The 127,929-nt window shown below is 42.4% G+C and overlaps 1 protein-coding gene and 1 non-coding gene across 4 annotated transcripts; both read left to right on the forward strand.

Annotated features, from left to right (window-relative positions):
* The first annotated feature begins 17,287 nt into the window (after positions 1-17,287).
* EIF2B3 (eukaryotic translation initiation factor 2B subunit gamma) lies at positions 17,288-98,130 on the forward strand. 3 transcript variants are annotated; one of them, XM_035121471.3, is made up of 12 exons: positions 17,288-18,170; positions 18,602-18,758; positions 19,888-20,027; positions 34,478-34,637; positions 35,933-36,044; positions 54,419-54,508; positions 69,460-69,590; positions 69,929-70,119; positions 73,893-73,970; positions 75,493-75,641; positions 91,406-91,509; positions 97,914-98,130. In XM_035121471.3, the coding sequence occupies exons 2-12, from the start codon at positions 18,611-18,613 to the stop codon at positions 97,964-97,966; spliced, it is 1,356 nt and encodes a 451-aa protein (XP_034977362.1). In that variant the 5' UTR covers positions 17,288-18,170; positions 18,602-18,610; the 3' UTR covers positions 97,967-98,130. The 3 variants fall into 3 exon arrangements, with proteins under 3 accessions (XP_034977362.1, XP_034977361.1, XP_088529375.1); XM_035121470.3 differs by having other exon boundaries at positions 17,288-17,895; XM_088673249.1 differs by having other exon boundaries at positions 17,716-18,378.
* LOC118089585 (U6 spliceosomal RNA) lies at positions 76,409-76,515 on the forward strand. The gene has a single exon (XR_004693143.1). It is a non-coding gene; the product is annotated as a U6 spliceosomal RNA (small nuclear RNA).
* Positions 98,131-127,929: the final 29,799 nt, after the last annotated feature.

A 127,929-nucleotide genomic window follows, 5' to 3' on the forward strand; every position in this document is an offset into this window, starting at 1 on the left:
TCTGCTCCAGCAAAATATTCTCTATCTTTAACTGTCTAATAGGTTAATTCCTTCCAGTAGCACCTTAGAGACCAACTAAATTCGTCATTGGCATGAGCTTTCGTGTGCATGCACACTTCTTCAGATACACTGAAACAGAAGTCACCAGATCCCCACATATAGTGAGAGGGTGGGGAGGGGCACCACTCAAAAGGGTGGTGGGAAACCGGACTGTTTATGACTGCATTTGGTCTTACAGGTCTAATAGGTGTTGTGCAGCCTGAACCTATGAATGTAAATGTCATTGAATTCATTAGAACTTACCCCAGAGCCTTGGTGCGAAACTACGCAAGACACGAGGTTTGTGTTTGGTTTTCCTGATGTTTCGGTTTCTTGTGAAAAGCACCTTTGGAGCCCCAAATTAGATTGAGGGGGGGGCTTTTTACACCATTTCCCTCTTTTATCGCTTTCCTTGAGCTAAACTGATCATCCCCTCCTGATGCTATTTGCCCTGCTGAGAAAAACCGACCCCAATCTCCTCCATCTCATGTAGTTCAGTCCAAAGGCAGCAGACTTGTGCAAACTGTTTTGCATACATGCCTACAAATCTGTTATTTAATCTGCTCTTTTTAGTATACAATAAATGTTTTATTTTTATTTATTTTTAAAAGAAGAATATGCCTATTAAAAATAAGAACTGTCAAATCATTTAAAATATGGGTGCACAGTCCTTGAAATGGTCTCCACCCTCTTCATATTGGGCAACATCAAAACTGGCCACGCCTTGACTCACAGCTATTGCCTGTCAGGTAGATTTTCTCCATAAGGCCTATGGAGACTTGACAGAAATTTGTTCCAGTTGCTGCACCTTTATCTTAAGGCCCAGGGCTGGGTGGGTTGGCCCTGCTGTTGTTTGGGCCTCATAGAAACCGGGAGGTGCCAGAAACTGGATGAGGAGAATGTGTCTCGTATAAATGTTATTGTCTTTATCTGGAGAATAAGGTCATTGTGCTCACAAAGCTATTCTTTTAATAGTATTGACTGTTGTAGTATTAGACCACTCACTCATGTGGTCTAAATAACAAAAATGTGTAGCAGGGTTTTGCCTATGCCAGCTGTTTGTGTGTGTACATGGCTGGGGGAGACTGAGGGAACAGTGGAACCAGCCCACTGTATGTATGCAAAAACTGTCATCGTCTCAGCATTTTTGGGATGGTAGTGCCTGTCCTTTCCAGGGCGATTTCCTGCACTACCAGTCATATGCCTGACTGTAGAGGCTGCTGTGCAGACATACCCACAATACAAAGCCGCTACAGTGATATCTTTGACTAGATCGTCTTCCATTGGAGTATGTAATCCTCTTTCTCACACATAACTCTTAGTCAGGCAGACAGGAATGCAATTCTTTCTGGGAATGCTTTGTCTAGTGAAGCTATTTCAGTAACTTCAGTTAGTAAAGATTAGGTGCAGAGAATCACTTTTTTTACTTCTGTACTGCCCTCTGGTGGGAAAAACAGATCTCTGGCACGCGTGATGTTGTTGTTGTCCAGGCCTGTTTGAATCCAGTTTCTTTGTTCTTGTTGTGACATGGGGCACATAACAGTTCTTTTTCAGTTTATTTGTTGATGAGAAAAAGCTGAAGGAACTGAATATGCATGAGAAAGAATTAGGTGCAGAGAGGAGTGATTAATAGAATTTCTAATATTCAAAAGGTTACAATCTGGGATGTAAGAGGGTATTGATTTATGGTCCGCCACATATCAAGGGGTAGTCAACCTTTTTGGACAAGTAGGCACATTGGAATTCTAAAAAAGTGCTGTCTTTCGAAAAGGCACCAATCAGGAATGGTACCAGTCAGAAAACGCTGCCACAGACAACAGCTTAACACAAAATGACTGCCTAGAGGGGCATGGCATAATACAAAAAGGTTGCCATGGCACGCACGCACGCATACGCGCACACACACATATATCAGAAAAAGAGACAACCATAAAATGGTGCTGGGGTACATACAGTCCCATCAACAGAGAAATGAAGAAAGATCCTACATCAGCCACTACCCCATTCACCTAAAGCTCTTTCCACCTCTCCTCTGTTCGGAATGGAAAGGAATGTGGATGTCCAGTTCTGGCATCCAAAGAAAGGTGGGTATGTTTAAGGAATTTCAGGAGAGAATGAACTGTGCAAACAGGAACTGAGCAGGAAGAGCAATAGACTTTTTTTGGGGGGAGCATATTTTTACTGTGACAATTTGCAGGTGTCATAGGAGGTACTGGTGAGCACAATGGTCACACTGGTGCCCCCTGATCTAAGCAAATGGTCTTGCTACAGGTTTGACATGGAACATATTTTGGACCTGCAATGAGGTGGGTATGGATTTAATCTTACTTTTCAGGGGAACGCATATGGGGAATTCCCATATTCAGCACCGGGGACGACAGAGAACAAAAATTAAGGCATTTTATCAAAAGAAAATAATACAGGTTTAAACCAATATTTTTATTTTTATAAAATGCAACAAAAAAACTAACCAAAAGGGAACTTACATGAGGTTACTTTCATTTATAAAATAAGAGATGTTACAATTAAGTAAACAACAAGAAAGATATAATATTTGGCATATTCCTGACACTGACACATGCCTTCATGAATTTTAGTTCTAGTCCAACGTAACCCCAAATACTTCCATTGGATCATGTGTGGAGTGTCAGTTCTCCCACAGCTTCTGGAAGTGAATCATTTTTATCATTATCAAAGTTTCCCAAGCATGTTGAAGTCATTCATTTTTTGTTGGTAAATTTAGTTTCTCCCAGGCTCAGGCCAATGTTGAAGCTCTGCCAGAATCAAAATGCACATCTTGCTGTTGGGTTAGCTCACCCACCTGCCATTCAGTTTGTTTGTAATTTTGTTTTTAAATCTGCTTGTTTCTTTGTAATGTGATAACTGAGTTGATTGCTGAAATATTGTATTAAATATCAGTTATATAGTGGGAGGGGGGGGGGAGTTGAATGTTGGAACAGATTGTTGAAGGTATGGTGGCAGAAGGATTCCAGGCTACTAACTTGGTTGGCATCCGTCTATCTCGAGAGACAATAGAAGAGCGGACTATGTAGATGGGCCACTGGCCAGCAGGTCTCTCCTTACATTTTTAGGACATTGGCATCACTTGCTGAATGTTGATGCGAGGCCTTCCCAGCCCTATAGGAAGCCTGTGGGGGCATCCTAGTGTTCATCCATATAGTATGTAGTCATGGAAATGGTTCTATATTAAAAGCTTCATTATTTTTTAAATCACGAGCATGCTGTTTCTTAGGGAAACATATGATTCATCCTGTTGCTATTTTAAAAAAAGTCAGAATGGAAGATTTAGGATGCAAGCTGTCAAAATTTCAGAGAGATCAGTTGAAAAAGGGCTTGGCTTGTGGCAGTTTAAAAATGGGGAAGCAGGTGGTACTTATATACCCTGCACACATAGTGGCATCTGCCACTGAAGAGCAACCATAGTGAATGCTATCTAGCTACTCCTCACTCTCCTAAAGTCTTGCAGCCTTTGTCCAGTCCTCTTGTTCTTCACTATTTAATGTTAATTGATAAATGCACCCACAAGCCACCTGCTTCCATCAAGCTGCCTACTGCCAGAACTTCCAGGTTATGCAGGCTGGCTTCCCATACATGTTATCCTGTGCAAAATAGACAGCACTCAGGGATGGCTGTCCTGTCAAAGGAGCAGTGATGCAACCAATTGAGATGCAGAGTGCTGACAATTGCTTCTGGCACCTTAGACGCTTCCCGAAGTTTCATCTCCTTTCTCTAGCTGCCTGGTTGGCTAATGCAGGGATACCAGGATTGGCTAGTGGAGCGGGGAACATACAAAAGAGGGTTTGGGGCAAGGCAAGCTTTTTCTCCATGATGAATTCCCCTTTTCCATTGGGTGTTTATAGTGGCAACAAGAGTTTTGAAATGTTGTAATGCCAGGGAACCTATTAAAATATTTTCCCCTTGGAGGCTTTTGGACCCAATGGGATCCAAATTCCAGCTGATTTGGCCTGGTTGATTTCTGGAATCGACTTAGGACGGCTGACACAATTTTTCCTAGGTGTCCTGTCCCACTGAATAGGTAGCCAATTTTAGTGGGAATTGTTGCATATGAAGGGTCTGGGACAATGGTTAGAGAGCAGAAGCCAGACATCTCAGGATGAGGATGACAAACCTTCTTTTAGATTGCCAGTTTGGATCAAGGACATTTCAACTTCTTCTTGGAAAGCAGATTCTAGAAGGTGCTAGGAGGCTACTGTTCATTCCTATGAGAGGTGTTCTGTGGGGTTCAGTTTTGTCCCCCATGCTTTTTATTGTCTAGAATGAAATGGTTAGTGGAGGTCATCCACATGCAAGTATGTTATTTTCTCATTTTCATCAGATCCAAGTAGGGTGGTAGATCTCTCAAAGTGTGCAGTGCCTTAAGTGATTAAAACTGACCAGTGGTTTCTCTGATAAAGAAAATCCTGGTGGGGATTACTCACAGCAGTACACATGTAGTAGTTGCTATTTATTGTATAAAGCAAGTAGTAGCTGCTGTGAAAAGGGATTGATTGTTAAACCACTCTAGGAATTGTTGCTCTGAGGGGGAAATAGGGGCCTCTAACAACTCACAGCACCCTTAATGAACTATATCTCCCAGAATTCTCTGGAAGAAACCATGGCTGTTAAAGTGGTATAATAGTGCTTTAAATGTGCAGATGTGTCCCTGGCCTCAGTGTTGCAGATCCACTACGGACCGTAAAGGTAAAGGGACCCCTGACCATTAGGTCCAGTCGTGACCAACTCTGGGGTTGCGCGCTCATCTCGCATTATTGGCCGAGGGAGACGGCGTATAGCTTCCAGGTCATGTGGCCAGCATGACAAAGCCGCTTCTGGCAAACCAGTGCAGCACATGGAAACGCCGTTTACCTTCCCGCTGTAGTGGTTCCTATTTATCTACTTGCATTTTGACATGCTTTCGAACTGCTAGGTTGGCAGGAGCTGGGACCAAGCAACGGGAGCTCACCCCGTCACAGGGATTCGAAGCGCCGACCTTCTGATCAGCAAGCCCTAGGCTCAGTGGTTTAACCACAGCGCCACCTGGGTCCCTACTATGGACCATAGTAAACTTTTATTGCTTGGGACGTCAACTGTACTGCAGATTTACCTGCAGGTGGTGCTGCTTGGCCACATTTTAAATGTTCAGAATAGTTGACCAGCTCTGAAAAGAGTGACACAGAAGATCTAATCCCTCTGGTGTATATTGTGATCCTTGAAATTGATCCTGCATGTAACTCTTTTAGCCTTATTCTATGCATAACATTGTAAATTGGGCTAAGTGACCGTGGCTGGGTTTTTGCATGGCCATGCTGTTTATTCACTAGAGTTTTATCCTGCTCTGAGTTCTCCAAGGAACTCAGGCTAGTTCCCCCACCCTCCACTGCCTCTGTCACAACAATGCTCTTTTAATCTATGATGCAAAGTAAGAATCATAAGTATTCTTATGGGTAGACAGCAAATGCCACTGAATGCATTGGGACTTCCTTCTGAGTGAGCATGTTCAAGTGTTGTCCTGACAATTTCCTGTCATGAGTCCATGGCAGGTATGTACATGTGGTAGTTCACTAACATTGCAAGAACCATCTGTTTATTACTGTTCTCAGTTTCTTATTCTTTTTTGACCAGTTATCACTCCATAAGAAAGTCCAGCTTCTTACCACTTGTCCAGAGCAGAAAGCTATTCTGCCATTTGAGTGAACATAATTAGCCCGAGATGTGTGAGTGCGTGCCTGTGAAGAGGCAAGACACAGATCAGGAAAAAGGCTGGGGTAATGCCAAGGGAATTGAAAGCAACCACCACCAAAGAGTTCAAAGCCTCCTCAGGAATTGTGCTCAAAATTAGATTTATGGGTAATGTAGTGTACCCAACACATTCTTCCTTTTTCAGGGGCAAAAGGATTTTGTTCCATTCATTGCAGTAGCTTATTGTGAATTACCACAATAAGTGGAACAAAATATTTTTTTCTCTGAAAAAGGCAAGGCTCCAAAATGTGTTGGGCACACTCTATTTGCCACAAACCCTTTCAATGTTTTCTTCTGCGTTTTTTGGAGACAGAACCAATACAGCCGTCATATTTTTGTCTTCGGGCATCTGTGCTTTGTGACTTACTGCAACCTCCCCAAACACATAAGCACACACTGATCCTTTATTTTATTTTCAAAATTTCTATGCCACCTTTCAATATAAATATTCACAGAGCAGCTTATGCAATAAAGTTTAGTCAGCCTGCTCATATTTTATATGATAGAATTTTGTTTTTACTCTGTTATTCTTCACAATAGATTTTTAAATGCTCACCATCTGTAAAATATCTACCCAGTTGCCAAAATGTTATCAAACATCTCCTGAATTACAGCCCTATTTAAAGTGCTGGCAATTGCACAATTACAACCTTGTTTTGCCGTTTTGATCACTGCCCTTCCTGTTGCTCTGTAATCATAGTTAGGTAAAAAGCTTTGGTCAGTGACCAACCCTCGTATGGCCTCACTCAGTGCAGCCTCCCAGGTTGGCAGGGAGCAACTAAGTACTATTTCCAAACAAATTGTCAATTGATTTTTCACCCACCTTAAAGTAATTTGGCCCAGTGCGAGGGCCACACATGGAGGCAGAGCAGCCCTTCCTTGCTCCCCCATAGAGATCAAACAGCTGGCTTAGCCAATGGACTGCCTGGAAAGATCAGGCGTGGGGTGTGGTGGGTGAGGGGAATGCCCACCCCCAGTGAACAGGGAGACACAGCCTTGTGGAAGTCTTCCCTCAGGGCCTGCCCAGAGCAGTTTCCTGTGCTCCTGGTTCCACCACAACATGCAAATGCAGGAAGTGTCCTTCCTATTAGCCCACTACTGAAAGCTGGCTGCGCAATCCATCCACATGGGCTGGTGGAGGGAGCAGCAACACAGCCGGAAGCTCTTTTTTCAAGGGGCTGAAAGTTAGAAGCCCTGCTGAACCCACTAACCTGATCTTCAAAATCAGGGTATTTTTGCACATGTTCACATTTATCCCTTTCATCCCCTTCCTCTGTTATCCAGCCCTACTTGCCCCACCTGCCCCACCTGCCCCACACTCCATGCTGCTTCAGTGTAAGGTCATTGCAGCAGGCATCTGTGCTCCTCTTCCTCCTCCTTCCTGTCTTAGATTTAACATTCATTTTGGATTCCCTTGACACAGAATCCATGCTCCAGAGTTCATGCTCCTTGATGCCACGGGGACACCGCAGGAACCGTCAAGCAGGGTGGAGAAACTCCATGTTTCATACAACCAGGCCTTTGGTCTCTGACAAGGGCAGCCCCACCATGCTTAGGGGACTGGCGCAGCATCCGATAGTGTGCAATGATGTCTGTCATTCACCTCAAATCCTCACAGCTCAGGCATGCTCCCAAGTAAGAGTTTATTGAGGAAACAGTGCTGCTCATGCATGCATGCTTTTCACAGCTGCCACTGATGCTCTCAGCATCAAAATGCCAGGTCATACTTTTAACATGGAAAAACCACTGTTGTACATCCAAAGTCACCACTGTTGTGGATGCTTGTTAGTGCATTTATTTTGATAGGTGGCCCTTAATCACTGTACTATTTCCGTTTGCTCCTCATTTGTTTCAGGTGGCCCAAATGATACAAGCATGTCTATTCCCACTGATTGATGCATACTGAAAGCAAATCCCAAACTGAAACAATCCAATTTGGAGGAACTGTCTCCACACTGCTCATGTGTGAGGGGTTATTCTAGAGACTGTATGCAGCATTTACATTAATTGAATACATTTTTAAAAAATGAATAGGGAGGTCTTATGCAAGACCTCTTCATCACTCTTATGCAAGCCTTATGCAAGTCAGGTAAATATCCTTATGCAAGATCTCAGTATTGGAAAAGGAAGGGGGAAATGAAAATGGATATCACCCCCAAACAATCACCACCACAACAACAAAGCCTCAATTTTGCACATTATGAAACATAGTAATTAAGGCTGGTGATGTTTGTTCTTGTATACTTCCTGGGATTTATTCTTTTTAAAGGTGTGTGTGCACAGGTACATAAATACCTGTGCACATGCCCAGAGCATGAAAATAAAGTGGAGGGCTGAGAATTGTGAGGAGGGGCAGAAAAGCTCCACCCACTGGTGTGGGTGGCATGCAAGAGAATAGCAATGGGTATCCATGACTTTAAAAAGAGGAATGTGAGGAAGTTAATGTGCCGAACTTGCACATATTACAGTCAGATCTTTACAACCATTTGCAATGTAAACCATTTGCAATATAAGGCCATTGTCTGCCAAATGAGGAGAGCCCCCCCTCCCCCATACACACTTTCCTAGTTTGGTTGTGTGAATCATCTATCTGCTAGATTCAAGTCCAATGTGTCAGATGAAAACATGTTAGCAACATGGATAGGGGCCCTCCCCTAACAGAGGCTTAATTCAAAATTTCCTTGGAGTACTTTGTCATACATTATGGCAGGTGGAAAGAAAATAATGGTCCACTAAACTTCTTTGGATGGCTAATAACTTACTCATATTTTGTGCGAGGTACCATAGCTTTGTGGCATGTATACAGCTCCAACATAGTTAACATTAAAATACTTAGGCAAGTTACAGTATATTTATATGTACATGGAAAAGGCCATCTAGTGTTCTTTGGACTGCAAGCATTTTTGTCTCCGCCTGCTGCCACCATCCAGTTACTCTTCACCTCATTTGTTTTTAAACAATTGCTCATCTGGGGCAGTGAGTTCCAAAAGCCCATTAGTCTTAGCACGAAGCCATCTTTTATTGAATTCATTTGGAATTTAACATCTACCTTGAATTTTAATTTTTGTACAAAATGTTATTTTATATTATAAATCTCCATATACCAAAATTGAGTTTGGGGAGTTACTTTATTTTCTCCAGCCGCTTCTGATGTGTGTGCGTGTGTTTGTGTGTGTTTCAGTCCTTCTCCCCCTCCTAAGTCCTCAGCGTAAGGAGCACATCCCATTCAACTCAATAGAATTTATTTCCAAATAAGTGTACTTACAACCGCTGCATGCTTTTCTCTCTCTTTCTCCCCAAGCCATTTTTGGTGTTAATTATGTTTTTCATGTGAATCCAATAATCTTCTTGGCAAGTAGCAAGGTGGGGGGTGGGGTCTACACATTAAAGGATCCACAAATCTTGCCAAGACTGGCAAGATTTATTGAAAGCAGGATTCTGATTCCTGCATGTTGGGACAGCACTCTATTTTGGGTCTGGCTGGGAAATGAGACACAGTGGGCACATCTTTTCTTTCTCCCTCTCCTTTTTCTTCAACCCCCTCCCTCCCAGGATGGAATCTCACCCAGTAATGGGGGGAGAGAGAAAGCGATTGTTCCTGTAGTCCCAGACAAGCTCACATGAGAAATCCAGTCCCTCACTGGGTTCCTTGGCACAGGCAGGCATCTCAGCTGCTGATCAGTGATTGATTGATGGCCCCTTAGCAATAATTGGGCCTACGGGAGCAGAGCCGGGTACCAACCAGCTGGATGAATCACCCTGATCAGGATGCGTTCCCCACTCCCCTTGGCTCGTGCAGTCATGCTGAAGCTGCTTTAAGAAAAGGTAATGATTATTATGAATCTTTGGAATGGATTCCTGCTCCAAGTCCCCCTTCACACACCCTGCTGTCTGCAGCGTGAGGCATTCCCATGATAACCATCTGGCAGACTGAAGCGCTGCTGAGGAAGTCAGCTGGTTTGTGGGTGAGGCACCCCAGTGAGTCTGGCTTAGGTAACACTTCCAATTCCTCTGTACAGACAGGGAGTGGTGAGTAAGCAACTGTGGAGTTGCAATTTTGGGGGCAAGGGGTGTGTGTGTGCTTGTGCGTGCGCTCTCCTCTCCCAGGCCAAAACCACCCACTGTGTGGCCCCAGGGACGTGTCTGTGTGTGTGCAACTGCATGCCTGCACGTCTGTGCATGTGTTCAGAGGCACACACTGCTTTGTCCTCTAGGAGGCAGACACACAGAGATAGGATATTTATAACGCTACTATGATGTGCTGGGAACTAGCGAGACTTTCCACGGAGATGTTTCCTTGTGGAAGTAGCTCTGAAGTAGCCATAACGTCCACATAGTTTTGGGTATGGTCTGAAGTCACATCAGGGTACCACCCTGCTAAGGCTAAGTAGGCCTGACTGCTGAGGCCAGATGAGTGACCTTCTCGGATCCACAAGTGACACAGCCTTGACTTCCATGATGGAAGAAAGGTGGGGTATGAACACAAGAAAATACAAGAGTAAAAAGTAATATAGATTATAAAAAGGATAACTTTTTGCATTGGTCTCCTTGCTGATTACAGTGCCCTAGCTTTTATCCTTTAAAAGATTAAAGGATTTTCCTGTTAATTTTACTATCAGTATTAAGAAGAGGATAGGATACCTAAAGTAACATGATTATACCAAAGTGCTTGTCAGAAGTTATCAAAATGATGTTGTGTGACACTCCAGTTTACTCCTTGGGTGCCAGCAGGCTGCATGAAGCTGCAGGAGAAGTGATATTTGCATCAACCTTTTGTAATATTATGTTCAGGTTTTTTTAATGCACTTTCTCTGCCATTGCCTAGCATTCTTTTTGGCCAGATGCCTGCTAAGCTTATTCCTCACAAGCAGGTGAGTAAAGGGCGGGTGGGGAGGTTGAAGCTATTCATGCCACTAATTAGCAGCCATTTTTCTTTAGACTATGGGAAATAGGAATGTTTCCCCCCAGCCAACCGGGCCCCAGGAATGAATTGGAGGCAAACAAGCCAGGGGATAAAGGGGTAGGCGGGTGTTTTCCTGCCTCAGTTGGCAACTGTTTCCCTAATAAAAAGAGAAACATACTTGAGGAGGGGGCTGCAGGCCCTAATTAGAAGGAAGGGGATTAGAGCAGTGAAAAGGGGGCTTCTCTCTCTCTCCTGTATACAGGATCCCTGAGTTGATAGGAAGAAAGGGCTTTTGGGGGTGGATGGAGTCAGCATGCGGGGGTGCAGGTCCCCCCCCCTCACTGATACAGCTCAACTGCCACTCCTGCCACCACCCCATGGGAGAGAGAGAGGATGGCCTGATTTAGGAATGGGGAGGATTGTCTGAGTGGGCTGCACCCGTTTTGATCTGGCAAAGCAGGAACCAAATATCAATAACCATGTGCCTTGGGAAGGGGAGGGGCCCAATCTCTGGTGCCCTCACTTGGGAGTTGGTTTGATAGCTTTTTGCCCTTCAGAACAAAAACGTATGAAATGGAGATCTTGGCAAATGTTTCAATCCTAGAAAGTTTTCTGGCTGAGGGAGTGAGTAGCTGGGAGTTAGTCTGCTTCCACAACAGGTGTTTAGTGTGGAATCGCCCTGCCTTAGGTGCTTATATTTCACAGTGGGGGTCACACAACAACAACATTGCCCAATATTGTAACCCCCCTGTGTTTTCTCTGTGCTGCTTCTGTCTTTCTTCTTATCACATAAAGTCCGACTTTTCTTAAGGTACATTTGTAGCTGCCTTGGGCGCTACCCTAACTTCTTATTAAAGATGGGTATTTTTACTTTATTTATTTATTTATTGAAATACTTTGTATAGTGCAGTTTCATTTTAAAAATAGTTAGAACAAGTCCAGTTGAGGCATTCAGTGAACTGTCTGTTTGATCTGTACTGGATCAGTTGTGATGTGAGGATGTAGAAAAACTGCTTGAAAAAGTGTGACTGACAAACTGTCACCCTTTGCCCATCTCGGCTTCTTAAAGCTAGTCAGGAGGGTTGACTGGGTGGGTTCAGGGAGTGATCAGTGCTTCATTGGAGGTGGGGGAAGTACCATTCTCCTTGAAGGAGGTGGTGGTCATCCCCTTCTTAAGAGGTCCCCCTGGACTTTAAAGTGCTAAGCAGCTATCACTCAGTGGTGAATGTCCCCTTTGGGGGCAAGATGCTCAAGAGGGTGACATGGTGCTTGGTGCAGTCTCACTTGATGCACATTGCTTCATATCTGGAACTTATTATTCTACTTGTTTTCCATTCTAGCTATCCTGGATGTAACTCTTTCAATTGCTCTTTAACTTTGGCAAAAGGCAAATTTTACTGCATGCACCTAGCACAGCCTTCTCTAGCCTGGTGTCCTCCAGGTATTTTGAACTGCAACTCCCATCAGCCTAAACCAGCACTGCAACAACATCTGGAGGGCAGCAAGTTGGGGAAGGCTGGCCTAGTATAAGACCCAAGAGTAAGAAAATTAGGGGTTTCTTTCCCTTGTAGACTCCCCATATAGTCACTTCTGCACCCAGCAATAAATGCTTCTGGTTTTCAACATTATGCTCACAGCAGATTCCAAAGATGATTGATTACAGCGTACTATACCCCTGCCACTTTGGATAAGTCTCTGGAGTTTGAAAATAATCAAGTAGGAGTAGGGACAATGGTTTAGGGAAGGAGCCCAGGGATAATATTAGTATAGGGCAGAGTGCCTCAAATTCACATCATCCCCAGAATTACTTCTGGTTGATAGTTACCAGTCATTTTCATCCACCCAGAAAGTTTAGAAGAGATTCCATGGAGTGGTTGCTGCTGGTGGTGTCTCAGGCTATTTTCTCTACCACCCACATTACTTTTGTTTTAATTCTACCCTTAGGGTCCCATATAGAGTTCTCCCCACTCATCCAATTTTAACCTCACAATGCCATCATAAGGTAGCTTTGTTTCCCACTAAGCTTCATGGCTGATGGGGATCCCTGGTCCTAATGCGGTAGGGGCTGCCTCATGCATCCTGGCAGCAACTCCTGTCTCACCTGGGCACTCTTAGGGCCCTGCAGTCGAAAGAACCTGAGAGTGGGTGAAAGAAGAGAGACCACTGCCCCTGAGCCCATCAAGCTCCTTGTCCTCCTATCAAAAGTCATATCATAAAAGCTGGATGAAGCCAGATCACACTATTTACCACTTCCTAGGAAACACACAGATCCTTGAAAATGAAAGGCCCATATGTGCAAGTGACAGTCAGTCAGGACTGCAGGACTCCTGTGCCTTGGACAGTGGCTTGGCTGGCAGGAGGATGGTGCAGTATTCCTTACAGCACCACATGCATGCTAAGGATACCTTTGTCTGTGGCATAACTGTCACGGAGCTTGCAGAGGTATAGGAACCTGCTTTGAGCAGATAGTTTAACAATTCCAAACAGGAACAGCTGGGAGCATCCTGGGCATTGCTGCGGGTCAAGAGGTGGGCCTACCTCCTCACCTGCACAGAAGAGTCAGAGGGTGGATTCTGTACCTGTGAGAAAAGTAACCTATCGAGAAAGTAATGGGAGACAGGAAGCAGCTGGAGCACATAGCCCTTGAATTTGCATGCAGTAGGTGTGAGGAAGTAAGCAGGAGTCTGCAGGGACTTTGAGTCCACTTATGCCCTCTCCCTTGGTGATTGTAGTGAAACACTGTGTCCAGCCATCACTTGTTCTGTTCCATATGATCCTGCAAGGCAAAAGTATTCATGACTGGTCAGTAAGCTTGCCACATTTCAAAAAGTAAAACTAGGACACCCCGAAAGTTGCTTTTTAAAGGAAGACTCCCCAACTCGAAAGTTGTACTGGTCAACAATGCCATTGGCTGGAATGGAGTGCCTCATATTTGGGGGAGGCAGCACTCCCTGCTGTTGGGGGGAGGGGAAAGTGTTGGAGCAATACAGTTCAGAAAAGACACAGTGTGTGTGTAGGATCATGTAGTCAATCAGTGCAGTTATGCATTAGAGCAAGTGTTTTACCACCCACCTGTCAAAAGGTGGCCTAGAGGGTCAGTCAGATCTGGACCTGACCCACTGGACATGCCCATTTCCTTACCTCTGCTATAGTGTAGGATTGTACTGTACCCTATGATTCTGAATTTCCAAATGTGTGTTATGTTATGTACTGAGCCCAAACGTTTTTGAATTAAAGAAAGTTTATTATTTCAAATTTTCCACCATTCCATATGGAGATGAAAATGAATTTTGAAACATCAGACTCTTGTGTGGGATGGGGATTCCATTTTTGGCTGTACTCTAGCACAGACATGCTCAGGAGACTTACATTGTTCAGAGAGCTTCCAGATGTGGGGAACCTTGAAGAAATGAAGTATTAAACAAAAACAGTGAGAGCTCGCTCAGGAGAAATACTGGAGATGGACTGCCTTGCCTAACTGCCATTAATTCATCACGTTTGCACAAGCCCTGCCTAAATGTTCTTTAGTCCTGATTTTGGCCCAGATAAACAAGGTGATTTTTTTAAAAAAGTTGTCAGTTCTGTCGTTAATGTACATCTAACAATATGGAAAAAAATGTTTGCATATGTTTTAATTTCTTCGTTTAAACATTCAGTTCTATAGGAACAGCAGAAGCAGAACATTTTTGATTGGTTCATACATTATAGCTTGACTCTTCTTTTATGTTATGACTTTTGGAAACATTAAGTGATTATTGCAGAGCATATATAAGAGATGTGTTCAAGAAAACTGGAGATATGAAAGGAACATTTCGTACAAATATTACCATAATAAAGGACAAAAGTGGTAAGGACCTAACAGAAGCAGAAGACCTTAAGAAGAGGTGGCAAGAATACACAGAGGAATTATACCAGAAAGATATGGAGGTCTCGTACACCCCAGGTAGTGTGGTTGCTGACCTTGAGCCAGACATCTTGGAGAGTGAAGTCAAATGGGCCTTAGAAAGCACTGCTAATAACAAGGCCAGTGGAAGTGATGATATTCCAGCTGAACTATTAAAAATTTTTAAAGATACTGCTGTTAAGGTGCTACACCCAATATGCCAGCAAGTTTGGAAAACTCAGCAATGGCCAGAGGATTGGAAAAGATCAGTCTACATCCCAATTCCAAAGAAGGGCAGTGCCAAAGAATGCTCCAACTACTGCACAATTGCGCTCATTTCACACGCTAGCAAGGTTATGCTTAAAATTCTACAAGGCAGGCTTAGGCAGTATGTGGACCGAGAACTCCCAGAAGTGCAAGCTGGATTTCGAAGGGGCAGAGGAACCAGAGACCAAATAGCAAACATGCGCTGGATTATGGAGAAAGCTAGAGAGTTCCAGAAAAACGTCTACTTCTGCTTCATTGACTATGCAAAATCCTTTAACTGTGTCGACCACAGCAAACTATGGCAAGTTCTTAAAGAAATGGGAGTGCCTGATCACCTCATCTGTCTCCTGAGAAATCTCTATGTGGGACAAGAAGCTACAGTTAGAACTGGATATGGAAAATCTGATTGGTTCAAAATTGGGAAAGGAGTATGACAAGGTTGTATATTGTCTCCCTGCTTATTTAACTTATATGCAGAATTCATCATGCGAAAGGCTGGACTAGATGAATCCCAAGCCGAAATTAAGATTGCTGGAAGAAATATCAACAACCTCAGATATGCAGATGACACAACCTTGATGGCAGAAAGTGAGGAGGAATTAAAGAACCTTTTAATGAGGGTGAAAGAGGAGAGCACAAAATATGGTCTGAAGCTCAACATCAAAAAAACTAAGATCATGGTCACTGGTCCCATCACCTCCTGGCAAATAGAAGGGGAAGAAATGGAGGCAGTGAGAGATTTTACTTTATTGGGCTATTTGATCACTGCAGATGGTGACAGCAGTCACGAAATTAAAAGACGCCTGCTTCTTGTCTGGGAGAAAAGCAATGACACACCTAGACAGCATCTTAAAAAGCAGAGACATCACCTTGCCTACAAAGGTCCATATAGTTAAAGCTATGGTTTTCCCAGTAGTGATGTATGGAAGTGAGAGCTGGACCGTAAAGAAGGCTGATTGCCGAAGAATTGATGCTTTTGAATTATGGTGCTGGAGGAGACTCTTGAGAGTCCCATGGACTGCAAGAAGATCAAACCTATCCATTCTGAAGGAAATCAGCCCTGAGTGCTCACTGGAAGGACAGATCGTGAAGCTGAGGCTCCAATACTTTGGCCACCTCATGAGAAGAGAAGACTCCTTAGAAAAGACCCTGATGTTGGGAAGGATGGAGGGCACAAGGAGAAGGGGACGACAGAGGACGAGATGGTTGGACAGTGTTCTTGAAGCTACAAACATGAGTTTGACCAAACTGCGGGAGGCAGTGGAAGACAGGAGTGCCTGGCGTGCTCTGGTCCATGGGGTCATGAAGAGTCGGACACGACTAAACAACATATAAGCCTTCTGCATTCCCATATAGAAGGCACTCAGGGACCACAGCTTGAAACCATTCAGCAATGAGGCCCAAACTGCTGTTACAAATACAAAATAACCCCATTTACAGTAATTCCATTGGCTATATTAAAATTTACATGGAAATAAACTACAGAATGTGAGGCTATCCCTCAAAATTACCTCTGTTGCCTAATTTTAGCCTTTAAACAATCCATCTATAGTCTCTCCAGGTAAGAACACAAAAGTATGGGCATGATTCAGCGACTGAAGAAACTCAGAACTATCCATGTTAGGCTGTACAAGTAAAAAAAACCAACCAACTGTTGAGGGCAGCACCAAGATACGGTAGTAACTGGTTCTGAACTTTCATAGGCTAGGTTTCATGAGCCCCTGAAGGAAATGAGGCAAACTCCTTATCCTTTGGGAGCCAATGCATGTACCCTATAATGCCTAGCCACCAGATTTTTGGGGTGTGGGTGTGTGGTTTTTGTTCCTCATTAAAATAACTCCTTTCCATTTTACTCGTATCCAACCTACACATACCTAAGAGACATATTGCATGCTACCTACACAGTTTCCTGTATCAGTTTTTAAAATAGTTTTTACATTGTGCTGTTACTCTTTGTTTTAGAGTCAATGTGTATATGCTTCCTTTTTTCTAATTTTGCTATCTTCTCCAGCATCTTGAAGCCTTCTGTACATGGACTGATGCAAAAAACAAAACAACAAAACAAAACAATGAAACGGTAGCTGAAGATGAATCTTATTTTTCACCTCAATTTCTGGAGATGGTAATAGTGAGCAGCCAACAGATTGGTTTTTAAACCTTCTCTGATATTTCAGTGTTTCTCTGCAGAAAGGCTGGAAACTTTCCACAACCCTGGATTTGCATCTGTCACTAAACCCGTGGCAGCTGTGTTTATATTGAACCTCGGTTACCACTAGCCGGAATAAAGCTCAAATTTCAGAAACATGCATGTCTTCCAGAGCCAATTTAGACAAAACCCAGTAGTATCTGTATTGGCAGATATTCTAAGCTGAAACAACGTGAGATTTCAAGTTTCACTGCTTCCCATCAGGCAGAAGTAGTCAACGGCAAGCAACACATACAGAGAGAGATAAATCCGCGCCAGGTTGTGCGGATTGACTTGTCCCATTCGAATCCGCCTTTACTCAGCCCAGATGTTCCTGGACTACAACTCCCATTATCCCTGACCATCGCAGGCTATGTTGCTCTGCGGCTGTGGGGGGGGGGGCTGCAGTTTGGCAGGGGGGCAGGTTCCCCAACGAGAAACGGTCGATATTTTATTCTTCGGGAGTTATACTTCGGCAGCAAGAGGCAGCAAGCCACCCCACCCGCCTCCCCCTCCCTCGAGCAGCTGGGAATGGGCTCCTATCCGAATGAGCTTCAGAAAGGCGCTCCTAGGAAATCGGCAGATCGACGTTGCTGCCCCTGCGGGAATCGATAGCTCGGTGCTCTTCGCGCCCGGCTTATTTTCCCCGCCCTCAAGGAGGAAGATTGGTTGTTCGGCGCTCTTCCTCGGGGTTGTTCATCGATTCGCTCCGCGAGTAAACACGCTGGCGCGAGCCTTATGCACGTTGTGGCGGCGCAGGCGCGGAAGCAACCCTGAAGGAAGGGGAAGTCACTGCGATTGGTTCCTTGTCACTCTGACAGGGGACTAACCGGCAGCCTTTGGTTTCCAGGTGACAAGGTGAGGGGTGTGCTGAGCTGCGAAGCCCCGGCGAGTCCACCGGGGGTTTCTTCGCTGTGACTGGGCAAGGGGGACCTCGGCCATCTTCAAGCTACCCAGCATAATAAAAAAGGCCGAAGTTGCCAGGGGACATCAAATCCCGCCTCGTTTGCTTTTGAGGCCGGGGGCTGAAGTCCGTGGGCGCAGCAAACAGGCTTTAATACCAGAGCTCAGTTGTGGGACGCTTTTGGCTTGTTTTCCTGAATTTCTAGCCCTCGCCAGGCCAACCGAGTAAGGCAAGTACTGTACTGTAAACACAAAGTAAAAGTAAAATTCAGCATGAAGCAATAAAGGGAAAGCCTCTGGGCATATGAAGAGTGTGTTTCCCTCGAGTTTCCCCTGAGTTACCTACCACAGCCTGCCCAGTCCCAGAAGATTCAACTCTGGCGCCTCTGATTTTATAAACTGGATCATTGTGTTGCAAATTTTGAGTTCAGCTCTGAGGTAGGCATCCTTTGGAAGCAACGTAGCCTGGTTGGGAGTGTGTTAATTGTCTCGCGCTCCGTAAATAAGAGATTGGGGTGATGGTTGTGCTCCAAGGCAATGCAGAAGCCTGTAGATAAGTTCAGGGACAGTTACCTCAGGGTGACACTAGCTCTGCCTTTTCTTCCCTAGGAGATTGCCTATTTGCTGATTCTGTTTCTAGATCTGTAATTTGTCTTTCCAGATCTTTGCCATGGAGTTTCAAGCAGTAGTGATGGCGGTTGGGGGTGGATCCCGCATGATGGATCTGACCTCAAGCATCCCTAAAGCACTCTTACCTATTGGCAATAAACCCTTAATATGGTATCCGCTCAATCTGCTGGAACAAGTTGGTTTTGAAGGTCAGCAACAAACATTGCAGAATGCCTATAATAAGATGGCTTGTAGTGTGAACAAATTACACATAATGTCAGAAAGAAAAGAGAGATGGCATTGTGTCTCTCAAGAGGCTATTTAATATGGGGCAGCTATGCGGAGTCTGGATTTCTCTAGAATAGTTTGGTTCATTTTAATATGATTCACCAGATTGTGGCTTGCAGTTAGTTTAAAGTACAGTACCTTTCTTCCAAGTACATAGGTAACATTTTCCAGGTATAGCTTTCAAGTAGTAAATTGTTTGTATACTGCTTTTCTGCCCTAATAGTTCTCAGGGCAATTCACAGTAGTAAAATTGGATTTATAGGTAGATTACTGATTCTGCAATAGTAAATCTGGAATACCAGGTACTACTTATGGTATTAAACAGTGATGATGTGATCTGGCTCCTGGCCCTGCTCTCCTGAAATGTGATAGCTGCAAAGTGGGGTACTGGGAAACAGATGTTCTTCAATTGCTCCTCTCATACAGGTACTCTTGCCAGAGATCTGACATTGGCCAAACTTACCCAATATGTTTTGCCACCCCTAACAAGTGGCCCTGAGAGTTGATGGTTTACCCAGGGTATGCGATTAATAGCCTAATGGAATAGTTGGATGTATTTCCCACATCCAAACTAAGCATTCTAGATACTCTTCATAGTGAAGTGTTCTTACGTACCTATAAAGTCACATGTTTCAAACATGATCTATTCATGTAAATATTGAGCTGCCCATTTGAGTCCATGGAATGCCACACTGAGCAGAGGTGCTACTATTTCTTCATGTTCTCCTTATATTTTCGTTAACTTTCTTATACTTTGTGAGCTCCTTTAGGTGAGACTATTGTCTGCAAGGCTCCTGTGTCACAAATATAAAAGTAGTGTCATAAAATACTTAACTCCAGAAAATTTTAATTATTTACATATTCTACTGCAGATCATTTTTAGTCAGTAAAAAGCAGGTTTTCTAGATTTCCCACAATAGCAGCTGGTCTGTCATTTCTTGGGGGGGGGGGACTAGCTTTGATTGATTCATATTCAGTTCAGTAGATGAGCATAATAATAATATAACTTTTCATAGTTGTACTCATATGACATTTTCTTCTGCACTTTAGAAGTCATTGTGGTTACAACAAAAGAAGTACAGAAAGTGCTAAACTTGGAGACGAAGCTGAAGCTTGATATTGTATGTATTACTGATGATGCCGATATGGGGACTGCAGACTCACTGCGGCATATTCATGAGAAAATAAAGGTATTACTGTAGTTTTAAATTTTGCTTTAAATTATTCATTTAACAGATAGATAAATCTGTTTTAGTAGATAAGGATCTACTAAACCTTTTTAGTAGACCTTTTTAGTAGATAAGGATCATGCAATTATGTATAAGGAAAAGCTATTAACACAATTAGTACAAATAAGTGTTCTATAATGAAGAAATGAAATAAACTTTAAAATAAATAAATATAAGAACTTAAAATGAAATATAAGAAAGTATCATAGTACTGAAAATAGAATTAGATTTCCTGTATCCAGGAAATCACAATTTAGTATGATAATCACAATTTAGTATGATAAAATGAGCTGCAGTGAACCTTTGCCTTATTTGCTCTACAATGCAACTGTGAGAATGAGTTTGGGAGCATTTGCTTCTATTGTGGTTGTTGTATTATCAAAATCTGACAAAATGTGGCTAACTATGGTTTGAAACAAGTCAACTTTGTGCCATGAGTTATGAAACTAGCTTATTTAAAGGAACCATAGTTAACATTATTCCAAACTGTAAACTGTGGTTGAACTGTTGCTGTGGAACTAAAAGCATCCAATCTCCACTCCATAGCAGAGCGGGGAAGCAGGGGGAGAACATGGTATCCAGAGGTTTTCTGCAGCTTGTTCTTGTCTCACTGAACTATAGTGTAATGTCTATATGCAGCCAATAATTTTATAATTTTAGCAATCTGCCAGACCTTGTAAAGTCATGGATATGTTCTTGAACTTACTATTTCTCCATTATATTGTACTTGAGTGAATTTCAGTGTTTCAGTGAATAGATTTGATGTTCGTTTCAGTCAATCTCTGGGCACAGCATCTTTAAGACAATTCAACATTTGAATAAGTAGGTCATGTACACCATCCTAAGCTCCTTGGAGGAAGGGTGGGATATAAAAGCAATACATAAATAAATGTGAAATATTAATTCCATTATTTGTTTTGTTTAATACCCTTATTCCCAAATCGAGTAATATAAATACTGTACGTTCACTCCAGATGCCTAATAATTCTTCTAAGAGACTTAATCCTTTTGAAACACAGTAACAAAAAGGATGGATTCTTGACCATTTTTGTGCATTTCTCATGGTGTAAGGTATCAGTAAAACAGCTTTGTAAAAAACGTTTTAGATTTATGGGGGGAAGAAAAACCCACCCAAACCAGAGCCTATGTAAACCAAACTTTTTCACACTGTTTCATGCCTTTAGTACTTCCCTCTTGTAAGATATTTTGTTACAATTATGTAATCTCCATTGCATAAACACCATTACTAGCTAATATCCAAGTATTTTCTCAGATATTTATGCATAATCTTAAACTTCTTATTTAAGTGGTTGCCTTGCCCATTATTGTGCTACTTCCTCATGTGAAAGATTGTGGTGTCTTATTATAGCCTTTAGCAAAGCTGGCCAAAGGCAAATAGTGCCTTTCCTAGTAATTAAAATGGGACACGATCTGCTGAAATATCTTTCTATACAAGCTGCCTTTGAAATGAAATAGTTTACTTGCTCTTTCCCACGCAGCTGATGCAAATGCCTCCTCAAATCTAGAATCTCAGGTGGCTACCTCATGGCAGTTGTCTTCTCTCTCTCCTTTAGCCATACATTAGACCTTCCCAGTTTGACTGGTTAAAATCTTTTTCAAACAGGCATGCAGACAAGGGAGGGTTTCAAATAGGCAAGCAGACAATGGGGACTCAATATATTCTGGAATTCATCCCAGGTGCTGAGTAACAAAGTGGAGAAAAGTCTTGTAAAACAGTTTGGTTTGTTGGATTTGTATCCCACCAACTGACTGTAAAACACAGTTTCAAAATATTCCAATTAAAATAAAAGCGATGTTTTTCAAACAAAATCAAAAATCAAAAATGTTTTAAAACAGCAAATAAAATACCCTCCCCCATGTCAGTTTAAACACAAATGTGAATTGGCTGTCTTACTGAATCAGAACAAACAATCCAGATGCATTTTGAGTTGCTCTTGTTCCAGAGCTGCCCAAGAAATGTTGTCTTTTCTAAACATTAATCCCTTCTTTAATTTTTTTAATTTCATGTGCACTCAGCTGTCTTGCTTAAAAATACATTAAAGGTACATACATTTGGAGACATGGTGCATTGTTTGTTACCCAGCTCAAGTGGTTTCCTCACCTTTATCTATTCTTCCCTTTAATTCGAGTTTGCGGGATTTTCTGCTTGATTGCAGATTTGTTGTGTGTTTAGATAGGATATTGTGCACAGCCATTCTTATCCTATTTCCCAAGTCATGCTACCTAGCAGAATAAGCCATGATGTCACAGGTGTGGGCTGGAGTATAGCAAATGTGCATTATGTACCAGTGTTGTATGTAACAAATTCTGGTAGACCCTCAGCAAGCTGATGCCAAACAAAAGACAACCATGTTCTAACACAGCAATTTTCCAAGGGTCTCAGTGATGTTGCAATACACATCCCTGTGGTGCTTTACCAGACACTTTGTTTAGGAATTATTCTCACATGACTCTGCCCATGTTAGACTCCATTGGATAGCAGCTGCAATGATTCTTTGGGAGCTGCCTGAATTGATTTCTAAAGGTTCCTCTGTGTCTCTTGGTCCTCTCTACAACTCTTCTTCAGAGGCTTAGGAGAGGAGGCAAGATTAAAGGGAAGGAATATAAAAAGATAGTCGAATGCTCGGAAGTGCAGTGGAGCTTTTCACTAATAAGATCCTTCTAGTAACCTTCAGATATCCTCTTAGCCTTTGTAAAAAGGGTAAACTTTAGAGAGACACCTGAGCAAATTGCCTAGTAAGGCTTTTGAAGGCATTATCTGTGGTTCTTAAAGATACCTACAATGTTGCATACATGCAATTAATGCCAAGATCTGTAAAGGGAAAGCCCAACTCTTGGGACTGAAACAGTTCTATGAACATACTACAGTATACTACTTGAATGGGTACATTGTTCTGTTTGTATTTATGAAAATAATTATAATTTTTCCAATTAGTTTTACTCTGGTAATGATACAGGAAAAGGAAGATACAAATATCTCTGGGAACTATGAAGAGCAGGGGTCTCCAAACTACGGCCCCCGGGCCAGATGCGGCCCAATCGGCCTTCCAATCCGGCCCGCGACGACCCCCGCTGCCGCCGCCCGCTCTCACGGCGCGCGGCGCAGCGACGATCTAAAAAAATCGGCAAAAAATCGCCGAAAATCCTTTGTGCGCATGCGTATGGGCCTCTCCCGACCCGGAAGAGGTCATTTCTGGTGCACTTCCGGGTCGGGGGAGGCCCATACGCATGCGCACAAGCGTTTTTTGGCGATTTTTTCCCCGCCCGTGTGCGTGTGCGCATGCGCACGGACGCGCACTCCCCTGCCCTCCGGCCCGCTGCGCGCGCACTCCCCTGCCCTCCGGCCCACCGCACGGTAAGTCTGGGGACCCCTGATGAAGAGGGTCTGGAAGCTATACTGAATTCTGTTCATTGGCTGCCCAGTGCTGTCTATCTTTGGTTTAAGTCTTCTGTAGAAATAGCTTTCATTTGCAGACATGTTAGCACTCTCTATTGCTGTCTTGCTCTCTGTGTGCCTTTGTAACATTGAGTGCTTCCATTTTATTTTATTTTATTATTAAAGTGGTTCATAAACCTGTTGAAGTCATCATAATATACAATGCAGGCCATCTTCCCAAGGAGATTCCTGGAAGTCCTGGCCATTTCAGTAATTCCATAGCAAGTCATTTGGTGTAACATCTGTAATGCAAGTGGAAAACATAGGAAAATGCATAACTGACAACTAGTTGAGAGGGTGGAAAGAGTTAGTGTGAAGAAGCTAAAGAAGCAGTTTGTGATTGTTAGCATATTGGCATTCTGATCCCAAACTTTGCCAAGACGTATCTATTGTATGTTGAAACTTATTTTCATTACAAATGAAGTACTCTGGGACAAACAATCTTTTTCATAATGGAAAATGAGGCTAACTCTTTACTTTTTAAAACAGTTGAATTTCTTACAATGGTGAGTGAACGATAGTGACACCTGTACCGGTAGTATAAAATGTCCTGGTTTTTTTATATATATTGTAAATCAATGGAGCTTATACTGTTGGATCCTCAGTAAATTTGAGAAAATTCCAGGTCACCTTATGCCAGCAGTAGGAAACCTGTAGCCCTCTAGCTGTTGCTGAACTCCTTCTCTTATCATATCTTATCAATGGCCATGATGGCTGGGAATGATGGGAACTGAAGTCCTACAACATTTGCAGGGTCATAGGTTTCTCATTGCTGCCTTAGGCCATGAAATGATCCACATGTTCCACCTGGTACTCTGGTTATAATGTTTTAATGTGACTTGTATATCTGTTTACCATGTGATGAAGCGAAAATTTTTATTACCACAGCTGTTGTGAACAGAATTTGTTTTCAACTTGAAGGGCTAAGATTTGACTTCTCAGTACAAGTAATTTTTTTGAGCTGGGGTGGGGGAATATCCCATTCCCTTCCTATGTTTTGAGGCATTGTGCCCAGCTCACTCCATGTGCCCCCTTCCCACCTGGCAGGAAGTGGAAAGTCTAAACCTGGCCATAATGTCATAATTCAGTTTTCTGAGATTTAAAAGCACTTCCACCAATAATATCAGAAAACCAAAGGCTCATAGGAGGAACACATGGCATGTTTGCTTGCAATGCTCTTAATACTCCTCTTGGGAATAGGAGCAATGCTAGCATGAGAAGAAAACTCTTCCAACAAGATCTCTGACTTTTTACCAAATGGCACATGTAACAAAGGGAAATGTTGGAAGAGGTCCTTGCTGCATATGGTAGAAACCCAAACCACATAGAGCCACAGATGTGACCAGGAAGTACAGCTCCTTGAGAAATATAGGATAATAGTTCTCCTATTTTCTTTGTCTTCTGCCACACCCTTTTAATTAGGCAGATATAACTGGATCATTTGGACTATTTGATGAGAGTTTGGAATATGAAGCCAGGATGTTGGAGTATATGCATATGTTATATACTTTATTTTGTTTTTCCTAAGTATTTCTCATGCTGTTAAGTTCTTCTCCGCCTTGTGTCACTAGCTATACTCTGGTCAGCTATTAAGTTGTAGTGTTACAGCAATGGAAAATTTTTACATTTTCCTTCCTCAATGAGTTCTTAGTTAGGTGATGGAAGCCCTGACTAACACACAGCAAACCAGTTTTCCTTATTTAACCCTCCATTTTTGCTAAGACATTGACTGATGAAATTGATGAAATAATGTTCTGTCAGAGCGACTACCTGGTTTCTCCTTATTTTTTCAAAATAATTTTTTTTAAAAGGCTCACAATTCTTCCGCAGATGAAGAGAGAGTGGAATAATATCTCAGAACAGCTAAACAAAGACTGAGAATCCAGATCTTGTTTGGTATGTACATCTTTTGGAGCCACATTGTGGAAAGTGTGATGTCACAGCAGTGGTCTGTATGCTGCTGAGGATCACTGATCCGTGTAGTCTTGGATGGAGCAGCTTAGCGCTTCACTTCCTCTGTTGAAAAATCTCCTTTCCAAACACATGATGTAAGAAGGCTCACTGTAACGGCTGGGAGGTGGAATCTGAATCTCTTGTACAGTTGACGAGAACTTGGTGACCATGGAAAGAAAAACTTCAAACTCATATTAGAGATATTTTTGGACTGTTTTGGTGGATTTTTTTAAAAGTACCATGAAATTCATCTATGAAGAGACAAATGGGACCTTTTCCTCCTGCACTTAGGAGTGAATTTTGAAAAAGATAAACAGAGCAGCTAGTTTTCTTAAAGCATTTCACCAGACTCCTTTAGTGAAGCTGAAAAGACATTCTCTGTACTTTAAGGCTGCAGTGCGTCCCTCTAAAATACAAATAAAAATTGCTTTGCCTCACTTACCTCTTTTGATGGCTCCATGGAGACTCTTGTGCTTTGCATATGATGTTAACACGTTGTACAGCAAAAAAATAAGGATTCAAGGGATTGGCAGTGGAGTACATAACGTAAAAGAGTGGAATTAGCCCAGTTTGGAGCCCAATTTCACATAGTGGAACATATGTGAAAATCATTAGGTCACAAAGTGAAATCTGCATACATTTTTCAGGAAAGAGCCATAAGCAGAAACAGGCAGGAGTCTAACTATCTCTTTGCTGATATTGCAGATACTAATAATAATAATAATAAACCTTTATTCTCTCACTACAGCACCTGTGTGCAGTGAAATTAAACGAGCCCCCCCCCCCACATGCATGCACTCAGTCTTGTTCGCACTTTGTGTGCTTGTCGGAAGTCAATTGCACCACTATTTTTTTTCCATTCAGCAGCCCAACAGCCCATGGATAAAAACTGTTCTTTAACCTGTTGGTGCGGCTGACTGTACTTCTGTATCTCCTGCCCGAAGATAGGAGATTTAAGAGGTGCTGGCCGGGGTGTGAGTTGTCCCTGAGAATTTTCCTAACAGTCTCCTGCGATGTCATCTAGCGAACTCAGGGGACAGCCCTCTGTAGGGACTTCCTGTCCGTGGCTGTCAAACCAGTGTACCACACTGTAATGCAGTATGAAAGGACACTTTCTATTGTTGACCGGTAGAAAGAGATCATCAATTTTTGTTTGACTTTGTTCTTACGCAAGACCCTGAGGAAATGGAGTCTCTGTTGGGCCTTCCTTAACGACCTGGGTTGTATTGATTTTCCAAGTGAGGTCTTCACTAAGATAAACTCCCAGGAATTTAAAGGAAGAGACTCTCTGCACACAGCCCCCCTCCCCCCCGATATGCAACATGGCTAGTTCCCCTCTTCCTCCAAAAGTCCAACACCATCTCCTTTGTCTTACTGTACTGATATTTAGGTGCAAGTTGTTCTCTAGGCACCATGTCGAGACTTTTTGAACCTCCTCCCTATCCGCTGATTCATCCACCTGTAATTAGACCTATTATGGTGGTATCATCTGCAAAGTTAAATTACAGTGGATGGATTGGATGAAATACAGTCATATGTATACAACGAGTACAGGTAGGGACTCGGCACACATCCCTGTGGGGTGCCGGTGTTGAGCTTCAGAGAAGTAGATGTAACAGGTCCAATCCTCACTATTTGTGTGCGATCCCTCAGAAAGTCTTTAATCCAATCACAGATGGTAGAGGAAAGGTCCAGGTCCACCAGCTTTTTAATAAGAATGTCTGGAAGGGTGGTATTAAAAGCCGAGCTATAATCAATAAACAGCATTGTGACATAATTCCCCGGTCTCTCCAGATGACCCGCTGCAAGTTGATAAGCTGTGGCTATGGCATCATCTATGAGACCTATTTCTCCCATAAACGAACTGGTGTTCATCAAAATATATCTATCTCTTTGCTGATATTGCAGAAGAATTCATTCTTAAGTATTGTGGATTTTAGGCAAGAGGAACTCAATCTGAGAGGGCTACTCTGGAAGATTTGGAGGTCAAGTGATATTATGCTTATTAGTTTTTCTAAACAATACAAGTTTATGGGCTGTTAATACCAAATTCCCAACACATGTGATGGGGATACACAGTTGTATTTATCTGCTCTGATGCTGTGCAAAGAACTTGAGGGGTGACTTGTAGAGTTAGAATCATCAAGCCAAGGAAGATGATGATCCCAATTTGGTTTGAAGAGAAGCATAATTGCTGTTGCTGTGGAAGAGTAGAAAGCTGGATGGTTGCATATCCTGGGTCTTCAAGGCTCTCACTGAAGCTCTTTAAAGGTGGCATACATTCATTTAGACTTCTCAGGCTTGGAGTTGTCATTATAAAGTCTGAAGTACAATGGTACCTCTACTTACGAATTTAATGCGTTCTGAACGCACATTCGTAAGTTGAAAAAATTGTAAGTCGAATCCCTTGGGAATGCATTGGGAGAAAAAATTCGTAAGTAGAAGCAACCCTATCTAAAAATTGGTAAGTAGAAAAAATCCTATCTAAACTGCATCCAAGATGGCAGACGGAGCTCCATTCGTATGTAGAAACATTCGTAAGTAGAGTTATTCGTAAGTAGAGGTACCACTGTAGTGGAATGTTAGGGTTATAAGAAGAACGGCAATGGGAGTCAGCATTCCAGTAATGTATGAGATGGTAAGGTAGCGCAAGAGAAGGTTCAAGGGTAAAGATGGAAGATGGTGAACCAAGTTACAGTGCTATAAAGTCAAGTGGGTCTTGTGCAGTAGCACTTCAGGAAGAAAAAAACATCTTGGCAGCAGTGGTTTTAATAAGTGGGTTTATATGAGGCATATCAAGTGATGATGGTGCATTAATTGAAATGCTTTTTATGTGGACATAGAGAGTTTTCACTATCCAGACAGAGTTCTATTTCAGATGTGTGAGATGCTCAACAGGTGAATAAAGATCTTGCTACAGCCCATATTGAGGGTCTGGGGAAAATGCAGAATTGATAGACATTTCATTGATGAGATTTATGTAAGTCTTGGACCATGTCACTGCTGTGAAGAAATGTAAAAGGATTTGTATTTCATGTTGAATTATGAGGTTTGTGGGAAGGAAAGTTTTTTTGAGTTCTTGGCCTACTTACTGCAATTCTGTTGATCACAACAAGCTTGATACATTTCCTTTCCTCCTAAGCATCAGTCATCACTTGGTAAGTCAGTGAACTGAGAGGAAAATACACTGAAAATGGTCTGTTCAACCCAACCACTAGTAAAATGGGGATTAACAAACAAATAATTGTATTTTAGGATAATTTTGTTATTGGTTCTTGCATGTCTATGTATCTGTTTATTACTCCAAAAGTGTGAGATCATATTAAAATGAGTGATAATGTACAACTTCTGTTGGGAGCCACCCAAAGTGACTGGGGAAACCCAGCCAGATGAACGGGATATAAATAATAAATTGGTTGTTGTTGTAGTAGTAGTAGTAATAGTAGTAGTATTGTGTCCAACTAGGAATCTAGAAAGTACAGAGCCAAAAATACTGGTAGCTTCAAATTCAAATACCGGTACCAACAATATCTATATTTAAAAGATGCATTTCATTCCATTTTAGCTGAGCATTATCCCTGCAATTGCTTGTGGTTCTTGTTGCCGTGCTCACTCGAGTAAGTGAGAGGGGGAGATCTGTCTGGTCCTCTCCTTGATAACATTCTGTCCCTGTATAAAGACATTTCCTTTCCAGCAGGCCTTTTACTTGACCAATGCTCGGCCTCTTGGCAATTTTTAAGATCTGCATTTCCTGTCTTTGTTCCCTTGTGTATTTATATTCTGACTTTTTAAAATTATGATCTGAACCACCTTAGGCATTTTTTTCCAAATGGAAAGGTAGGACATAAATACTTTAATAGATGCATTTAAATCTTCCAGATTTATGTTTGGCTGGCAGGCAAGGGGACTATTTGCTCACTAGGGCTCTTCCTCTCCCACCCTACCCCCTGTAAATCTGACTAATTCACACTTCTGCAGCATGTCAGATTTTAAATAGCTAGAATGATCTGAGAGAATGTGTGTGTGCTCTGGTGTAGTTGGGGGTTGAATGGGATGATTAGATTAACCAGAGTGTAGTTGCATCTTTCCTGTCCCTTTCTCAGCCAAAACCCCATTTCAGTTTATTGTGTACTATATAAGACATGGTTATTAGCAGCAAAAAGCAAGTCTTTGCTGGCATGGACAGACAGGTTCCCCCGTTTTTTAGTCTAGCCACTGTTAAGCTGGCATGAATCCCAAGCACAAATGTATGGGGTGAAAGGGATATGTTTGGGGGAGTGTTGCAGGTGTTCCCCATATGCAGCATGTGCTGCTTTCAAATAACTAGTTTTGGCAGTCCAGTTTTTATGGGGAAGAGAAACGAGTATCACCATCCTGAGAATCAAACTGCTGGGAAGTTTGTGCTTGAAATCAAATATTTTAGAACGGGTCTTGGCCTTTTATCCTGGTTATTTATTCTATTTTGTTTGTTTCTTAACACATTTACTGTATATGCCACCCTTCATTGAAAATTCCAGGGTGGTTTACAACAATTTGCATAAAAAGCAGTAAAGTAAAGACAGAAAAAAGATTTTTAAAATCCAGAGTAGAAAAATTCAAATACTAAAAGCTAGGTAATAAGAGCAGTAAATGATTAAGTAAATAAGTTGTATGGGTTGTACTGTTTGTTAATGTTGTTGTTGTTGTTGCTGTTAATTTAAATTTATATCCCACTTTTCCTCCAAGGAACTCGGCCTAAGTGATTTTGTGGGTAACAATTTGTTTATTGTGTACTATATAAGCCTATAAATAAATAAAACACACTAAGAGGAAATTGGGATCTGTTTATCTAACAAGGACCTAGGGTAGCGAAAGTGGGGGTAATACAAACATTTTCCTGAGGAACAGGTCTGAATGACACAGTCTGAACAGGTTGAACATTAAGAGTGACTTATTTATGGTAAAAGCAGTTTTGGCAATGGGACTATTCACCAGAATTGTGTTACTTTCTTGGTGAAAGCATTGAAGCAGAGACTGTAGTGTGTGTGTGTGTGTGTGTTTGTTTGTTTATTGCATTTACAGTGGTGCCTTGCTTAATGAATGCCCTGCTTAACGAAATTTCCGCTTAACGAAAGGATTTTTCGAGCGGAGGTTACCTCGCTAGACGAATGCGTTTTACGAAAAATTCATCTAGCGAATCGCGGTTTCCCATAGGAATGCATTGAAATTCAATTAATGCGTTCCTATGGGCAAAAAAAAATTCATTGCATTCCTATGGGATTCGCTAGACGAATTGTTCGCTATAAGAAAAGACCCGTGGAACGAATTAATTTCGTCTAGCGAGGCACCACTGTATATCCTGCCTTTTTAATCCCCAGAGGAGCCGAAAGTGACAATACACACACACACCATTTTATTTTCACAACAGCCCTGTGAAGTAGGTTAGGCTGAGAGACAGTAACTGGCCCAATGTCACCAGTGAGCTTTATGGCTGAGTTAGGATATGAACCCTAGTCTCCCAAGTCCTATTCTAGCATTCTGAAGCTGCTACACCAGTCTAGTCTTCCTTCATTCTCAACTTTTGAGGATTGCACTAGATGTCCTGCAAGGCCATGTTTCTGTTCAGCTTTCATGTACAAGTGTCAAATAAAGGATGTTTATATAAGTAATGAAAAATATATAATTACTAGCTGGCCCGGCCACGCGTTGCTGTGGCTCAGTCTGTTAAATGGACCCTCAGAGTCCCCCTTCAGACTCCTCTCACCTTCAGAGTCCCCCTTCATTTTGTTGAAATGTTTTACGCGTGCTCTGTTTACACAGGGTCATCCCTGTGACTCCCCCCCCGCCTTGTCCCGACCCATGAGCTATCCCATCCCCTCCTCCCCCCACCCCCGGCTCATCCCTGTGGTTGTCCCTACCCTGTCCCGACCCATGAGGAATGCCGCCTGCTCCCCCCACCCCGGCTTATCCCTGTGGCTGGGCAATGGGCATACCCTGTCCCGATCCATGACCTATCCCGTCCCCTCCTCCCCCCATCACCCACCCAGGCGACCCCCCACCTCCACTCGGCCCAGTCTGGAAAGCCAAGCCGAGAGGCTGTGGAGAGGGAAGCTTTCCTAGGTGCAGCACCAGTGTAGCTGTTGCTAGAGGACGCTGTTTTGCAACCTCTCCTGTACTCCCAGCATGCACTTTCATCTGATTTGTGAGTTCTGGAACATGTGGTTTTGGGGCTTTTATGTGGCCCAGGTGTGACGCAAACAGCCTGGGGTCACTCTCATATTCGCTTGGGACATTGTGTCCAAATTTGAACGCAAACAGTCAAGCGGTTTCGGAGAAAAGTGGAGACACGCCCACATGTCCAGTTTACATTTTTATATATATAGATAGGTGATCTGGGAGGTCCTATATTCTCTGTGGGGCTTTCCATGATACTTTGAATATTTAGATCCCAGTGTTTACATGAGGTATAATTTTTATCTCTTCCCCAAACTATGTTATGAAAGTATAGTTGTTCTGCATGATTTTTATTTCTGTTTGCATTGACTCAACCTGAAACATAATGCCCACTTCAGCATCAGTTAGTGTTGCTTCTTACTGCGCCCCTTTTTAATAACATGGGTTTGATCTGTCCGGTGTGGAACATTTTTAATTAAGATTTGCTCTGTTGGGATTTTAACGTTTGCAGAATTTATGAAATCAAGCGGTAAGGCCACATTTTTGCGACCCCCCCCTTTTCCTAGTGGACACTCTGTGTGTGATTGTCTTCCAATCAGTGGCTCAGCACAAAGATTTTTGAATTACTGTATATAGTTTAAAAAATACAGACTGTACCATTTATTTTCTTTCTACTGCACCAACTATTGAAAGTAAAGGAAAATACACCCTTCTACTAGGGTGCTTGCCTGGTTTATTTTTTCATTCAGCTATTAGTTTATTCTTTCAGGGGTTCCACGTTGGAAAAAGGGCATCCATCAGACAGTAAGGGCTTTATTTATGAGGGTGTTGGTGTTTCAAAGGGGAGGCTGTTGAATCCCAAAAGAGCCTTTCATGGTGTACTCTCAGCGTGCATATGAGGCCACTGCTCTGCTCATCAGGAGGAGAGGCAGAAATGTGGGCTTTACTTAGCAACCGTGTGTTTCACTGGTCCCTGTGCTCTCTGACGTTTATTTACATATTGAGAGAGTAAATGGGTAGAACAGATGGCAACCAGACATTTGGTGGTTCTGTTCCCTTGCGCTCCTCGGGGGTCTTGCATTCAGCCTTTGCCAAAGTTCATCCTAAAACTAGAAGCCTGTTCGCAATTATGAAAGCCTTGTTGGCAGTTTACTAGGGTGACAGATTAAAGTACATAGTTAAATAATTGCACGATTGAGTTAACAAGTCCAGATAGTTGTTTCTAAAGGCATGTCCATGGCCCTGACGTAGTTTTCATCGTGGATGTGAATTCTTTTTGATTTTGAAATAAAGAGGTTTCCTAATGGAAAAAGAACAGTCTAGTCTTTAACAGCGGCTACGCCGTAAACTTTTTGCTAAAGCATTTTCAACTGTTTTTTTGGTGCTGTCACAATGAACTTGACAGGCCCAGCACTCACAGGTTTCAACACTTCCATGTGTTTTTCACTCTGTTCAAGATTAGCTTATGACCATTTACAACTGTCAAAAATTAATGGTGGAATTTTATTTCTGCTGTACACAGGATCACTTCTGTGCTGAGGTAGGGTTGCTCTGAAGCGGACAAGTGGTGTTTTATCCTTTGTAATTTTGATTTGAAGGCAGGACAGGAGACAACTGCAAGAACATTATCTTTGGAAAACAGCATTTTAGCAGCGACATGGGTACTTTTGCAGTTTTACCAATGCACTTACACATTTTCTCTAGAATTTGGTTTCTTCTGGATATGTTACTATCTCTGTAGAGTTTACACTTCATAAGTGGTAGCATGGTGTTAATAATTATTCCTTGAAGACCCCGTAAAAGCTCAGTCCTGTTTTCCCTGGGCTCCTCAAAAGAGATAATCTCTTTCTGAAGCAGTGTGTTGGTTTCAAAAGCAGCAATTCATATATTCCCTTATTCAGTGCAAAGGAACATAGGATAAATGTTTTGTCTGGAGACAGTGCAATTCAATACTGTACGTATCTACTCAGCACTAAGTCCTATTGAGTTCAATGAGACTTACTCCCAGGTGAGTGTGTATAGGATTGCAACCTTAGGCTTACCTGAAGTTTTGCACCCATTGAGTTCAGTGGATATTACTTCTGAATATAAATCATTGTGCTATAACTTACCTGTGAATTTGTGAAAATTAAACTAAGATAGGCAAAATTTAATTTGTTTTTTAAAAAGATCCTGTTAAATGAGATTTAGAAAACAGGGCTTTTTAAATGAATGCCCCTTTATTTAAAATGTTTTCCATGTTTCCTTTTATCTGTGGATAAGTTGTGATCTTGAAATTTGGGGGTCAGGAGAGAATCAAATAAAGTAAACTTTATTTTCTCACATGGCACACAAACTAGGAAGCATGGGAACAGAGGAAGCTCATTTCATTTAGCTCAGTATTGTGTATGCCAACTGGCTTTCCAGGGTTTCAGGCAAAGGGTCTTTCCCTTATTCTACCTGGAGATGCCAGGGATTGAACCTTCTGTAATCAAAGTATGGTAGATGTTCTACTACTGAGCCAAGAAATGTAGCAGTTTTAACTGGGGACACTATAAGATACTACCAGTAGTGTTCTGTAACCTGATGAAAGTTGGAGAGTGGTTTAACTGATCCATTCTTGGTAGAGCACCAGCAGCAGAAATATGCTAAATGAAAACAATCATTTAAGCTTTGTATGCTATAACTAAGTATCACAAGTAAAATGTATTAGTGGAATGGCCCATTGGTAACTGATAGCTTGATGCAGAGTCCAGAAAAAGAATAATATTTGTTGGGATATCCTTCCACATTGGCTTCTCCTTGACAGCTTGTATTTCAGATGTGTTTGCATGTGTCTGATCTCTCCCCCTCTTTTCTCTTTTGACAGACAGATGTGTTGGTTTTGAGTTGTGATCTGATTACAGATGTTGCTCTACATGAAGTAGTGGACTTATTCCGAGCCAATGATGCCACACTCTCCATGTTGATGAAGAAAGCTTATGAACCTACAGAGCTTGTACCAGGACATAAAGGGAAGAAAAAGCTAGGTAAATTGGGTGCTCTTGATACTAAAGTTTTGACATTTTCACAGGGATTGCCAGCAGAAAATGACAGTTTTCACAAACTTGGAGCAGAATCTGCCAGCTGAAATGGTTCTCCGTGTTTGTGTCTGGTTCCCCATATTTGTGTCTGCCAATATCTCTTTAATCTTAGCATTGTTGCCACATTGTCCTGAAAAAATTCCAATATCCACATGTACAGAAAAAGAAATTCCAAGTATGTATGTTAATTTGTTTTAACAGTTATCAATCACTTATTGATGTCTTGACCATAGTCTTGCGGTTTGAGGCCTGGGATTAAGAGTGGGAATTGCCTTCAGAGTCAGCCCCAGATATTCATTTAATGACAGAAATTCTGACACTAGAGGAGCCTGTTCCAGTACATCTCCAGTTAGAGGAGGTTTCGTTGCCTTGCTCTCACACTATAGATGCCAGCTCAGAAGTCCTAGCAGAATCGGTTATTCTTGTTCTTTTGGACTGTTAAAGTAGATTGAACCCCTTCAAAGGAAAAGGTAGTCAGGGCTGCAGCTTAAGGCTCTGTTGGAAGTTCACTGGTGCTGAAACAACGCTTGATCTCTCTTGTTATGGAGCTGTCCAGGGTGCCACTATATCCTGGAACCCTTGCCTTGCCAGAACCTAGAATTGATTGCTTTGATTCTTCTTGGACAGAGTAAACAGTTTCTTGAACAAAGCTGCCACCACCCTGAGACCCATACAGTTACAGTACTGTACTTTGCTGTTTATGCCCCTTTCAATTTTGTATTGACACTTTTAGAGAGATGACTTGTTTCAAGAATTTATTCTGGAAACCAAAGCACGTGCCCAAGATTTTAGGTGTTGAAGAATATCCTTCTACAAAATGAAAAGCCATGAACTATGTCAAAAAATAATCTGATTTATGTTGAGAAGAGCGGCCTGTGATGACAACCTCACTATTGCTGATTCTTAATGAGGCAAATTTTAAAGCAGTGATGCAGTGCCAAAAATGTATTGGAGGAGTTCTATCTAAAATTCACTCGGTATTCTGAGGGTTGCATTCTCTACATATATCATTTCCAAATTATAGACGCAGGTAGCTGCAGGGGGTGACACATAATGTTTCCTCAGTTTTTCTGACTCCCTTGAATGGCATGAACATGCTCCAGAATTTTCAGGAATTCTTTCAGCTTTGATGAATGAACTTTGCTGACATTTATATATGCTGTGTTTCAGTTGGAATATCTATCATTAGATTGCATTAAAACAGAGGTGTAAAATGTTTGCGTTGTGATTTTCTACTTCAGTGGAACAGCGTGACTTCATTGGAGTGGATGACTCTGGAAAGAGGTTGCTCTTCATGGCCAATGAAGCGGATCTGGATGAAGAAATTGTCATTAAGAGATCTATCCTTCAGAAGTAAGCTTTGGGACTCCTCTTTCAGCTAACTCATTTGGAGTGATAGAGTATAACTAAGGGTATTGAAAATGGATTGGGTTGTTAAAGGAAATGAAAAGCAAGGAACTTGTTGTAATCGTAAATAAAGGATAGCTCCTGTAGGTAGTTGTGGGAATACAGGTACGGCTGGATGTATATTCTGTCCCTTATAAATTTTAATTCTATGCCCAAACAATAATTGGTAGTAGCTAATTTGGAGTCAGAGGAGGGTTCCTTAAGAAATACCTACATAGCTTCTGCCTCTGAGTGGAGAGCATTGCCTTGCATTTGGTTACTCAGAGGAGACCCATTAAAATTAATAGGCCTAAGTTATTTATCTTCATAAATTTAGTTATTTATCTTCATAAATTTCAGTAGATCTACTCTGAGTAGGATTAGCACTGGAAACAGACAATAGTTATATAATTTAGAAATACAGCCAATATAGACAATTCACAAATATTTCCCCCCTTCAGCATTGTTTGTATTAAATGGTATCTAGAACAACTTCCTAGACTGCTGCTCTGCCATGGATTAATGTTGAACATTTGACTTCTGATTTTTCACTTGTTGCAACTACCATGTTCCTTAATGTGCGATAACACATGCAGTTCCCTTTCTTAATCAGCATGGTTGCATTAGATTCCTGCATTGCAGGGGGTTGGACTAAGTGACCCTTATATACAAATCTATGTTTCTATGATTATTGAGTTGTCTGTATCACTTTTTGAAGTGGATTTTCTCTTGATTATGTTGTGTTGTAGATGCCATTCTTGTTTGCTGGTTCATATGCCAAATGCAACTTACTGTATTGTCTTACCAGTCAGTTGGATTGTGTCCAGTGAAGTTTTCCTGTTCATGTGTGGATTCCCACTAGCATAACAGAAGTACTCTTTTCTCTTCTCCCTCCATGTAACCTTCCCATTTGTTCTGGAGGTTCCTCCAAACCTCTGAATAAATTTGGGGGAGGGACATGGAATGAGGAGAGGGAGGGGACATTCTGTTGTGCAAGCCCTTGAGCAAACGAGATTATTTCATTGGATGCAACCCATTGTTTCTTGACTGTACTTATTTTTCTATCTTGTCTGTGGGGCATGGACTGCAAAAAGCAACTTGATTTTCATAGAAAATAACACTGATTTAAATGTGAAGATACCATAAGCAACACAGCCACTGTTGTTTTCGTTTAGGCTTTCAAACTGTCTTTCTATTGCATGCCTAATCATCTGCGTTGAGGGTTCAGCAATCCTATTTCTGCCTCAAGCATTTCTTTTCAACCCATATTTTGTTTGTTTGTTGCATTTTTATAACTTGCCTTTCAATTCTCAACAAATAAAACAAGATATAATACAACAGTAAAACAGTCAAAAGGAACTGTGAGCAGAGAGACTAAACAGCAATCAAGAAACCCAAATAAAACCAGACACTTTAAACATCAAAAGTATCATCCAGATGTTGTTGAAGTGCAACTCCAACTATCCCTGATTATTGACCAAAGTTGCTTGAGTTGATGGGATTTGGAGTCCATGAATATTGGAAGTACACCACATTGTCTCCCCTAATCTAAATAAATAGATATTTTATAAAAAGTCTGTTTTTAAAAATCAAGTTCCTGAACTTGACAGAAAGCTGGTTCTGTAACCTGGGAGCCACCACCAAGAGTGCCCTTTCCAATGTGGCTACCAACTTAATTAGTGATAGAGCCACTACACATTTTTCTCAATTAGATCTTAGAGTGGGGAAACATATTGCTTCCTTCATGCAGTTTACTTAAACCTTGTAAGCCACTGGCTCAGTTTGAGCATGACACTAAGCTAAACCATGGCTAAGTTTAAAGAGTATGTGTGCTCATGCATATTTGGAGAACAAGAGCTGCTTTATTTCTCCTTTGCTGTTGCTGCACTGCAAGAAGTTAAATGATGGATTGGCTTAGTGTTACATCTGAACCCAGGCTCATGGTTTGTCTCCCCCAAACAAACCAATGTCCTCGGTAACAACTACTAAAATAAATTAAAAGCTGCAGCAGTTAATTCAGTTGATCCCAAACACCCTCTTGACTAAAACTGTTATCACCTGGTGTCTAAAAACTAACAGAGAAGGAGAAAGGTAGGGGCTCCCTGAGGAAGATGTTCTTTAATTTCAGTAGAAGCACCAAACTTGTGTCATCATCCTTGCATTTCTGGCAGAATGGGAGTCTGAAGCCAGGCCTTCAAAGGTAACTTGTGTGGGCAGGTTTATATAGAAGAAGACAATCCATGAGGTATCCAGGTTCCAAACTGTTTAGAAATTGGAGCAGAATATGGTGATTATCTGTAAAATTGCTGGAACTTATATGGAAGAGACCAAACCTGTTGAAATAGTGACTGATCTGATGATAATACTGAATATTTTATATAAGCTGCTTAAAGTTTTTTTTAATTAAGCCCTATATGCATTTTATAAATGAATCATTAACATTGAGCTGTTCAGATTCTGTTGCACTAGAGATCTTAACTTTCTATTAAAAAATGACGGTGAGGATCCTGTTGGGTTTCCCCCCTTGTACTTTGAAAATAGAAATGTCTGCAATATTTTCTTAGATGTCAGTATTATTCTGGTATAGAATCTGAAGAGCTTAGATATGATATTTAAAATAGAGCTACACACATAACCCACAACTCAATTCGAAATTCTGTGTCATAGATCCAACAGAGAGTTAGGCTTGCGAGATTTAGGCCTATCATCTGCTCATGTATTGCACAAATCTTCTTAAGCTCACAGATAAAATATATCCTTGTTACCCTCTTTTGTGTCCATGAAAAAATACTTGCCTTAAAGTGACCAAGGACTCCTGTTCATTGTGGATCCCTTGGCTCTGACACCTTCGCACCACCTCCATCCTCACCCTTTATGCCCTATTGGTCAAAGCAGGGCAGCAGCTAGCCCAGCCCACTTTTCCTGACTTCTTGTTCAGTGTCCTCCTACCCCACAGAAGTTTCACTTCACCAAACTCCATCTCCTTAAGCATTTGGGCAAGCCATGAGGTTGGGGAAATAATGAGAATTCCATTGGCCTTCGTTCCCGCCTCCCCCCTCAAGGATGTGGGGGCTGATATATTTGTTTTCAAAGAGTGATTATTATGGGCAGGGAATTGTTTGCCTCACCTTAAGACATTTATGGTTGCACAATGAAACACAGTAAAAGACACCTGTTGGAGCAGGTCTAAATTTGGAGCATTTCCTTTTAAAATGCTTCTGGGTTGTTTGAGGATGAGCTGTCCCTAATAAACCATCCGCCTTCGTGGGTGTTCCATCTGTGCAAATGCAGGTGCAGTGCTGCTTCGAGAGGATGTGCTAATAAATCATGGTGACAATCCGGACTACTCATTACCTCATACAGAAAAGAATACCTCCTATATAAATGTATGGGGTAATTGCAAGAATGGCTTTGAAGTGACAGTGCAGCCTTCTTTTAAAAGATCATACTCATCATGTATTTGAAACAGGGTGTCTGGGGTACACCCCCCCTTTCCCTGGTCTCACTTTAAGATGCAAATGAAAATAGTCCTCTTTAAGTTCTTAATGTGGGGGGAAATTGATGGAAACCGCTTTAAGTGCAGCGATAAACAGACACACAAATGTTGGTAGATCACAGGGACGTTTGATTCCGGTAACTCCACTTAAAATGAATTTAAAATAAAGACAAAATCTAAGTTAAAACAAAAGAAAACATCAACCCTTGGGTTCACTTCCAACATTTTTTTTTTATTTTGCCACGGTCTTCTCTTTAAATTCCTTCTCTAAAAGCCAACTTGACTCCTTTTGTACCTTTGGAGTATAATACCATAACAGAATATAGCTGCTATAAAGTACATATTTCAGGTTAATTTTGGGTTTTATGTCAATGTTGAGGTTTTTACGGTTTCCTCTAAGGCATCATAAATCACCATGATTAGAAAAGGGGCAGCTAGTGAGAAGGGCATGTTAAATAGCTAAAGGATCCACCCACCCACCCTGCTTTCGCCCCTCTGGTAGATTCAGCGGATTCCTCTCCCCTGCCCCCTTTATTGGCAGTTTAGCTATTTGGCATAAGTGATTGAAGGATGGAATTCTCTGCATGTCAGACTAAGTGCTGATTTTTAAAATATAGTTTGCTATGCTTTTGGTACACTCCTGTCCCAAGCTGCCTGCAACAGCCACAAGCTCTGTCTAAATATCCTGGGGGAAATTACCAGAAAAGAATCATTTGGAAGTGATTTTTTTAAAAAAATTATTATTCAAAGAATTAAACTTTTGTTGGCAGTGTGCCTGAGTTTGCAACAGTGTGCCCGTGGAGTGAGCTGTCAGTTTGCCTTAACTCTAACCTCCTTTGCAGAGTGTGGATTTGTGATGGAGAACCTTCTGTGAGTGTTTGGATACATATATTTTTCTGCAAATTTTGGGGGTACCTTGGGTCACTATTAGTACTTGGCATCAATGCTATGAACTGATCCTGGTAGTGACACCAAATACTTCAGGGTTGTACTGTTTCCTTATTCAAATTAAGGGATCTCAAAGGAGCACAGAAAGTTGCATTGATCCATCTACACTGTCTCGGTAGACAATGGAAGAATGTGCCTTTGGGGATGAAGTCAAACTGTTGGAAGGTTACAGTGCCTGCTGTGGCTGTAAAGACTGATATACAGTACAACAGGATAATGACCCACCCACCCCCCAACAGCATAGAAATCAATAGGGCTAACCTGACCCAACAACCTGCCCCCTCCACACACATATAAGCAAGCCACACTGCAATCAACTGAATGCAACCAACCAAACTCAGGGCCCCCTAATCTCTCGCATTGTATGTATGTATGTATGTATGTATGTATGTATGTATGTATGTATAAATAAAGCAAGCACCTACCTATGTGATGCTGACACAAACTCTTACACTAATAATAGGCAATAGAACAAAAGTTCTGGCGTTGTCAGATATTGAACCTGGTACCTTCTGCTTGCAAAGCATATGTCCTCTTATTGAGCTATATATCCTCTGTATGCACCCCTCTCCCTTCCCCCATTGCAGTTCTGCACATCAGCTCTTTTGTAGAACTGAAAGCTGTGCATGTATTCCTATAAAATGCATGCATACCTAAAGAAATGTGAGGGAGAGAGCTGATTAGGCCCCTATGTTCCTATGGATGCTGCAGTGCTTAGAGAAGACTGGATCAATAATAATAAATACCAAAGCAATTTCCCTCAAGTGCAAACAGCTGTGCATGGGGCGGGCGGACCCTCCAATGTTTTGAAAGCAAGCTAGAAACTATTTCAGTAGTTTGAACTACATAAAAAAGTCAAAACCTCATTAACTAGTTTAAATTAGCTATAAACTCTTCCAATAATGGAAGTCTCAGCAAAGCAGATGTGTCCTCATTGGCTGCCTGAAAAGATAAGTAGCATGCTTGGGATGAATGCCAAAGTTGCAGAACCACTTCACCATCTTAATGGCCCACCTTTTTCACCCTTCTGTGAACATGAGTGAGTGTGTGTGCACATGTGCACACACATACATATTAACTAGTTTTTTATTTGTTGCATGTGCACACAGAATGTGGACTTTTTGCCTAGAATTGAATAAGGAATTCGCTTGGGCCAGAGTTGTTGTTGAATTTAAGTGTTCCACTTCTCTATAGTGTGTGAAACGGCTGCTTGGTGCTCATATGGGAGACAATATCCTGGTGGCTTTCTGCCTGTTACTGTAACACAAATATTAATAGAACTCTATATGGTCAAATTTGGACGCGGGTAGTGCTGTGGGTTAAGCCACAGAGCCTAGGGCTTGCTGATCAGAAGGTCAGCAATTCGAATCTCTGCAACAGGGTGAGCTCCTGTTGCTTGGTCCCAGCTCCTGCCAACCTAGCAGTTCGAAAGCACATCAAAGTGCAAGCAGATAAATAGATACCACTACAGCGGGAAGGTAAACGGCGTTTCCGTGTGCTGCTCTGGTTCGCCAGAAGCGGCTTTGTCATGCTGGCCACATGACCTGGAAGCTGTACGCCAGCTCCCTCGGCCAATAATGCAAGATGAGTGCCGCAACCCCAGAGTTGGTCACGACTGGATCTAATGGTCAGGGGTCCCTTTACCTTTATATGGTCAAATTTGATATATGAAGCTTGGCCTGTGTGAGCTCTTGGTAGATCCAAACGTACAAGTGTGCAACTATGTACCTTAAGAGACACTATTGAGGGTGGGAAAGCGGTGTCAAATTTCCTGATAAGAATGTGAACCATGGTGAATCATAAATGTTCCTTTTTTATTATGTTTGAACAGGCCTCTGTGTGTGTGTGTGTGTGTGTGCACGTGTGTGTGTGATATACAATATATATATATATATATATATATATATATATATATATATATATACACACACACACACACACACACACACACACACACACACACACATACATATATACATACACACACAGAGAGAGAGAGAGAGATCTTTTGAGTTTGGGCAGCATCCTCTTAGTGGACTGTTCCTAAGCTTTCTAGCCAAATTTTACTGTGCTGTTGGGATGGCGCAGAAGGCTGAGTCAGAGGTCAGAAAAGTTATCCATGCCTATTTGAACATGGTCTGAATCTTCTTGGCCACATGTTAGACATATGTTACTCATCAATGGGCTGCGGAACTCCATGACGCAAAGTAGACTGGAATGCAAAGTGAGTTAACACCCCTGCCCTGGTTGGAAATATATTGACAAATGTAAGGAAGCAGACTAGAGAAGAAATATTACATGAAGCACTGCAAGAGTAATGTGAGGCATGTGGCTGTTCCTTCCTAAAAAGTTAAATGCCCACAATCCTTGAGAGACGTGAGACTGCTACGGTACTAAACTCATCTTAACATGTTTTCCACCCAACTTTGATAAACACCAGTTCGCCTATAGGAACTCACTGTAAACAAGTGGTACAGCGACAATAAAGTATTTCTATTTCTATTTAAGCTCTTTTTGCAGCTTCTGTTACCATCCCACAAATGTCTAATGTTGTGCCGTAGCACAGCATTTTTAAGGTGCATACAGGAATTTTCCCATACCCCTGTGGGATTATTTTTTCAGCTAACTGTGTGATCTTTTTTTTTCCTTTTCATTTTGCAAGCTACTATTGATTTGCCTTCCTCCAAGAAGCCTTGGACAGATAGTGCTGTTTTTCAAACCCAATCATTTTGTCTACAAATGCATGCAGTTTGAAAGAATAATTGAAAGTGATCTCATTGTTTTTAAACTTAGCTACATTTGGTATTGATAGAACTAACTGGAATTACATAATGCCAATTTGCTACACTTACTGCACTGGCTGCTGAGGGAATGTTGTGCCTGGCCAGTGCTATTCACTGTGGTGAAACTCAGCACCAGCAGGTCGAAACAGCAAATTAAATATCAGCAGGAAACATGAACTAGTGGATTGCTTGTGAGGTCATTTAGACATTCTGTTTTTACTGATGATATTTTAAAAATCCTCATTTTATTGGGGGGAAATCCGCTGAATCATCTTCTGACTGCTGTTCAGTTGGTCCCCAAACAGAATTGCTCTTGTGATTTTATTATTAATTTGATTGGTAGCACAGGAGAGAGAGTGCATGCGCAAATATTATTTCTCTTTAGTTTCCCTGACAGACCAAGTACAGTCGAACCTCGACTTACATCCGCCTCTTCTCACAGATGTTCCAAATTGTGACCGCGGTAAACCTGGAAGTAAACACTGGGTTTGCCGTGATTCATGCATGCGCGGAAGCGGTTTCTGCCATCTGCGCATGCACACAAGCAGCTGCTGCCTCTACGTGTGCGCAGAAGCGTGCTGCCTCCGAATGCGCATGCGCACAATGGCGCCTCTACTAGCGTCCGGTTTTGCCCAGTGGATGGGCCTCTGGAACAGATTATGATCATAAGTAGAGGTTGTACTGTAACTGGAGAAAGGAGTAAAAGACTGAGACACTATATCAGCTTTTACCCTGTTTGATGGCCACCATCTTCATGCCTTGTGGAACATAAATAGTCAACAATTGAAAGGTGAAAGTTAGTTCTCTCCAGTTGCTGAATTCACTGCCTCTAACATGGAAGCCTTTTGTGGGAGCAAGAAATTAGACAAGCCACTTCAAGGGTCTGGGTCTGGTTCTAGGCTAATCAGATGGAAGCATAAGTGAAAACAAGTGCAGTATTTCCACACAATAATAACCCGAGTATAGGAAAAAAGTATGTATGTATTTATGGAGAATGATTCAAGAAGAGAGAGAAGGAGGAAGGCAAAGACCACCTTGGAGCCTCCCCCAGCTGCTCTCCAAGTTGTCATATGCAAAGGATTTGAGAAGTGGGAGGCAGGAAGATGAAAGAGGCAGGTAAGCAAAGAAAATACGTGTTCTAGCAGGACTGTACTGCTTCTCTCTCTCTCCCCTCCTCTCCGCCCCCATAGGCAGTTCTACTATCAACTGCCCTTTGGGAATGTTCCCAGGAGAAAGAGAGAAAAGCAGGCGAAGAGCTGGATTGGCCCTTCTGTTCCCTCCTCCCTGACCTATTACTGCCAATAATCCTGTGGGGAAGGTTGTGGTTAGTTGCTACATTAATAAAACAATGACAATATTATAACTGGATTACTTGTAAGACATCTTGGAAGGATAGGCATACCAAAATGTAGGGTATGAATAATTTAAATAAATGAATGTATCAATAAATAATTTAAATTAATATGGTGTTTTCCTCAAACTGTATTTTTCACAAGTCCATACCCTAAGAGGCTTAGAATCTAAAAATAGACGCAATGGGAAACAGAAGGCAAGGCAGATGTAAGCTGGAGAACTCTAGTCAATCACTTTAGTAACATGCACTTCAGCTTGGTTGCAATAGTGTATTGGGACTACTGTATATATGAAATGTGTATACCATGTGGGTTGCAAATGCTCCTGAGAGAAATCTGGTGGACATATGAAGGAGCTTGTTGGATCATGACCACTGTCCACCGTTATATGTTTCAGCTATTATTGGCAAGTCATTACCTTTCATCTTTGGCTCCCCACATGTACTTATCTTGTGTCTTTTTCATGGTGACTCTGAGGATGCGCAGGAGGAAGGGGGATGCCATCTGAGAACTGAGGAAAAACATTTAAAAAACCAAGAAAAAGAAAGGGGAAAGTTTCAAATTGCTGCTCAAAAAATACGAATTGATTGTGGGGTGAAACATGCCCAACTAAATGAATTGTTGCAAAAAAAAAACTGGAATAAGAATGGTGAAAAATTTCGCTTGCCACTGAGTACTACCGGTAGCTGAAGTGCATAATGGATTGTGAGGATGGCCAAGAAAAGATGCCAAAACTGCTTATGTGCTTTAAAATACTATAGCAGTTATTGATATAATAATCCAGGGACTATCAGATTCCTTGCATTGCATCTGCTGTAAGCATCACTTATTTTTAAAGTTTTAGAAGTTGAACATCACACTCATTGGATAAGCTATGGTCAAATAAACGGAACATTGTTGAATATCTTTGAGCTCCTCACTTGAAACTCTGAGTCTTGGCCAGATAGAACAGTAACAACAGAATCTCAGAGTACTATAAATTCAGCTAGAACCTGGGGGGGGGATGCCAATTTCTGTTTGCATTATTATTTAAACTATTTGTGCAGGAAAGGCTTTTCAGCAAGCCCCTGATTATTTTCAGAGGGGCCCCATTTTTCAATTATTGCAGTAGAATGGGCTAGGGTTGTGGCTGGAACATTGCACCTGAAGGGCAGCCACCAGATAGAATATCTAAAAAGAACCCCTGAGAACAGGACCTCTTCAGACTCCCTTTTCTCCTGCAGCCTTTGGTTTTAAGAGTACTTGAAACATATTGTTCATCAGGTAGAGTACTGCTCTGTGCTTGGTCCATGCGTTAGCGTTTCAGTGAACACCTCTTTCCCAGGCCAAGCAGCTATTGAATTTTTTTTAAGCTTTTCAGGAAGGAGAGTATGTGAGCACATATTTAGCTGCAGCAGACGCTATTGAAAGAATAATGGATTCTTTCCACATTCAGCTCCATTCTTCTCCTAATGGCCAGGCTACTGGAGTGCGGTTGTGTCAAAATTATTTCATTTCTGTGTTTCAGTCTTACTTTTGCTCACCCTCTCAGCCCCAAGTGTACTTAATGAGAATGCTGAAGGCCAGAATTTAAAATTCTGTGTTGGGCAAAGCCCTTTAACCTGTTTGTATGTAGAGATTGCTCTGTGGGTTGTATTATTATTATTATTATTATTATTATTATTATTATTATTATTTGGGGAGGGGGGTCCCCCTCACTATCTGTCTGCACAATAAGACACAGCATTCCTTCATGTTCTATTCTTGTTTTCCTTCTCCGGCCTCTGCTTGATATACCGGTACCTATTCCTTAATAATAGAGTGTTGGATAGCACCGTTGTGAAAAGTACATTGGTTTATGAAGATAAGAGACATTTTGGAAGCTGGGTAGGATTCTTGCAATTGCATGGCTCATGTTACTTAAAAAGAGGAAACTGAGAAGAAAAATGTAGGAAGTCTTAAGTGCTTCCTATTGAAGATAAACCAAAGCCAGGGTGGAGAACAGGCAACCTCCAGCTGTTGCTGAACTAAAACTCCCATCAGCCCCTGACAGCATGGCCAGTGGTCAGAGATGATGTGATTTTGAGTACAAGTTGGGGAAGGCTGTTGTAGGCAATGGGGGGGGGTTGTTTAGCATGATTGATTTTCCAACACACTGCTTGGGTTTGCTGGGTCTACAATAGTGTGTGTGTTCTGTGAAGTGACTCCTTTCTAGTGTGGATAAAACTGAACAATTGTGGAGAACTGAATATTTTGGGTTCTTATTAGAATCCTGAAAATTGAATGGCAACTTTAATTGTTTTCAGAAAAACATGTGAGTTTAATAACCTATGCTAAAGGCTTGGGAATCAGAGGGAAAATAACAAAGGCTTTTAAACCTTAAAGTTTCAAAGCCTATTTTACAATTTTAGAGGCACTGACTTAAGGATTTTTATATCTGGGCTTAATAATTCCACCAATTTTGGCTTGCTACCTACAACAGTCATTTAAAAAAATAAGAAATAAAAGTTGTTGTCAGCTACTGAGTGTCTGGAGTAGAAACGTAGAAGAAAGCCGGCAAAAACCCTCAAAGGAGAAGTTTTGCCTTGTAATCCTATTTCCTATGGCAGTTCCTTAACTTCAGTCATCACACATCTGAAAGAATTTTTATGACCATGTGAGACAGAGATGAAGGTAGTGAGAGAGAGTAGTCTAATCTTATGATGAAAGACACTCTCCTAAGGTGCATGAATCACTTGCATTAGTGCAATTCGTGTGGATATTTTCTGCAAGGTGTCTGAATAAAAACATATTTCAGTAGAAAGAGTTTTATGAATCCAATCTGAATACAATCCCAGTCTCTATGCTACAACACTTCTAATCAAAGAGTTACTCCTGGTGTTATTCAGAGGTGCCAAAAAGGATGACACAGGTGACTCCATCCTTTTCCTTTGTTTTAGCATAATATTCAAAGTGGGGACTTCTCCTGTGGGGAGTATGCACAGAAGACTGTAGGAAGATATGGAGGTTTCTGCTTAGCCTTAGATAGTTAAATTGAAAGTAGGGCTGGGCGATATATCAATCTATTGTCCAAAACCGGTTTGAAGTTCACATCATGATAATTGTTTCATAAAATTTGAGCTGGCATTATATTGTGAATCACAATGTGTGTAAGCGCTAGGCGATAACTGGTTTTCAACATCATGATAACTCTGCAATGTTATCCCCAGCTAAACATTGCAATCTACCACAATGTCTTAAATAAGGATGGAACTATACAGAGGCAAGCAGGACAATGTCCTGGCAACTTGCCTCCGTATAGGTAAAGGAACCCCTGACCATTAGGTCCAGTCGTGACCGACTCTGGGGTTGCGCGCTCATCTCGCATTATTGGCCGAGGGAGCCGGCGTATAGCTTCCAGGTCATGTGGCCAGCATGACAAAGCCGCTTCTGGCAAACCAGAGCAGCACATGGAAACACCGTTTACCTTCCCGCTGTAGCGGTTCCTATTTATCTACTTGCATTTTGACGTGCTTTCGAACTGCTAGGTTGGCAGGAGCTGGGACCAAGCAACGGGAGCTCACCCCGTCACAGGGATTCGAACTGCCGACCTTCTGGTCCTGGCAACTTGCCTCCGTATAGTTCCATCCAACTTGTATTTTCAGCTTGCATTTTGGCTCGCCTGCTAATGAAAGTGATCATGAGGTGATTGATAATATCATAATTTATCCGTTTTGGACCCTAAGTAGTAGTAGTTGCCAAGACATTGTCCTGTTCGCCTCTGCGTGGTTCCTTCTTTGTTTCAGATATCATGATATAGCAATATATCACGATGTTCAGCTGGTGATATATCACGATATTGAAAACCAGTTGTCGCCCTAGTATGGAAAAAGTATCCTCTTTTCAGTGCTTTTGCATATTTTCTGAATTGGTCCAGAGAGAGATGGCTGTAGAACAGATATGTTAGGTCCTCTGTCCTTGAAACCCATTCAACCCAGTCTGTGTTATCTCTCTTGATGGAAAGCCATTTTGCTGTATTTCTTTCAGTGATGAAGGGACTTCGCTGATTAAATTAAAGCCCATGATTTGGCTTAGCAGGTCATGTGAACCAGCTCATAGTTCACATTTGAGCTCTGTTATGGTTCTGTGACTACCTTACCCCATATAACTGACTCTACTATCCTATTCATGTGTTCTACATCTCTACAAGATGCAAGAGGGAAGTGTGAGAAAAAAATGTGCAACTTTCTCCCACCAGCACCCAATCTCCCTCCAGGAATTGTGGCAGGGAACCTTCTCTACTCATCTAGGCTCTGCATGATATAGAACCCATATTTTCTGTGGTTGTAAATCTTGCAAGGAGCCTACTTGAAAGGGAAGTTTTCCTGCTGCAGAAGTTCCTTCTCCAGCTCATAGAGAGCAATGGGGGCATGTTGATTAATCACAGAAAAAGAATGCTTGCCCTGTTTATCCATTGCCACCTCTTTAAGATGTCATTGACACTGATGTCTCAGTTCATTTCAGGTATTTCTATGTTGCTAATGCCACTGGATATAACACTGCTGCTACTTCAGGACTCCACGCCTCTTCTACAAATATTCTATGAAGCAGTTGCTGCACTATTCCACTTTTACTGTGCAAAAACATAGTTCAGGAGGCTTAGCTCTACCATCCTGTGTTTGTCAATGCAGTACACCCAAAATATTCAAATTTACTCATAATTGGTTTATTAACCACAAGTATGTTCCATGCTAATGTTAACATAATTAGTGCAATGTGTATAATATACTGTAGTCTCTTCTTGAATTATTCCTGCAAATTCTAAATGGTCATTTCCATCTTTCCAACTGGAAAGATGTTGAGTGAGAAGCAGCACCATCACCTACTAACTGTTTGTGCTTGATGTATGGCTTTCCAGCTTTTTGTTCCATTGTATTTGACCACATGCCAGTTTTTAATAGATTCCTAAATTCTCTCTACATTTCTAAAACACCATATTCAAAAATGTCTTTTTGAATAGCTACTAGACCATTGTTCTGCATGCTTTGTATCTGATGCTTTTTTCCAGGAAGCCTTAATTTTATTCCATAAAGAACAGCACCAAATTAGATAAACTTGATGGCATATTCATATGTTGGTGTTCTTGGACTTTCATCCCTTGCACCACTTCCGTCCTCCACTGCTCAGTATTCTGTCCATAGCTCAAGTCTCTGTCCATAGCTCATATCTGCCTCTTAAAAATAGTGCTTTTTTTCTAGGGGTACGCAGTGGTATGCATACCCCTAAACATTTTGTGAATCTTTGTACTTTTGTCCATTTACCATAATTATTTTCCCCTATTTGAACTATAAAATGGTGATTTTCTTGAGTCAAAATGAGAGTACCCCTAAACTTTTTTTTTAGAAAAAAGTACTGCTTAAAACAGAAGCAAAGTCATTGAAAATGAATTTTCCACCTCCATCTGCTTTGAATCCATTAGTCAGCATATGGGTTTTCATTCTTTATTGAAATGATTCTCCCCCCTCCATTTTTTAAGCAGTTAGGTCCTGCCCCTTGTCTTGTCTTCCAACAGAAGATTGTCATTGTGTTTTTATGGACTTCTCTATTGTCTATGGCTCTATGTCATCCCCAAAATTCTTTTGCAGCTTTTCTAATGCCCTACCTTGTACAGCTTCCAGCTATTTTCCAGCACTAAGGATATCTCCTTAGTGGGAAGGGGAAGAAATGGAGGCAGTGAGAGATTTTACTTTCTTGGGTTCCATAATCACTGCAGATGGTGACAGCAGTCACAAAATTAAAAGACGCTTGCTTCTTGGGAGAAAAGCAATGGCAAACCTAAGACAGCATCTTAAAAAGCAGAGACATCATCTTGCCAACAAAGGTCCGTATAGTTAAAGCTATGGTTTTCCCAGTAATGAGGTATGGAAGTGAGAGTTGGACCATAAAGAAGAATTGATGCTTTTGAATTATGGTGCTGGAGGAGACTCTTGAGAGTCCCATGGACTGCAAGAAGATCAAACCTATCCATTCTGAAGGAAATCAGCCCTGAGTGCTCACTGGAAGGACAGATCCTGAAGCTGAGGCTCCAATACTTTGGCTACCTCATGAGAAGAGAAGACTCCCTGGAAAAGACCCTGATGCTGGGGAAGATTGAGGGCACAAGGAGAAAGGGATGACAGAGGACGAGATGGTTGGACAGTGTTCTCGAAGCTACCAACATGAGTCTGACCAAACTGCGGGAGACAGTGGAAGACAGGAGTGCCTGGCGTGCTCTGGTCCATGGGGTCACGAAGAGTGGGACACAACTAGACGACTGAACAACAAGAGGGATATCTCTCCCACTATCCCTCAGTGAAATTAACAGAAATGGTTTTAGTCTTTAAAACACACACTTGCACCTTAAGACTAAAGCCCCCTCTGTCCCCCTCACCATCCCTACAATTATAAAAGGCAAAGGTGCTGCTTTTGTCTCATGCCTCTATGGAAGGAAGAATTTAGTGCTCTCATGAGAGGCTGTCTCAGACAGAGATATGTGACGATACTGAATGTTAATTAAATCTAGGGCCCTTGTTGCTTTGAAAGTTGAGTTTCCATGTTTTATGGGAATCTAATCTTTATCAGTCAGTTTTGTAGGTGCTCTAGTTTCACTGTGTCGGGTCAGAGGAGGGAAACTGATAATTTAGGGAGTAATTAAGAGGCCTGAATATTATTCTATTAATATTTATTTTTTTCTATTCTGATGTGTTTAGTTCTAGATTTAGCCTCAAACTCTGAGGATCCATACTTGTTTGAACTCCATGGGGCAATATTCCTTTAATCCTGCCTAGATTTGTTTTAACACGGAAGGTTGTCGTATTTGCCAGGAATAGAATTGCAGTGCTTCAGGGTTTGTACTTCCATAAATTCTTTCATGACTTTAATTTGTATTTGATTGTTGGCAGGGTTGCAGGATTTGTATGATCTGATTGACTGACTGGGTAATTTTTTTAATTAAATATAGTTTGAACTCCCTTAAAACATGCTGCATTTGCTTATAAAGGAGTTTGAAATGAGTTTTGAAGTATCTTCCCCGCACTTGGTCATCTTTAAGTAGTTGAGCAAGCAGTTAACATTTATGACTCCATTTTAATAAATGTGTTGGAGGTCTTTAACGCAAACAAAATGTGCTATTCAGGCTAATTAAATCAATACTACCATGTAGGAACTTGCAGTTTCTGGAATTGCTCTCTTAAAGCTCAGATATAAACAAAAACCTCGTTATTTTTGTGGTGTACTACCCTGAATGAGGGAGGTGTTTCCTGCTTTATGCTGTTAGTGGAATGCATATGGGATTTTTTTGTTGTAGAAATGTGACCCGCAGCTGCATTGGATTTGAGCAGAGCTGTGTGGGGTGGCAACATATGAGAATTCCAAATTCTCCAGCACATTGTCTCCAGTTTACAAGAGGAAAGAAGAAGTTTCATTTCCAACCATTTCTTCAGTGTCTGTAGTTGCCACACTTGGCTGAAACATTTAATTCAACCAATGAATTAAATAGGAAGGATACTACAGGTATTGACCCAGAAATCAGTTATAAATTATCCCAGATTCTCTGAGCAGAAGATAATAAAAAGCCAACATTTTGGCTACAATCCAAAGTTCCTTGTGTACTCAATGAAGTCTCCTATCCCATGTCAAAGCAACATACAGGGTGCGATCTACCATTGAAGTGAATGAGTAACCTTGCTTCTGGGAACCTTCAGTAAGTATAAAAGTCACACTAACAACATATGTCTACTCAAAAGCAGGTCCCACCCTGTTCAGTTTGATTTACTCAGAAGTAAATTTGTGTAAGTTTGCACTCTAAAGGTGCAATCCTTTGTACATTTACCTGGGACTATGGATTGTATCCTACAAAATCATTACGTGAGCACGTTGGCTTCTGTTTGTGCAGTGGAACTACCCTACCCTTTCCTGCCTTGTGTGCCCCCTGCACTCCCTAAAATCTCATCTGGAGGTTTTGCCAAACTTTTGGAGCCGATTGGGTTGGGTGTAGCAAGACACGTGGAAGGGAGAAGAAAATTATTCTTCTAACACAATGACTTTGTTGGATCTACCCTAGACCTTACGGAAGTGGGACTTTTGGGTAGACATACATAGGACCAGTGCTTTTTTCTGGGGGGATGCAGGGGGGTGCATACCCCTAAACATTTGGTGAATCTTTGTACTTTTTGTCCATTTACTGTATTTCCTTTTCCTGATTTGAATGATGAAATGATGGTTTTCTTGAGTCAAAATGAGAGTACCCCTAAACATTTTTTTAGAAAAAAGCACTGCATAGGACTGTGCTATAAATAGTAGAGTCCTTTCCCATGGATGTACTAAGTAGAATTGCCGAGAGAGCAAAACTGGAACCATCATCCTGCCTCATTCAAGATGCACTGATTCTATATTCTGCTTTGACCATCATGTTTAGATTCTGACCCTGATTTTGTTGCTTCATTGGGTAAGCCTGGTTTCAGAAGTCAGTGTCAAACTGTATGATTCTAGTTTCTTTACAGTACATGTTTCCTTTTACATGCAGAAGACAGGACTGAACATCAAGCACTATGTCTATGTAGTATTTTACTTTTGCTTTGATTGAGTTATCTGTGTTAAAAACATTTGCATGTCAAGCACAATTTAAAGTGATGATGCAGGTTATTAGCAAAACAAAAAACAAAAAATCCCTAGGTTTCATGTTTGTCCTCTGCATGTCATGATCTCTTGTCCATGTTGTGTGCACACTCAAGACCACCATACACACTGGCCAGACTTGTGCCCCCAGGAGGTCACTTTGGTGCTGTTAATGCAGTGCTTTGACTTCACTTCCAGGGGTGCACTCCATTGTCTTTCAAGACAGATGGATGCCACCAACACCAACATTTGTAGTACCGTCTCTTAAAAAGAAACAAACCCTGATTTAAAATGTATTCATATGGAGGAAATTCCATATAGTATATGAGAAAATGATTGTTTCTATAGAAATAACAAGCAAAGTGATGTTAGTATACCTAACTTGAAATCTTGCTACAGTTCATATTAACATGGTTTCTGCATTTAATAAAAAATAAAGAAAATATATGCAAAACACCCGTGAAGAATACCCATTGTATTAGAGGTAAAACAACAACAAACAACAACAACCAAATCAAATAGTCTTGTGGCATCTTCAAAGACTTTTGGATTTATTGTGGGTGGCGCTGTGATCTAAACCACTGAGCATAGGGCTTGCCAATTGGAAGGTCAGTGGTTCAAATCCCCGCAACGGGCTGAGCTCCCATTGTTCGGTCCCAGCTCCTGCCCACCTAGCATTTCGAAAGCGTGTCAAGTGCAAGTAGATAAATAGGTACCACTCCGGTGGGATGGTAAACGGCATTTCACCAGAAGTGGCTTAATCATGCTGGCCACATGACCCGGAAGCTGTCTAAGGACAAACGCCAGTTCCCTCGGCCAGTAAAGCGAGATGAGCGCCACAACCCCAGAGTCATCCACGACTGGACTTAACGGTCAGGGGTCCCTTTACCTTTATGCCTTTGCTGGAGCCTACAGCACTTATGGAATAAGGTCAATGGCAAACTGGATCAACAGGTGTATGTTTGTATGACACACAGTCAAGTTATGGAAGCCATCAACATTCACCTCCCTACTAATTCTACAGCAAGGGTTTGGGAACACAGATGTCTCTTGTAAAGTTTTACCATGTAGTGATTTTAAAGTGGAGCTCTTAAAATGGCTGTGGAATGCAGAGCTGAATAACTTCACTCTCTTTCATTCCCTTTCCAGGCATTCTAAAATGCACATTAGGACAGGACTGATGGATGCTCATCTGTACTGCTTGAAGAAATGTGTGGTAGACTTCCTTGTAGAGAACAGGTAAGGAAAGAGGTCTAGAGTCTAAATCACTTGTGCATTTTAAAGTGTTTTAATAATCACATTATAAATTATGTGGAATGCTTCCTAAACTCCTCTCCTCTTAAAAAAACAAACAAAACCCCACAACAAACAATAACAAACCCTTAAGCTTTTCCTGTTCTAGCAGCTGCTGTATTTTCTACCCAACCTCTATTCCTTAGGTTAATCTCTTCCATTGCCTATGCCAACCCTGTAGTGACAATGTCAGATACAAATGCCCCTTTATGCCACACAATCCCCAAATCTGCTTTGGAGGGTTGGAATGGTGGGGAGCTCAGAACAGTTTTAGGAGGCACATTGGGGGAGGAAAGGGAGAGAATGATTTGCTTAGTGATATGTTGATTACAATCCTGTCTGTATATCAGCCCTGCACACTATTAGTGGAAGAAAGCACTTCTGGTCAGACACTGTGTTCAGCAATCTTGCTTTTAGCCCTCACCTGATGAAAAATCAACTGGGCTCTGGTGAACGAGAGAAGCCAGAAGCTTCCTCCCAGGACCAGAACTACAAAGGTGGAGGGATGATTCCAGTCCCAAAGATGGGGGGAAGGTTGCAATTTGCTTTAGCTTCATACTTGCTCGATGCCAGCAAAGAGCTAAAACAAGCCTTTGCCCTCCCCATTGGCTCATTTTTGTGCCTGTGCCTCAGGTGGATGGAACTCCAGCTGCATGGCAGGTGCAGAGAAGGCCTGCAGAAGTCCGCAGCCCCTTTCCATTTCTGAACTGCAGGAGAACCGCAGAGGTGCTTCTGTTTGTCCTTGACCTTCTGCTGTGTTTCAGAGATGCAGCTGGTGTCAGGGCTGCTTCTTAGTGATGGCTATATTCTTTTAACCATTAAGTTTTTAACCAGGGGCGTAGCCAGGATCAAAACTAGGGGGGGGCAAGCCATGGTCGTTCAGGGGCGGGGCCCCAAGTGGGAACGTGGGCGGGGCTACAGGGCCAGCTGGCCTGATGATATCGTGGCGGCGGCAGCGGCAGCGGCCACCTTGTGCTTCTGGGGCTGGCAGCATCGGCGGCTACCCTGCTTGGCTGGAGAGGACGGGAGGGTCGGGCAGGCGAGAGGGGGTGACAGGGCGGGCGAGGGCAAGGCAAGGCACGGCCACAGACACGACGGCTCCAAGGCGTTGCTGCATATCAGCATAATATTTCAACCATGTTGTGGGTTCAAGCCCCACCTTAGGAAAAAATTCCTGCATTGCAGGGGGTTGGACTAAATGACCCTTGTGGTCCCTTCCGACTACAATTCTATGATTCTATTGATATATAGCCATAGTATATGCATCATTCTGCTTTCTTGAATTGTCCTACTCCTAGGCATAGCAGCCAACTCCTAGAGGCCTAGGTGCATCTCCCCCCCCCCAATTACTGGTAAATACAGTGGTACCTCGGGTTACGAACGCGATCCGTTCCGGGTCGCAGTTCATAACCCGAAAAGTTCGTAACCCGAAAAGGGCCCGAACCGCCGCTTTGCGCATGCGCAAAGCGCTATTTCAGTTATTTTTGCGCTTTGCGCATGCGCAAAGGCGTGCGGCGCTTCTGCGCACGCGCGCACGGCGAAAATACTTCCGGGTTTGCGAAGTTCGTAACCCGGGTTGTTCGTAACCCAAGGTGTTCGCAACCCGAGGTACGACTGTACTGTATTTTAAAGAGTCACCCCCCATGTTGATGGGCTTTCTATGTGGGGCTTTTCTGCCCCCCCCCCCGTATTTTATTAAGGATGGAAGAGGGAAGGAAGGAAGAAATAGAGAGAGGGATAACTCATATTTGTGGTTGCCTCTGGGTGATGCTGTGATGCTGGAACTCTGCAGTAAGAGGACGGGAGGGTCGGGCAGGCGAGAGGGGGTGGCAGGGCGGACGAGGGCGAGGGAAGGCACGGCCGCAGTCACGACAGCTCCAAGGTGTTGCTGCATATCAGCATAATATTTCAACCATGTCGTGGGTTCAAGCCCCACCTTGGGAAAAAGATCCTGCATTGCAGGGGGTTGGACTAGATGACCCTTGTGGTCCCTTCCGACTACAATTCCATGATTCTATTGATATATTACCATAGCATATGCATCAATCTGCTTTCTTGAATTGTCCTAGGCATAGCAGCCAACTCCTAGAGGCCTAGGTGCCGCCCCCCCCAATTACTGGTAAATACTGTATTTTAAAGAGTCACCCCCCCATGTTGATGGGCTTTCTATGTGGGGCTTATCTGCCCCCCCCTTATTTTATTAAGGACGGAAGAGGGAGGGAAGGAAGGAAGAAATAGAGAGAGGGATAACTCACATTTGTGGGTGCCTCTGGGTGACGCTGTGATGCTGGAACTCTGCAGCAAGAGGAAGATACTGGTACGCCTGTACAGGAGCCTTGCAAGCAGCTTTCTCTCTGCTTGATTTACAGCAGGCACGTCCAACAGGTAGATTGTGATCTACCAGTAGATCACTGGATGTCTGTGGTAGATCACTGCTAGATCACTGGCACCCCTAAAAAAAGCTCACCCCAAATTTTCCTCCTCCCTAAAAAAAGCTGAACTATGACCTGAAGCCCTAAACAAAAATGGGCCTCCCTTCCTCCTAAAAGAAGCTCAACAAGTTTGACCTAAACTCAAAAAAACAGGGCTTCCCTTCCCATGTTTTTAACTGAGTTTTCCTGAAACATTGGTAGAGATTGCATAGTTGCAGACACAACTGCAAGGCATTGTACTGAATCACTATAAAGACGACAGCAACAACAAGAAATGACATTGATCATATTGACAGAAGGTTCACTGGCCACCAAGTCTATCCAAAATTAGTTGACCACTGGTGCCATGTGTGATATCAGTCCAATAGGGAAGGCTCATTGGTTTTAACTCATAAGTTAACACAGGACTTCTGCTTGCTGAACATACCAAATGAGAAGGAAGTTTGTTCAGTATAAATGCTTGACAGTTAACTGTATCTGACAAGACCAAAGCAAGCTGTTTAGACACTTAAATTAAATCCAAACCCTCAAATGTGTATTTTTTTATGACTGATAACTTCCCACCCAAAAGCAGTAGCAATAGAAGATGGGATATACCACACTGAACCAATAATCTTGATGGTTTCTTAGAGAAACCTAATATGTGCCTGCTTTCTCTTAATTCACATCTATTGGGGCTTCCTTGTTAACAAAATTAACATATTCCCATTTCTTTTGTGTGTATCTTCTGTGTGTATATTGTTTTGTGCATCTGCAAATCCCACCCCATCCTGGATAACCTTGCACATCTTTGATACATCCTGTATTCTTTAACTTGTTGTGTTTCTTCTATGAAACTGAGACCACCCACTGAGAGGAAGCAAAACAACCTTTTATGGAAGAAGAGAGCAATCCTGGTTAGAACAGTCCTTGTAGCAAAAAGTCAGCGCATTTGCCTTAAAATCAGGAGCAGCCCATAGTTGAGCCCAAGGACCCTTGCTTTTATTACCACTTGCTGTAGTCGTTACCGTAAATGAGATAGCTTGTGTACTTCAGTGTCTCTCATCACCTTGGAAGCCAAATGTCTGGATTTAGGAAACTTCAGGAATGCAACTCTGTTTTTTAATTTTTTTAAAAAGCTGGTGTGAGTGGGATAGAAAGAAAATCAGTAAAAATTGCTAAGTGATACAGCAGAGATAATAGTTTACTAAACCTTAACTTGTTCCTGAAAAAGCCAGCCAAGGAAGAGAGATCAGCTTCAAAAATACATATACATGCAGGATGTTCCCTTCAGTACAATGCACTTGAATGGTAAAAGGACAGGGGCAGTACTGTATTCAACTACCCACATCTCATCAGTGCAAGGATTTCCTCTTGCACAACAGGACTTTTCCTTCCGCTGTGCATACCCTGCACTCTCCACAAATCTGCTCCAAATTGTTGCAAGAGCCCCTAAAACAGGTTTTTTTTTGCGGGGTGGAGAGAGAGAGAGAGAGAGAGAATGTTCCGTTGTGCCTTTGTGCTTTTGAATATTCTATAGCCATTTGTGAGAAAGGCAGACTTTGCATTCTGTAGTGACCTCCAGATTAGGCTGCTGTAATATGCTGTATGTGGAACTGTCCTTGAAAAACGTTTGGAAGCTTCAGTTTTTGCAGAATACTGCATGTAGAATGCTGACAGAAGCTCGGCGCTCTGATTTTATCATGTGGGTTCTATGTGATTTTCTGGGTTCAATTCAAGGTGCTGATCTTAAATGCAGCTTGGAACCTGTGTGCTTTGGAAACTGTCTTACTCAAAATGTTCCTCCCTGCACATACTGAGTGTCATATGGGGCTTTGATTCAGATCCCTCAACCTTGGGAGGTGAAGCTGGTGTTAGCTGTGAGTAGGGCCTTTCGTGTTGTGCCACCTACCCTATAGAATCTCTTGCTGTGCAAGATCCATCGGGACCCCTTACTCTATTGATTAGTATGATACGCTAAAACGTGGCTTTAAAAAATGCATTTGGTTAATGTTTTAAGTTTTACTGGGTCAGTTTTGCTTACTTTTGTGCTTCTGGAATTTATTAAACTTGTTCTTAATGTATTAATCTGAATGCTTATAGGGATACTTTTAGGGATTATTTTTGTGTCCATTTTAATTTTGTTCTTAATACTGTTCGTAAGCCCCATTGAATCTCTTTGGTGAAAAAGGCAAGATAGAAAATTATGAAATGAATAAATTTCTGGTTCTAGTCCTCATGACTCCCAGCAGAACAGGACCGGGGGGGTGTGGATATCATCTATAGCAGGAAGTTCCACACCTTCCTATATCACCAGTTGCCATATATCTAGATTCAGCCTGCGTTGGTTGGTTTTCATTCATTATTACAGTTAACCTCTCCCACCACCTGCCTCCAAGTAGCTGGATACAGTTCTTCTCCATTTTATCCTCCCAGTAACCCTGTAAGGTAAGCTAGACCAGTGGTTCCCAACAGGTGGTCCGGGGACCCCCAGGGGTCCGCGAGCTATGCCAGAGGGGTCCGCAAGATGCTATTAGAATAAAAAATATATTAAATATATTTCGTATGATAACAGATTTTTTGTTTTGGCCGCTTCCTGCATGAGCAGAGTCTAGCGCAAAACTAGAATTAGATAGAGGCAGTAGTTCTGCTGTATGCCGTTAGGTGGCGCTTTACAAACACTACTGTTTTGCAAAGCGGCAGCACGCGCATTCTACTAACGCTCACCTCCCCAAGATGCTTTGCGCACGTCAGCTTCATTTGTGCGCTACTGCGCAGGTACCCTGTCTTCTCCATTACCCTCCCTCCTCCCTGGCGCGCGCTGCCTCTTTGCAAAACAGTAGTGTTTGTAAACAAAGCGTTGTTTTTCGCGGAAGCTACAGTTCGCGTAGTTAAAAATGGACCGTTGGTTAAAAAGTGGTTCGTTAAAACGACAAAGGCCTACAGATGAAGAGGAAGAACTGTAAAAAACGTATAAATATAAAATATAAAAAGACTCTTAATTTGGCTCACTTTTTAATTTTAGGATTAGGAATTAATGGGGGTCCTTGTCACAATAGCGGCTCGATGAGGGGTCCTCGAGAAATTTTTGTTGGGAACCCCTGAGCTAGACCAATAGATAGAGACTGGCCTAAGGTTCGAGCCCATTATACCACGCTGGCACTCATCTACTCCACAGCTAAGGTAGGCAATTATTTAGTAAAATGAACCTTTGAGCCTGATTCTGAGGGGGAAAGGCATGCATTGACTGAACAAGGAGAGCAAAATAGAATCAGGCACCTGTCACAAAAGGATGATTTGAGGAGGCCTCTGCACAACTTCCTCTTTAGTAACCTACCTTCTTATATATATTCTTAAATAAACCAAACTAGAATTTAAAACAGATGGATTAGTTTTGTCTTATTTTGTCAAACTTTTTATTTTTTGCCCTTAGTGAGATTCAACAGCTATGCGTGTAGCAGTTCACTGAGTAACGTGGTTACTGTACTCTGCTAAAAAGCTCATTACATTCCAGCTGAAGCTGTTGGCTGGCTTGTATTCAGACTAGCTAAATTGTCACCTTTAGTACTTCTAAAAAACAGGAATTTAAAAAACAACTATAAATCGTTGAAAACCCCTGCGTTTTGATAATCTACTTCCTTTGTAGCTCCTCTTCCTCCTCCTTCAGCCAGCCCTCCAGACCTGCCTTTCTCTGGAAAAGTGTTCCAGAAAAGATCACTTCTCCAACCTCAACTACAGTTTGAAATTCTTCTCGCGAGGGAAAAGTTGAAATGTGTCCTGTACCTCCTATGAAGAATACTGAGATTACCAGGGGGTGGGAAGCTCTGCTTCAGTGGATGAGGGTATATTTTGTCCGTACGCTTCTGCTTGATTTGCTTTGTGGTTTGTTGTACACAGAGGCCCCTGCAGGTTTACATTAAGATGCTGCCCAGACTAAACCAGCCCATAGCTTTGCTTTCCCTTCTCAATGCCTTTTTATCATTCACACTGTCACCTGTGTTTCCTGGCAAGGCCTACAGACTGTGAGGGAGGTCTGGCAGAGCCAAACTCCTGGCTTAATGCATACTTTCTCTCTCTCTTTCTCTCTCTTCTCACATGCCGAAAAGATGCCTGCAAAACAGAGCTTGCTCTGTGGACACCTAATAGAGAACACGTCAGCCGTGTGGCTGGAATGTATTTTTTTTTGCCCTGTAAAAATCAGGTTGTATAATGAATACTTTCCTTGTGATTAAAATGCATAAAGAAACAAATTTGTTCAGAAGAAACTGAGCAAATTGCAATATTCCTAGTAATCAAAATGCAAACAAAATGTATTTCCTAATAAGTTATAATGTGGAATGTGAAGGTGGTTGTCATTTTTCCTTCCTACCTATGAGGAGACCACTGCTTCACACTTCCCTACATTTTAAACAGTACCATTTATTTTATCTCAATAACTCTTAAATCTGAAGAGGTACAGAGTTGGGGGTGGCACTGCAGTAGGGGTGGGCAGAGTATCTGAAAGGGAATGAAACTTCAAGGGCACTGAAGTCACCACCTCTTCCATAGGAAGCTTTTTCTCTGCTCAGTGCTACTTACTGTAGATTTCTTTGGTGCCTATGTTTCCTAACTGGTCTCCGTTGTATTTCTAGCTTTCAGATGTCCATACTGTCAGATTTTAACAGTCTTTGTAATTGTCATTTCAGTGTGTTGTAGGTATGTGAGTATTTTGAATCATAGAACTGTATGTGAATCCTTTGATTTCTTGATATATTAAAATATGAGCAACCCCATCCAGAAGAGGCTGTTCGTCCCAGACCTGGGAACTAACTGCAAACAGCACCTCCATCTTACCTGGATTTAGCTTCAGTTTTTTTGGTCCACATGCTGCTTATTACTGCCTCTAAGCACAGATTCAATATCTGGACTTCATCTCCTGACACTGATGGAACAGAGAGAGAACTGGATGTCATCAACATAGTGATGGCACCTCAATTCAGATCCTCTAAGGACTCCACCATATAGCTGTTAAATAGCTTGGGCAACAAGATCAAATCCTGTTGGGCAACCACAGAAGAACTTTCATGGAACCAAACAGACGTCATCCAGTGTTATGCTCTAGAATTGCTTTCAGAGATAAGAGCAGAACCACCATGAAACAGTGCTCCCAACTTCCAAATTCTGCAAGTGGTCTAGGAGGATACCATGGTCAATGGTATCAAAAGCTGCTGAAAGGTCAAGGAGAATCAACAAGGTCACACACACCCTGTCTCTCTCCCGACAAAAGTCAACCAAAGCAACTGAGTCAGTTTCAGGCCTGTAGAGGTCTGTACCTGTTCCATGTTATAAAATTCAATGGCATAGAACTGTCAGGCTGCATGGAGACCCTGAAGTCATCAAACTGACCTGTGTCCTTGGACTTAAGCTTTAGTCACTAGTAATATAACAGGTACACAACAGTAGATGAACATATCATTTTGTAACCACAGCCATGTGACACTTTCAATGGCAATATAAGCACTGCATGAGGGAAATAATAGATTTTACCCAGTGCTTCTACAGTAGACATATACTGTGGAATTGCCATGCTTTCTTTGCTGTTTTTATTAAACATTGTACCACCATCCATCATTGTCATCCTGTATTTTCTTTGAGGTCCTTCCATCTATTCTCAGACTACAGAGTGACTTTTTTTCAGTAGAACAGAAAAGTAGTGCAATCTTCACACTTGTGGATGCCATTTTTTTCCAGGAGATCAAACAGGAGCTGTGAGCATGGAAAGACATGAGGCAAAACGATGTACACACAGTCCAGGCCAAAAATTGTATGCATGTTTATCTTCCCTACTGTTGTATATAACGCACATCTGCTAGCACTGCATTCTTAGCATGTCTCTGAAATTCCTAAGTTTTAAAGACATGAATCAGTAAAGAAGGTTAAAAAAAGAAGCTAATAATGGCTTCTTCCATTGTGCTCACTAAAGCCATATTGTGGGAAATCAACCCAAACCCTGTCTTTTAAGGAGTGTTAAGTCTGAGGCAGGTGGTATTAACTGGGGGCAGCATTAACTCTTTTGAAATCTCTTTTCCCTTTCCTTGAAGAGACATGTTTGGTGTGTATATATGGTAGGGGCTGTTTGCCCGCCTCCTGCATTGACAGTTTAATTTGGTCCAAGATATAAATATCATTTCCCTAATCCCCCTGTTCTTGGCATTATTTTGTCTTTTTTCTTCAAAGCGAGTTGACTTTCCCCCCCTTTAAAGCAGTGGGGATTGAGGGGGGAGGGGAATTGTGACTGGTTGCTCTAGTTTGGAGAATTAGGGGGGGGGGCGGAATCTCCAAGTAACTGTTGTTTCATTATTTGTATTCACATGGAAATTTTTAATCTCCATCAAAGGATCAGGAGAAAATAATGTTGAGATCCAACAAGAGTGCGCCTGGTTTACACAGCATTTTTAAACGTTATTTGGCTTTATCCCTTAGAACGATGAGAACCATAAACTATGTACCAACAGGTTCATAATTAACTTTTCTCTTTCTTCTGTCCTCTTTACTTTTTTGTCCCCCCTCCCTCTGCCCCCCCTTACATCTTTCTTATTTTTTTGAATCTGCAAAACTCATCAGGACTGAATTGGCGGGATTAATACTTAATTGACAAGCATCTGTTGGTTAGAAACCCATACAGTCATACCTCATGTTACATCTGCTTCAGGATGCGTCTTTTCGGGATATGGACGCACCAAACCCGGAAGTCCCGGAATGGGTTATTTCTGGGTTTTGTGCGTGTGGATCAGCAGAAGCGCTAAATCACGCTTTGCGCATGTGCAGAAGCGCCAAATTACATCACGCGCCTGCACAGGCGCAGCGCTTCAGGATGCGGCCTTTTCAGGTTGCGAATGGCCTCCGAAATGGATCCCGTTCAGAACCAGAGGTACCACTGTACTGCTATAAGTGTAACACTGGTTTATTCCTATTAAGATCAATATGAATTTCCTGGTCATACTAGAGGTAGGAGACCTAGCCAAATCTCTGCTTAAATTCTAGCCAGATATTACCAGGTGGTGGTGTAAAAGACATACCAGAGCAATATCAAGTCACAGCTCTCTAGAAGTGTCAGGTGAACTTCCCATAGGAGGTGCAGCTGGCTTGAGAGGTGAAGGCAAAGCAGTGCAGATATTAATAGTAGAAAGATACTAAAAAGTGGGAGGGAGGCAACAGAGAAACTGAGCCAAGAACCAAAGAGCTCTTTTCGAAAGCTCCAGGGAAGTAACTTTATAATTGTTTAGGCTTAATCCCTCAATATGTTAAGAAACCCTACCTACAGTCTCAACAAACCTTCAAATGAAGCAATCAGTCAGGGGGACCCTGAAATTAAAGGAACAATTCTGTTCTGTTGCTTTGGTCTTTGTAACTACTATTATACCTGAGAAAATAAGTGATGGGGTTGCTCTTCTTAATGAGGAGGGCAACACTCACACCCTGCAAGCAGTGCTAAAGAAAGGATAGCAGATTTCACAGGTGGAGGCTCGCAACAATAAAAGATTTCACACTTCATCACAGATCAGTATTTAAAAAACACACAAGGCGCTTTTAAAATGCTAATACTCATTAATACTGTTTTATGGTGTTTAACTTTAAACATAGAAAATAAAAATGAATGACAGCCAGTGAAATGGGAGTGACACTTGTAGTAAAACCATCTCAAGCAAGAAACAGTACAAGGAAGCAATGGCTGTGTCCATCCCTGCCGGGGGTCAGGCCAAAGAGCACAATTTTGAAGACTGGGAGGTAGAGAAGACCATCCAAGAATTATCTGTATGACATGATTTTTGAGTAGTTGGTTTTGTTGCTTTTTGGCATGATAGTGGGCCAGATTTTATTACCAACAGCGTTGTCAAATATTTTTCAGGATTTAGGGTGTGTTTTGCTAAACGCCAGTTCTTGGGATCCTGTTCTGCAGAGGCGGGAATCTTGCTCTGCATGAAGGACTTTTTATAAATATATTGTAAGCTGTAGGCCTGTGGCTAATTTTACATATTTTATTTGGAATGGAAATTTCATCCCTTCCATGAAAACATTCATGAAGCTTCCTGTGTGATGAAGTATAGATGTTCATTTGGTGGACATGTGTGCATTACCCTTGTCCTAAAAATATTAGCCCTCAAAATAAAAAGCCAACTCCAGAATTGTTTTAGATTTGTCTTAGAAATCAACAGATTTTGCATGCAGTTTGTTTTTCTTATTCAGTTAACCTTTTGCATAAGACTTTGTCCGTGGCAATAAGGCCAAACCCCGCATTTTTCAAATGAGATTTTTATGCTGCTGAGGAGTCCTGTTCCAGCCATCAGCGTGTAAGTTGCCTGCCTCTGTTCTGCTTCACTATATTCCCCCTCCTGCAGAGTTCTGCAGGCTTCAGCTGCCATGACTGCAAGTTTTCACCAACTTGTGGCTGAATGATTTTCTGTATGTGGATCATACAGTACAATTCAATCACTTGGAGGCTTTTGGGAAAGCTATAGGATCCAGAAAATATCTGGGTTTTATCAGTTTACCTCTTCTTATGCACCATCTGCAGAGAGTGATGAGAATTGTTAGAGGACTGCTATTTCCTTCAAGGAGCTACAGTTATCAGAGCTCACAGCATCTTCAACTAACTACAGTTCCCAAGATGTTTGAAGGGGATCCATGACTGTTTTAAGTGGTGTGATGCTGCTTTAAATGTATAGTGCAGATAGCACCTTTGTTATAATCTGAACAGGCAGCTGCTGCTTCTGTCTTACCTGAAGAATCAAGGTGGGCCACTTTGGTTCTTCCCATCCTCCTTCTGATTGGCCTCTGTTAGTGTTAATCCTCCTGCCTTTCCCATCCTTCTTGCTCCAGCTCCATATTAATTTGCCACATTGGCTGGCAGACTTCCATGTAAGATTCTCACGCCGTCACTAGTGTTGGCAAAAGCCTTAAAGAAAATTCCAAAGGCTTTATTGCTCACTGCCTTTCTGCTAATAAAACAATACCTTCCAAAAGCATTAGGCCCTGGGACAGTCCACAATAAGCCCTGCTTAAGTAGCACCGAATGACCAGCATTCACATGTGATTATTTTTCCCCTACAAAAAATGTGGTAATAAGGAAGCAGGTTGATAGTGCCAAGCTAGAGATAATGCTGTTTATCACATACACCCCTATATATTTTTAAGGGCAATATAATGCTAGGTAGAAGCATCCTGAGACAAGTGTTTGTCAAGCCAGGAATGCAGTGATCACAACCAAGCACAGCTTTGTCATCTTCCTATTTCCATCTCTTTAATGCCCTGCTGGGCAACATTGCATCAGACAATGTTGGCCTCTGCCAAACGCAGCAATTTTATATGTAATGGATCCCATATATGCTCTGGTCAGCCTCTGAGAGAAACACAGGACTGTCAGTTTTGGACAGCATAAAACCCAAGCAGGAAATCATTGCTGAATGGCACAGCTGCATGTAAACATTTTAAGCTAGTAAACTGCCTATCTGCATACCCACATGCATGGCAGAAGGCAAGGCAGTGGGAGAGGAACCATGGTGCACTCAGATTGTAAACAGCAGGGAGATATGCTGTGATTCAAGAATGAAGAGTTATTCATTAGTTCTTGATTATAGCCACTTTAAGCTCTGTGATTATTTCAGACATTAAGGACAGATTGCAAAATACAATACACAGAGGAGGGTAAAATTATGACAAAATAATATAATTATGTTTAGATACTTCAGATTGCTCCACAAGCAGTGCCTAAAATTTTATAGGGTACAATTATGAAACTTTGGTTGAAAACCTCAGTGGTACCAATGCCAGGAAAATGCTGTGTTTAATCTTTACAGTAGGTCTGGGGATGAAAGCTGAAATATCCCATGGAAGTCAGAGATGGAAAAAATCAACTCTGGCTTCAAACCTAATCCAACTCCTCTATGTCTCAAGGCCATTTTGCATATTACTTTTCAAACATCATCTCTGAGTAGGAAAAAATGTGTGTCCTGTAATATACCGGTATGATGGGTGGCTTGTACACATCAGGAAGCAAATACCACCATGGCTTCCTGATGTATGAACCTGAGATGTTCGCATCCCTCACATTTCACTTCATATATTACACTATACACGTTTTCCAACACTACAAACAATTTCCATGTTTGAGAAAGTGTCATACATATGGTACCATGAGAAGACCAACTACCACAGGATTGTTCTTAGTACATATGCTGCATCTTTTAAGAATCCATTCAACATGTGAAATAACTCACTCTCCATGATTTATTTCTATGATCTTCATCTTTGCTTATGTGCCAACCTAGAAGCAATGCCTTTTTTCCTCCCAAAGGAAAGAACCATGTGTGGTCCAAGAGCTTGCAATTTTAAACAAGCAGAGTTAGCCTCTTATCCTCATTTCGTGAGGCAAATAAGTCAGCACTGCTGGAACATACAAGGAGGCAGCAAATCAGTCCCAGGTGTCCTAGTTACAAACATAGAGGCGAAATCTAGAATGCCACAAAAATTGTTTTAATCCTTTCACCACTAAATTGTTTGTCTAAAACCATAAGATTATAAAAAGGAACACCTGCTGAGCGAAAGCTGCTTGGTACCAACAATATTTTCAGAACATAACTATTTGGATTCTAATTTTACCCAATGGTTTAATGGCTAATGGCTAATGGTTTTATGTTGTGAATGTGGAGTGGGACAGGGCTTTTAGTGCTTGTGCCTCTCAGAGCATCTCTGGAACTTTCTAAAGCAGGAGTGGCTAATCTGTGTTCCTCCAGATATTATTGGACTGCAGCTCCCATCATGGTCATGCTGGCTGGGGCTGAGGACAGTTTCAGCCCAAGAACAACTCGTCAGAACCACAGTTTAGCCAGGCCTTTCATGCATTTGTCCCAAGGGGTAAAGTGGTACCTTCCTCAGTTCTTTTCTGATCATTGCAACATAACAGAGAACTTTTTCTGAGAGTCCTCTATGAACTCAGTGATTTTACTCATTTTTCTTTCAATTTCTTAGTATTTTCAGGTAATTGGTTTAGACTCCATTTGTATTCTGCAAAAATTGTTTCAATTTTTTTTTTTACCACCAGCCCAACACCTGTGACACAGTAGGTCACAGTACCTCAGATGTAGAAGCAATACGGCCACACTGAACAGGCAAGGTATTTGCTTGATATGTCTTGTTGGGGAGCACAAGATTGAGCACTGTGGCTAAGGAAATCTATCATTTTTGAATATATGCTTTTGGTAAAGGCCTCCTCTGCTGAATTGGTGGAGGGACTTTCCAGGGAAGCAGTATAAACAGTCTCTGTTCTGGCACCTTCCAACCCTGCTTCCAACCCCACTGTCCAATTGTCTTCTGATGAGTAAGACCTCTTGCCTGAGACTGAACATGCCACCAAGAAGACTTCCAAGCACTCACAGGAGACAAAGCTATTTGCCCCTTCCGCATACTTGATTTTTATTTGCATTAAATTGATTTTCTTGTGCATAGCTTTGAATATCATTGTAGTTAAGCAGTATATAAAGTGTTCAAATAAATAAATAGATTTCTGATGGACAGAAGCAGCCACAGTAACACGTTGGCAAAGGCATTGCGATTGCCAAGTCTCCCATCTCTGCTTCGGCTTCTCCTACTCTAGCTGCGGTATTGTAAGTACTTGGGTTTCAGTCCCAAGACCTGCTGATCTGATCCAGTTATTTACCATTCGCCCAGTTGTGAGGCTACACAGAGACCTCAAAGAAGAAAAGCAACTTGCTTATCTTACCCCTGGTGCTCTTCAAGTGGTCATCTGTATAGTATAAGAACATAAGAGGAGCCCTGCTAGACCAGAACAAAGGCCCGTCTAGTCCAGCATCCTGTTCTCACTGTGACCAACCTCATGCCTATGGGAAGCCCACAAGCAGAACCTGAGGGCAAGAGCACCCTCCCCACCTGCCATTCGCAGCAACTGGTATTCAAAGACCTACTGCCTCTGAGGGACTAGTGGCCATTGGTGGCCTTATCCTCTGTGAATTTGTCTAATCCTCTTTTAAAGCCATCCATCCAAGTTATAGTTGGCCAAGTATACTGCGGTTAACCCACTCTCCTTCCCTGCTCCCGGTGTGTCTTCTTTGTTGGTTGGTATAAGGAGGCTGGGTGGAAGGTAATGGGCATTAGAGTGTTCTTTCCTAAATCTAGTTCTCTCTGTCTCAGGAGAAGGGACAGGACCACCAGCTCACTGGCTTGTGTCATCTTTCCGTATTATTTATAAAGAATCTAATAATGTGCTCGGTGCTGTACAGAAGTCAAAACCAAAGTGCATGTCTACTTGCTCACAGTTTAAAGCTCGAGAAGGTTCTGCAAATGCTCTGCTCGGGTTTCCAATCCAATGGCATGAATGCAAAGATAACCAGTTGAATATCAATTCTAGATTAGCAACCTGTTTTTCCCCCAAGTGTTTCCAGATTTAATATCTGTACTGTATGTTGTTGTTGTTGTTTTAACTTCCCCTAGGTCATTTACATCAATCCGAAGTGAGCTGATTCCATACTTGGTTAGGAAGCAGTTTTCATCTCCTGCACCATTGCAAGAGGGACAAAACAACAAAGAGCATAACCAAAGGAAAAAGGACCAGAAACCACTAGGTTAGTTCAAAAAGGAGTATGTATGTATGTATGTATGTATGTATGTATGTATGTATGTATGTATGTATTTAGATAGCTTATATACTGCTTAATTAAAGACAACCCCACCTACTTCAGCTGAACCACACAGATCAATTGATGGGGGGGACTGAATATCCTGTATATGTGTGCATGTATGTGAGAGCCACATCCACTTTCGTTCACTCACTAATGGCATTTTTACAGCACACAAAAATATGCATGTGTAAATGTGCTGTATGCTCTCTCAAGTAATGGTTTCAAAATATTATGCAATGTTCACTCAAATCTCATTTTTATGGCTTTTGCATATTGTACAGATATCTATAGCTTCTTGAAGGAGGATAGCCTGTTTGAATTGGGCACAGACAACCTTTGTTGGAACAATAGGAGAGGAGATATGAAGGAAGCATTCCATGAAGGGAAAGTTCGTTGTTATGTTCACATAATGAAAGATGGGCTGTGCTACCGAGTAAACACTCTTGGGCTTTACATCGAAGCTAACAGACAGGTAAAACAAAAACAAACCACATCTGCATGTTTATCTGTCTACTGGGACAATTTTGAGATGTTGCATGACTTGTGGAAGATGGTGTGTACATGTTTGCAACAGTCCAATATAGACTGTGATCATAAATGTCCTGTGATCATAAATACACAAACTTAGGGAATTCATTTTTTACTTTGTTCTTTTGTCGGACACCCTGTGCTATCTGTTGAAAATCTATTTTTTTTATTATTTTTTTTAATTTTTTAATTAAACACAAATAAAACAAAATACACACACAAACAAAAATTTCATAATCACAATTTCGTCTCTAATCATTATATTTGACTTCCTCAATTCCTCCTTACTGCGATTCATCCTATATTAATCTTTTAGCAATTTCTACTTCATATTCCTCTTTGACTTTTGATTCCATATATTTATACCATAATCATCCATAACCATGATAAATATTACGATTTTCCTTCAACACAAATCTATTTTCGTAAGCTACAGCTCCCTGTTTCTATCAAAAACCCTTTCTTGTTATTCTATGTCTATTTTATTCTTTTTCAAATAGTCTTTAAAACACTTCCAATCTTCTTCCACCATTTTTTCTCGCTGGTCTCGAAGTCTCCCGGTCAGGTCAGCTAATTCCATGTATTCCATCATCTTCATCTGCCATTCTTCTACCGTCGGTATTTCTTTCATTTATCCTGATTTCTTTCTACAAAATTTACATAGATGTAATGCTATACCTGCTCTTTATTGAGCATTTGTGCAGTTTTGTTTGCAGAGAAATTACATGGCAACGAGAATTCAAGATGGTCTTCCTACCAATCCATCCATATCCCACACTTTAGGATAAATGCTTGATAAACAGGTAATCTGGAGGAGCCCCAGGCATTGGTCAGTAAGCTGTTCTGCCATTTGAGAGGAATGGGACGTGCTGTGGCATAGCTGGGATGGCAGCCAAAGGGCATCATCTTATGGCAGGGGCAAGAGAGAGAGAGAGAGAGAGCACTGCTGCTACCATTGCTAATTTTGAGCAGTATGGCTAAGGGGACCACTACTTGCTGTCAGCCTGTGTAAGAAGCCACAAAGTTGAATTCATCCAGAAACCGTGTGGGTTGCCTCTAACACACACATCCCGCCGCTGCAGCCCCCGCCGCTGCCTTTAAGATATCTAAACAGTTGAAGCATTTGGGGTCAGGACTGAAAATGTGTTTGCACCTGGGTGGTAATCCCAACTAATGTGCAAATCTTCACAGGGGTCTCGATGGTCAGAGAAGATTTTCCTTGAATGTTTAACTTTCCAAGATGGTAACATTATTAAGGAAACTATGCCGAGGGAAAACATCACAGCAAAAGTCAATGAGGAGTCCTTAAAAGGGAGTGTTGTTTCTAACATTCTGATTTTGTTTTTTCATTTTTTGGTTCGAGGTGCTCCTTTTTAAAAATCTGTATTTGTTTGATCTGCACACGTACCCCGCCCCACTTTTTCTGCTTTAATTTTTGGAGTTGCATTCAGAATTCATTCACTCATTTGTTTGTGAGCATATTTAGCCCACTGGTACAATAAAAATTATGCCAAATTCAGCATTTTTTTCCAGAAAGCAGAGTCTTTACCTGCAGCGTTATTCTCTTAAGCCTGCTTCACATATTACTGCTTTCTTTGCACCCTTTGTGTGCATGTTGCATAGTTAGGTTTGGAGTGGCTACATGTCTACCTGTTCCATCACATTGGGGGGGGGGGAGAAGATTAGCTTCTGCTTCACCATACATAAGCCACACCATTAAGAAGATGTGCACACAGTATATTCTTTTTTTATCAGTAACTTGCAAAACAGCTGTTAATGCTTCAGCAGCAGAAACAGAACAGCAGTTTACCTCCCTGCCCTTGCAGTCAGGAAATGTTTTACTTGTTTTCAGTTGACCTCTTAAGTTTGCCGCTGCCTTTGTGTGGGCAGGTGGCAGCAGGAGGGAGTAGCTCTGAGAACAGGAAGTAGGTTTCTTCAGAAAAACGAAAAGCTAAGCTAAACCTCCTCTTGACCCTGGCACTCCCTGCATATCTCCTTTTTCTATGTATAGCTGCTGTCTCTGTCCACTTTTTATGCTAATATATGGCCTCCGATATTTTAACTGAGGATTGTGCCTTGAATATGCACATTATGTATCTTACTCGCTCCTCTGAAGACGTGACTATTGTGGAATAAAACATTTTCCTATTCTTTCATGCATTTATTGAAGCACCTGGAATTTACTACAGTCAGCATTAGTTTGACCTGGTAGAGATCATGCTCTTCTATCTACCCTTATGTCTTAAATCTTATTCTTGCTACACGCCTCCCCTATACCAGAAGCCTTCAAACATACCTTGAGAACTCATATATTCCAGATGGCCTGTCTTTAACAGTCTTTGCCACTTCTTTTTTTACAATGCTGGATTCTTACAATTTTTGAGTCTTCCAATGTTTCTTAAAGTATATCATCTCATTGTTTCATGCCTCATGAGATTTCTCCCCTGAAAGGTAGCCTATAGGTACTTTAAATAATAAATACATAAATACATAATAAATATATTCTGGCTCCTCTCTCCTCATCTCTTAAGTCTTCAAGGTAGCTAAATATGTCCAGCGATATGCACAAGGTCTCTAGCCCTTACGCAGGCAAAACAGGCCTTCAACCTGGAACAAAAAGTGACCTAACAACTGCCTGATCCTGAGCTAGACCAAAATTGTAATTGGGGAGGAGGGGCCTTTGTCTCTTCTTCATGCCTGGTCCTTGCCTTCTATATAGCAGCAATTGAGTTTTCCTACTCAACTTCTGATGTGTAAATCTAGGTAGCAGAACTAGCATAGGGGGAAAATTGTTGGGTTGTTTGGAATGTTTATTTCTTAGGTGCATAGCTGATAGTTGCCTCTTAGATAGTTATTTTCATTTTCTCAATAGGCAACAGGAAGGAATGGTGTCCTTTTAGTTGACAATTTTTGCATTATTTAACTGGGGTACACATTTTAAAGCTTCACAAAGCTCTTGCACCTTTTCTTCTACAGATGGGCAGGAAAGGAGCTTGTGATGGAACAGTTTTGAGCAAGGAAACGGCTGGAAGGGAAAGAGTTCAGCAGTGCTTGCAAAAATGTGTATATTAGTAAAAACTGCATACAAAAAGAGGTTTATTAGGAGAAATTCACACTAAAATGCTGAAGAAATTTTGTGAGGATTGACAAAAAAGATGCAGAGAACTGACTTTCAGATTGGAAAAATGAGAAACTGAGAGAACTAAAATTGATGGTGCCCCAATATTTCCCCGACACATCCATTCCTAGCTCTAGGTCATAGCTCTCTAGTCACATAGCATATTGCTTCTAATAATATTGCTTGCTTTTAATTAACTAGGACTAGTAGTATTTTTCTCTCTCATCATGAACACCTCCCTTGTTCTCTTAAAATAGCAATGGCGCCCACCTGAGAGTTCCGGCTGAAAAAAAGGCCTAAGACACCCAAAAGATTGTCTCACCACATATATACCTAGACAATCACTTTAGTCTGCAGGAGCACTCCTTCAGATACTATCGCATCAGGAGATTCATTCCATATGATGTACAAATCAGATTATTAACGTGGTGGCAGCTACACTTTGGAACTCCCTCCTGATATATATCAGATAAATGCATTTTTTGCTGTCTTTTTGTACCTATTGAGGACCATTCTGTTCCAACAAACCCTTTGGGTGTAGATTTTTATCCCAGTTCTGCAACGGATTGTAACTTGTGACTTTGGATATAATCTTTCAGGTTCCTAAAATGCTGTTTTCGCTTTGCCCAGAAGAACCTCTGGTTCACTGTACTGCACAAGTAATTGACAGAGGTCTGGTGAGTAGCAACATCTCTGTATATGGGGTGCTGGGACAAAAAAAAGTCCTTAGTTTACATGATTTCCTTCCATATTAACAGTCTGTCTAATACAATGAAAGTTCTCATTGCTGAGATATGAGTGATAATTGTGTTCATGCATGCAGCCACACCCTTTTGCAGCATGCCTGAACATGGGCATAGCCAGGATTTATTTTGGAGGGGGGAGGCTTTATATTGGGAGGGGGGCAGAACCGAGTTATCTGTGACACAAATGGTCAGTTAAGTATATTTATTTCTTTACCTGATTTAGGGGGGCAGCTGGGGGGGCAGCTGCTCCCTGTTGCTATGCCCAGGTGCCTGAATGCAGTATGGTTGTCCCAAATTAACCCTATTTTTACATTTCATCTGAACCAGGAAACCGTGGTTACCAACTTTAGAAAAAGACAAGTTCTTAAACAAACTCTCAAACATGGTTAAAGATGCTGGTTTGTTTTGAGGCTAGTAACCATAGTTTCCTGGTTTGGATATATAGGAAACTATGGTTTATTGAAAACTACCACACTGCATTCAGGTGCACTGAAAAGGGAAGTGCTTGCATGCCTACAGGCATAAGGCTCACACATAGCTCAGCTTATTTAACCAATATATAATTGTACAGACTGGGCCAGAATGCATCCAGCTTCAAGTCAAGTCAGCTCCTCTCTCAAACTGATCCATCAGACAGGCATCGTTGTTATGTATCAAATTTGTAGATCTTGAGGTAAGCATTCAGTCAGATCTGTCTTCCCCCACCTAATGCAACCAATTACCATTTACAACAAGATGTATTGGAAAGTATTAAATTCTAAGTGAGAGCAGCAACCAACAGTAGTATTATGCTTTTTCCTGCATCCTCATAGACTCTGACCATTGGACACCATTGCTCTACTATGGTAGCTGTATTTATTTATTTATTTATTATTTGTTGTTGTTGTTGTTAATTTATTTATAGTGTATTGCACCAGCTACTCTGGGCGGCTTCCAGCATATGTACACATAGTAAAACATTAAACCTTAAAAAGCTTCCCTATACAGGACTGCCTTCAGATGTCTTCTAAAAGATATATAATTACTCATCTTCTTGACATCTGATGGGAGGGCATTCCACAGGGTGGGTGTTGTCACTAGCTGTAGTGCACACATACGCAGTTCTACATGAGCAAAGATTGCACCACCCTCTTCAGTACTAAGACTCATATCCTGGAGCCAGTTCTTTAGTTCTACAGCACTGAAAAGAAATAAGCAGACCTTGTTTATGTGGAAAAGACTCTTGGGTCACAAACATGCTTCATATGACATGGGAAAGGCATAGCTTTTTTCAGAGATCAAATATCTGTCTGGGTTCCCATCTCCTAGTCTGCTGTAAGGGACTGTTCTTCCCTGCTGGTTTTCATTTAAGCTTCCATGAATCCTTTGTATCTGTTCTGTGCTCATTGGACTAGAAGCACCCATAAAAGGAAAATAGGAAGTTTAACTATGTTTTCTTTCTGCTCCTCTCAAGGTTGGATCTGACAGCATTGTAGGTGCATCAACACAACTAGGAGAGAAAACGGCAATTAAACATTCTGTCATTGGTACTGCATGTGTGATCAAAGACAAAGTTAAAATTACCAACTGTATCATCATGAACTCTGTCAGGATTGAGGAAGGGTAGGTAGTTTTCTTAATTTTTTGTGGTTTGACATGTTTAAGTTTTGGTTACTGACTCACCAATGTCTGCTGAAGTAAGAGTATTCCGAGCACACTTGATCTTGGCTGAAAGCCCCAGGACAGAAGCTTTCATCTCCCAAGACCAAAAGAAAAATGATGAAAGATAAATAAGTGTTAAGTTGCAAAGGTAAGAGGTTGCATTCAGTGTAGCACTACAGTGAACGTTACATTAGCACAACCACAACCTTTCTAGGTTGGCAAGCCCCAGCTGTCCCTCACTTACCGGTACCTCTACAGTACGTGCAGAAACCATCTTCTTGACTGTCGGACTCACTACCGATCTCACCTGCTTGATACACCATAGCCTGTCTTTCCATGCAGGGGAAGTCCCTAACTAACTGAGGGTTTGAGACCCATCGGTTACTCTCACCTGCTTTAGCTGGACAGTTGAAGCCGTTTCTAGGATATGGCTGCTGTCACATGCTGACAGCTTCCATCAGCCACAGGTGAGAGATGAGTGCAGGGTGGGGACCAAAGGTGGACAAACTACCCCAAAAGGAGCATTGTGTGTCCTCCTAACACCCCATACACTCCACAAATGCTAAGTGGCAGCATTTATTATTTGTTTATGTAGGACTCACACAGATTTTCCCCAAGGATTGCAGCCTCTGCCTGTGGATTTTCCCAGGGCTTTCCGCAGTCTTTGTTACACCGACCTTCCAGTCCTTCAGCATAGTTTTATCCCTTGATAAAAACAAATGGTTACTGTGCTTGTTCCGGCAGCACACATGCTAAAATTGGAACGATACAGAGAAGATTAGCATGGCCCCTGTGCAAGAATGACATGCAAATTCATGAAGCATTCCATATTTAAAAAACAAACAAACAAATCCAAATGGTTACCTAAATGGCAGCTGCCATGACAGTTTTCTGCCTCCCTTTACAGAGCAGCCTCCTCTGAGCACTAGTGTATAGGAAACTCTACAAGTATTGACTCCTTTTCCTTAAGCTTGACATTGACTCATAGCTCTCATGAGAGTGGTGAGACTCCTGAAAAATGTGAAGTTGGTTCTCACAGGCACATGCTTGGGTGGAGGGGAGGAAGCAAAAGATGTCAGATCTCTGGAGAACACTGTACTTAAAAAAGGAAACTACAGGTGAGTGTGGTGCCCAGTTGTCAAACATTGAGGACATCATAAATCCTTTGGCTCAAAAGTAATGGCTAGCCTTCGGTTCATTTGTAAATTGATCCCATACAGTTTTGGTGCCATGAATTACACTTGATAAATGGCACTCATATTCTGTTGAGAGTTTTACCTTGGAGAGAAATAGTTTTTTGGTGAAAATGGAAAGCTTGGGATATAAGGATCTCCAGTGTATAAACAAATGGGATATTTTAAAGAGTAACTGCAGGTTTTTATTATTATTCTAATTTAGCACCCTGCATTTGACAAACAAAATGGCTCTGGGTGCTTTAAATACTACATTTAGCAGTGAATATCAAAAGCTGATTGTTCATTGGGTGGGGAAATATTTTGAATACCTCATGTGTGAAATTATTCTGTACCTTCTGCTGTGGCATTAAATAATATTTTCCTACACTATTCTAATTATTAAATATTTTAAAACTGCTTTGCTGTCCACGATTCACCCTCTGATAGAGCTCCTCTGTGTTAGATTGAGTATTACTTCTAAGGTATATGTGAAATCCCATCAACCCAAAACAGCCCTTGTGCTGCTTGGCCTTCATGAAATGAATCAGGAATTCAGCACCAAATAACAGATAGGATCTTCTCTTTAGAGTTGTAGTTTAGCTCACTTTCTCACCTGAGAGTTTTTACAGTGCTGTTTTCAACAATAAAGAAATGTGGAGACATTTAGAATTTGCATCAAGGCCACTCTTTAATAATGTTTATCTTTAAATTAGAGTGCATGTGCCCATTGATTTGCTATGACAGAAATGGTTACCATATCTTGTAGTACTCAACAATGATGAGCCACTTCTCTTTTACATCAAGTCTAGATTCCTAGTTTGGTTAAGTAATCCTCAGCATTTTATTTTTTTAAAGAATCCAATATAGCTAAGTGAGATAATCAGTTGTCTCCTTAATGCTTTCCTCACTACACCACTTGCTCTTCCATTTCAGGAGGCAGTAAACTAACACAAGTTTCATATGTGCTGAAAGACAGGCATACTTGACCAGGTTTGGCAGGCAGGTGGGGTGCGTTGGTAAAAGCTGTTATAGGAAGTAATTTATAGAAGAGTATACCGTAAGTGCTGAGAGATGCTGGCAAATCAGGTGACAGGCAGGAGCGTAGAAAATGCCCATGTTTCCTTGTGGACATTCCCAAGGACTCAGTGACAAATGACTGCACTGAGTTGTGCAGCCAGGAGGAAACTGCTACCCACAATGCAGAGACTATTCAGTTGCCAGCCAGGTGTATCTATGCACAGTGCACAGTAGCCACATGCTCTCCTTCAATCATTACAGCAGCTGGGAAATGGGTGTTGGCTTTTTTTACTTTGGCTAAAGTGTGTCAAGGTAGGAGTCATGATTTATGCCTCTGAGTGTTTGACACTTAAGTCTTGTTTTTAGGCTGCTTACCATGCAAACAGCTACGGGCCCCTGGCAATAACTGAAAGGTGACCCTTGGCTCCAAGTTCTCTCATTGGTTCTGTTCTGCTCTTTCTGCCACATATGTGACCAATGGAAGAGTGTGGCTTGCAATGAGCAGTGAGCACACAAGCTGTATTATTGTGGTTGCCTTAAGAAGCTGGTGAGTTAATACCCAATCTCTGCATCAAAGCTAGTTCAACTAAATAGAAGCAACTCTCCCCCAGCCCACCTCAACCATCCCTAACAGTAGGTAATCTGCCTGAGTTTCTACAGCCTGAAATCCAGTTGTTGTGACCAGTCAAGGATTGTTGCACAGTATCAGAAGGTGCTGGGGAGAGAAAATCTTAATAGAAGCATAGCTTCAAGATGCCATTCATATTATTCCATTTACTGCTTCTTTCACCAGAGCAAGTGAGCCTCTTTTTTGTAGCATTAAAGTTGATCCTAGAACCCCAGAATGATCCATAACTAGTTTTACTCAGAGCCAAACTGGGTGTCAGGATAACAATCCATGAATTTAAACCTAGATATTCCATAGCCATGTAGAAAGTGGAGAATTAGAATGGTGGTCCTGTTTAAGGATCATAACTATGGTCACTGTAGTGGCTCTTACTTATGCTGCAGATTCTAATAGATGTTATGCTAGAGGTAGGAGATTCACAAGAAGTATGCTGATTCTCAAGGGAATGGAACATCAGACAGTGGATGGGGAAGGAACAATGATATACTATATTGGAAGCAAAGTTGACAATCGACAAACTTGCATATTCCCAAGCTTAAGTTTAGTAAATAGTGCTAGAGATATCCACCTTTGGAGTTGCTAATCTTGAATTTCATTAAGTTGGAAAAAACAGTGAAGCAGAAACATCAAGGTCTTACCCAAATTTCAGTTTTTGACATGTAAATGGAATGTAGAGGAAACACCTCAGGGATACTCAATTGACAAATTATCTGTGCATTGTTTAATTGGAATGTCTAGGTGTCTAGTCTCATGCTCAACCAACACCTTGAAAAGGGATTCTGTTGCTACTTGTCACAGAGCTCTACAATTTATAATTATTCTCCATGTTAAAAATACTCAAGTTTGCTACTATAACATGGGCAGGAGACTGTAGCCGTTCCATTGGGAACTTCTAGCCAAGTTCTCACAGCATTGAGCTGGCTTTGCCTATCATGTGGCATGCACAGCACATCTGGGAAGATTGCTTGCCAAATGACAAGTGGTAGTGAATGTCATCAGAGTAAAACTGATGTCATTGGTAACAGTAACATGTTTGGCAGGCTCTTTGCTCTTATTGTATAATTCAGTCAGTTTTATTTTCAGCATATTACTTAAAACACTGGATGTGCTCGGCTGCATTCCAAGATGCCATAGGCTTAAGCTGGCTATGTTTGTATATAAAATGTTTGCCTCTGGGTCTGCATGGTTAATCCATTGGGCTAGAAGTGTTAAAAGACAAGATAAAATCAACAAAGTACTTTCTGGGCCACTTTTTTTGTTTTGTTTTTTCCCAAGTGAAGGCATAGAGTTTTTGCCTATAAGCATGGTAATAGAACACTCAATCTAGGAATGATAGATGACTTCTAATCCTGCAGTTTTCTTGCATTTTTAGAACTAGTCTAGATAATCCATATTGTCCTCCATTTGTTTGGTGTGTAAAAATACATTTGATGCTTGAACCTAATAAATCTTTAGCAGCCACTTAAACATGTCCCCTCCCAGTTAAGGGGCCAGAGAGAATCGCTGCCCTGATTTGCACTTTGATGGCAGTGGGAGCCCCTCCCCCTCACAGACACCTCACAGAATGTGTAAGCCGGACACACTAATGGCACATGATCGTGCAGAGATCTCACGCCTGCTGTCCTCACCAACCAGGCAGATATGCTGCATGACTAGGGTCTCCATCTGAAAAGATGTCATTGTTGAGGATCACTTGCATATTCTTCAAGGGGAATGCAAGTAGGTGAGCTTCACAAGCACAATACAGTATGAAGTTCGATTGAGGTATTGTTCAGTAATAGTGCTATGACTCTTTGTATACTTAGACACTTGTTAAATGAGGTAACTTGCCTAATTAGATAATTTACAGGTCAATTCAAGGAACAGGTGAGGATAAAATCTTGGACAGGGATTGGGTAGTGATCTGAAGGGCCTTGAGATTGAAAGCTTGGTATCATGTGATAAAACAGACAAGGGAGGTCACTTGTGGGGATGATGACTTGAGGGAAGTGAACAGGCACTTTGGTATCTGATAGCACCCTTGCCACAGGGCACAGTCTATGGGGAAATTCTGCTCATGCTGCTTGAAAATGAATGGGCATTGCAAAAGCAAGCCCTGTCCTTTTGTATAGCTCCTGTTCATTCAGTGGAGTGCACCAAGAGAATTGCTCAGTTTAAATGCTAAGGATCATTGTGATGGGAATCAGTGTGGTCAGACAAGGAAGCTGAGGTGAAAGAGCCTGGATAAGTTGTTGGGAGTTTTGAAAGGGTTGGGGAGGAATAAGCAACAATATTTGAACACAACCTAGATGATACATGTGGCATCCAGAATCTGGAACATTCTACACAGGCCAGTACACCTGGTCCCATCACTGTTCACTTTCAGATGAGCAGTGGCTTTATTTCAATGAAACAATTGGGAGATAAAGATTTTACTCCTACTGAAGCGGCTGCTGTGAGCTGGTTTACATTATGTTATTGTACTTAATTGTTTGTAAGCTGCCTCAATTATATTTTATATGGAAAAGGGATAGAAATATCTGGGACCTTCTACAGTCAGTCATAGTTAAGAAATGAGCTGCTGCTTGGTGGTGGTTGTGTTTTTCTAAAGCACCTTTTCAGTTACCTGCCTGAGTGGATGATGTAGATGCATTCACTGTTCCTCAGGCAGCAGGCTGATGGGAGAAAGAGCACATGTGTCTAGTTAAGCTCCGCTGCCGCCTACCACATGTCTCCAATTTAATGCTATTTTCTATGAGAATGTGTACAAGGGTGGGGGAGGGGAGAGAAAAACCCAACCAGCAAGGCAAGAGGAGTTGGCTGCTAACTGCAGATTGATTGTGAAGTTTATGAGTTGTTTCCTCGATGGTGCCAAATCAGCACCTGATGTACAAAGTTGCAAGCGATCTGAAGAAAGTTCTAATTAAGCCCAGGGTGGTATTGGGGATTTATAGGGGTACAAGCACAGAAGCTTTCTCCCACCCCCTACCTTGTATAACACGTACAAGGGAACAAGCCTGCTGCCAAGGCAATATTTGTGTGGCATCATAAAATATATTTTACAACATAATCCCTCTTGAGTAGGAATGAGAAAATGAAGTTGTTTCCAACCTCATAGTTGCAAAGCTGCAAATAATGTGGAACTCATGTGGAGATGATCAAAACATTTTATATTGTGGTGGTCTGCATCCTAGGATGGTAACTGTCACAGGAATGCCTCCTCTTCAGTTGCCAGTTTGGCATGCTCCTTGTGGGGCTAGACTAAGGATGATCATATTGGACACACTGATGCAGGCTACTTATGTCCAGTGATAAATGGTAGATTCTTTCTGGAGGACACTTTGCCATCAGTCAGGCAGTATGGTCTGAACAAAGTGCTCTGGCATTAATATGAACCAGAATTTGTTTCTGTTCTGGAGAAAGCATTTGCCCCACAAAACTGAAGCAGCACGAATTTGGAACTCCCTGTTTATACTGAGTGGGCTTTGTGGAAGATGTCCACCACTTAAAAAGGACAAAAATATTCTACATATAAGATTTATATTTAACGCCGAAGCAGCTCTTGCCAAAGACAGACAAGAAACAGCCAGCAAGATGCTTGCTTTGGCGTTGGGCCTGGCCAACTATGCCTCTGGAGCTCCAGGATGAGCTCTGCACTGCATTATACTAATAGAGAATGTCGCTTCTTGACACCTTACATGTCCTTCACCATAATGAAGGACTCTAGTTAGCAGACCACCCAGAACCATTGCATAATGGCCCATAAGCTTGTAGGAATGCCCACTGGATTTAATAGGAGAGGGGGTGATGCTGTTGCCCTGCCAAAAGACCAAGTCCCCGCTTGAAGAATTGAGACATTTGTACCATTTGCCCCCATCCTTCCTTATTTTACATGATGCATTTTACACTGAAGAGTTCTACAGAACTGTTCATTGCACTTTGCTGGAAGCAACGATGAAGGTACATAATTGAAAATATTGCAGGAAGTAATGAAAATATAATAGCACTTATGTGACTTCTCTCTCTTCCCCTCCTCCAAGTCAGAAGGCTGTTTCACTCTGTTTTAAAGTTGGAGAACGGCACCTAAATCTGAAGAGAACTTATCTGAATGGATAATTCTCCATATCAAGTATATGAAATATGTAGGTACTTTATATGAGAATAGAAGGTGATGGGGTCTGCTGTTACTGCAAACATTAAACTATTTCCCAAAGCAGTGCCATAGCCTTTATTGCCTTATTGAATTCAGCAAGTGGCCACAGTAAGAAATTCTCATGCTGTTTTTAGGTGTTTTTTTTAAAAAAGAAATCTGTTCTGCTCTTAGGCAGAAAAGTGAAAGGATGGAGAGTGCAGGTGCATTGCAATGAGTGTTTGGGGTTAAATTCGATCCAGAGGTCTGTGGGACATAATCTCAAAAGTAATGATCCGACCACACAAGGAAGAATAAAAAGCCTTTCCATTATGATCCAATGATCAAAGATAAGATGTTCCAGTAACACAAACATTGTAACAAATACATGGCTGAAATAAATGTTACAGTATTGTGTTAAGCAGTTGGGAAATAACCTAGGGACAAGGTTTTGACAACTGCACTAATAATTCCTGAATATAAACATATTTCGGCAACAACTGAAATGTATCTAAGCAGTTCTGACAAGCAGGTACTGTGACATCTCTGTTTTGGATTCTGCTTCAATAATCAAAGTAAGCTTGTAGTATTTTATCTGCAAATTGCCTTGCAAAAAAAAAGAGAGTCCACATTAGCTTTAAATACCATAATATTCAAACATGGGAAACATAGTCTCTGTACCAGCTAGAACAGCACTTCTGGGCATAACTGTGTTGGTGATTTTTATGCCACATTATAGCCCTTCTAATTGGCTCTGGCATATTTCGTCAGATTCAAACTTGCATTGTCACTCCTGCTGCTTTGCTTCTCTGTAAGCAATGTAATTGACTGAATCTACAATTATGGGTGGCTTTGGAGTAGAGTAGAGAAGCACTTAGGAGCAATTGTACCAACAGCCTCTGTGCTATATTAGACCTTTTTCTAGAAAGTGACTACATCTTTACCTTGAAAACTTGTGAATTAAGTGAGTTCCGGAAACGATTCAGATCCATAGATCAATAGTCCCTGAGAGTCATGTCCTGACAAAGCAGTCAAAGGTAACATTTCAGTCCCATCACAATACAGGTTAGCAGATTCCAGGCTTGTATGGAATTTAAAAATCCACTGTATATCCTGCCACATCTGTGGGGCTGCCAATACAATACATGGTGAGATCTGTGGTTCCCTCAGGAGCCTTGAAATGTTGAGCCAGTCTTGACACCCTTGATATAGATGTCGAAGTTTTCTAGGACACCAGGTCCTGGAGACACAGACACCAGCTCTGAGACAGGTTGATCAAGATTGTTTTAAGAAGCTGAATGTTCAATACAGCTGCAAGATTTCTAGACTATCCCAGGTTCTGACATGAAATATGCATATTCCAAACTTGCAATAATTTTGACCAAAAGGATGAAAACTTTACAAGTTATGGCTAATTACACTTTCCTGTTCCCTTACTGGGGCTGAATGATTCATCACATATTCCTTCACAACTCTTCAGAGCAGCATAAGCCCTCGTGCAAAATCCAGCCAGGGCTTGTTGAAGTATGCCATATTGCCAGCCTTGCCCTGTGTCAAATAATAGATGGCTGCTGCTCCATTAGCCATTACCCTGGCATTTAAAAGCACCCCATAAAAGAATAGATGTGTTGTGCTTCTCCATGTCGGTAGACTGGCTGCAAGGCAAGGGTTTGTCATCCATACCTTTTTGGGTAGCCAAGTCTAGGGCTGGGGCTCTGCTTGAGGTCTTGACCTCAGTCATCTAAGCTCCTTTTCCTCCATGGCTGTTCATTACTTTAATCACTGAGTCCTAAATAATTGGCGGGTAGCCTGTAATTATGGGCTGTGTTTTGGATTTCTGCAGCCTGTTCCTTGTATGCTGAACGCTGCAGATTTTAGTCTCCCGCCCTTCCCATTCCCCCACTCCTCCACACTATGTTTGATTTCACTCAGATGCATTTTTCTGGGGCTAAAGAGAATAGAAGACCACAATTCCTTGGCTCTCTCGCTACCTTTAGGTGGTGGAGGCTTTGCTTTTCTCTCTCTCTTTAAGTATAGAGTTAACTTCCCTCAACGCACTTGATTTATAGACAGATAGCAAGCTTTGAAAGTCAGCAGTCCTGGCACTGTGTAAATCAGCTTTCCTTATTTATAGTTTCAACAGGAAAAGGAATTATTTCCCAATTCTTTACATTTCTTTCCGAAGTAATCGACCACCCTGTCCTTTGGTTTAAAGCTGTGTAGCTTTACCACAAAATTGGGGGGGGGGGAGAGAGAATGAGGCCTGGGATTGCTCTGCTATAAAAACTCCAGATTGTATGTTCTTGGACATTGCCTTTAAAACAGCTTCCTTCAAGCCCACACAAGAGATGGCCTGTGTCTTTGCCTCCCTCCCTCCCCCTTCTTTCAAACAATCTCTGACCTCTTAGAAAAATAAATAAAAGATAAAGCAAGGCCTGGAATGCTGCAGAATGAGTATACATTTTACTCTCTGTTGTTTTCTGCTGGGATTAGTTGTTTACAATGGAGGCATGGGGGAGGGGAGGGAGTGGGTTGCGGCTTTACTGAAATTAGAAGCATTTCAGAGTCATCTTGTTAGGTGGTCTCTGCTTTAAAGACTTAAATCCTTGTAATCTACCCACCCCCACCAACTTCTTGGTCATCACTCCTCTTCTCCATGCTCTCCCCCCCCCCATTTCTCTCAAAAGTCAGGCTCCCAACCCCTTTTTTCTCTGTATCACACCTGGTCAACATATTAACATAATTTTAGCATCAGATGGCTGTGTCTGCATTAGCATCACAAAATTGGGCTAAATTCCTTCCTCTCCAGAGAAGACCAGTTCAGCTACTTGGATTTGCTTGAAGCCGATCAAAACTCCTAGTTGTAATTTCAGTTCTAAGTCAAACTGTTTGTGGTGCCTCACAGTTTTGTTGTGGTTGTTAGCTTTTTCATTGTTAAGTTTTTTTAAAACTCTTTAAAAAAAACTTTCAAACAAAACAAAAAAAGAATACACAATTATGCTACTGAACTTAAAAACCTGTATAAACATTCATATACAAAGCCTTCCAAATTTAATGAATAGATGCCATGTTTTCACAAAAGTTTCCATTTGTTGGCTTCCTTATCCCAAGTTTCACAATCTCAGTAAGTTTAGACATTTGTACAATGTACCATTCTTTGGAGAACCATTTTTAAATTGTTTTTTTTTTTTGGTCCATGCCCATTTTTAGCAACTAGTCAATTGGCCACCTCCATTTGATGCCCTTTTGCTCATGAAAGGGCTTTTAATCTCATGCAGAATCCTAGAATTGTAGAGTTGGGAGAGACCACAAAGGTCATCTAGTCCAGTCCCCTGCAATGCATGAATCTTTTGCCCAACATGGAGCATGAACCCATCACCTAGACCCTGAGATTAAGAGTCTCATGCTCTGTCATAGGAGCAATCAAGTGGTATCCACTAACAGCACAGAGAGGTGGTTTTTGCCAGTTCCCCCTTCTCCCTATAGCTCCTTGTGCCACTCTTCACCCTGTCCTGGAGGGTCCCCCAAACCCCTTGGAGCTAGTTTTCAGTGGGAGCTGCAGAGTGTTTGTGAGAGGCAAAAATGCCTCCACTCCTCTTCCACTAGCATGAGCACAAGAGCACCAGTTGAATTCCACCCACTATTAATAAAGGAGAGGTGAACATGTCATATTTATCTCTCACCATTCCATCCAATAAAGCAAGTACGTTGTAATGTCAGAAAACATTTCCATGACACATTATCACACAATAGATCACATCTCCAGCATTTATGAATGACATAATCATAGTTTTCAGTTTGTTGGGGCTCAAATACTATTATTATTTTATAATGCTTCCCTCATATTAATATTAACTGACATGTCAAAACATTTAGTACAGATTTTATCCCAGCCAGGCACTGCACCAATTTTGTTCAAGCATATTTTCTCCACTTAAAGATTTGTTTCATACTAGTAATTAACAGATAGCAAATTGACAGTGAATTCTAAATAACATTTTTAGAATCATTCCAATTAACAACTAGTATTTCAAAATCAGTGAATGCTGTTTTTATATTTTTCCCATTTCTCCATTCTGTATTTCGATAATGAGATCTTTTGTTACTCTCTAGTTTTCTGTATACTTAGAAACACACAATTTCTTATCTGCCCTTCACAGGTTGCAACAATAAAATATACCACGCGTTCCCAAAGTGGTCAGGTGGTCTGCACTGTGTCTGTGAAGAACTCACTTGCCATTTGAATTCCATAGAATTCTGTGGAATTCAAATTGTTATAGATACAATACTGTACAATATAAGAAATAAAAAAGCAATAAAGATACAAATAAAAGCCATACAGCGCCTATCACGGTATATTGTGATTGCTACAAGAGGCAGAAAAATGATGAATTGGTCCACCAAGATCCTCAGCAATTTTTAAGTGGTCCGTGGAGAAAACCACTTGGGAACCACTGAATATACCATTATAAAAACAAAACCACTACAATTGCAAAACACGTAAAACAGTTCCAAATGGAACAACGGAATATCTTCCAATGGGCTTGTGCCATGTATTTAATGTGTCATTTTCAGTGCCATGACAAAATAGTAAGAGTTTGGGCAGGCTGTTCTCTTTCTCTTTTGAATTCTGCAAAGAAACTCATTATCATTTACCCTACCAACTAAAGTTAGATAACATTTTCCTGCCAAGTTGTCAGTATTTGTACAGGTATACTAATTGGCACATGTTCAAAGACAAAAAGAAACCTCAGGAGTGTATTAATTCTAACAGCATCAACTCTGCCCATGCATGACATTTTTAATTTCATCATTTTCCTTAGACTTATTAAGCAAAGAGACCACCCTCGTTACTTATTAAAATAATAATAATTACAAGATACCTTACAGGTTTTTCAGCGCAATAAATACTATTTTGTCTCATAAAGTCTTTGTTGATTTCTGTGTTCTATTTTGTATACAGCCTGAAATTTGACTATGGCTCTTAAACAAAGCTTGAGTTGTGGAATTTAATGGGCATTAAATATATTATGATTGGCATAGAGGCTGATTTTGTGTTCACATTGGCCAATTTGTATACCTTTAAATCACTTGTGACTTGTTAATAAGGTGAGCGCTGCAGATTTTAGGATCAGAAGATATCTACTTTCACAGTGCTGAAAATGTAGATTGTCCTTTTCGCAACAATAAATGTGTTTCCTATTAGAAACCACAATATCCAATACATTCTTACATAGGTGACAGCTAGCATCAAAGCTGTTATACAGGCTAATGTTATGTTTGTAGTTTTATAAGGATACAGTACTCAAAACTGGAAATCAAATTGCCAGGAAATCAGATGCTTACCACATAAGAAAATAAGCTTATTTATTGACAGTGGTAGGACAGGGGTGGGGGGACAGAAAGGAGTTTGAAATAAAATAAACACAAAATTCTTCTGTTGGCAGGCTTTATACTTTGATTTTTAAAATGTGCACAAAAAAGCATTTGCAAGTAATTTCCAAATGGCTGTATTACATCTGTCAGTGAGTGGAAGGAACACCCAGAAAATGTGTTTTACGTCTTCAATTTGTTTTCCACTCCTGTGGTAAAATCTGGCCAAACTGCTCTATTGTGGGGCAGGGCCATAGTGGGAGCTTAGAATTATCAGTGTGTGTTTGAAATCCTGCATATAGATACTGAATTTAAAACGTTTCCAGCCCTGGTAAGCTTTTGTCATCCTGGAGCTGGAAAATACGTTTCCCTTGTTTTGCTGAAATCTGACATCCAGAATGAGAGTTCTTCTCTTTCACGGATTCTTTCAGCCCAACAGATGTTGAAAGTAGCCAAATTTTGTTTCTTAATAAGCCCAAACAAGAGCAGTATTAGAATGCCTTTATTAGGCCGAATAAAAGCCACAAAAAATTAAGCGAGCTTTTGAGTAACACAGAACTCTTCCTCAAGCTCCCTGTTAAAAAAGGTGGTGGAGGAGGGATGGAGGAGAGGGTGAGGGTGAGGGTATTTGCCTGTTTGCCATATGTCTTAAGAGAATGCTTCTGGAAGTTCTTTGCAGACTAATTGATTTCAGTTTTTCCCAATGTAAAAGATTTTGTAACACCAAAGCATACTGGTATAAAGAACTTGCCCTTTGAAAATATAGAGGTGAGCAGTTTACTTTATGTATCTCCTGAAATCACAGCCTAGCATCACAAATGAAGCCAACTTAGAAGCTTAGGTAAATTCAACAGTAAAGTGAGTGTGTGCTTTGATTTGTTTTCCATGACATTTGTTTTAGAGTCACTTGGAATCAAGATGTTGAGAAACTTTCAGCTTCGAAAGTTATAGTTTGCAGTTCTCTGCAATGACCAACCATGGGTGTCTTGCAAGGGCTGCACCTGAACATAGAGTGCATTTTTTAAAATCCCAACAACACTCTGGGTTTCCAGTGTGTAAACCAGTGAATCCTATGTAGATACTCTTCATGCTATCACTGCTATGCAGTAAATGGAGCTGTTGGAAAGGAAGCAGCTGTGTCAGTGTAGCAGGGATAGGGAGCAAAGGGAGAGAGAGCTGTCTACACAGCCTTTCCCCTCTATTAACATCTCAATAAGAGGCCTTGCCAAGGCAACCTGAGCTAGATGACTCCATCATGCATAACTCTGCAGCCTTGCTGTATGAGAGGGGAGGCAGTTGGGTTTACAGCAAGGAGAGTCTTGCCTGTTCAAAATGTCTCCCTTTTCATACCATAGGCCTGCTCCTCTCTGAGCCCTATGATGTCTTACAGAGGGAGTTAAATTCTTTTCAACAAGAGGATTGTCAACTCAGCTTTGACTGGAGAAGCTCAGTTCCCAATTGTCTGCCTGAGATGGGAGTCGGTCTCCTTAGCAACCCGGGGCATTATGATCGTATCCTTGCGAATTTTCATTAAGTCCAGTCAAGGTCTCTGTCTTGATATTTGAAGCCCTGTATATGCTGCTTGTGCTCACAGGACAAACTGCCTGCTTTGAGAGCCGTGTTCCACTGGAACAGTGACAAGGGCAACCAATAGGGGGAGCAATTTCTCAGGGTCTAAATCTACGGTATCCTGTGCCAGGGGACTTGAGTGCAGCTTTCTTTAGGTGCAAGTAGGCAACTTTGGAATGAAACATGAAAAGCTTGAATTTTACATTTCAAGTGAGGCTGTCATTTTCTTCATTCAGAAATGAGAAAATGTCATAAAATGTGAAAGTTATTAAAACTTTTCCCCAATTCATCGGGTTTTAACAGAGCTTTGGAATTTGATACCAAACACTAGGTGATGAAAAGTAATACTGTATAGAATTGTGTCTCATTGTGAAAGGGCCTAGGGAAAGCACTGGGAAATTGCATAGAAATCCAGCCCTTTGGAAGTATTCAAAAAGCATTATGGTTTCTGAATTTCTGTGTGCTATTATTTTCTGTTTCCACACAGAATAGAAACTTCTGGATTTGCTTTGAGATTCCTGCATTGCAGGGGGTTGGACTAGATGACCCTCATGGTCTCCTCCAACTCTACAATTCTATGATTCTGTTACATAATGAAATCACATCTGGTCAAGTAGCTGGATGCCCATGTAGCTTTTCCGTTTTTGTACTTTTTTGTGCACAGAGAAGAAGCCTATGATCTGACAATGCTTTGGTATGTGTTTGAGAAGGAAATTGTGTGTAATGCCAGTGAATATTTCTAACACTGATTTTCACAATCCCTGTTTTGTCTGATGATGGATTCTCATGAGACAGAGATGCAAAGGAATAGTGCTGCTTACGTGTATGATTTTGAGAGAGCTGAAATTAGGAATCTGGTGCTTGCTTGCTTGTTTCTCCTCTGACTCTTTAACTGTGACTTTTAAAACCATCCTTTTGCAAAGATTGTTGGCAGGGTAGTACCGTAGTATACCTTTCACTATTTTGGCTATGTCCTTGTTATTCTAGCAAACAGTGTGCAAGGTTGCACCAATTGGGAATCCCTGAACCAGAGAGCATTCCAGGCTTTATTTCCTTGGCTTTTGTTGGTTTAACATAGCAGGGTATTTGTGTGTGCATGAATACAAAGTCAGTGGCAATATTTACCCTAATACAAAAGGGTGGGGGGAGCTCTGCAAGGCAGTAGAAGCTGCAAATAGAAAAGCATCCTGAATGTGAAAGGTGGCAACTGTCTTGTCTTTGTCCTTTTGTATGCTTCCTTTGTGACATCTGGCAGCAGAGCTCTGCCATAGCAACTAAGCACCCAGGCTGGGAAAGAAGAGGACTGGAATTGGAAGAAAGGCAGGTTTTCTATCCCAGGTCTGCTCATAGGAAGCTGCCTTATACAAGGATAGGCTATTTGTTCATCCAGTATTGTCTGCTCTGCTATGACTGGCAGTCATTTTCCAGGGTCTCAGGCAGGGAATGTTTTACTCACCTACTACCTGATCCTTTTTTTACAACAGAGATTGAATCTGAGACCATATGGTTCCTGTCCCCTGGTGGCAGTAGCGGTGCTATTGTTGGTCAAGGAGTCACTACTGTTCTTGGTCTAACTTCCTGCTGCATTTCAGAGCCAGCATGGTATGGTGGTCAAGAGTCCTGGACCTGGGAGACCAGGGTTCAAATCTCCACTTTGCCATGAAGCCCCCACTGCATGACCTTGGGGCAGTCACTAGCTCTCAGCTGAGCCTACCTCCCTGGGCTGCTGTGAGGATCCAATGGAGAGGGGGACAAATGTGTACGCCACCATGAACTCCTTGGAGAAGGTGGGATATAAATGTAATAATAAAACAAATATCATAATAATAAAGCCCCATTTATAATTGCATTACAGGTGCAGCTTACAGAACTGTGTTGTGTGCCATAATGCAGTGATAGAGAGCGGAGCCGATATCAAGGACTGCTTGATCGGAAACAGCCAGCATCTGGAACCCAAATGTAAGCAGATGAATGATCTTTTAACTTTACCACTGTTTTCTAGAAGGGCTACTATTCCTCATCCATCACCACTTCCAGTATTTATCCTTTCTCAACTAGACCAATATGGATAAGTACACATGATTAGCCAATCAGTGAACCCAAGAGAGTACATTGGTGGTAAAAGCAACATCGTGAAATGGATATTATTTAGAATCCTGCCCCAAATGTAGACCATAGCATACTCAAAATAGCTCTGTAGTGAATAAAAGTTATCCTTAAAATGATGGTGGTCCTTAGATCACACACAAGTGTCAGGCAACACAAGGAGTTACTAACTAACTAGCTATTGTCACATGCCCCAGATCAGGTATGCTTGGTGGCATGAATACAAGTGGGAAATTAGATTGTGGCCATTTTGAGGAGAGGGGTTGTCAATATATCCATTGTTGCCGGTCTATAGTTTGGTTCATGAATTCTCATGGCACCAATTTCAGCAAATAATTTGAATTATTTGAAAGTACCTCCTAAAACATATGTGCCTGTAAAATGAGTTTGTGCTCAGAGGATACGCAGCCTGCCAAGTTGGACCATGCTGACTCTAACCTTTGAAAGTGCTGACAATAGAAGTTGTAGGGACCAACATGCTGCCTTGTGCCTGGAGCCATGAAGCACACACTGGAATCAAGGTGGAACATACACACGTGAGATAAAAAGTAGCCTAAAACAGTTTTGCTATAATCATGAGGTGCATCAAAAACTGTTCCCTACAGTACAAGGAGCTGGTATTGAAGTCTTAGCAACTGCCCATCTGAGCTGGAGAGCCCATGGTTGATGAAGGACCAGCTGTTCAAACTATCTTCTCTGAAACCTGGGTTTTTAAATGAGTGAATGATATGCTTGGGATGTGGAACTGTGACAAAAGCATTGCACCCAAGTGGTTAATTTGTGGTAGAAATGGTTGGCTTGCCTTCTCTCTCAAGCTGATTTTTAGGCTTTAACTGTAACGGAAAGGCTGGCTGGATTTGTATACACTGTGTATGACCCGAGTTGCAGAAGTGTTTACACTGTGTTTTGTCATTTAATTTGGACACTAATGCATTTGGTTCTCATGGGCATGAACAGACACCGCAAAGGCTTTCTGATCATAACGATTTTGTCATTATTTCTTTTACTTGTTTAAACCACACTATCCCCCACAGTGTAAGCTGGACAATACTTCAAAGTAATAAGTAATGAATCTTCTTTTAAAAGACCCTCATGCTCATCCTGGCCATGGATAATTTGTGCAGGCTTGGACTTTGTACGGTTGCTAGAACTTCCAAAGTGAGGAGCAGCCCCAGAAATACCTATTTATATTCCTTGACTGTTTGCTTTACTTACCCCAGTCAGAAGCAGTATTTCCTGTTGCTAGCAATTGGAGCTATTGCCACATCCCATCAAGAGTGCACTTTGCTTCCACTATTCCATTTTTCATGTTCCATATTGAAGGGAACGCAAGAGTAATCTAATTTTCCCACTCACACAGGCCAAATCTTCGAGACTTAGCATATCCCTGGGGACATGAATGGAGCAATCTTAACCCCCAACCCATGCTGCTGGGTGCAGAGCCGTCTTTCCCTTAGTGGCTCGTTGCCCCAAGGATTAAAGGCAACTTAATCCTTCCTCATGCTAGAAATTCTTTACACTCAGCTCTACGTAATACTCAGTTCTGTGTTTCTGACCCTTCCAATTCTCTGTGATGCTGCTGCACTTCCTTGGAAAAGCCATCAAAGGTCCAGTGCTAAGGATTTGAACATACTTTTTTATTTTCTAATAGATTTAGAAACTTAAGAAATAATATTTTTCAAGAACAGATGGGTATATAACTCTTTTTGGCATGCTGCTTCTTATGGTTTTGTAGGTCTTAAACAATTTGTTATAGTCATGAATCCAAGACCTGCAAGCATTCATCTTTCACATGCCCATTAAATATAAAGTCAGCTTTACAACCCGCCTGGCACATTTGTTGTAACCAATAGCTGGCAGTAGCCTTGTAATCCAGTTTTACCTTCTTCAGTGGAAACCAAGCTGAAGTTAAAAGGCTGCTTGTCTCCTTAAAATGTAAAACGTTTCTCTGTTCTTCTGTAATAATGATCATACTTTTGCAGAAAGGTCAAAAGAGATCAGACTCTGAATGCAGAGGTCTATCCTGGACTAGAATCTATCACAACAGGAAACTGCTCTGTGTGGCCTGAGGTTCTCTGTAAACAGCCCATGTGAGTCAGAGACCTTGTTGTTAGCTGTCCAAATCACTGCATGACATTTGTATAATCGCAACTGTGCATCTGGAAGGCCTTGGAAATTTAACTCCAGGGAACTGACTTTAGGAGCTGTGTACATGCAGCCTACAGTGGCATCTCCATATGGGTGGCTCTGCAGAAATATAGAAAAAACACATTGCAAGAACCTGCAGTCCCATTCATCTCATGTTCTTGTTTCTTCCCAACTCACCTCCAGAAGTGGGCTGAGGAGCCCTGGATATGCATCTGTCACATATGCACCTGAAAATGCTGACAATGCTTTCCACAATTTTTCTACATACCATACATTTTAAAAATATTGTTTAGCTCTGCTTCACAAGCATGCCATTTTTTCCTCTCTCTTTATTAAATTTAGGGACTTGGTTGCAAGAGTAGCAGGCCAGACTTGATGAAATCTCTCTTGCTCAAATAATAGTACCGTAGGTACCCATAAAAAGACAAAATATAGACTGATGTGAGCTAGATATGAAGATATCCAGATTCTTGCTAATTCAAGAAGATTGTTGTTTAACTCTAGTACTGTTGGTTCATAAGAAAATAGATCTCCCTTGTAGCAGCTTATCTGCAACATGTGATTGCAGAATCAGTGACAGACACCTTAAGAGATTGCATATAGCCCTCTCAATGAGACAGAGCCACTGGAAGGGAAGGCCTTGCCAGTCTGTTCTTTAAGTCTTCAGGTGGTTCTTGTGGTTCTCAAGGGAGACATCGTTTATACCTGAGCCAGCAATGAACACTGGGAACTGCCCAGGGGCTTGCTCTGATCTTTTTTGTCTTGCCCTTGACTTGACGAAGGGTCTGTTTATCCGCTATCACTTTCCCATCAAGCCCCAGCAGAACATGATACCACGTTGTGTGCAGTAATCTCAAGATTCAAGTGCAACAGTCTTTGAAGTAATGGGATTTTGATGCTCCTTTGCAATTCCTTAAATCCTAAAATATTAGTTTTAGAACTCTTCAGTTTTTTTCCTTCTCAGTTGTGGAGCTCTGCTAAATCAGCAAACCAATCTCCCTTCTGTTTCTGGGTACAGTAGGTCCAGCGGGGTTTCTAGGTTTGGTTCTGGAATGGGGTTGTCTCATACCAGCATTCCTTCCCTTTGTCTTGGCTTGCAGACTCTTGGAGAGCATTAAGCTCCTGGGTTCTCCTGGCACATCTACTGACTTTGTCCTATCCAGCAATAGAAGGGACATGTCTGTCCTTCTTCTCCGTCTGTATGCCTCCTGGACTTCATCTGCTGGCTCTTCTTCCATTCGTCTAAGTCATGGGTACCCAGCTTGTTCATCTTCAGATGTTGTTGAAGTTCATATCTCATCAGCCCCAGGCAGCATGACCAGTGGTCAGGGATAATAGAAGTCAGAGTCCAGAAACATCTGGAGGGGGTGCCATTCTGCCTTCCCCTGGTCTAAATGCATGAGGGGCAACCTATCCAAACTGAACCAAGTAAGCAGCTTTCTTCAGGGATCTTGAGCATAGTTGCTGCAGCTGTTCCACCACCTCCATCATGATCACAGAATATGTCTAATTTGTCAGAAGCGCGGAAAGGTGCTGAATTCAGAACTTTGAGGCAGAGCTAGTGGTTTCCTGCTACAGCTAGATGCATGGATATTCCAATCCTCTAGATCAGGCATCCCCAAACTGCGGCCCTCCAGATGTTTTGGTCTACAACTCCCATGATCCCTAGCTAACAGGACCAGTGGTCGGGAAAGATGGGAATTGTAGTCCAAAACAGCTGGAGGGCCGAAGTTTGGGGATGCTTGCTCTAGATATTTGCAGAAGCAAATTCCTCCTGTTTTGCCCCTAGTTGCCTTGTCCATTGTTCCTCTGTAAGACATTTACTTTCTTGCCCAGCTACCAGCACTTACACCAGAAGACATCAGTCCATAATTAATATTGGTTAAGCAAGACTTTTCACTATGGGAATAGCTTTCTGGGGCTAACTAGTCCCAAACTGAGGCTAACTAGTCCCAAACTAAGTGGTTATTGTCCAGGCAGAAGTCTCAGATTGTTTTCAGTGAAAACGTTTTGATAATAGATATTTTGGCTGTTTACCCAACAGGTGAATGCAACAATAGGGATTAACTACGTTTTCCCCCATTTATTACACCTGGGAAGACCCAAAGGCGCTCAGCGCCTTACTGACCCACCCCATTATAGTGAGTGCATCAACTAACTAACAAAAGTCTCCTATTTAAATGGAGCATTGCATCCTAGGAGCTGCAGTTGCCCCTGTTGATGGCTAAAGTGTACAATACCATCCACCACATTAGGCCTGTGAGGCCACCACTGAATTGTCTAAATAAATCCTGAGCAGAATAGAGCAAGCATTTATGAGAAGCTCCCACTCCCACTCCCAACACAAACAAACCAGCCCCGCACCACCTGTTTCCCTTCTCCCTCACCACATGGAACTTCCGGTCCCCACCCCACCTCCTGACCTCTAGCTGCAGCTGCTCCCTGCCTGTGGGTATCCCCTCTATCCCACCTACCATCAGATCAAGAGAGAGAAAGGAGTTGCTTTTTGCACTAGCTCAAGCCACCCAGAGAGTGTGCTTTTTCATCTATGCATTTCTGCAATCTCAACCCCACCCTCTCCTTTCTTTTCTATTTTTTAATGTTATTGTTATTGTTATTAATTCATCTCTGGCTTTTCAGGAGTGCTCATACACAGCAGAGTATTTCATCACTACTGTATAATAGAACAGGAACTCTGTGCCAAAGACTGTTTTCTATTTTATTTTAAGGGTTTATAAAACAGTGTATGTAATTGAGTGAGTAAACTGAACGTTTTCTGGAGCCCCTGAGGGCTGGAACTTCGTGGTGGTCCTGGGTTTTGGCCCTAGCCCCTTCTCTCTCTTCCCACACACCCTTTCTCCTCCTCCTCCTCCTCCTCCTCCTCCTCCTCCTCCTCCTCCTCCTCCTCCTCCTCCTCCTCCTCCTCCTCCCTCTTCTTTTACAGCTTAGCTTTGCCATCACCAGCAGCAATCTGTCTGGAGCTAATTGAGCAAACAACAAGGAGATGCTTTCATATTCCCCCTGAAGGCAGGGCTCTCCAGGACAGATGCTTCCAGTGAATAGCTGCTGTCCAGTGGAGGAAAGCACTTTGTCATGAATGCCCAGTGCCATGATGGAGTTTTGCTGGGACTGAGTCATTTCTGTCCCTGTGTTTATTCAAATTGCAGTTTGATTGCAACAGAAGTTCATCAGCCTTCTAGAGCCCAAGCTTTCTGTGAGGGGCTCTCTCTCTGCGTTTCCCAAGGAGTTTGCTTGTTGCAGCACTCTTCTGTTCCCAGCAGAAATTCCTGCGTAACAAGTGACACATTTTCCGAGCCCATTCAGGTTGGAGCACCCAGAACAAATGGGCCAGGCAATGCTCCCTCACCAAGCACTAATCAGACATTTTGATGTGGCTCTGGATCTGCTTGGCACAGATGCTCTCAGTCTGAAACAATTGTGCCAAGCAGAGCCCAAATTCTGGGACCCTTTTGAAAGTACCTTCTTTAATCCCTCTCTTTTCTTTGCGGCTTGAATGCATCTGTAACCTTGCCAATGGCAAATAAAAGACAGCCTGGTAAGAAAATTTTGAGGAGGTGGAGAATTTGCAAAACCCTATATGGGTTTTAGAACAGGGTGAAGCCAGCTGAAAAGAACTGCCTCTCGACCTGGGATGAAAACTCCCATAGAGCCCTTTTGTTTCTGCTAATTCTGGGCCCACTTCTGTATGGGGCTGACAGAAGAGGGTTCAGCTTCTTGCCAAAGGGAGGTTGGTCTGGGTGGGGTCGAACTGTGATTTAGTTTCTACAGCATTTCCTTCCTTTAGGCCAGTGTGACTCCATGCTTATTTCCAGATATACACCTGCCAGCTACAGCTGCTAGTTGATCTCTGCCTTTGTTGCATGTGGCAATGATCGATACTTGTAAGCACTCTCATTCAAGGCACCTTCTACTGTTTGGTTAGGTACCTGCCTCAGACAGGAACAGATCATTTGTTTGCTGTGCTTAACTTGCAAAAGAATCTGTGCCCCTCCCCCTCAAAAATGAATAAATTCCTTTCTGAATTGGACAAGGCATAGGTTTTAAATAACTCATTTTTTTTGAAATATGTTTCTCTTTCTCTCTTACAGCTAAGCACATTAATGAAGTTATTATGGGTACTGAACAGCTGATGGAAATCTGAATTTGACAGATTTAAAAGAGGGTTTTCTGGCTGCTTGAACTTGTGGCATGGCTAGAGCCTGCAGTCCTGTTTCATGATCTGACTCCTAGCATCGTTGACACCGGTATCCTCTCCAGCTTTTAACTTCTTATTTACACCTTAATAAATAAATATTTACAAGAACATCTCTCTGTTTCCTCTGTGTGACTCTTCCCTCCCCCCCCCCCACCATATCCTCCCCTCATTGACATGCATGCTGCCTTGCACAGGGTGATATTGGTTCCTGTAAATCCAGTGAATGCTGTGTGTTGCCAACCAAGCTAAGAGCAGGGACCACACAGATTGTACTCAGTCAAAAGAACAGCTTAGCTGATCTCACTGTGATGAAAGTGCCAACTTTGTGGGTTCCAGTACCTTAAAAAAGCAAGATAGTACAAGATGATTCAGTCTTAAGGCTAACTACACAATGTTACAAAACGATTAAATAACAGTGGGAGGAGAAGCAGTAACTGCAAGGTGATACACAGTGAGAAAAATATTCTCTGCTAAAAATCCACTTTGATTCTGAATTAACTGGTCTCACTCAGGCATCTGTGCCTATCGTCCCTAAAATTGTCAGTACAAAGCACTGCAGCCCTCAAAAGGCAAGCAGAATGTTGGGGAAAGAGGATAAAATATTTCAGAAACCATACATACATTAGCCCAGCAGTCAGTATACTAAGAATTGTTTAGGTGTCTGCTGACTCCACCTTAAAAGAATATAATAAAACTGAAAGATCTACAGTTAAAACAAGATGGTCATGAGTATGGAATGCATTCCATGAAACCAAGGGAATATTTTTTTAAAAAATGGACAGAGGACAGGAGAGAAATGGTAAACCTGAGTCCAGTTTAAAATCTCCTAAGCCTCTTGAAGGTTAAATATTGATTTAAATGTGAATATTACTATACCAGCATAGTCATGGTAAAACAAGCTCCAGTGGAGTGGTATGCATCTAACCCCCTAGCCAAAATAGTTTTATTTAAAACAACACACAATTCAAAATACAATTCCAGGATCATGGTGCAAAATACAAGTTCTTGAACTTTTGTGTGTCAGAAAGAGCCTCCTCACTTCTTAAAATGTTTGGTTCACAGGAATCTGACTAGCAGAACTCTTAAATTGCACATCTAAAGCCTGGTTGTTTGGTCTCTGCTACCAGATATTGGCCCAGAGGAATATTAGTTCATTTTCATTAGACAAAGTAATAAACATGATCCTGATCTTTTTTTTCCCCTAAGGGGAGCAGCATTTTTCCCCCATTTAACACAGGAGAATCAAAATTATCAGCCAACCCTGCCCATTCCTTCATAAATTAAAAATAACCACATTAAAGAACTGGCTCCAAATGGAAAGATGTGAAGCAGCAGCTGTCTAAGATGAAAGGCTGCCTGTCTCTCCACATGCAGCCCTGTGCAGCTCTTTGGTCCTCCTGTATGGCCCAAGTTAACCCTGCATATAGTCCTTATAAACTGCTCCAGCATCTAACGTCAAACGTCACATCGCACTTGTGGAAAAGAATGCAGAAGGATAACTTTGTTCCACAAATACCCAGAGAAAACTTAAGCACCCCATTAGCTTTTTAAAATGTAACTAGCGATAGAACTCAAGGTACCAACATATTGGACTACATTCTGGAACATCCTGTGAGGAGGTTAAAAAACAAAAGCATGCCCACATATTCAAGGCATTTAGATGTATGTCTACATAGCACTGATATTGCCATAAACTCTTGAGATCTGTCTAAAGTTCAGGTTGGTGGATTGGGCAGAAGCCTGCAGATCGCAACCGCCATTTTAAAAACTGAACATTTTTACTTTAAAAAATAGAGAATCTCATCCATTGCCCCTTTGTGTTATTCTACTGTAACCCAATGTTGCTCTACTTCATACATAGCCAGATAACTCAGATCATATTCTGATTCATTCTATAATTTTGGGGCTTGCTAAGTACAAAATGTGCATTGCTTGCCTTTGCTGAAAATGGTTCTCATGCATTTAAACCTGTGTATTCGCATAGAAGCAGCAGTTGGGAAAAGATCAACCTTTCCCACTCTCCTAAGTGAATTCACTGAGAAAATCACAAAGGTGTGCTGATCTTAGGTGACACAATATGTCTGTCTTGCGTGTGCAAGTACAGTGGTACCTCGGATTAATTACTTAATTCGTTCTGGAGGTCCGTTCTTAACCTGAAACTGTTCTTAACCTGAGGTGCCACTTTAGCTAATGGGGCCTCCCGCTGCCGCCGCGCCACCGGAGCACAATTTCTGTTCTCATCCAGAAGCAAAGTTCTTAACCCGAGGTACTATTTCTGGGTTAGCAGAGTCTGTAACCTGAAGCATCTGTAACCCGAGGTACCACTGTATCCTGAATACAAAATGTAAATTGAGAAGTGAGCCTGAGGAGTTAACATAGTTTTTTTTTTTGTTGCAAGGTCTTTGCTCCAAGATGACTCCCCATATCTATATCAGATGTTATCTCCTTGTCTTCATAGTCCTGTTTTGCTTAGTGTCGTGAGATAGGATGGGAAGCCTCAGTGAGCAAATTAGAACTGAGGTCCTCAATTCAAGTTTTCTGCTGCTTGCAAGTGCTATTGACTGCTGGAGGAACCGGCTTTTCCTTTTTGCCTTTTATGACCTGCAGGTGTTTGGGGCAAGATAAAAGTAGATTATCAAAGCACAGATTTGCTCTTGATGTAGTCACTGTGTGTGGCAGCAGTGCAATTATGAATAATTCCAAATAATGGTTCCTCTAGAAATCACAAGATAGCTGTTTTAATTTAACCCTCTAGTGATCTGGCCGTGAGATTCTGGGGGTCTGCTCTGCACAAGGCTCACCTTACACATCCTTCCAGTAAGAGAGGTGCTTCCTCTGGGTTCATGCTAATGTAGTTGTGTCTTGCAGCAGGCACCCTCCACATGGCTAGTTCCTGCTCCCTTGCATCCTAGCAGCTGCTTGCCTCAATCCTCTTCCAGGTGGAAACCATCAGCTCTTGAGTCTGTACAACTGCGCAAATCTCTGCAAAGCAGTGGCTTCTCTAGTGGGCTGCTCTTATACTGTAGTTATATCTTGTCTTTATCGTTTTACTTATTGTGACCCATTTCCATCACACTTCTTAAGCCATGATACGCCGTAGTACACAGTACCTCCTTCAAAAAGCCCTGGGGCTCAAGCAGCCGCTGCCCCACCCCCAAACACACACACAGAGCAATCATTTTGAAGTTGGTGGAGCTACAAGTGTGACCAACAGGTCCAATTTAAACATGAAATTATATGGCCACATTAAACTTAAAGAGCTCACACTGTGCTATCAACACACATGACTAGCACCACATTTTCTTTGGCATGGAGTGTCATGCAGGCACATGAGTATCAAAAGAGGCAATAGCCACATCTTTACCTCTTTTTCCCTTTCCCATTCTCATCCCTGCAGATCTGCATGAGGCCAAGTTTGAAAATGTGTCAATTACATGTGGCTGTACTCTTAAAATAGACAGGATGAGGGCTGTAAGACTACCAATACCACATCAGGTGTTTCCTCTTCAAGCATCATCTAGAAAAGCACTCTGGTAAAAAATAGCTTGGCCCAAAATGACACACTTTTCTGGTGTAATGGGGTTTCCAGCTGTGGGGAAATCTCAGGGATTGCTTGATCCCCCCCAAAAGAACTGTAGACCGGTCGTCAGAGCCTAAAGGTAGAGATCTCTCATCAGGGCCCAGGGGAGGGAGGTGGCCTCTAATGCCAGTGGGTCCACACAGAATGGTGCAGGGAGTAGACCCACCTCCTCCTTGGAACTGTAGATGCCAAGTACTTTACCTCCAAGGAGTCCTGGTCTAGGGCTGACACTTGCCCCCTTCATCATGAGGTGGTAAGGGTAGTTGGCCCATCACACTCTTTCTGTTCAGCTGATCTGAGCCTTGGAAAGTGCACAGAAATGAAAGAGGATATGGAAAAGGCCATTTCTCTTTCAGTTCTATGTGCTGAAAAGCACACATCACTATGCACTTTTTCATCACCACTACCCCGATAGCCATCAAATCACAGATCACAACTACCTCCATTGACTGAACCATCAAAACATGGCACAAAAACGTGGATCTGAGACATAGGTCCTTATAGATCTGCACATATTTTTTATAAGGAATCCCTGAAACTATCAAATGTCAGATCATCTCTGTATCCACAGAAGTGTTTTGTGACTTGTTGTTGGTTTGGATGTCCTACTTAGTAAAAATCATGAAGAACCATGAAGATCTGTGCCTTTGATCAATGTTTTTGTTGTGAGTAGCACCTAATCCTTGTGTTTCACTGCACAGGCTACTAATGTAAGCTTTAACTTAAGGCTAGTATAAGGGGGACCCCATATAAAATCATACCAATTTATGAGGATCCATTTTAATTCTACTAGATACTTTTACCAAGACCCCATAGAAGAGCAAACTGTGTGTGCATGCACGTGTGGTGATGCGGGGGCTGGCCTGAGAAAAGCAACCAGAGGGAGTAGTCCACACATTACTGTCCCAAGATTCAAAATGGGCCCACAACCCTAAAGGAAGGTTGGCAACCCCTGTTTTATCCCTTTATTTTCATGGGACTGAAACTTTTATAATCTGTGCTGCCCTTTCAGTAGTATCTAGTTTCTTGACATCTCAAAATGTGATTATAAGACCTGGAGACTGACTTATGGGTTCAGTTCTCTTCAGGGAAGTATTTCTTTCATTAGAAATGTACCCTGTAACTGCATTTGCATTGCATTTACAAGCCAACGGAGCAGAATTGTTCTCCAAATGCTGTGAGGCTCAAGAGACTCCCAACGTTTTTATAATAAAATCAACAATATATTTGTTCTGGTGTGTCGTATGCAGCCTGTGTGTTCTGATAGATATACCAGCCTATCTTGTGGCAGGCCAGTTTAGCAATGTAATATTATCAGAGTCCCATTTTTGTCAGAGCAGTTATGAATGTGTTGGCTGAGATTCCTGTTAGGAACACTGAAGATACAATAGCTACTCTGCTTTCTGGCAGGAAGGGCAGGGAAACATGGCAGATTGTGCATTTATCACTCTGTCTCTGCAGATGCCCATTTTCCAGCCTGGAAAACTAGATGACAATTTAAAAAATCTTGTTTGAACACAGCAGCAAACTCTAGGTGTAATTTTAAAGCTAGATGTAAAACAAAATTTACTGATGTGCTTTTGGCCCTGCTGGGTGTGTGGCCAAAACCAGCGGCGTTGCCAATTAATTGGTGTAATTTTGCAATGAGTAAATAGCATTTTCCTAAACACACTAATTGCTGGGAAGATATGATTTTCTTCATCTTAATGACATACAGGGTTGTTATAGCTGAAGGTCTAGAAATCTGCATACCGTAGCTTCTATTACATCCCAAGGCACTGAGCTTTCTAGCACGGGATCTACAAAACGTTATGCACATTACACACATCTAAGCAAATTTGCAGCAGCAATTACAAAATTCACATGCTTTGTTTCAGACCTTAAGTTACAAGGTTTAGTGCAGATATCAATATACACATGAATACATGGAGCCATACATTTATACCAACTCTAACTAAGCTGCCAACCCAGATCCTTATTATCTACCTTGACAAGCAGCAGCTCACAAGGTTTTCCAGTGGGGTCCCTTCCAGCCCTATGTGGGAATGCTGGGGATTAAACCTGGAACCCTTTACATCCAAAGCTGAGGCTCCACCACTGAGTTATGGCTCAGGTCCATTTAAGTCAACATGCACAACAGCCAAGTGGGATAGCTCAGTTGGTACAGCATGAGGCTCTTACTTTCAGGGTTGTGGGTTCAAGCCCCACGTGGGGCAAAAGATCCCTGCAATGCAGAGGATTGGACTTGATGGCCATCAAGGTCCCTTCCAACTCTACAGTTTTATTATTCTAAGCCAATGTGCACAGCAGCTTCAGACAATGGACATTTGCAGGTATCCAGTGTCCCAGCTCTACAAATGCAGTGAACTAGGGAGCTCAGAGCCTGCTCCAGCCCAGAAGAAGGGGTATGTGCTCAGCATTTCTTGGGAGAGCTTGGACAGTAGATGTTTGTGGACTTAACTGCTTTCCCTGCTCCATGGCCAGAAGTACAAGAAAGAGGCCTTGAGGAAATGGCTCTGGCATGCTCCATGTGTGTCTACGCGAGGGCGCACACCAGTTTCTGAGCCCTCGCTGTCATTTAGACACTACAACACAGCTGCCAAACCAACGTTCAAACAGAGGCTTCTTCTGCCATTGTCAGGCTCTCGAGAGGAAGCACCTGTATATACTCCTCTTCCCCGGTGCTGGTAACTCCAGTTAAGGAGTGCGGCTAATCCTGAAGTAGCAGGGTTTTACTTCATCTCCCAGGTTTGGCTTGCTGTTCTCATGAGAGGTAAAAATATTTATACATCAGCAGACTATGTCCTTACATGTGAGTACTTGGTAGGTATACCTGCGGGGGAATGATACTCTCCAAGTCTCTTAACATCTCTCTGATTAATCTGCATTTGAGAATACAGGTTACCTCCACATATGAGTGGCAGTGGGTCGAGAAATAACTGTTGCAGGCACAACAGACCGGTGGATAGGCAAAGCTCATAAACAGATAGTGTGTTAAGGCAAACTTCAGGTTTATAAGGTACCAGAATTTCTGGGTGCCACATCAACTGGGATGCTTAAGGCTGTTTCAGTGCTGACCATCAAGATAAGAAAGCAAGGAGCTTGTGAGGCCTGCACTTGAGGGCAGCTGAGGAGCCTGCCATTGGGCCTTTATCATTCAAGGAAAACTGGAGGGGTTAGGGGATTTTCTTGGCTTTTGTATTTTAGCGGAAAGTAAAAGATCTGCCCCCTGGTTCCTTGCCCCCACCCCCCTTCCGCCCCCCACCTCAAGGAAAAGGGCTAGCGTCTGGCCTTGTATGCATAAGCTAATCCTTTGTGCAACATCTAAATGGTTAATTGTGTTTGAGGAAGACGTACAGGCAAATGGGGGGGGGGGGGAGACCACCCAGCATGAAACAGACAAGAAAGAGCAATCTTTGCAATGTTTAACCAGGGAGAGAGCAAAGTTGTTTAAAAATATTTAATTTACAACATTCCACTCTGCTGATTATAAGCCAGGCAGCCAAGAAAACGCCACTGCGTGTGGGGAACCATCCAGGAAGTTTGCAACAAATTCCTTGGATTGTTTTTAATCTTCCTCTGTCAAGGGCTTTTTAACCCAACCACTGCTACACTTAGGTTGCCAGAGGCCAGTAAAATAAGAGCCCATGCCTTCCTTCTCAAGAATTGTGTTTTTATTTTACTTTATTTTTAAGCAAGCCAGAGCAGAGAGGGAGCAAGCAGACTAGTGGGAAATGGCCTGGGTTACCTATCTATCTATCTATCTATCTATCTATCTATCTATCTATCTATCTATCTATCTATCTATCTATCACATTTAGATTCTGACTTTTTAACAAAGAGCTAAAGGTAGTGTTCATGGTTCTCCCCCCATTTCATTTAATCCCCACAACAACCCTGTGAGGTGGGGTTAGGCTGAAAGACAGTGACTTGCCCAAGTTCCCCCAGTGAGCTTCATGACCAAGCGGGGATTTGAACCCTCTTCTCCCAGGTCCTCGACCGGCACTCTAACCACTACACCACACTAGATGTCCAGCTTGAATGTTGGTCACTGACACAGAGGATAATCCTTTTCATAATACTTTTGGCCAGATGTCTGTATCGCTTCACTAGCTGAATAAAGAGAGACTGCATCTTATTTGGCCCTAAAGTGCCAGTTCTGTTACCTTTGCAATGTAATACCATGGTAGCACCTGTCAAGCTCAAGGCCTACGGTAGAGTTACCTGCCATTCCACTCATTTCCACATCGGCAGCTTTTTGGACTTCTAGAGTGGTAAACTGATGAGAATTGGAGGGCACCACATTGGCTACTCCTGGATAAGAGTGTCAGACTAGGACTAAGATGACCCATGTTCAGATCCCTGCTTTGGAAAGGAGCTCACTGGGCGTCATTATCTTTCAACCTAATCTTCCTCACAGGGTGATTGTAAAGATAAAGTAGGACAGGATCATTTATTTATTTATTTATTTAAATATTTATATACCACTGTATCATAAAGATATATCACAGTGGTTTATAATAATATAAAATCATAAAAACAAACAATAAAATCATAAAGTTAAAAGCAAAAAAGGAATTAAAAACAAACATCATCATCATCATCATTTATTTATACCCCGCCCATCTGGCTGGGTTTCCCCAGCCACTGTGGGCGGCTTCCAACAAAATATTAAAATACGGAAATCCATCAAACATTAAAAGCTTCCCTAAACAGGGCTGCCTTGAGATGCCTTCTAAAGGTCTGGTAATTGTTGTTCTCTTTGACCTCTGGTGGGAGGGCATTCCACAGGGTGGGTGCCACTACCGAGAAGGCCCTCTGCCTGGTTCCCTGTAACTTGGCTTCTCGTAGCGAAGGAACCGCCAGAAGGCCCTCGGCACTGGACCTCAGTGTCCGGGCAGAACAATGCGGGTGGAGACGCTCCTTCAGGTATACTGGACCAAGGCCGTTTAGGGCTTTAAAGGTCAGCACCAACACTTTGAATTGTGCTCGGAAATGTACTGGGAGCCAATGTAGGTCTTTCAGGACCAGTGTTATATGGTCTCGGCGGCCGCTCCCAGTCACCATTCTAGCTGCCGCATTCTGGTCATCAATAGTACTTATGCTGCCCTGATAATCCTGGATAATATACTCTACCCAGAGGTAGGCTCACTCAGTCAGATCTGTTCACATATTGCAATTCATAATGCTCCCATATTCTGCTGGAGGCAGAAGAGAAGACCTTGTGGTCAGTGGCTTTATTCAAGGCCACAGCTGGCCCTGCCATTAGGCAAAGGGAGGCGGCCACCTTGAGAGGCAGCTGCTGAGCGTTGGGGGTGGGGAGTAATTCGCCTCTGTTGAACAGCAGAGTGATATATGTGCCTCATATCCTACTCTGTGCTTCCAAAAACTAGCCTGCTATCTTCAATGGGACATTGTCATGCTGTTAATGATGAAATACAATTCAGTTGCCTGCCTCCAGTTGATTTCTGAATGTTGAATGATGGGTGCCATCTTGTCCTTGGCTTCATGCAGTAAGGCCGCACCCTGAAGGTCAAAGATGCCCAAGCAAGATCTGGTTGGCATATGGTGTAGGCGGGGTGGGTGGGGAAAGATTGGCAAAACACAGTTTTGATAACAGATTTACCGTAATAGAACGATACTCTGCCAAACAGGGAATGAAGCAAGATGTCTCATTCATTTCCTTGTCTCTACTTTTCTTCACATCCACACTGTACATTGAAAACACTCATTGAATCATAGAATCATAGAGTTGGAAGAGACCACAAGGGCCATCCAGTCCAACCCCCTGCCAAGCAGGAAACACCATCAAAGCATTCCTGACATACGGCCATCAAGCCTCCGCTTAAAGACCTCCAAAGAAGGAGACTCCACCATACTCCTTGGCAGCAAATTCCACTGCCGAACAGCTCTTACTGTCAGGAAGTTCTTCCTAATGTTTAGGTGGAATCTTCTTTCTTGTAGTTTGAATCCATTGCTCCGTGTTCGCTTCTCTGGAGCAGCAGAAAACAACCTTTCTCCCTCCTCTGTATGACATCCTTTTATATATTTGAACATGGCTATCATATCACCCCTTAACCTTCTCTTCTCCAGGCTAAACATACCCAGGTCCCTAAGCCGTTCCTCATAAGGCATCGTTTCCAGGCCTTTGACCATTTTTGTTGCCCTCCTCTGGACACATTCCAGCTTTTCAGTATCCTTCTTGAACTGTGGTGCCCAGAACTGGACACAGTACTCCTGGTGAGGTCTGACCAGAGCAGAATACATTGGTACTATTACTTCCATTGATCTAGATCAGGCATCCCCAGACTTCGGCCCTCCAGATGTTTTGGACTACAATTCCCATCATCCCTGACCACTGGTCCTGTTAGCTAGGAATCATGGGAGTTGTAGGCCAAAACATCTGGAGGGCCGCAGTCTGGGGATGCCTGATCTAGATGCTATACTGTACTCCTATTGATGCAACCCAGAATTGCATTGGCTTTTTTAGCTGCTGCATCACACTGTTGACTCATGTCAAGTTTGTGGTCTACCAAGATTCCTAGATCCTTTTCACATGTACTGCTCTCAAGCCAGGTGTCACCCATCCTGTATTTGTGCCTTTCATTCCCCCCCCCCAAGTGTAGTACTTTACATTTCTCCCTGTTAAAATTCATCTTGTTTGCTTTGGCCAATTGTCTAATCTGTTAAGGTCATTTTGAAGTGTGATCCTGTCCTCTGGGGTATTAGCCACCCCTCCCAATTTGGTGTCATCTTCAAACTTGCGCAGGATGCCCTCAAGCCCATCATCCAAGTCATTGATAAAGATGTTGAATAAGACTGGGCCCAAGACAGAACCCTGTGGCACCCCACTAGTCACTTCTCTCCAGGATGAAGAGGAGCCATTGATGAGCACCCTTTGGATTCGGTCACTCCTATGCTACTTTAACAGTCATGGCCTACCCCCACCCCTGAATCCTGGGAACTGTAGTTGTTAAGGTTGCTGGGAATTGTTGCTTTATAAAGGATCCCCTAACAACACTCAGCACCAATAAACTTCCAGGACCCAGAATTCTTCAGGGAGAAGCCATGACTGCTATAAGAGTGCAGTCTCTCATCTAAGTAGAGGATTGTGGGAGACTAACTTGCTTTCAGAAGCAGACAGAAGAGAAAAACTGGGAATAATTGCCTTACATGTGCTGTAAATGGAGTGTGGTGAGTGGACAAAACGGAAAGTATTTATTTTACTGTACTGCCTTTATATCCCATCATTGCTCCAAGGAAATTTTCCATTGCATCTACCTTACCAGGCCAGGTCTAAGGTTATGATATAGGAACCTGCCTTATACAGAGGGAGACTGACCTGCTGTCCAAAGAGAACGCCCATTGGAATGCCCTGTGATCCATCAACTCCATGGGGGATATGCTCAGATGGGAGCCCCTGTTGAAGACAAAACAGGTAAAGTGTGTCAACTCCAAATTGAGCTTTGGCCCTTGGTACAGAGCCAGATCCCAAACCTTACATTTCTTTCCCCAGAGAATATAGTCCCAGAAGCCATTAGAGCAGCAGCAACTACTCTTTCTTAGTGAGTTCTGCCTTGCCTCTCTCGGTGACTGGGGCCCCTCCAATGATATCTGCCATAGGCACCAGAAGTTCAGTCTTGTCCCAGTAAGTTTGGTCAGCTTGTGGGGTCTGTGGCAGCCCAATAACCCCTTTCCCAGAGCTCTGAGGCTTTGGGGAGTAAAAGGTCCAGCAGACCTCTGGCTGGTCCCTCCTTAGGACATCCTCTTTTTACTTTCACTTTTTCCCCCTTCTTTTTTAACCTCAGTCTTTCCTGATAAAGGAAGGCGCAATTGTATTTTTACTTCTTCACAAATTATTTCTGACATTAGACATCTGTGTATGTTGCAGCTGGGATTTGTGATCTGCATTTTAACCTATTTTGCATTTTGTGGAATGGTTTTATTGTGCACAACTTAGACACATCATTTTGAAGTGGTAAGTAGGTAAATAAATGAATGAATGAATGAATAAATGTTGGTTTTATTCTGTACCGTTTATTCCTTCTCCGTAGGTCAGAAACTCTTTGCTTCTCTCCCAGACCCACTATAGAGACGAGAAACATGTCTTAACTTATCCCAGTTCCTGCTGTTCCACAAAACTGACAAGAACCTAGATATGCTGTGCAGTTCACAAGGCTAGCTTCCGGTTGTGAGTTAGGGGGTAGTATCTCTGGGAACGATACCTACCAATTCCTAAAGTGCTTCCTGACTGTTTGCTAAATCACTGGGCATAATGATGGAAGAGGAGTGAATACAAAATGGGGTATAAGTGGCTTGAACCACTGTACTACTACACAGTGGAATAAAATCCAGACATGGTTGTGATGTGGGTTTACAGGGTAAACAGACGACATACATTAATGACAGGGCTCCAATCTATTGCTTCTCCAAGTGGGTCCAAAACCCTGGTGGTCTGCTGCCAGTCAATGGGCCCATTCATATGCTAGTGCATGCTGCTAAAATCACTGCCCTCCTGAAGCTGGGAGCAACAAACCACAAGCCTTGGCTTCCCATGGCATATGAACCAGCACTCATGGTTTGTTCAAAACATGATTTGAAAGCAATGAGCAAACCTTGGTTAACCATTGTGGTATGTTTGGAGCAGGGGGCATACCCACGAGTGCTGCTTCAGATGTCATAGTAAGCCAAGTCTTGTTTGTTCCTCTCAGTTTGAGAAAGAGTGGAGTAAAATGGGAGTAATTCAGCAGCATGCAGTAGCACTCTGCTTGTTCACAGTTAGCCATGGTTTGTGGCTTTCTGCAATGTGCAGACAGGACCACTGACTGGTAGCAATTCTCCATGTTTGTGGCTGACCATGCGGCATGAGCACAGCCAGTGTAATGAATACAATGAGTCAGGTAGACAAATGGGTATGTCATATGGCACCTTTGTTGCATCTTTCTCTGCTGTTTGCCTTGTCAAAGGATCATTTCAAGCTAGTTGCTGTCACAAGCAAGGTACACAGAGAGACCATTCATCTGACGTAATAAGGACTTTGTTAGGTTATTCTGTAAGCCCCATGAGTTGTTTAATGACTGACACTAAGAAATATATTTGTTCTTCTTTGTTTGAATCTCTGAGCCAGACCTTTAGGTCCCTCTTAGTATTAGAAATAGAGACCAGCCTTAGGAGCATGATAGACTGGGCAGAGATAGCAACGTGGCTTTCGAGAATACTCTGTTCTGCCTGAGCTAACTTTATAAAGACTTTTTGGCTGCTGGTGTGAGAGGGTTTGGTTTGTCAACTCTAGACATTCTGATCAGAGCTGTTGTCATGGGAGGAGTCTGGCTACCTTAGGCAAATTAGGGGCTTCATTCCTGAATTTCCTTTTTCTTTCCTTCTTCCCCTTCCCCCCTTCCCTCAAAGTCTCTAGGCAATTTATACACGCAGATAGAAGGGCAGACAAATTTCTACCCAATTCCTCACTCATTAGTAATACCATTATTTATTTATTTTATATTTGTTTATATTTGTCAGATGCCTCATAAATAAGTTCTCCGGATATAATGCATATACATGAAAAGCATAACAGCACCATAAAAATTCAGACTGTAGCTTAAACATCTAGCCAAAAGAACAACAGAATAAAATACAATACAACTCACAGGAGCTAAAAAAACAACAACTGGCAAATATAGAAATACGTAAAGACCACTAAGATTATCACAGGGACTAAAAAGAAAACCAGACTCATGATATTAAATGGCTTGAGAGAACAGAAAAGTCTTAAGCCTGATGCCAAAAAGAGAAGAACATGGATGCCATAGAAGACAAACTTGGAAAAGGGCACCAACACATGAGCTCACCATATAGGCAGGAAGAGGTGTCCCTTCAAGTCCCAAGGCCCCAAATTGTGTAGGGCTTTTATGCCAAAACCAGCACTTTGAATTAGAAGACAGTGAGGATGAGAAAAGTGTGATACATTATGTTCATAATGTCTGGTCCCAATTAACACTCTCACAGCCATACTATTTGGCATCTGCTGAAGCTTCCCAACTGACTCCAGAGACACGCAGCCCCACCCACAAACACATTCTAATAATCCAAATGAGAAGCTACCAACGCATGAAAGCTTTCAAACACACCTATATTTGCGTCAATCCTCTTCCCCCAGACTTTCGAGTGTGGGTAGAATCCCAATGACGAGTGGCATAATTCAGGACGCTACATCTTGACTAGTTCTTTTCCTTGCTTCACCTGAATGTTTTCAGGCCTGGGACTTCTCAGTGCCTGGATTCTAGTTGGTCCTCCACAGGTTTGAAACAATCCCTGGCCTTGCTAGCCATCTTACCCAACAGGCAAATAACTTGAATTCCCAGCTGAACCACTGCCCTTTCCTCAGGCATCTTGTTGGTGAGCTGCTCATCCACAGAGATGTGTGCGTGTTGTGGATCCTGGCTGCAAGTTGTGTAGCTGAGCTCAGCTTGTGTAGTGGTAACCTTGCCTGACACTGTCGATTGCTTGCTTGGCAGCCTTTAAAAGTGTTTTCCTTCTGTTAATTAACTCCTGGTGGGAGCCAGAGACTTCCTTGTTTCTAGCAGTGGCCTATTAAGAGCAGGGAGCCCTGGGACACTGGCGAACCGCTGTGGGTTTGGCCTGCTCTCTTCTTCATGGCTGAGAAGGCCTGAGGTGAGTGCTGGGCAGCTTGTGATGATGCAGCCAACTCCAGTAGTTACTAGGTAGAAGAAGGCTTGGAATAAAAGGGTTTCTGTCCAGGGGCCAAGGTTACAACCACCTTGCCAGCCAACTCAAACCTTCACGCTTCCCATGACGCAAGAGCCTGAGCCAATTTAGTTCCCCCCTGTTCAGCATGGAATCACAGAGGTTTGTTTCTTCACTGTGAACGCATCAGAAAGACCGTGGCTAGCAGAGGCCCAACTCTGCCATCACTCCGCTGATGTCTCCTCTGCTGCAGCAGCCACAGCAACTATTGCACACATACACACACTGCTGCTCCCAGTGAGACTCTTATATGGGGGCTTTTCATACAACCACAGGAAGCTGCATTGCACTGAGTCAGATCATGGGTCGGTCAGTCTAAACCAGGCATCCCCAAACTTTGGCCCTCCAGATGTTTTGGAATACAATTCCCATCTTCCCTGACCACTGGTCCTGCTAGCTAGGGATCATGGGAGTTGTAGGCCTAAACATCTGGAGGGCCAAAGTTTGGGTGTGCCTGGTATAAACCTTCTGGCTCTCCAGAATTTCAGACAGTGTTTACCATAACTTCCAGGCTTACCTTACAAATTTCTCCTTTCTTTTGCTTTAGGTCACTACTCTCCTCCCAGCATCTCTCCAAACCAAAGGGAGATAAATTGCCAACTTGTACAGTCATACCTCAGTTTAAATACGCTTCGGTTTGAGTACTTTCAGTTTAAGTACTCCGCGGACCTGTTTGGAACGAATTAATCTACTTTCCATTACTTTCAGTAGTAAAGTTCGCTTCAGGTTAAATACGCTTCTGGAACCAATTGTGTACTTAAACCGAGGTACCACTGTAATTTCTTTTACAAGTCAAACTCTTCTTCGCGTCCTAGGGTGGGAAGGGGGGGGGGGGTAGCCTCTTCCACTTTCATTTTCACTCTTATTCTGCCTCCTTTGTGATACTCATAAGGGTTTTTTTTCTGAACACCACAGTCAAATAGCTGTCTTTGATTCCTGCATCACACACTTTTATAGCACAGGAACTCTCTTCTTCCTTTTGCTATCATCATGTGGTTACTTGTATAACACTGTTCCACAAAACTGTGCCCAAAGTGGCTCACAACATAGTAAATAAACACTAAGTATAAGAATTCAAAAAAACACATCATCAGCCTTTGATCTTTTGGCAACCTACTTAACTTTAGATTCATTGCTGTCTTGCAGCCAGACATGATGCAGAGATACATGGCCAGTTTCCAGTAATGCCCAGCAGGAAACTTCCCAATTTATGACCTCTAACCTTCGGCTGTTCCTGGGATTCCACCATGCTGCCAGACTCCATCAAAGTTTCTGAATGAAAATTCCAAATAGCATGGTAAGGCAAATTTTCATATCAGTTTCTCGTATAATATTCCTTCATGAGCATATTTTATGTTGAGAGGTGGTCCCAGCTCATTTATTAACTTGGGCTAAATGAGGCTCAGAATACAGTATATCCAATGGTGGCCAGCAGCTTCCCCTAGTGGGAGTGCCAATGGGCTCTCAGATGCATGGGCCCAGACATTATTCAGCCCCCAAGATACATCTTTGTAGCACTCAACCGATGTCTCCAGCTATCTTACTGAGGAAGCATTTGGAGATTGGCTAGGAAGAAATGGTCATTACTTAGGGCTGCCATATTTCAAAAAGTGAAAATCTGGACACTGTTTCCGACCACCGAATCACAGCTATGTCCGGGAAATTCCGGATGTATGTCAACCCTACATTAATCTAAGCCAATACTTAAGCCTTTAGGGTTCCATTGCAGGGGCATTCAGTAGTTATAACAATGCTTTAGAACTATTTACGGTACTTGTGTAAAATCCACACATCTGCTGCAAAATGCATGATAGTCCATAGACGTGCACAGCACATTTCATTGAGGTGTGCACCCAGCGATGGATGGATGGATGGATGATTTATTCATTCATTCATTCATTCATTCATTCATTTATACAAAGGAGGGGGGGGAATGACAAGACAGACAAATAAGGGCAAGGAAGAGGTAAAGAAGAAAAACAAGCTAACAAAATAATCACATCCAGAAGCCAAAACATTAGATTTTTCCTGCAGAGAAAAAGACCCTTGCCAAGCTGACCAGAGGCAGGGTAATTCTGGCTCCTCCCCCTTGCTTGCATGCCACAAAAGCAGCCCCTCACCCCACAGATCTCTCTCCACAAAAGATGGCCAGTGGAGCTTGGATGGAGACAGAGCCAGAAGAAGAAGGAGGAGGAGGAGGAGGAGGAGGAGGAGGAGGAGGAGGAGGAGGAGGAGGAGGAGGAGGAGGAGGAAGGCTGGATGGATGGATGGATGGATGGATGGATGGATGGATGGATTTGTAGCTTTTGCCTGAGAAGGAGGGAATTTCTGCTCTTTCCTTACTGCCACCACTGGAGCCAATCACCTTGTCACCGCTTCCAGGGACAGCCGCAGACAGCAGCTGCAGATCCATTCCAGCCTTTTTATTCTGCTTGCAACTCTCTCTGTCTGCTTCCCTTGACCCCCTGATTTTTTTAAAAAAAAACATTAGGGTGTGTCTGAGCCCACCCCCTTTGCATGTCTATCCCTAACCCAGGGACACATCCTGACCAGGTTGAAGTTAGGCTGCCTAGTCATCTATGAAGATGGGCCTGCTATTGCTCTGTACTGCCTTGTAATATCCAGGCCATCAGAATAATCCCTTTTCCACCTCTGCCTGGGACTCTGATGTCACAGCCACTTAGTCTGATCTGCAAACATCGTGGGCTGACACCTTGTTAAACACTCACAGGGGGTCGTGCTTCCAGGCCTTTTCCTGACCTGCTTTCTTTTTGCCCGCTGCAAAGTTTCAGTTGGCAGGCACTTCCCTTGCACTATTAGGTGTCATTCGAGGAACAAGGCACCCAGATCACTTACGAATTAATTTGGAGTTAAAACTACAGAAAATTAGGAACATGTTGCTTTGCAGACTTGGCTAGCACTCAAGATAAATACATGGAAAACTCCTTCATTTGTAACTTTGCTCTGTGTAAAGGGAGGGGGGGAAGTCACAAGCATTCCTGCTTCCTGACTCTTAACTGTTGTCAAGGCCTTCAACAGCTGTTTAATGGTCTGAGGCCTTACTTCCCAAGGAAAACTGAAGCAAACAAACAAAGGATTGGAATTGTTTTCCTTAGGGCCAAATTAAGCTAAATAAAACTGATGAAGCACACAATCTAAAACCCTTGTCAACCATTAGTTTTGCAGAAGAGTCACCTTGAGGAGCTGGCCCTTTCCCCCTGCCAAAGGAAAAAAGAAAAAAATCCTGCTAGCAAGTTCTGTTTCCACAGTCATCACTTTGTCTTCAATGTTTTCTCACTTCTGGGTTGTCAGCTGAGGAGCCACTCTTAAAAAGACCAAATTGTACCCAGCAGGCCTCTGGTTTTAAACCTCCAATCTAAAAGCCGGTTTCATTGGTAATCATCATGCCAGCCAATACAGGGTTAGAGTAGTGCTCAGTCAGCATAGACTGACATGCCCTGGTGTGCACAGTCATAGATTGTAATGGTATCATACTGTAATACCACAGCAGGGCAACTCAGCCTTTCTATGCTTGGCACAGATGCTATTGCCAGATGCAGAGTTGTGGCATTGTGCATGTAGCTGGTACAACAGGGCACAATACCTGAAAACGGTTCTGCCACCACGGAGCTAGCTACATAGCCACAAACCTGTGCAATTAATTATTGCTGATAAGATAAGATGTTGTTATGCGTACAGTAGGCCTGCCCACTTGCCTCAATTTGAGTCCCTACAATTCATACCTAGGTCACTTTGCATATCTGTAACTACCCAAATATTGGAGGGTAGGGTGTCATTGGTCTACAAAAATATATATAAGGATGCATTCCATTGGTGGGCTCAGTTATGAGCTCAATTTTAATGCTGGCACTCTCATAATGTTTTGCCATGCTGTACCCAGTAAATATTTACTAGGTTCAATACATCTTATTATTATGAAATAGAATTATAGAGTTGGAAGGCACCACAAGGATCATCTAGTCCAACCCCCTGCAATGCAGAAATCTTTTGCCCAGCATAGGGCTCGATATTATTACTATGATTATTACATTTATATCCCACCTTTCCTGCCAGGAGCTTAATAGTTCTTCCCCTTCTCATTTTATCCTCACAACAACCCTATAAGGTAGGTTAGGCTGAGAGGCAGTGAATGACCCAAGGTCACTTTGTGAGCTTCATGGCTGAGTGAGGATTTGAACTCTGGTCTTCCAAATCCTAGCCGGACACTGTAACCACTATACCACACTGGTTTTCTATGTTTCTGTATGTATCATACAACACTTTCCATATTTCCCCTCAGACTATTGCAACATTTTACTCTTCTTGCAATTAAATATATTGTCACGACCAGTGCTGTCTAGAACAATTCCTCTGTATGCATCTATCTACACCCTGAGATCAATGGGAGAGGCCCTTCTATGCCCTCTGAGGATGGGAATGCATAACCGGGCCTTCTCAACATCAGCACCCACTCTAGCCACTGCCCCAGAATATTTGCCTCTCTTTGAGTGTGTTCAGATGGCAAGTTTAAATAGTTTTGTTTCATGGTACTGCCAATATTTTTAATATTGTCCAGCAAGTGTTGTGTTTTTGTGCCCATACATCTTGAATATTGATTAATCCATTTTTAATATAAAAAAACTTTACAATGTTTTATCATGTTATTAAATCTATTTAAGCTGCTCTGATGACCCTGTGTTGTTGCAAGCGTGAGATATAAATATTTAATTAATAAATAAAATAAACTCAGAATTCCATGCTAGGATCTAAGCAGGCAAAATGAGCTACACTAGTATGGCTCTGGAAAGGCCATGTTTTATGTCTTGCTATTACAGTACATGACAAATTTCCTCCTTAAAAGAGCTCTATTGGTCTCTGCAGTCTGACAGTCTTACTGACCGTGGAGCATATGACGCAGTCAATGGTCCCCAATGGCGGCTGGTGTCCACTGGGACTGGCAGGGCAGAAGTCAGGGAGATTGACAGTAGGTGGTGCCATAGCCAACAACAGGCAGAGCCAACTCCTTCTAGTTTTGTCCCCATGCTCTTCCCTGCTGAGTTTTAGAAAGGCAACACTGAGATTAAGGAAGAGGAAGCTGACATACAAGGTTGCCCTCTGGACTGGTTGAAGGTAAGAAGGCAGGCAGGTGGGAGCTGACATAGCTCACTGAGGTTGGTGGGGAAGTGCCCCCATTTGCCTTAATGGAACAGCCACTGCTGAATTGGCCTCTGATTCTAAGAGAGAAATCTAGAGACCTTGCATTCCCCCTGCCATGTTTTGGTGTGTGTGCATGTGTGTGTGTACTTGCATGCATGTACTAGTCAATAGATGTCTGGGGGGCAATGTGTGTGCATGCCTGAAGGGTACATGCATCCATGCTTGAGGCGTGTATGTGTGTGCAAAACAGATTGGACCGATCTGCTGTGTGCTGGGACTCTGAGTGGGCGAGTTCCCTGCTCCTGCTGTCCTGTCCCTCCCCATCTCCTCCCCCTCCGCAGTTCAATGCCCTACTGCAAAGAACTGCGCCTCTATTGTTTCTCTCATGCAGATTTTGGGGTGTGAGGAGAGGAGGAGTGAGAAGGGAAGAGCAGGGACAAGATAAAAGCTTTGCTCTCGCCTCACCAGGCAGAGGCAGAGCCCACCCAAGTTTCAAGGCGTTTGCTCAGACGTCTGACCTCTGTGCCTGCAGAAGGTGCTTTCTTACATTTTTCAACGCTGCTTCTGAATTGCAATTTCCTCCCTCGCAAACAGGAGGACTATGAAAGGGACTACAGGGATGCATCCCATTCCCTACTTCGTGATGCTATTTCTCTGTTGAGAACTAGAAAGGCCAAGCCTCTAATCATGTATTGAGTGGTGTGCCCCATTACCTGTTTATAATCTCCCCTACAAACCCTTTCTGCGCTACAGATTCTTCTTTGGGGCTTCCAAGCTGAATGTTGCATTAATGTAATCATTCTGGCAGCCGGGTAGATTTCTGCATCTTGTAAGAGTTGTTACTTTATGAGACCCAGAGAATTTCAAGATGCCCCAAAATGGATGAGGTGCCGGCATGGTGCTTCTGTGTCCTTACCAGTTTCGTGCCATGGACCCTGCTGCCAGCCATATCCTTACCATGCAGGTAGCATCAACAAAAGCACTTTCTCACTGGTCCTGACAGATCCTGGGCTCCTTCCAGAAGCCGTGCAACCACAAGTCCTGCTTAACCCATCAGGCATCACCTTTCCCACCATTTCATTGCCAGATTCAGAATTTTGGACATCTAGACTTAGTGCAGTGAAAGGAGATGTATTTATAAATATGCACGAGAAGAGAGAACATAAGTTAGTATTGGGCCAGCTTTTTTTTGCTTTTTTGCCTGTCACTTTTATACAACCAGAGCTTAAGAGGATCAGGCTGGCACTCACAGAGCCACTCTTGGTCAGGGTAAAACCTTACTTAAAGGCTGGAAAATATTTGAAAAGGGTTGTTGAGACCAACAAAGCTATCTGTGCTAAAGGGTGACTGAACCTCGTTCCTCCAAGACATACCAAATCCAGATGGAGTTCATCAACCCCAGCCTTGCCTACCCCTGCTATTTCAGCTAGGAATGCCCTCCCCCCATATCCAGTTTACGTTGGTGCCATTTATGTTGGTAAAGAGCATTAAATATTAACTGGCCCAAACCCTCAGTTTGGAAAACACCAACAAAGTCCATCTTGTCCAGTTTTATTTTGCTACTCTCTGCCTAGTACTCAAATTTATCAAGTTGATCTGTTTTTTGAAATGTTTGAGATCCCTCCAAATATCACTCTGTCTTCAGATTTTATAAACATGCTCAGTGTGCTCATCCAAATCACAATGAAAACATTTAACACACAGGGCCCCCCCCCTTGTTTCTGTGGGACATAATTTGGCATCCTTTTCCAAAAGGGTGTGGCGCTTTGTACGCCAGAGAGACCATTAACTCTCTATAGTAGTGCCAGTTTCATTAGAAGTTTCATTAGAAGTTCTTTGCCTGTTCTTGCATAAAATAAGCAAGCATCCTTCATGTGCTTTCTAATATTTAAATCACTGCAGAAGAAACCATGTTCTGCTGAGTACAGAAAGCAGCTCTTTTAGGGACTCAGAGGCGATATTCCTAAACTGTAGTTGCCTGCAATACATGTGGTCAATTTCCCCACCACAGTCTTGGGACAAAATAGTTTCGCAGGTGTATGTCATATTTTAAGATGTATTGCGAATCCTGAAAAGGCTCAAGAAGCATGACTAGCACAACTCCATTCTGAAACATTGGAAGCGGTGCAGAATCAAGGGACGTTACTGCTCCTTCATTAGGCACCCCTAATTTTGGATTGCTCTGCTCTTTGTAGCAGTTGATAGAACAGATACTGGCATTTTGATTTGGGAGATCTGCTTGCAGTGGTTTGTCTAGACCTGCTCACATGTGAATGCAGGATAGAGAATACAGATTGGGAATTTGGGAGTGATCTGGAGGATACAGGGTGGGTCCCATTCCATGGGAGGTGTGTGAAGTGAGAAAGAGAGAGGGGGGGTTCTCTCTGAAACTCCCCTCCCCAAACAAGGAAGTTTCTCTCCTATCACTATCAGTGCAGTGAAACTGACTGAGGAGTGTCTCTACTCTGCCTCTCTGCATCTTCAACCAGGCTCACCCCCCCCCTTGCACAAATCCACCACAGGAAAAGAAAAGCCCCCAAGGAAGACAAAAGAGCCTGTTTTGGCCATGCCACCTGCTATCCCCTACCCTACAATACCGCCTTAAAAACTGGACAAACAAAAGGCCTTAAAATCTTAAAGGGGCCCATTCATTAGGGTGACAAAAGGGAAAAGAAATACATTATCATAATTAATCCTGCGGTTGGCGGTGGGTGGCGAGGCCCTCTGTCTCCCAAGGTGGCAGTGGCAGTCATGTCACCAAGCCTTGCACTAATGTACACTGGGTAGGCAAAGCAGGATGTGAAATAAAGTCCCAGAGGATGAGTGCAGGTTTGTCTTCTTTGCCTGCCCCCACCTCTGCTTCCCCCCACTGATGTATATTGGTTCCTTCCTAAGTGCCTCCCCACCCCCTCCTTCCCTTGCTACCCATAAAGCCATCCCTGTTTTGCAGGGCTGGAACAGCCCACATTTGTCTGTGCCTTGTTCCTCACGTGCACAGACACACAAGCATTGTGACCCTCCCTTGCAATCACAGCTCTCTATGTGGTGAAGAAATGTCTCTCACCTTCTCTGGCTCCTTAGGGCAGGGATGTCTTCCCGGGAAGCTGTCAAAAATCTGCCTGCAGTCCAACCTCTATGTTGAGCCTATGTTGGTTATTTCAGGAAAATACACAAAATGCTCTAGCAGTCCTCTGCCTAACCATCCATCCATTTCCACCTACTCAGCTTCCAGGGCTAGAACTATAACAATGCATCTCTAGACCATCTTAAAAGAATTTCTCCCAACAGCATGCAGACACAGACGAATTAAGTCCCACTTAATGCATGATATGGGAGATACAAGCCCCCACTGAAACTGAGTCCTAGATGTGCTTTTTTGGGATTATGTTCATGTAAACTATTATTTATTGCTCAGCTTGGATTTGGTCTCCCCCCCCCCCCAACATTTCCTTAATTCAGCAGTATTTTGTTAACTTGCAATTGGCTACTGTTTTTCTTGCTGCTTCTGTTGAATTTTAAACCTGCTCTGCATATATGGCATAATAGTGGATTAGTGGGGGCAAGTTACATTTCTACCTTCCCTGCATAAATCCTAAAGGTACAAAAACTCTGCCTCTATGGCAGCTTCCTCTAGGGCCTATGATAGAGGGGGAGGGGGGTCTTCCTACTGTAGCATTAACCCTGCTAGGTTTGCCAGGCCTGAACACTAAGAGGGCTCCTTTAGGATTCTAAAAGAAGAATGTAAGAAGTACTTTAATCCACTGCACCTTTTCTCTTCTCAGTGCTGCAGTGATAACAGGAAGCTGCGCATATGCATACAGCAGAGTGTCCTCTTCTTTGCAACTCTTAAAGATACAGGAGTCCCCTTAGGGTCTAGATCTCACATAAGTATGATGCTGGGCAAGCCATTCCCAACCAACCCAACCAAATACTAAGGTGGGTGGGTGGGTAGAGAAACCAGGCCTTTGTGATTTCAGGGATCCCCAAACTTACCCGGCCGATCGTGCGGTGGGCCGGAGGGCGGGGGAACATACTCCCATACGCACGCACACTTGCTTTTTCTGGCGCCACGCCAACCCGGAGATGGACAACCGCACTGTGGCGTGCCGGTAACAGCGGGTGGCGGGGGACGTTGGGGGCCGCACAATTGGCTCGCGCGGGCCACATCCAGCCCCCAGGCCTTAGTTTGGGGACCCTGACCTATAGGCTGAGCTTGTAAGGGCACCACTTCCCTTGGTGACACTTCTGCCTTATGCAAAATGTTGTCCAGACGCCCTCTAGCTATGCATTGCCCTGGGAGCTCTCCAGCATTTTCCAGATCTGAACTTTTGACACATATTTCTCAAATACCGGTAGTTATCTAACACATTGTTTCCCAACCAGGGGCTATATGGCCCCTGCCCCCCCCCCTGGAATAGTCCAAGGGGGCCCACAGTACAAGGCTTGGGGGCCACTGAGGGAAGTGAGAAGTGATGGGGGGGTTCTGATTGGGTGGCTATCTGCTTGGCCAATCACAAGTGGGTAAGGGGGTGGCCCACCAGGGTCTAGCACTCCTTTTTGCCACGTGGTTTTCTTGGAGCAGTCCTGGTTTGTTTCCAGTGGGAGAGGACGATCACTGAGGCTCCCTTTTTGACCAGCAGAGCCCGCGATCCAGAACCCCCAGTTCAGGTAAGTGCAGTGGTGGGGTGGCAATGGGTAGGGCTGGGTGAGCTGCTTGTTGCTGCCGCCAGTGCTGGGCCCAGTAGCAGCCTGGGCCTGACTCTGCAATGTGTAGGGTGCAATCCACCCCAGCACCTAGCCAAGCAGGGTCAACTGATGCTGCTGACTTGCATCTAGTAAATAACTAAGAGTCTACTCAGAAGGAAGCCACACTGTTTTCAGTGGGCCTTACTCCCAGGTAAGGGTGTGTGGGGCTATAGTGTTTTATCTAGGCAGCCAGGGCTCCTCCGGATGACAAGATCTGTTTGCACCAGGTCAGTGAGGACCACTTGTTGTTTTTTTAAAAAATCCCATATACTGTACAGTCATACCTCGGGTTGTGTTTGATGCAGGTTGCGTACTTTCAGGTTAAGTACACGGCGGACCTGGAAGTGTTTATTTCCGGGTTCCACCGCACGTGCATGCGCAGAAGCGTTCTGTGCGCTTTGCGCGTGTGCAGAAGCACTCTATTGGCACATGCACTAAAGCGCTGCTCAGGCTGAGTACTTTTCAGGGTGTGAACGGCACCCCAGAACGGATTGCGTACTCAACCCGAGATACGACTGTACGCAGAACCTCCTATGCACCTTTTGGACTGTATCTGTAGGTTTCCCCCTCTGTGTCAAATAACGGGGGTCAAATAAGTGTTGTTTACTTTTTATAATACATGGAAGATGGATCTCCCTCAGTAAGTTCTGGACTCTCCTTTCTTGGAGGTTTCTAAGCAGAGGTCGGATGGCCATCTGGCATGGATGCTTTAGCTGAGTTTCCTACATTGCAGGGGGTTGCACTAGAAACTTAGCCCTTGGGGTTCCTTCCAGCTCTATGATTCTCTGTTTTTCTGCTTCAACAATATTTCATTATGTTCCTATCATTTTATGTAATTGTTTTTTGTATAAATTATAAAAATTGTAAACAAAACATTTAAATAGATACCTTTCGACCAGTAGGGGGGGACATGGATGTAGCCAGGATTTTTGTGGGGGGGGGTGGCTTTTGTTAGGAGGGGCAGAACCTCAGATTTGTATTGATTTTTTTTACTTATTTGTGGAACACAGCTGCCTCCTGCCCCCCCCCCCGGCTACACCCATGGGGGGCCACGATTCGAAAAAGGTTGAGAAACACTGGTCTAATGGTAGAATGCAGAGATTGTGCAAGCTAGGGTGCAATAGTGATGGGACAGGGTACCCAAGTTCTTCTGTAGATGTTCAAAGGAAGGGAGGGAGGGAGGGTTTGATAGTTGGTGAGCTTTGTTTTTTCCGAGACTGTAGCCAATAAGCAGCACTATTCTACACATTTTAACTCAGTAGTATGTCTCAGGTAAGTGTGCATATTATTGTAGCCCCAAAGTGTATTGTGCTACAAACCTGCTTCATTAGAGTCAGTAGGAGTTTTTACTTCTATAGGTGCAGGACTGTGTCTTTACAATGTGTGTCTACTTAATTGGACACAAATCTCACAGTGTCTAATAGGGCTTCCTCACTAGTAAGCCTAAGTTTGCAATTCCATACATACACACTTACCTGGGAGTGAGACACATTCAACAGAATAGGCCTTACTGCACATGCTAACTTTTATTAAAAGTGCCCATACTTCTTTTAAACGGGGTGGAGCAGCAACCAAATCTAATACAGTACAGTCATACCTCATGATACGTCTGCTTCATGTTGCGTCTTTTCAGGTTACGGACGCACCGAACATGGAAGTCCCGGGACGGTTTACTTCCAGAACGGATCCTGTTCGCAACATGAGGTACCACTGTAACAGGCATGGGAGAGGAGAGGGGAAACACGTTCAATTAAAAAACAATGGAGGGTGGAGGAACGGACACACTCAAAACATCCCATCAGAAATTGTGTCAATTACAGTGCCCACATACAGAGGCAAACAAGGACTCACAATGACAAGGGCCGGTTGGTCATGTCCGTGGAAGTGCAGACATGCTGGGAATGTTGGCTTGAAAGAGCACATCTTTGTATGAGACTCTGACCTTCCATGTGATGTGCAAAATCTTCCTGACTCAGTGCATACGGAAGGCGTTGAGGCATCACTTCTGGCCCACAACTCACTTCCATAAAGCAGCATGCTCAACACTCATGCCTGGTAGACCTTCATCTTTGTATTGGTCATTAGCATCACCGTCTCCCATACCTTTTTGGAGAGGCGAGCTATTGCCGTAGCTGCCTTCCCAATATGCTTGTGCAGCTCAGCATTGGTGGTAAAGTTGCTGGTTGTGGTAAAGCCCAGGGAGATAAAATCATCTACCACCTCAAGCATGTGGTCACCCATGCTGATGCGTGGCATGCTGGCAGTGTCCTAACCCAGAATGTTGGTTTTCATTGGGCTGATGGTAATCCTTGATTATAACTTTCAGTGATTTTTACCAAGGTGGCTCCCAATGGTGTTCTCCTGTAGCATATTATTCCTGGATACCATTCTAGCCACCATTTCACTTAATTTGGTAGATATTGCAATGTAATAAATGGCTGGACTTGTGCATCTCCGTCCAAAGGGTCAGGAGAGGGGCAGCTGTATTACAGGGCTTGGCTGTAGTTGATGGGATGTGAGTGTTAGGGCTCGGCCACACTTCCATTTGTGTTGTGCCTAGAAAGCACGGGTCTGAGTGGTTTTCTGCTTGACCCAGGCTTTCTAGGCACAGGTCCAAACGGTTTCCCCTTTGCCTCACCCCTTTCCAAGGGAAAACTCACTCTTTGGCGAAAGATTGGAACAAGTGGCAGTCTAGGGGAAACCCAAATTGACATTTGCTTCAATTAAGCACTAAAGTGCGGTTTCCCTGGGGGTGGGGGGTGGGGAGCAGTGGGGCCAGAGGAAGTGTGGACAAGCCTCTAGTCTTTAAGGTGCTACAATGCTTTTTTGTTTTTGCAGCGTAACGCAAAAAAATATAGAGCTCTTCTCTGAAATCTCAGCATTTATCAATTTCAGCTCATTCCTTCTCATTGTCAGAATTTATCAGCATATCATATTCTGAAAACTTTCAGTGCCTGTGCACTACAGTCTTCCCTTGGTAATTTGCCACTAATTTATGCAAGAGGAGGGAGGGAGAATAACACCTAATTTACATTATGTGGCAGTTTATCTCACCATTGTCCACTAGGGGGGTTCTCGCTCCTTTTTGTGTTCTGGGTCCTTCTCATTGACCAACTGAGTTAGTGGAGCCATGAAGCTGTCTACTGAAGGAATTTTTTTATTTTACTTCGACCCAGACCAACACGGCTATCTACCTGTAACCAAATCTAGGATTAGTGTTTAACGTTAGATATGCAAGTGGTAGCTTTCATCAAAGCGTTTCACTTTTTTTTTTTCCATCATATTGCAGAAGGCATCTAGCAGTCCCACCAGGTCCGATGGGTTCCAGCCACCACTGATGTCCAGTGAACATTAATTCAGATAAAGCAGAACTGGGATCATGAAGTGAGAGGAAAGGCATCCTCCAAACCAGGCCTTTGCTGGTGAGAGAAATGAAACCCCCTTGAGACCAAATGATGATTGTGAAGCTGTATAAGGGATTGGGGAAGATGTGTGCTCAGAAACGGAAACTGTAAAGACTTACAAAAAGAACTGGTATGAGCCTGCAGCTTCTGAAAAGGAGACAATAAAATGGCATGATACTATTCTGTATACACACACATCAAAGGGAAGGGAAGCAGGACAAGTGGTACTGCTCTCCACTGTTTAACAGTCTGGCAAAGATTGGGAACCTGAGGTCCTTTTGACGTTGTTGGACTCCAATACTCATCATCCCTGACCATTGGGGCTGGTGGGAATCCAATAATATCTGGAGGGCCAACGGTTCCCATCACTTTTGTTTAAAAAAAGGGCCAACCACTAGAGTGGAGAGGTGAAGGAAGACCAGAGCGATCCTATGGGATTCACTGCCCCAGAAGGGGAGCATACACCAAAAGGTATAGCAATATTCAAGAAGAAAATCATTACATCCCATGAATTAGACTTTACATGCCGCCTTATGTAGGGGAAAGTAACACTGTTCAGGACCAGCGTTTGCGGGCAAACTATTCTTGCAGGTGCTTAATATAAGATCTGACACTTCCTCCTGCTGCAGCACCAGCTGCTGTCCCTGTAGAATGGAAACACTGAATGCAGCCAGGTACTTTTAGACTCAGGACTTAATGGTCTTATGGAGGCTCCCTTTAGATGGTCATGTATATTCCCTAAATAGTGAAGCACACAACTAATGTTTCTCTTTCTCTACCTCACTATGCCAAAACAGTGACCAGCATCAGTCTACGAGACCTGGCATCCCCACACTGGCCCAGGTGCTAGTGCCAGGCCTGTTTGCCAGTGTTCACAACAAGGTTGTCATCTTGGAGATCCCTGGAGCTGTGGGTTTTGACACTAGCTCTGGTGTCGTGGACCTTTGGTCTCCCAGATGTTACTGAACTACAACTCTCATCGTTCCTGGCCACTGATGAGGCTTGTTGGGACTGATGGGAGTTGTGGTTCAGCAACATCTGGAGGGCCAAAGGTTTCCCACACCTGTGCTAGCTGCACCACCAGAGAGAAAGCCAGGATACATGGCCAACAGCACAGCGCAAAAATTGGCCACTGCCATATTTCTGCAAAGACCATCATCCTCGGAGGCTCATCGTTTCCTGTGGGTGATGTGTGTTTCAAAAAAGGGGATAGGCGGTGGAGATTTCTTTTTAGGCTTTTGTGAAAGAAGCCCAGAAGCCCCAATGTTAAATAGTAATACCAAATAGGCAACTAGCCAGTAGATGACAGATGAATTGCTCTTAGATGGGAAAAACCAGGGCCCTCACTTACATTGCTGACTGGGACCCGAGCAAGCTAGTAGTTGTAAGGAAGTTGCATTTCAGGATATAGTGGGGGCGGGTGGGTGGGAAAGAGTCATCCTTCAGCTGGTGCTGTGCACACAGAGACAGACAGAATGTGTGGGATGTTATGCGGAGGGCTTGTTCTCATTACCTCGACTGCCTTAAATATGTCAGCATCCCATTGCCTCAGAGGAAGGATCGGGAGCAATACTGTGCTAATGGTCGACTGAGGCCTTTCAGAAACTTTTAAATCCTATTGTCATTTTGGCTTATTTTCTGATGATTCAGAGTATGTATGATCTTGGTGAAGAAAAGGGTGAGCAAAGGGGGATATAGTGGCAAAAGGTCACTTTTAGGGGATGCTGAAGGTAGGCAATTGTTCTGGAATCAAATATTGTGGATTCCGCAAACGCTTCCCCCAGCAAAAACATGAAACCATCTATCACATATAAAAGTAAAGACAGAGTTACGTCAATAATGCATTTTCCTCACCCTGGTTGTTGGTAGGAACACAGGGCAGGGTAGGGATGAGGGTGAGGGAGAGAGTAGAACACTGTGAAGAAGATTACTGGATTTTAAAGGTAGTGAGTGTTGTTTTAGGTCTGGCTGACCATCCAAGGAAGCCCCCAATAGGATTTTTTTAAACATCTGTCTACCTAGTTTGAAATCTTCTCTAGTTCCCACTTGATCACTTCAGAAGAAATAAAATGTTTCACTTTTATAATTTTGTCAGTGTCGAGCTCCATACATACCTCCCCCAAAAGCCACTACATTATACTCACATTTATTTCAAAAAAATAGCATGTACATGCATTCACGCTGTACTACACATGCATAAACCCTAACACAAAAAAACCAGATAAACGATGTCCAATATGTAATATGTTTCTTCTTCT

This window comes from Zootoca vivipara, chromosome 7 (assembly GCF_965207765.1).
Source record: "Zootoca vivipara chromosome 7, rZooViv2.hap1.1, whole genome shotgun sequence".
Classification (NCBI taxonomy): domain Eukaryota; kingdom Metazoa; phylum Chordata; class Lepidosauria; order Squamata; family Lacertidae; genus Zootoca; species Zootoca vivipara.

Bases quoted from the DNA above. Each gene is read 5' to 3' on its own strand.
- EIF2B3 (XM_035121471.3), top strand. From the start codon at position 18,611: ATGGAGTTTCAAGCAGTAGTGATGGCGGTTGGGGGTGGATCCCGCATG. The intron at 20,028-34,477 runs GTATTACTGTAG...CTCTTTTGACAG, and splicing joins ATATTCATGAGAAAATAAAG to ACAGATGTGTTGGTTTTGAG. The intron at 91,510-97,913 runs GTAAGCAGATGA...TCTCTCTTACAG, and splicing joins CCAGCATCTGGAACCCAAAT to CTAAGCACATTAATGAAGTT.